General features: G+C 39.3%; 2 protein-coding genes and 1 long non-coding RNA gene across 13 annotated transcripts in view; 1 reads left to right on the top strand and 2 right to left on the bottom strand.

The window, feature by feature from the left end:
* The window catches only part of SH3D19 (SH3 domain containing 19), an 87,061-nt gene extending 69,554 nt beyond the window's left edge, over positions 1–17,507 (bottom strand). For 2 of the 3 annotated variants that reach the window (XM_027635888.1, XM_027635885.1), the window contains exon 1: positions 17,171–17,506. Coding sequence is in view for 2 of the 3 variants with exons in the window: in XM_027635885.1 (XP_027491686.1) it covers positions 17,171–17,288 (118 nt within the window). In the remaining variant the exon portion in view is untranslated. Of the gene's footprint in view, positions 1–17,170 lie in introns of all 3 variants that reach the window. The other variant, XM_027635884.1, reaches the window with a different exon arrangement.
* A 7,032-nt stretch (positions 17,508–24,539) lies between these two features.
* On the bottom strand, positions 24,540–47,853 carry LOC113943698. Of its 2 annotated transcripts, XR_003526418.1 has the most exons (6): positions 47,729–47,853; positions 34,512–34,678; positions 33,844–33,921; positions 28,763–28,844; positions 28,443–28,585; positions 24,540–26,520 (listed from the first exon to the last, which is right to left on the bottom strand). It is a non-coding gene; the product is annotated as an uncharacterized LOC113943698 (long non-coding RNA). The 2 variants fall into 2 exon arrangements; XR_003526419.1 differs by lacking the exon at positions 28,763–28,844.
* Positions 47,484–134,374, top strand: FAM160A1 (family with sequence similarity 160 member A1). Of its 8 annotated transcripts, none has more exons than XM_027635858.1 (14): positions 47,484–47,865; positions 48,143–48,201; positions 62,824–62,946; positions 97,651–97,880; positions 99,184–99,810; positions 104,680–104,838; positions 106,995–107,081; positions 117,387–117,554; positions 120,798–120,877; positions 122,282–122,469; positions 122,969–124,003; positions 128,641–128,819; positions 129,109–129,247; positions 133,120–134,374. In XM_027635858.1, the coding sequence occupies exons 4-14, from the start codon at positions 97,779–97,781 to the stop codon at positions 133,368–133,370; spliced, it is 3,015 nt and encodes a 1,004-aa protein (XP_027491659.1). In that variant the 5' UTR covers positions 47,484–47,865; positions 48,143–48,201; positions 62,824–62,946; positions 97,651–97,778; the 3' UTR covers positions 133,371–134,374. The 8 variants fall into 8 exon arrangements, with proteins under 8 accessions (XP_027491659.1, XP_027491658.1, XP_027491656.1 ...); XM_027635857.1 differs by having other exon boundaries at positions 48,143–48,277; XM_027635855.1 differs by lacking the exon at positions 48,143–48,201.
* Positions 134,375–144,179: the final 9,805 nt, after the last annotated feature.

Raw genomic sequence — 144,179 nt, 5'->3', positions numbered from 1 at the left:
TGTCCAACCTAATTGATTCTGTGATTCTGTAAATGCTGCAATTCTAGATGCTGTTTTGGCATTAGGTACAAGTGCCGAGTAATGACGCGCACCTCCAGAATCTCTCGAATATGAAAGCCTAGAAGAAACAGGCAAATCTTTTTTTTTCTTTTAATACATAGACACATATATGTTACACTTAAACACACGCACGTGCAGATTTTCTCTCTCCATTCTGTAGGTAAATTTTTGGCTTGGAAAAATTGAGTCTCAAAAGTGCTCACCCACAGCTGATTCTCTTTTCTCTATACATGTTACTTCAACAACTGAGAAATCTTTTCATAATCTAACAGAAATAATCACTAAGATCGTATAGTTGCAAAGATCTGAAAATTAAATCCTGAACTACAGATTTTCCTCTATATCAAAGACATAAATTGTTATAAAACATTATGGGACATGAAGTCTTTCTAGCAGAATACAGTACATCCTTCAATTCTAAACTCTGGAAGCCAAAACCACACGTTAGATTAGAGCAAACACTGGATGTTGCTGGACTAGCATGCACAATGAACAAACAGGACAGTCAGACACCAGAAAGTATTCTCTATCCTTCTGCTGCTAAAAGCAATAGAATTCCTTACTGTGTATGTAGCTGTAGTAAAATAGGCTAGGAATTCCTAGCAGCTAGTACTCACAAGCTAAAGAACTGGATTGTAAAATTCTAAGTTTTGGTTAAAGAAGTTTTTTCTATCTGCCCTCCAATCCACAATTTGCATAGCCAGACACCTGAATTCTCTCAATCCATAAGACCTGACCATGCTCCACCCTCCCACAGACCATACTTACGGATTTTCTCCTCTTCATATTAACATCTACTGTTTACAAAACCTTTGCTGCCCTTATGCAAATACAGCCATTGCAGGAGAAATATATTATCCTTGTTCAGCAGCAGGAAAAAGTACAAGAAGTCAAGGAGCTAGCAGATGGAACAGATGAGATGGAAGAAGTTAGAGATTCCTGGCTGAGGTTGGGAAGACTGTTGCCAAATTCTAAGCACTGCAGAAGAATCAAAGATAACATCAGGGCACAAAGATCTGCTATTCATACCACAGTTGTTTGGCAAATCTAGAGTTTACTTAAAAAATTGTGCTGCATGTATTTCATCAATAGCATGGACACCTTATGCCTTTTTTCAGCATTCAGAGGTTGAGCAGCAGACAGAAATGCCATGTTTCAGTTGCTTTTAGAAAGGTTCAGGTTTCTTTGAATGGTGATTCTCTTACCCTTCAAGCATGGGAAAACTATTCTCTTTTGTTGTTTGCTTTTAATACGATAGAACAGTTTTTCTTCTCAAGGAAAACAAACATAACCATCAGGAGAAAAACAACTGAATCAACATTATTTCAGTTGCTCCATAAAGTGGGAACAACTGAAGTTTTTGCCAAAAAGACCACCAATGCAGAAAATGATATCTCCTAAGGCAATAACTCTTGTGTCTGTAAGACAAGCACAGAAAAGGAAAAAGGCAACTCACACGAAACAGTCATTGTTTTTCTCTGTTTATTTTGCAAGCTTCTTCAAAGTATCTTGTTGCTAAGAGTGACTTCAACTGAAAAGTGTGCTCTCACTAGAAAAAAATTTAATTATAAACATAAAATGCTGTTGAAAAATGAGTGGAAAGTTAACACACATTTTGCCACATCAAAAGTGCAAAGCTACTGGGGAACCTTCAATGCAATTACCTACCAAGGTTGGTAACTTCCTGCTCTTAGTCCCATTCCACAGCCCGATCTTTTTTTAAAAGCTGAATTGCATGAAGGGAGCAAAGGGGGGCACATACCATTCCCATTTCTGGGAAATATTGTATTTTCCAGCTTAATTATGGCTCTTGAATTGAGCAGTCAGCAGAGGAGGCAGAACACTGTAACACTCTTCAGGAAGACATAGAGTTAGAACAGCTGTCTCCATCTCCATAGCTTTTTTAGCCCCTGATGGTACAGCAGTGGTTTCACAACGAAATGCTGTACACGCTGTACATGCTGTAGCATGAGATGCTACTGTAACAATGGCAAACCCCTAGATAAACCAAGTAACAGGAATTGTGGGCTCTTAAGCAGTGATGGCAACACTAAAATACACAGAGCACTTGTATTCTCAGAATAGGCGAATGCTGCAAGAGGCTACACAACCTGCCCTAATCTGAATGCATCAATCCCCAAGGAGCTTTGAAAACTTCCAGATGCTAAGACTGATGCAGCAGCTTTACAACACATCATGCAGAAATGTGATGGCTCCGACCAGTATTTCAGTAACATGCACCTAGACCCAGGTGATCACAGCTAAACAGTGCAACAGTCCCTGCCATGCACCTGCATTAGATCAAGAGCCTCGAATTTCTATTTCAAATTATCAGTGTAGATAGGGCCCTCGCTCAAACTCAATGCACATTTTCTGGGTAAAAGATCCTGCATTTGTGCAGGGCTTTCAAAGTTCTTTGATTTATTTGCACTGAGACAAGTAGAAACTTTCACTGATACTGTCACCTTTTTGTCTTCTGTCCTGTTAAGGCACATTGTGGCTCACAGCAACTCTTCCTTCTTTTCAGCACTCTCAAGGAAGGAGTCAGAACAGTGCAAATTGATTCCACTGTATAGAATCTACTATAAATTTTGTTCCATTTTATTAGCAACAGCTATACAACAAAACCCATAAAACTGAACATTTGTTTATGTATTTTACTATTTTAACAGTAGAGTCCCTTATCGGTTGTTTAATAGGCAGAAAGCCCAAGGAGAGATTAATGAGAGGCCTGGAAGAAACTTTTTAAATTTAGTTAATGTACAGTTTTCCCTTTACTACAAAAGGCCACAAAACCAGGACACACTCAAAGTTTTTAACTGCAAACACAGATAGTTTTTATACTTGCTTTAAATTCGACAGTATGCTGTTGAATTCCAGAGCAGTACATTGCAGGGGAAAAAACTTTACAATTCCCCCCATGAAATGATACAAGTCTGTCAGTTTTAATGCTAAACAGTAACTGAGTCTGCAAGCACAAAACATTCCTGCAGTTTTTTATACGTGAAGTAATGCTTTTTTCTACCCCTGAGAGATGGCTGAAGGCAGACCCCAACACATACCTGAGAACACACTGAACCTCTGCATTAGAGTATTTAACTTTGAAACCTACTGACCACCATAAAGCATACAATTATCCAAAGACTATATTCTTTAACTTGCTAAAGAGATTAAATATAAATTATGATCACCTTTAAAGCCTTATGTGCACTTGTACAACATATAAGTGAAAAAAGGAATTTACCGGACAGCAGAGGTCACATTTGCCAGTACTACATTTACTGTTGATTTGTTTTTGTGACTCCGAATTTCCACGCCCTCATTCTTGCTCCCACATTACTCCTGCATTGCAACAGCAAAAGTGTGCATGCATCAGTCTGAACCTATGTGCCAGCGTAAGAAGGGGCTGATGCAGAAACAAAAGAGAAAGGAAACAGACTGTGTGAGGTCTCACCACTTCTCAAAAAGGTTTATGCTGTAAGAACCTAGACCAAACTCAGCAGTGGGAACCAGGCTTGTTCTCAAGCCATAGATAACAAATGAAGTATACAAGCAATCAAATACACCCAGTATATACATGTTATCACACTTGTGCCTTCTACCACAGTTGTTTAAGAGGGAAATTCAGGATACAGTTGTTTCTAAAGCTCTTTTTTCAAGAAATTAGTAACCCGTGAAATTACAAATCCCCACATCTTCATGAAAGATCTCCCAGCTGATCAGTGCAATGTAATTCTTAGATTATGTACAGCAAGTACAAGCAGACATGGGTATCTGCACACCACCAAAATCACAGCAGAAGCTACTCTGGACAAGCCCTGCTGCTTAATTTTTTTTTATACTTTCATGAGGAAAATACTTATTGACTCAACTTTTTGATAGACAAAAAATTTATAGCCACTAAATACATTCTTCGCTACACATTCCAGAAATGTTAGATTTACATTTCTAAAAAATATTTCTCTGTTGTTGCTAGCATTGCCAGTAAAAGGAAATTATCTTTCAAGAGCACTGTACTATCTTTCTCTTCCCAAATCAGACATTTAGCATAATTCTGCATATTCCTCAGCTAGACCACAGAGCTCAGTCTTACAGTTAGACATGTGTGAATAAGCTTGTGCTTCTGACACTGTATTAACAGACCATCTTATAAACATTCATAAACTACATGCAAGATGCAAATTTATTCAATTATTTTGCTCCTCAGGGGTTTCCTCTGCTTGAGGACTAGCACATCCAGCTGCAAAAGAGCCTCCAGCTTTGAACACCTGTGTGCAGGTATACTTCCCTGTCACAACATCCCCCTTAGCACACAAATTAGGGGCACCTTCCATGCTGGGAGACTGAAGACGTCCACAGAGAAATATTGCTATGGAATGATTAAGATAATAATGATAAAAGGCTTTCTAAAAATAACAAAAGGAATAATTTTCTTTAAGATTTCCATAGGGCATTTGTTTTGGATTCTTTTTCTGTTGAACAACAGTTTCCTAAACATGTGCACTCCTGGCCACAGGGAGGATAATTTGAGGCTATGACTGTAGGGGCTATAATTTCCACCATTTAAACAATTTCCTTGATTATACAGTACAAAACTAGGTGTTGTGGAAAGACCCTTCGTTGTACATGATTCAGATAATCACACACCCTACCTTGCTAGTTTCAAAAGACAGACTTTGCATCTATTATGCTCTATAGTAAGAACATTTATTCTTGGATGTAAAACACTGAAAATGTCACCCTTCCCTTCCACCTTGCCAACCCAACAATCCTGTCCCATATTCTGAGTTGGAAGGGACCCACAAGGATCGAGTCCAACTTTTAAGTGAATGGCCCACACAGGGATTGAACCCACAACCTTGGCATTCCTAGCACATGCTCTAAGCAACTGAGATAATCCAGATTAAAAATTTTCTGAATTTGCTAATCTCAAACAATATGTTTTTCCTCTTGAGATGGCAAACCTCAACAATGAAAGTTTCCAGTATAATCTTATGCACTAAGCATATAGAAGTTAAGTCATATTCAATGTGAGTGACACATGGATTCACAATAGCAATTAGATTGCATAGCAATTCAGAAGATAGTCCCATTTCCATATCATGGGAAACTAATTCAGCTTTAAAACAATCAAGAAAATTCCGAAAATTCCTTTTTTTTTTTCTTTTTTTTTCTTATTTTATCCTGTGAAGGCACTGACAGAATAAAGGTAATATTGCTTCCAATTTAGAAATCAGACATTATAGTGAGTGTAAGTAAGTGCATAGGTCTGCACTTTGGCAGAAGTTTGGAGACTGGGGGGATGAAACAACATAGAGAGAAAGAAAATTACATATTAAAATAAAGGATTGTAAAACACTCAACCATAAAAAACCCAACAGTTCTAAAAAAAGAAGAAATGTACCAGGCAAATAACAGTATTTACTTCTCTTAAGATACCACTGAAATACTCAACACCTTTTTCTCAGAATATTTTGTGGTCCTTTGTCACTTTTTATGGTAAAAGAATCCCCAAACTGTTTACCCAGTTCACATAAAGGCACCTAATGAGAACAGTCTTAAACCTCAATGATTTTTTTTACAAGTACTAATTTTCTAGGGAAGTGCATTTGAAATTAGCCTACTAACAAAATATTCTTCCTCCAGTGACATTGGTAATTCTGCTCAACAGAAAAATTCTGAGAAACTGAATTTAACAATTGCTTCTCACATGCACTGCATGCATACCATAAAATGGATTACTCCCAAAATGGTCTCCTGCACTTTAATCATCAAAGACTAAAAGGTCTAGAAACATCATAAAAAGGATTAATGTGAAGGTGCAACACATTGATTTGTTTAATAATGTTGTCATATACCAACAAATTGTTGCAATCTGAGATAACCCTCATCCAACAGCTTTGAGTACACACTTAAGTTGTGCAACTCTAAGCTAGTATTCCACAGAAAAGGAAGCCCAGCACTTCCCTATTATTGAAGCAAGTAATGTTTTAATCCATATTATTAAATAATGTAGTGATCAGCATTCAATTTCTTAAGTAGTGAGTCACCTGGCATTCTGAAGACATTTTACTGAGGTGTGCGATGAGTTTATCCACATCTACTTCAAGGTAAGTGTTAAAAAACTACCAAATCCCCTTCAAGGTACCTCAGAGTCCTTCTTTACTGGCCTAACGTGTGCGTGTAAATCTGCATACGTGTGCCCTTCGGTCCTGAAGGACCAGCCTGACCAGAAGTCCCTATGCACAGCTGGATTCCTTGCACCATGATTTCACTTCATGCAGAAGGCCCATCTGTGCAGTCCATCTGATCCCTCTGTAGCCACATCTGTTGTGTCCAGAAAGATGCAGCCACTGGACACCAGTGTCATTACCTTCTTAGCACAGGCTCACTTGCCTAACCTATGTGAAACATATCCTTCCAAGTTCCAAACCAGAAAATAACAATGTTTTATAAAAAGGGAAGACAGGAGGGAAAAAAAGAGAGGGACAACAAGGAAACAGCAAGTCACAGAATAGAAACACCACCAGCTGTGATGAAAGAGAGGCAGGCAACCCTTCCTGGGGTTTTATAAAAGCACTGGGCTTTTATACCACTTGGTAGCAAGTTCAAGCGTGCACAGCAAAAATAATTATGGTTCACGGTTCACAACACACAGCTTGGTGTATTATTTTTCATTTAAAAATTGAAAACATGGTTGAATTCAACACAATTTACAAAACATATACAAATCATATACAAATCATAATAAAAGTGCTGAGTTCTCTCTGTGTACAAAAAGAAAGCTGTAAGTCACAATTCTAAGAAATGCCTTTTAAACAACCACTCATATACATACACCTTTCATTCTTCACACGTGGCCCTTGTACTGTAGACAAAGCTGATTGCACCTACTTCTGGGCTTCTGAGAAATTACAATATTTCACAGAGCTTTCTCACCCATTTTTTCAAATGTTTGGCAATTGTACTTCCTTCTCCTCCCAACCTCTCAAAAATACAGAGTAGAAAAAGCAGCTATTACAAAAGTAATTTTTTAGTCGCTTTTAGCCCTGACATGGGGCTAGTGCATCTTGTCATCAGTCTTCTAAACACAAATCCATCCATTCAGTTGCTATTCATGGTAACACAAAGCAGCTTCCATACTGTTCAATGAGAGGCTTCAGAAATCATATGGTAACTTAAAATGACCAAGCAAAAGGATGGCAAAGCTATAAGCATCCAGAAACGCTCAAAACAAAGAATCCTGTATTTACCACAGATAAGCCCAGGGTTCCTGGGCACTGTTGTAACGCTGGCAGAAACGGTTGCAATTCTTTGGTACTTTGGAGAAATACCTCTTCTCCCATGTGCTCCTAGACCTCTCCCCACTTCTGTGCACTCACCAAAAAGGCCTGCAGATCCTGTCAGAGGCATCCAATTTCTGTAAATACACTAATAAGTACCTCTACATTGCTATGGTGCCAAAATATTGAAAAGACACATCTCAATTAAGTAATTCTTGATAATGGAACCACCAACATCAAGCCAGTGGACAGTAATCAGAGAAATGAAGTGTGCCTGATGTTGTGGCAGCTGCTACCATGCATTTCCCAGAGATGATATTGGTGATCTACAGCAAGCTTTGCACACCAGCACAGAAAAAACAGATTTTGTCATCGTGAAGTTAGGCCCATGAGTGCTGAATACGTGAGGTCTACAACATTATCCCATCTCATCGTTCAGTGACACGTGTTCCATGCTGGTAGTGACACTCTTCCAAGCACTGTCTTGACCTGCCTAAACTAGGTCAAGGCCGTGGTAGACTACAGCAGGTGTCCAGCCTCAGGTAAACTTCATCACCCCAGTCTGGAGTTCACTGGGTGTTAAGTCAGACATACTTGCAAAGGTTGGCTAGCTTAAGGCAAATGACCAAGCTTACAGCATTTGCCATCAGTTAAACTGTGGCACTTCACTATGCTGCAGAAGGAGAGAGTTTTAAAACTTCTAATTTGATCCCAAGTCCCACATTTCTATTAGTTTCTATACCTAAATTTACAATGCAGTCGTAAAATGAATATAGCACACTGACGAAGCAATTTATTATGAGAAAGTTATCAAAATGCTGAGCTTGTTTCTAGACATTTATGTCCCATTGCTCCAACAGCATGAGCCAACATCATTTAAAATTCTTTTAAATGATTTAGTACAGATGTGCACAACCTGAATCAATTTTCATGAACAGATCTGTGATACTGAGCACTCAGGTTTTAATGTAAGAAGGAATGCATGCTGAATACAAGTTTATCACCTTGAGAAAACAAGTTATATTAATTTTAGCTTCTCTCTTATAAATAAAATCAAAATACTATAACTGAAGAAAAAAAAAATCAAATGGCCTCTCTTATGCATACAATATTCTGTCTAGAAGAAGAATGGATCAGAAATCCCTTTGTAGGTAAATTTTCAAGCACTGTTTTTCCTAAGTTATAAGGATGTAAATCACCATGCTCAAGGCCATATCGAAAGCAGCATATAGATTAGAAATTTATCATCACAATTCAAGAACCAGTGAATACCCAGTAAAGATACCAACCAAGGTAGGTAAAAGGTAGTAACTGATTTCTTACATAGAATAATCGCGTTTCTTACTGCCATGCAAGATTTGAAGACCAAAAATCTAAGTGGATTCAAAAACAGAATTGAATTTGTAAAAGATAAATCCAGTGGCAATGATTTAGCAAGGCCTTTTATATGCAGCCTCCAAGAACTTGCTAAGAAATTGACTGCAGAAGGGAAGGAAACTCTCTTGGAAGTAAAAATTGAATCCTAGGAGGTGTTTCTCGCATACTTTCCTGAAAACATTTGTAGGCAATTGTAAGAAATAGGTTACCTGAGGGGATGAACCTTTTGTCTGTCCCAGTACGATGTTCCTGAGGGCATGAAAATGATAAAATTCTTGGTTTTCTTCAGTTTGTTCACTGGGACACATATGAGTTACTATCACAGCTCTGAAAGGCTGAGGGTGTGCCCTTATTTAGAGGAGTGACAATGTCAATAATTTGAAATCTTTAGTATGTTCTGATCCAATCACATTTTCTCCAAAAGCCTGAACAAGCTGACTGAGGTAGTAACACACTCACACAACAAATACTATAATCTCTTAAAAAGCTTAGGGGGGGAAAAAAAGGTAGTAGGAAAGGAAATGAACAATAAAATCTGTTGCATTCAGCTTCTACTACAGTGTGAACATTTTCAGCCTTGCTGTAATGAAGTCCTTCAGGCTGCACCCAAATACAGCCATAGAAAGTAGGGATAGATTTGATTTGTAACACATGCAAGACTTCATAAACCAATTAAGTTCATCTTTGAAGTATCTTTTTTAGAATTCCATTAACTTTTGTCAGAAGATTCTAAATTTTCATGTCAGAATGTCAAACCGATGTTTTTAGAATAACACATGCAATCCATACAAATCTCTACAGATTTACAACACCACCTGAAGCAATTAGTGTAACAGTACTACATCAGAGGGCCAATTTAAAAATACTGATAGACATAAAATCCTGTGTCTTTCAAAATTCATACAATGTTGAGAAAAAAAAGAAAAGTAAATTTTCTTGGTATGTGCCATCAACCATTAAATCTATGCTTTCCTGCAAAACTTATTTTTGTCCTTCACTGAAGGGAAGGATACTTGCCAAGCACAAACCACAGATCAAAAGATGATATGTTGTGTTCCCAAATCTGCTGTTGAAATACTTCAGTACCTTTGGTTCATACTGTTTTTCAAGAGCAGAGTAAAAAATCTTGGCCAGCAATGAAAACAAGGCTTCCATTACATTTTTTGTATAGATTGAGAACCTGAATAAGCAAGGTAGGACTGTGCAATGAGAAGGCTGAAGAGGCCAGACTTCTTTACTCCAGAAAAAAGGTGGCAAAGGAGCTATTTAACCACAGCACGCAGCTACCTGTAGGGTAGCAACAAAGATCACAAATGCAAACTCTTCCTAGTGTTAGTGGACAATATTGCAATGGGCATTGTTACAACTGTGCCTTGGAAGGTTCAGGTTGAATGTGAGTAAAAACTCTTTCATGAGGAGTTAGTGCAGGACTGAAGCACGTTACCTCTTTTGGATGACCCTCTTTCAGATCCCACTCTTTTGGATGACCTTCCAAGACACAGCTAGAAAAAGCCTTGGTTGGATGGATCTAGCCTTAGCAACAGGCCTGCTTCAAGAAGGAGGCTGGACTAGGTGACCCCAGAGCTCCCTTCCAGCCAGCACTTCCATGGTCACAAACACAAAATCATCAAAGCAAAGAAACTAGACCATGATAAATGTAAAGCCCTGTATTTAATTACAGACAATAAGCATCAAGAGAGGAAGTTTATGTTAAGTTACTTTAGTGCTATAAAAATAGAATTTCATATGGTACACATTGTATGAGATTCTGACTGAAACAACACACACAAAACTACATCAACTTTTCATGGAGAGAGAGTCAACACCACTGCTTTGTTGTTTACAGATTTTAAATCAAGGTGATGTATGGCTTCCAAACAGATAAATTATATTTAACATCTCAGTAATTGCAGCTTAACTTGCTTCAGTAATTGCAGCCGCAGAAAAATAAAAAAAAAAGGAGGAATTTAGGAGTACAAAACTTGAGAAACAATCACAGTGGAATGCTGAACTGATAGACTGCAAGGACACTTGGCAGAAAGTCCAAGATAAGGCCAGCAGGAACCAGATTAGCAGGAACAAAGCAAGCCAACTCATCAATCTAACGTGCTAACTAAGTGAAAGGTAATTGTGGCAGGGGGAGATCAGGACCACTGACTCAAGAAACCCATCTACTCAAAAGAAGATTTAGCATGTGGACTAATCAGCATAAGAAACAAGAGAGTCATTTATCCAGTAGAAATAGAATACTAATTAATGAGAGAACTATGTAACTTAGAGCCACTAAACACTAATGCCTTTGCTTGCTAAAATGCATAAATAGTGAAAAGGTTTGATAATCGGTGTGCCGGCTTTGTGGATTTCTGTGCTGCACTGTGAATAAATCAGATACCTCGACTCTTGTGTGTGGGTTGGTCTCTTGCACCCCATGTGAAAGAAACCACTGCAGGACAACAAAGGCCACATGGTCAAAAGCAAATATTGACAAATTTATTTACAAATATTATTTTTTTCCCATCTGTAAACAACAACCACTTCGGTAAAATGAGGTTATGACTCATTTTGCCCTTTGCTGTCTATCCCTATTCTTTATGCAACAACCCTGACTTATCATTTGTTGCCTTGACAGGAAATTATTGCTTTCAACATAGCATGATCTTTGGGCAATCATAATTCAATAAGTCATTCTCTGTCTACAAACTACCTCTCCTTAAGCAATGATACATTTCTGTGCCTTGCTTTGGCTATAACCTAAATGAGAAAGTTCGTTTCACCACTTAATAATAATACTTATTATTATCAGTTGTCCTTCTACAGTTTCCTTGGCTTGTAAATCACACTGTTGACTATCAGAATTTATTCAGTTATTTTCCTTAGAGCAGCCTTCATTTTCAGAAGGGTTGTTTCTTCAGAGGACACAACATTCTTTGGGGTTTAGTCTACACTCTTGGCCAAGTGACTGCAAGCAGGTTTTTTTCTTGTCACTAACAGTACACTCCAATTTCAATGTTGGGGAATTTCCATATATAAGCTATGTTAGTCAACTTCCAGAAAAGCTTTAGTCAATATTTATATTTACCTCAAGCAAGCTACAGTCAAAGACTATGAAATATAGTGGAAATGTGTGCACTAACCTCAGTGAGATATGGAAAATGCCCGATCAGGTAATCCTCTCAATACTTACATGATACAACATACCAGCACCGGTCAGAGATTATTACAGAAGAATTACATAATTTGTGCTCTTTAGATTTTAAATATTTTACTGTGGTGGTACCTCAAGCAGTTATTAAAACCGAAGTCTTTGAGTAGAGAAGTCTTTGAGTTTGCATTGGGACTACCAAAACAGAACAGACTGAATCCTAGGAGGAAGAGGGAAGAGATGCTCAGCTGGTAATCAACTCTACTACTTGTGAGGCAAATGATTCAATAAATAAATAAATGAAATTAATAGTGGCACCCCACCAACGCTCCTGTCAGCCCTTTCTTTAAGGGCTTCTTGCATACACATGGACAGAGTAGCAGATCACAGGTAGACTATATGAATTTATTTAAGACAGGTGATCTACTCTATGTGGATTTTTTTTTCTTCTCTGAATAAAAGAGGATAAATGGTTATACTCGGTGTGGACAAACAGAACAATTTTCAGATCAGCACTGAAGGACACAGGTATGCAAAGAAGTTTCCAGCTGAACAATGCTGACATCTGTTCTGCAACATGCAGATCTTTCCACTTCTAAAATATAAGATTTAGTTAAGCAACGAACTCTTAGAATCACCCTTTTCCTAATTATGCTTTCTCTCTGCTCCAGGGTCGCTGTGCCCCTTGGGAAGGACTAAGTTTGAGCTGTTCTTGTTATGATCCAGTGAATCCTAAAGGACATCATCACTGAAACAGTCTCAGACTTAAGAATTTTGTGAAGAATTTCAGACCATCTTACTCTTTATTTCTTAAGCTCAAACACGTATTTTTGCATTAACATGAAAACAACTGCTGAGCATTCTTGTACTAGATTCTTCATTTATCAGTTAAAAATCCATGATGCCTGCAAATTAATGTTCACTGAATTTCACCAGACCCACTATACAAATGTACCCCCATAACCTCTCAGCATGCTGAGCAGTGACATATTCAACCCTAATTTGTTATATTGGACACAGCTCATTGTTCTCAGCTTCAAAACAAGTCAGCACCAGTTTGATGTGGGAGTTGTGGGAGCAGAAAGAATTGATCCAACTCTGAACCAGATCTTGTTTTGGCAAAAAAAAACCCCAAAGCACTCAGTCAGCCAACGAACCAAGAATAGATGATTTCACTCATAACCTAAAATTGCCCACTAGAGTTGAAAAGGTTCCAGGAAATGTGAAATACTATGGAGAAACGGAAATAGAGGAAGAGGGGAAAAAAAACCCCTACAACAAAACACGACCCAGAGATGTTTTAATCAGCATAGCAAAACTCATATGCAAATCTGTGTTGGAACAAACTACAGACAAGCATTTGTGATAAGTAAAACAGAGCAATATTAAATTAAATCAAAGCCTTTCCTTGTACTATTGACCACATGTACTTTTACCACACATTAAAGTACAAATCACAATAGGTCTTCATTATCAACTCAAATAAATTTGATTATTGGTTTCTATATTTGGCAATTTCATTTTATTTTTAAGTAAAGAAATCCACATCCATAATGGGCTGTACTTTCTCAGGGAACACTGCTCAGAATTCAGAGTGAAATTATGCAGATACTGAATATGTTAAAAATGTCTTGTGCACTTTAGATAACTTCAGAATATTGGGGTACTAAGCCCTAATGTGGCAGTAAGGACACATAATCAACCAATGCATTTCATAACTAAAATTTCCTATATTCACTATAAACTTTCCTGCAAGTCTGTTTATTTTAGTCAGTAGTCACAGAATAAAAAGGTAGTGAAAACAGGAAAGCACACCACATTAAGGCTCTAAGTTAGCCTGGAGAGAGCCTGTAAGTCTATGGAAAAACAGGAATTTAGTGGGGTTTGTTGTTGTTGTTGTTCTGGTTTGTTTGGAACTTTTTGTTTCCACTTTATTAAAAACAAACTAAATAAAAATACTAACATTCTAAACCAAAAAAATCCAGTAAACATCCTATGGTCTCTATTACTTTTCAGAACAATAATGTATGTGACAGAAATATGCCACAAGGGAGGTAGAAACTGATCACATTATTTTACTTATTTAATTGCAGTATAAAACCCTAAAGGTTTCCAACAAGCCTGGCTTCCTTTCCCACAGCAGATGACCATATGATTCAGTTTCAACAAACCTAGGAAACCACTTTTATTCTTCTCAATTTTTAAAGAATATACCGTAGTTCTCCTCCCTATCATTAAAAAAACCTATATATATTAAAAAAAAAAAAATCATTAAATCAGCGTTTTCTCAGAAAAACATTTCATTAGAAGAATCTCAAATTGCTCTACTTAATATCTCCTCACAGGTTTTCCAGAACACGCTAAATAAAAAGCTTTCTTGAATTCAGAGAAAATAATTCCACGACATGGAATCATGACATGTAGTGTGGTAAAAACAGGCAGTCAGACAAGTCACCTGGGCTATCTACAACTAACCCATGGATAATATTGATTCTGACCATCTCATCTGCTCACCTCTCCAAGTTTTCAATCCCCGCTTTACCATCAGCTCTGGCACTTGCCTAGTGTTCAAGCAAGCATTAAACCAGCAAAAAGGCCCCCAACTCAATGCAGCAAAAAAACCCAAACACGTCAACCCCTCAGTGAACCAAATAAAAAATCCATGCCTAAGTCTCTAACAGCTCTCAGGCTGCAGTTTTACAGCAACCTAAGCCAAACGAACTTCTGGCTGGCATAGCCTCTTACCTCCCTCCAGCTGCATGTTCCTACTCTTTCCCCTGTGCCAGCTTCAACATTCATCCAAACCTGTGCAAAACCATTCCAGAGAGCTGAATCAGCAGGCTCCCATCCACTGAAGAGAGCTAAAAAAATATCCCACTGCTTGGCCAATGCACCAGAACAGGTTGGTGCAGGTTCTAGCAAGCACAAGGTCTCCAAGAGAGCCCTCAGCAGCCACCCAGTAGATCAGCCCAGGCTGCCACCAAGCCACAACTTCACTCACCAGCAAGTTGGACAAGCAGCAGAGCTGACATACAAGAGAGAGCAGAAGTGCACATCCACAATGGAGATCACACCTCCAGAGTAGCAGCAAGCTGTGAGATTAGCTTAGCTGGCTTCATTCTACAACATCAGGCATACTACAACTGTGACTAGCTTCAAGGGAAAATACTACTTCTTAGTTCTAGAGCCTCCTGTGCTCTGGTTGTCCAATAAAACAGCGCTAATTACATGCCTGAGCGTTTAGTAAGTCAGAAGCGTTTGTGAACTTTCACCTTTCAAGTACTACTTTGCATATGTGCCTTGCACGTGCAGGACTAAGATGATCAACCGCCCTTATGCATCTTCATGTATAAGCTGAACATACCAGAAATTTTAAGTTGTTTGCATTCACAATTAGTTTAATAGACTGAACTGCTTAAATTGGTGGTCTGCTAAGGTGCAACTACATTGCTTAAACCCTATAAAAATATCTAGCAGGCTTATTTAACACCTATTTATATTACCATCCTGGCAGTGTAACCACACATTACATGCAAAAAAATCCCACTTATTTTCAATAGGTTTGTAAATAAAAGTATGTAAATAAAGGCCAAGTAAGGGAAGAACAGCAAACTCATCCACCTTGGATGATGTTCTTCATGGATGCCTTGAGAATACTCTGCTAGGAGTCCTTGTGCTGTTTTCCCAGCATGTAGTCTTGCAAACAGATGGAAAGAAGGCGAGACAGCTAAAGCAGAATGCTATTCATTCACACATACTTTACACTAGTAAAGTAAACATAAAGTGCCGGCCCATTTCCAAGGGTGGTTGTCAGGACAAAACACTAATAAAACCTGAAAAAAGAATATGAGCCTTTTATTACTGATTATTGCATTGTGCCAAAGACAAATCCTGGGAACAAGCTTTGTTCCACAAGAAGGCGGCAAAGGTTATATACATATATAAACTGTAGAACCAACTCTGTGTTTTCTGCTAATAAAAACCTCTGAAAGAAACACCTTTAGAAAACAGGTACCATAACCAGCAGCACGAACTATAGTGGAAACCATACAGGAACCAACACTGGGTTTTTTTGCACTCTACCCCAGACAAGGAGAAACCCTGCACACATTCCAAACCACAGTGGTTTCAATAAGGTCCTGCTAATCCTCCACCTACCCAGATAGGCAGTGACATAACTTGGGTCACTGGAAGCCACACAGCGCCTGCCTGTTCCAAGTTTTCCGCTGTGATCCCTCAAGCTGCTGTGTTTTTGTCATCTACAAAGGGATACTCAATTTCTTGTTGTTGAAGTGGATGCAAAACCACCCAAATTGTAGAAGGCACTATATTGCCACAGTTGAATCCTAATTATTAAAAATTGGAATATTTGGAATTCAATTTTAACTATGCAGTGTGGCTGAGACTTTACCTTGAAACAGACTTTAGGAAAATTATTCATTCTGGAGGGAAGTTTACACCGACAGAAAAATAAATGCTGTGTTCTCACCTCAGTGACTACAGAAAAGTGACATGTGTGTTGCCCCTCAATCAACAATAAAGTCTGAATTAAATACTTTCAATTGCTGCCAGGATCCACTGCAGTTCACTATTTCAAATAAAAGCTTGCTGCGACCTCCAGGTCTATAAATACATATCAATCTGCTCACTCCCAAGCTCCATGCCTTCTTGTATGCACCAATTCCTGCCTTCTGTCTGCCAGGGCCTGCTGTCCATACCTACATAGAAATGGCTACATGTAAACAGCGTTGATACCTAGAGCTTCCTCCGCCTTGGTACTCTAAAGAAAAATCGGCATTTAATTTCCTGATAGGGCAGCCTATGCAACTGGACGTGTCTGTGGTGGCCAGCACATGCCCAGGTTAGCATCAGTGTGGCGAGACACTGAACAGGTTGTCCATGGGACCTGTAGATGCCCCATCCCTGCACCTGCTTAAGGAGGTGCTCAAAGCCAGGTTGGATGGCGCTTGGAGCAACCTGGTCTAGTTTGAAGCATGGCAGGGAGGTTGGAACTAGATCATCTTCAAGGCCCCCTTCCAACTCAAACCACGCTATGACTCTATGATCAGCTCGGAGCAGGAGCAGCTCTGGGGCTGCGCCTCGGGAGGACGGCCCGCGGGCACACGCTTGGGCTCGGATGCACCTGAGCTGAACGGAGCTGCCTTCGGGCGAGGCCACCGGGGCCGGCACACCTCGGGGCGGCAGCGCCAACGCCGCCCAGCCCCCGACAGGAATCCAGACCCGGGGAGCGGGCCAGGGCCAGCCCAAAGCAAGCGACGCCACGGCCCGCCGCGCCCCAGCCCCTCACCTGCCGCCGAGCTCAGCGCGACCCTCCGGTGCCTCCTGCCGAGCTCCCGCAGCTCCTCCTCGTCCTCCTCCAGCCTCCAGGCTTCGGCCATCGGCGGCGGAGGGGCGGCCGGCAGCATTTAGGAAGCGGGGGCTGCCATGACCGATGCCCTCTCCTCGGCGCGGCCGCCCGGCCCCCGGGCCCGCCCCGCACCTGCGCCCTCTCAGCCGCGCTGCTCCCGGACACCGCTCCGCGCCTCTGCCGGCCGGGCGAGCGGGGCGAGGCGGGAGCAGAGGCGGCCTTTCCTGCCCATCCGCGGCTCTCCGGCGTCAGCAGGAAACCCGGCGGCCGCCTGGCACCGCCACAAAAGGGGGCGGAGGAGGCGGTGGCGGGGGGAGGTACCTGGCGGCCGCCGCCGGGCAGCAGCTCTGCGGCCGCGGGCACCTCGTGGGGACGGGCCGGGACGGCCACTGCCGGCACCGAGCGCGGCGGGGTGAGCCCGGGCGGCCTCCTGCTAAGGGGAAGAAGGGGCTTGCGGCGAGCGGGTGCGAGGTCTGCCTCGCCTCACGACGAGGGCAAGGAGGTGCCAACATGATGGCGCCAGACTTTTTATGGTGGTGCCCGGCGACAGGACGAGGAGTAATGGCCATAAACTAAAACACTAGGAGTTCCACCTCAGCGTGAGGAATAACTTCATTATGTTGAAGGTGGCAGGGCACTGGAACAGGTTGCCCAGGGTGGTCGTGGAGTCTCCCTCTCTGGAGACATAAACCCACCTGGATGCATTCCTGTGTCACCTGCTGTAGGTGACCCTGCTTTGGCAGGGGGTTGTACTCTGTGACCTCCAGAGATCTCTTCCAACCCTACCAATTTTGTGGTTCTGTGAGGTGAGAAGGGCAGTTCCTGCGGGCGGCCGGCAAGCCGGGAGCCCTGGGAGCAGCGGGGATTGCGGGCGCGGCAGTGCTGCCCCGGTACCGGCCGGGGGCTGGGGGCAGGCGGGAGTCCGACGGACAGCGGCTGTGGCTCCCCGCCAGCGGGATGTGTGTCTTGGCCTGAGATTCTTGACGGTGGTTTGAACTACTTAAGGAGAGGTCATCTTAGGACCTACTTGAAACGGCAAGGTACACACTTAGAGCGCTGAAGTGATATGAAAAACAGGGCCACATTTTAAGTCAGACACTTGTGTAGTTTTAGCTCTAATTTTTTTTTCTCCTGGGCCTCAGTTGCTTGTATCTAAAATGGAAATTATATGGCTTCTTCATGTAGTAATTGTAAAACCAAATCATAAATGTTTTCACATGTTACTCTACTTTAGGTACTACTAAAAAACTTGAAGTTAAATTCATCTTCAGAGCAAGTGAACAAGAGACAGTAAATCAATAAATTATGTGACCACAAATTAGAGCAGGAAGATACAACGAAACAGTGAGTAATCCTCATGTTGAGCAGTATCTGTGCTGACACACTAAGCACCATCTATGCTACACCATGAATAAAGCAGATCATACAGGTTAAAAAGAAATATGTCATCACAAAAACTGAAAAATATTTCATAATGTGTGAATACAAATGATTATCTGTGTATTTCTTAGTGATTCAGTTCTTGACTTTACAGTCATTGTTCCTTAACAGAGGCTTTTTTTCACTGGAGCTCTTAGTGTTCAAGTGGTATAATATTTGTTACACTTTGAAGGACATAAGGCTTTATGCTACAAAAGGATGTAAGGCCAGGCATAAAACTGGATGTACAGCTGGACTGTATAACAGACAAATCAAGCCTTCTACTATGTGTTTTCAAAAGCCTCATGCTCCTCTGCATGGATAGATTGCATGGTAGTCCAAGGAACTCGCCTTACAAATTTCAGTGCAGGGTCAGCATGCCTTGTACATGATCTAGAGGGGATACAAAGTTCTTCAGTGGAGCACTGCTGTCACAGGTATGGTATATGGCTGTGCCACAAAGCCTCACCTGCATCAAAAACAACAGAAAACTAAGTTCCAATGCAGAAAGTATGAGGAAGAACAGCAAAAGGGAGGGAAGTTGCTTGTATGTGCATGTATGAGAGACAAGAGACTCTCCCATGTAAAACAAACAGTATTTTTTGTTTATATGCTGGTTCTCCACTGTGAAGCCAAAATGCAGCACCTGTATTCAGCTCCTAACCTCCATTAACCACAAAGAATGACAAGGACCATCCGTTTTCCACTTCTTGAATATCTCCTTTTTATACTATGTTTCACTAATTTTGGGGGGGAAAAGCTTGGTATCATGTAAAATTACCAAGGAAAGAAAAATCAGAAATATAACATAGAACATAGCACAAATTCAGAAAATTGGATTAAACCTTCTTTTGTTGCTGTTGATGAAATTAACACAGAGGCTCCTAAGCATATAAAACTGAAAAATACATTAGGACAGCTCTTAGGCCTAAGAAAACCATGCTGAATGGAGTAGTTCCAGCTATGACTAAGAAAACATTCCCCAAAATATCAAATAATACAGTATAGAAGGATCATGAGTATTTAATGCTGACAATCATCAAGAGTTCCTTAGCATTCACAGGGAAAGTCCAACTTAAAAATGAAAATAGGAAGTGGTGAAGTCCCTGAAGCAACCATTTGGCCATATATTGAGCTCTGCCAGCAGGAAATGCACTTGGGACAGTGACTGGGTTTTAGGCCTAGAGGAGCCATTCAAGAAATGCCTGTAACTGTTTGAAGATGGATTCACAAGAAAGGAAGAAATCAAATTAAGATATAATTCCTATGTGGATACAAATTTCAGGTAGCAATATCCGACATATTACAGTAAAGAGTACTGGAAACAAATTCCAAACAGTACTACCTGAAACAAAAAAATGTCACAGCATTCAATAAAATACTTGAATCATAGTTCTGAAATTTTTATTGGAAAAAAGAAAAAGAATAATGCTCAATCCCTCCAAAAGGAGGTTGCTTACCAGTAGATAGAATTCTTCAAGGTATGTTATGTGTAGGTATGCTCACACTGCCAGTGTACCAGTCATAGAACCATAATGCGGTTTGTTTTGGAATGGACCTTAGAAATCATCCAGTAACAACCCATCTGCCATGGGCAGGGGCACCTTCCCCCAGACTAAGCTACTCAGAGCTCCATCCAGGCTCCATCCTGGCCTTTAATGCTTCCAAAGATGGGGCATTCATAGCCTCTCTGGACAACCTGTTTCAGTGTCTCACCACTCTCACATTAAAGAATTTGCTCCTAATATCTCTCTTTCAGCCTAAAGCCGTTCCCCCTCGTCCTGTCACTATCTGCCCATGTAAAAAGTCCCTCTCCTTCCTTTTTGTAAGCCTCCATAAAGTACTAGAAGGCTATAGTGAGGTCTCCCCAGAGCCTTCTCTTCATTATGCTGAACAACCCCAACTCTCTCCGCCTGTCTTCATAAGAGAGGTGTTTCAGCCTTTGGGTCATCTTTGTGGCTCTGTTCTGGACCTGCTCTAGCAGGTCTGCATCTTTCTCTGGTGCTGAGGACCCCAGAGCTGGATGCAGTACTCCAGGTGGGATCTCACTAAAGCGGAGTAGAGAGGGAGAATCACCTCCCTCGACCTGCTGGCCACACTGTTTTTGGTGCAGCCCAGGATAGAGTTGGCTTTCTGGGCTGCACGCACACGCTGATGAGACATGTCAAATTTCTCATCCACCAACACCCTGAAGTCCTTCTCCCAAAGGGTAGTCTTGATCCATTCTCTGCCCATCCTGTACTTTTGCTTGGGATTACAAGACCTCGCTCTTGGCCTTGTTGAACTTCATGAGGTTTGCACAGGCCCTTGTCTCAAGCCTGTCCAGGTCCCTTTGGATGGCATCCCTTCCCTCCAGCCTGTTGACTGCAGCACACAGCCTGGTGTCATCAGCAAACTGCTCAGGGTGCGCTCAGTGCCACTGTCCATCTCGGCAGTGTTAAATAGCACCAGTCCCTGAGGAACACCACAAGTATTCAAGCTTAGAGGTGTTTTTTAGATTTTAAATGCTTCCATTTCTTTCAAGTAATCCTTTCCTAGTGAGTGTTTGCCAGATGCATTCATCCATGCTCTGTCTGTGAGCTGTGCCTCACTTCTAGTTTATGTTGGTATTCTCAAGTGATAAACAGCTTTAGGGGTTTTTGCCAAATGCAACAACACATCACTGGGTTGATACCTGATAAAGGTGTGTAAATAATGGAGGTACCTAGGAAGGAGGGAGGCTTTAACAATTCTGTGGGAGACAGATGGGGCTCTGACAGAGTGCTCCTGATCAGCAATGGCAGATCTACCTTAGCAGTCTTGGAACAGATCCTGACACAGCCCTTTATCTGGGTAAGCAGTTTCTAGGGGGAGGAGAGAGCTGTGCTTTAGTAAAGCAACAAAACCAGCTGTTGAAATAATCAAAAGAGCTTCAGTTGCTGGCTAGTCTAATAATAGCCTAGGCCAGACAGAGTAATTCACAATAATTTGGCTCAGATCAGAACACACAAACACACACATACACACAAAAAGACTTCTGCTGCTGGGTTGCTGGGCCCAGGGGAAGAAGGAAACAAAGAAGAGGGGAGGATGAATTGGACCTAATAATTTGAAGTGCAGAAGAAATTAAAGCCATGTGGGAAATTCTCTCCAGCAAGTCAGGGACCCAAGATCCTCTTCTACTTTTCAGCAAATAAACAGGTGGAAATTATAAAAAATAAATAAAATGGGAAGAAAAAGTACATATAGATGCAAGTTGCAAAAATTTTATTTAAAAAAGAATGACCAAAAAAAGAAGGAAAGCACTTGCTGTAGTCTCAGGTAGTTGATGGGAAACATCAGCATGTAGCATTTGTTGCTCTAAAGCACTTCATGAACTACACTAAGTTTGTGTCTTACAAGCAGGGTGAAGGAAAAAGAATTGCATTCTTGTACTTCACTGAGAATTTCTACTTCATACATGTGCGTAGGAATAAAAGGCTTTTGTGTATTTTCATAGCTACCATTCTCCAAGAAAACAAACTTCATTTTCTCAAAAAGTCTGTAATTTAGTTATCAAAATCTAGAAATTTCTCACTGAAATTCTACTTAATCATATACATCTTTGCTGTAATGTAGATACTTGTAATTTCATGATAGTAGAGTAAAAGAGGGAAACAACTGAGTAAATGGGTCTTTGTACTCTCTGCTCAATGCTTACAATTAGTTGCCTTGGCAGTTATTATTTTATAAGTATTTTGTTCTGATTTGCATCCTTGGAATTGCCACTTTGTTTGGCCTTGCAAAAAGACACTGTTTTTCAACAAAAAATATCAGCTCTATAGAAGTGTTTAATTGAAGTCCCCCAAGTAGCCTCAAATGTCTATTCAGGTTCTGCAAAGCAGCTGAAGCCTGCAATGAATGTATCAGTGTTTGGCTGAGATACAGGAGCCTCAGACCACAAAAGAATAGAGACAAAAGATTTTGTTTAAACGCAAAAGACGAAAAAGAGTATTTTCAAAGGGGAAAATGTAGCCTTTGGACATGACAACATTATTTTTGTTCTGAATAAAAATAACAAGAGTCTCATTCAATAGACAAATGACGTTAGTGATATAGCCAGTATAGGAAGCTGACTTTTGTGAGGACCAAGATCTGATAATTTGATCTCCATTTGTGTTCAGCTGATCCAATGGGTTTTAGTGTAGCTGGAGAATGACATATCAGGAGCCTGCAGGTTTCCTGAAATGTCTCCAGCTAAGTGTGGGTTCTCCTTGCATTGTTACAACTACTTGTGGCTTCCAGCATATGAGCATGATGGCAGTCTAAAGGTAGGTGGTTTTGTGATGAACGAAGATCATTGAAATAGAAGACTATTGGTTTCCTTGAATAGGGACTTTTCTTATTGAAACATTGTAAAATCACCTTTCCGCAAATCTAGGGATTTTGGGACTGCTCTCAAAAAATGAGAAGGATCTCTGCATGAAAGTAGCAAATCCAACAATTTCAAAAGACTGAAAATTGGCAACCAAAGGGGGAAAACCTATTCAGAGTGAGATTCTTATAGTTTTTAAAATTATTTTTACAAATAATTTCAGTTACTTTTGCTGTTTTACAACTTCTGTGGACTAAAAGCAACCTTTCCTCTCCTGTCCTCTTAATAAACATCTTCTTACAGTATTATTCTCCTTTTTAGTCTTATCATTTGTAAGGTAATAAATATATTTGTTTCTAGTGCCTTCATGATGAGAGACAATAAGAAAGTAGAAGAAAGTGAGACAATACGGAAGGAAAAAGAGCTGGTTCAGAGGAAAACACTTCTTAGAATGAGAGGCTGTCAAAGCCAAATTGATTCATAGTTTAAGTCCTGAAGTTCATGTTTGCTCTATAACCACAGAGTTATCAGTGGGTAGTGTTGATGTTGTGCTAACGTGAGCTGGCAATGGCATGATGTAGGAAGTATTATCACACTGGACACATGTGACACCTAAGAATATACAATGCTAACCCCAGGAGGAGAGTCCAGCTTTTCTGCTGCAGTTTGCACTTCAGTGCAAAGAGCTGACAAGGGAAAAACTTAAAGAAGACAGCAAACAGAGTGCTAAAGAATTTTCGAAAGGTCAACCGGGATCATAAATTTGTCAATTGAAGTAAATTTATGAGTTTTTCACAGTACTAAAATGGGCTAAAGGAATGACTAGCTCTGATTTTGGGCTTTTTTTTCTGTTCCTCTGTCCTTAAGTGCATGTAAACTGCCTTTCACTGGATATATATATGACATTCAGGTAGAGAATCTTCACAGTTCAATACAAAAAATTGCAGTCTCCTGGTTTTAGTGTTTTTTCTTTATTTGGAGATGTGTTTAGTTGGTTGGGTTGGGTTTGTTTTTTTTCCCCTACCTGTGAGCACTCAGGCATTCTGTCATGTTTTTCTTGTTCGGAACATTGACAGAGTTCACACTTAGCAGAAGTGTTCACAAAGCGATATTAATATCCAGCAACTGAATAATTTTGCAATTAAATATTTGCACGATAATTACTAATTCAGTGCTGCAAAGTTTAATATTAATGAGGTTGTAACAGTCTAGTTGCATTAATGTGTGTTTGCTAATGGAAAAACACTTTTCTAAATGTGAAAGTTTTTAAAATTTCAAAATAGACTATGACAGAATATTACGAGTTTCCAACTTTAAAAATAAATTACTTTGATCTGTTCCAGACATTATGTTTCAGTCATACATTCATCAACACACAACTTCTTAAAACAATTTTGCTTTTATTAAAAGTTGAGTGAAAAAACAATTTGATAGCTTTGAGTACTTGGCTTGGACCCTTGAAAAATTTTGGATGACACCTGCTTACTTTAAGCCAGACAGCCAAACATGATGCAAGACAGCGTTACTCAGGCATTTATTTTTCAATTTATCTGATAGGAAGGAAGGACCTGCATTCCTCGTTAGCAATTAATGGGAAAAGAAAAATAATCCTACATGATAGTATCACTCTTGTCTTTTTCAATTTTATACCACAACCCTTACTCTAATCACCAATTGTCCGTGCAGGAATAGATGACAAGCATCCTCATAGTCAGGACCTCCATACTGGCTTTAAAGAGACTTAAGACTTAACATCAGCTAGGGGGTTTATGTATTTCACACTCATGCTTGCAAGAATATATTTTGGTAGGTTTTTTGGAGTTGTGCACTCCAGTTAAACATACTGATTTAAAGAACTGTAGTTTCTGAGCTGACAACTCCCAAGGAGATATCTGTACTATTTAAATAGATGGAAAATTGAGTTTCAGAACTATTCCTTTTTCTGACTCCCAGAAATAGCTTCACATCATTCATACATTGCTACTACAAAGCAATCTGGTGTTTTTGGTGTCAATGACCTCTTGCTAAATTATTCAATGTTGAGTTTTGTTAGCAGTATAGCAACATTGGAGGCCTTATCCTATATTTTTTTGCCTCATTACTTTGCATATACACATACACTTTCACTGGGTTCAGCATTTTTTCACCGAGTATGATCATAGGATTGCATCATTCAAAAGAAAAAGATTCACATGATAAAAAAATACAAAGTTAAAGTTTGTAATGTGATGAATGCAACAGTAATCAAATTTCCTCTATCTCAGTTGTGGAAGTGGATGGTGTCAGACTCTTTTTGGTGGTGCCCAGTGACAGGACGAGGAGTAACGGTGATAAACTAAAACACAAGAAGTTCCACCTCAACATGAGGAAGAACTTCTTTACATTGAGGGTGGCAGGGCACTGGAATGGGCTGCTGAGGGAGATCATGGAGTCTCCCTCTCTGGAATCATTCAAAACCTACCTGGACATGTTCCCGTGTCACCTGCTCTAGGTGACCCTGCCTTGGCAGGGGGAGTTGGACTATCTGGTTTTCAGAGATACCTTCCAACCATTCTGTGATACAGTGAAAGGAAATTCAAACATCTGCCAAATGTCTGCAGTTCCCAGCGAGGTCTGGACTGATGAAGCAGCATTTTTACAAGATGTTGGCACAATCCTGACATGGATGGAAAATTTCTCACAGCAAACTCACACCTTGAATCAGAGCTTTGCACTAGCTAGTCTCTGAGTGAGATCTGTACACAACATTTCTCAGCTGAAAACTGAAGCAACTCAGATCTTCCCTTAGGCATCATTTTCAAGCATTTTTAGACTTCCCTCACATCTTCTTTTCTGTAGCATTTTATGTCACTCCTACTCTTCCCCAGTGCCAATATATTGCAACTCTTCAAGCCTGCCCCAAACCTCTGCCTTCCTCAGACTACAGCAACTCACACTGTTTATTCTTCACAATATTTATTCCTTTGCCCAGAAAGAAACTGCACTCTTTCCTCACAGAGAAACAGCTCATTCAGTCCAAATCTTACAGCTGCTTGTTGCAATTTCATTAGCTCAAAGGAAATGCCACATTCTTCAAGGGGCTGCTGAACAAAAAGCTTTAGGAGCGTGGAAAGCATGAAAAGCAGAGAAAAACCTGGGTAGAATTTCCTGGGGTTTTACACCATGGGAGGAGGCATGGGCTGATCCTCCTCTCTCCAAAAAAAGGCCTCGGTCCAATTTACACGGGTTTTTCTTGTTTCCAAGGACAGGAAGCGGTATCCAGGAATTAGTAGGGGGAAAAGAATTCCAGAAACACTCATCTGTGCTTTCTACACTCTTTCTGGTTGTTCCCATTGACTAACTAAATTGTCTTTATGGACAAAATTCCCTAAATCCATATCTCAGGATAACTTTATCAATTCAGGAACTGCTTCACAGAAAAAAAAAAAATCTTTTATGTCTACTGTGAACTCCCCTCCTCCCGATGCTGTCTAAATGCAAGAAGTTGTTTAAAGGATCTCTACAGTGTTCAATTCCCGATCAGTAAGAGTTCAATGGTCTGGAAAATAAGGAAGAGAGTGTCAGAAGCAGTTTCTGGGATGCTTTTACAAAAGCTGTGTGTTCAGGATTGTGCTGGAGCCAGGAACAACCTGTCAGCCCTGAAGCAGCTCTCTCAGAGACAACTTTATTCCACAAAACCTTCAGGTTCCTAACACAGCTTTATATTCTGAAAATTTATGATGCAATCATGCCCCAAATTTCTATCTGGACAAACAATTTCAGACTTCCTTCAAGATGAGAGAAAACAAGTGAGATGTTCTGATTTAATTGAAAATATAATTAAAACACAGTTTTTGATCTAGAATTCAGCTATGAAATCTCCAAAGACCACCCTCTGTTTTGCTCAGATTGGAGAGGTGCATATAAAGGAGGTAGGCTTGGGTTACTCTCTGCATTTCATCTGTGCAGTCATATATGAAATTTTCTACTGTTGATAGCTCTGGCATACATAATTACTATTGGCAAAGCAATGACTGAAGACTGAGGAAGGAATGCAAAAACATACAAAAGGATAAGGTAAAATATGCTGATAAAACCTTGGTCTGATCTCACACAGTTACAGTAAATACAATCTTCCAAGGCGATTAATATGGGTTTATCATCCAGTCCCAGGGCAAAACATTAGAAATGTTCAAAGCAAAAGGAAAACATATACTGAGAACTTCTGGAGTAAACTGTCTGTTGTTTTACTCTGGTGCTTACACTGGCTGAATGTTGATATACTGCTGCAGCACTAGGGCTCATCCATCTTTGGATTAGCACTAAAGAAAATGCCTTAGTTTGACAGTTGTTGTAAGTGAGCCTTGAGCTTTTCCTTTTTTATTTGTGGATGGTTAGGTGTGCAGGTCACGTTCCAGCCTCATTAGTGTATGGTGGCAACTGAAGTCTGGTTATTAATTCTTCAGCTTGCAAGTTGTTAGCAACTGAAGCTCAATAATATTCACATAATTTTGGTGAAACCAGAGATTTCTGAATCTATCAGGACTTTTATTTTTGTTTCCTGGTGAAAAATATCTTGCTGAAAAAAAAAAAGTGACTGCTTAATATGCTAGCATTATACCTGGTCTGTTAACAAGTGGAAAAGTTATATGCTTGAATGTTTCCATTCTGATTATTTTATTTTTTTTTAATTTGTTCAAGGCTTCTGAAAATGTACAGGCCTGATTACACTTCCTGACAGGCCTGATTACACTTCCTATTCTCCCTGGGAAGTGATTTTTTGCCTGACTGCAAAGGTTCTCTCTAACTTATAATACCAAAATATCCTGTATTTGCAAGATGTAATCTCCATCTTATTTTCTCTTACATACTTGGACTTTCTTAGTCTTCTACTGGCAGAAGTATTGTATTCATTCTGCATCATTACCAGGTCAAAACTTTCAGGGGACAACTATGAATTTTCATGATTTCCTAATGTATGACAAAAAATATATTTAAATAGGGATTGAAAGATGGAAAATCATCACTGTTAGGGTATTTCTAATGTGCTCATGATCACAGTGCCCTGGCATGTTAATGAAATTAACTGAAGCCTAAGTCAATTCATACTTTTTTTCCTTCTGATCCTTCTAATTACAATAGCATGAATTTTATTTTTGTCATACATTTGCATCTGTTTGTGTATACATGATCATTCCTGTTTCTGTCAGTAACAGAGACATAATTCATAGAAATAAGCTAAGATTGACTTTTGGCCCTAGTAATGCAATCAAAGCCCAGAACTAAACAAAGTAAAACATTATGTTGCATGACAGGACAGCATCTGTTGTCTCCTGTAATTACTACTAAAATGTAAAGGGAATTTTGTATGCCATTTTTCCAGTCTCATTATGAATACTATTCATAAATCTTTTTTTTTTTTAATCCTAAAATTTGACCTCCCCTTTTCAAAAGTCCTGTAAAATTAGCATTATGGCTTACCTTTCAATTTAAAATTAAATTCTTGGAAAATCTAGTGAAATGAATCTCCAGCTATTCATGATTACATGTGTTGCTTTTCTTGCTGTGACTGTACTCTGAACTGTTGAGCTGAAGGAATATTGAAATGTCAGCATGCTTCTTGCCTATAAATAAAGAACAGACCCGTAGAGTGAGTGGTGTCAAGAGGGGAATGACAAATCATGTTCACATATAACCCTATATTTCTTGTGTATAGCCCCCCTACAGCCCTATCCAATATTGACATATAATTTCTGCACTGTAATCCAAATCACATTCAAAGGATGGACAATTTTTATTACCATTCATCCTTGTCAGGATCACTTGAACAGCATGTGTAACTGAACTCTCCAAGAGGCAATCTTTTTCTGTGCAAAGTGATATCTGAATACAAATAGAAGCCAAGAAGAAATAAAAAAAACAGAAGCTCACAGCACTCCTCAGAAAGAAAACCAAACAGATTGTATTGAACCAAGTAAAATCCTTTAAAAATTATGTATATTGGACTCAAATTTTGATTTGTCTAATGTCTTTTTTTCAAGAGTCCTGTGAAACAAACCCTTTTATAGTAAAAATATATTAAAATTATATTAAAAGGCCTCCCAATTCTCATACTTCCTCTGTCTTCACTTAGCCTGGCTAATACATACATGCTACGTGAAAGCTTATTTCAAGCAGGAAATTCTGAGGCTACGAGAAGTATCACTTTTATTAAAGGCTAGTGAGGAATCAGGAGAAATGGTAGAATCAGAAACCATCTAGAGGGACTATCTAGTAAGACTTTTAATTGGTAAAGCACTGTGAAATGATCACTAATGGGAAAAGGCAGCTTTAAGGAATAGTGAGGTGGAAGCAAAAGAGACAAGAAGCAAGGGGTGGCAGTAGCAAAGGGAGGGTCAGGACAAACTGCTCTACATTCTAGTTTATTTCTGGCTTCTAAATGCCCTGAGCATCCACTGGTCATTCATATGTTAATGCAGGAAATAAAAATGATGAAAAAACATGCTGAGATGTTACTTTGCAGAAATTCTTGCCTTACATTTGGTATCACAGTTCTTATGTTTGTGCCGCCAACTACATATTTGATCAATTCCTCACCTTTCTCCTAGTTACATTACTCTTTTGTTGGCTACAATAAAAACTTGTGTTTATAGATTTGTTCTTTGTATAATAAATATTCTCACACATTTATGATGAGCCCATATGGTCCACAATAACCCAGACTCTGATCATAAGAAGTTTTGTGTAGGTTTCACCACAGCCTCCAGCGTCATGTCTTTGGCATTTCTTTTATTATTTTTGGGAGCAAGTTCAGTGATGAACTGGAGCAGTGACAGCAGAGATGTATCAGCACAGTGCTTCCAGGCAAGTGAGCCTCATAGAAATTACTTCGGACATCTCAATAAAAGTGAAGTAGTTCTTGTGCACTTTAAATGTCTTCAAATGTGCTCTACTCACTTTATGCCCACTATGATAGTTGGAGTGTTCTGCAATTTGGGGAGTCCTTGTTGGTGGCAGCATAAGGAGTGTAAAGGCTGTTTATCCAAAGGGCTCTTGCAGAATATGGCAAATAAGAGCTGTCAGAGCCAGAACTTCAGCACCATTTGGAAGCTGTTCAGATTGCTGATCAACCCAGAATCAGAGGAGTACAGAGATGGTTTAGCTAGTCTTGTTTATCCTCCCCTAAGGCTGTGAATTCAGGTCTCCTTCTTCTAGATATGTAGTATTCAAATTTTTCTGTAGCCCTGCTGCATTGTTTACTTAATTTGGCAGGATCCTTTCTACATCAGAATTGGGTCTCCTCACTTAAAAAAACAGTAGAAACATGAGTGCTTTCCTTTTGTTGTAAGCAGGCACAGCAGCCTGGCACAGGTATTGCTGTACACCTCTTTTAATACGTGTCAGCAGATGAGAATGCGTATCCCAAAGAATCACAATCAGTCTTTCTGCCAGCTTCAGCTGGATTTGGATCAGGGATGTAAGTCCTCACATTATCCACAAAACACGTACAGTGTTGAAGCAATTCGATGGAAGAACTATGAATTTTCCAGACCTGCAGATTGATTTGATGAGATCATATTTATGGGGCAATAATGCCATTCCATTTCAGTCCTTTGCCTCTTTTCTAGCAAACAACAGTATTGCCAATTTCTGCCAGCTGTGAGAAATTCTGAGATATGAATATTTATCCAGAAAAATATTAAAGGGTGATGTTTCAAAAAGCTGTATTTTGAGGGGAAAGAAAAGAACACCCGCGTAATTTCACAGCAATTTGTTAAACATAAGACTGAAGGGATATCTAGCCAGCTTCCTGGAGCTGGTACTGTGAAAGTAGCTAGCTTTTTGAGCCTTAGATTTAATATACTGCTCACAGAATTTATCACATCCAATTCTTTTATGACAGACAGTATAACTTCATGTTTGTGTGTGATTGAGAGCTATATCAAAATGTGTTCCTGAAGTGTTGCATTGTATTGAGCCATTTTTCTCTTTACACTTCAATAAATTTACTACTGCGTGTACAGTGTCCACAAAATATCTTTTATAAATAACAGTATTGGAGATTCACTACTGCCTGGAGGTTGTACTAGATTCCATGCATATTCAGGATAAGACCTTTGCAGTCAAGCCAACAGGAAAAGAAATGGTAGCTTAATAGACATAACATTAAAAGAAATAGTACAAACAGTACAGATAATTAAACAAAGCAGGAGAATCAAGAGAGGACATTATTTCAATGCAAAACTTGATCTGAGGTGAGAGAGGGCAAAGCTCTGGGCAGCTCAAGGGGATACTAACTTCAGTATCCCTTAGGTTTTTGTTCTTAATTGGGTTGGACCATGACCTCCACTGTTTTGTAAGGGTGGTAGCAGATGTCCAGCATGCTCATTTTAATCTGCTCGTCCCTACTAAAACAGAGTATTAGTGAGGAGGCAGCACTGTGAGGAACTATGCTTAATGAAATAAAGTGAGCTAGAGTACCTGAGCTGAAGAATTTATTAGTGTGATTATACTGACACAAAGAGCTTCCAGCTCATATGGACCCTTTAGATGCACTGTTCCTATACTGAATATCTTACTGTATCAATATGTAAAAAGACCAACAAAAACCCAAAGCAACAACAACAGAGAGGAAGGAAATACAATGCATGAGGAAACTGAAATACAGAAAAGTGAGGTAGCATTGCAGCAGGGATGGGAGAAGCAGGTAATTAACTCTGCCTCTCTGGGGCTCTAACCTTGCTAGTTCAGTGATGAAGGTCTTTAGTTGCAAAGGTCAGGAAAACTGGGAAAACTACATGTGGGTCCTCTAGACACTTTCTGTTTTGGCACAAAAGGATTCTAGATATAATTAAATTACATTGAATCTGTATGACTAACTAATTTCTGGTAAACAGAACAAGAGAAAATGAAGATATGGTGAAAGCAGTTATTTATACTTTCATGTCTTCACAATAAAATTGAATTGTTTTTAAAGGCCTTTTCCCTTTGTGAATAATTTAGATGCAGAAGGAAGAAAAGGTCCCTCTCTCAGGATTAGGATTACTTGGTAATACTAAGACATTTTTACCTTTCCAAATATTGATGGCATGTTATTGTGTTTTAAAAAAAAAATCAGTTTTTGCCACCCACAGTCTCAAAAGCAGAGCCAAACCAAACAGGTGGAAAGATCTCTTATATGATGCCATTGTAAAACCAAAGAAATAGTGGCATTTTGAGAACAGCCGTGGCTTATATTTGGAATTCAGCTGAATAAGTAATCTTCTATACAGTCCTGTTGCAGCCCTCTTGCACCCATATTTGGAATACAGTGCACTGGCATTTTCAACCATTCTTCATTAGGAAGAACAGAGGAGAAAAATTATGGTAAATAGTGACAAAGTTATCCAAAAGTTTCAGGGAAAAAAAACCACCAACACTTCGTACAAGATGGACGTTTTTAGTAACATCACGTGTGGGAAATAATTCCGTTTATTATAGCAGCTCAAAAACTGTGTTGACTGTTACAGGACCTGGTTTGGTTTGCAGTTCAATTCACCTTCAACAGTTATATTAATTCCTGCAAACAACAGCTAACCTAGCTTTTGCTAGCTCTACGTCTCTGCACATATATTTTGATGTGCATCTACCTGACACAGTGCCACCCAACAGAAAATGTGTTGATGTTTTCTCACTGTCTGATGCTCTAATTCTCACTCTCTAGCCTTGCTGGTAGAGTTGAGAGTTTCAGCTGCATGTGTTAGGTGTCAAAGACTGCTGCACTGCAGCACTGGGCAGATTTGTACGCGGCACTGGTGGTAGCTTGGGACCGTGGTGCTTCTGCTGCAACAAATAAACTACAGAGGAAGATCTTGAGCTGCCTGTGTCATGCTTCAGGCATCCTCACTCTTGCTTGCATTCCAGCCTCTAGCTATTTGGTCAGCATCCCTGTTCTTTGAAAACACTTTCAATATTGTCACTTGCAACTTCAGTGCATGGTTTTAAACCGCACCTCTTATGTTGCTCTTGCCTGCACTGACTGATCTAGAAATACTTTATAAAATGAAGTAATTTTTTCTCTCCTTTTATACTGGTTTATATCCTATACCCAAGCTGTTTCTTGTCCAATTTCTTTCTGAGCTCCTAATTTATCCTGTTTTACGATTTCCCCTTCTTTCTCAATCTCCCGTTCATAGTAAATTTTTCTTGTAATATTCCTAAATGGGAGAACATAACTGCTGCATTGACAGCCTCTTAATATACATTACAGTTTGGATTATTAGGACATAGGCACTGTTACCTTCTTGGCAGAACTAATTAGCACTTTTAACAGCTGGCTTGGTTTAGAAAACAACATTGCCTTATGGCTGAGTATCCTGGAAAATACTATTCTAAGAAGATTTGTCCCTTGTTATAATATTAACCTACATTAACAAAATATATTCAAATGCTGAAGAGATTCTCTGGAACGAGTTAGTAACATGGCCAAAGGTCAGCACCTATATCAATGATAACTGTATGATGGATTTTTATTTTAGTAAGAGCAAGCTGTTTAATTTTTAACAATCCTCCTTCTCCTCTGCCCTCCAGCAAACCTAGGAGTGCATACAGGAGGATATTCAAAGGAAAAACACATATTAAAAATTCTGAGCTTGTTTTCAAGCTACTGGGCATCTCTGGCCAATATGATCTCTTTTATTCACATGAACGAATTAATTTCCTTTGCTTTGGACTTCAATTTTTCAGATTGCTTTCGGTCTGTAGGTATTGTTTATACAGAAAATAGTCTAATTATGAAGATCTTACAATATTTTAGATAGTAACTGGTGGTGTCTGACAAGACATAACCAGGCACTGTGTTCTTTAGAAGTTAACATCTACAAGAAATTAGATGTCTACCAACCTTGAAGTTTTCCTCTTGACTTGGATGTGCTAAAAATGAAGGCAGGAACACATCTCAAGCTTGCTTTTATTCCACTTTCTGAATGGAAACATGCAAAATTGCACAAGGATGAGAAATAATAGTACCCACATTCAACACAGCTTTCAGCTGTTAAAGGTCTTAACACTGCAGGACTCAAACTGAAGTGCTCGTGGGCAGAGAAATCTAAAGCTTGCTCACAGTACTCCAGAAGACAGATCTGCTAAATTTCAACCCTCTCCATTTTCAGATGCAGATGTGAAAACAGTGACTTGCATCATTACTAGGCAGTGTATTCTAACCTTGCATAAGTGAAAATATTCTTAATAAAAGTTTAATGCCCCTTTAACCCATTTGTAAAGCACTGTGTATGGCTACATATAAACCTCTACACTTAAAACACAGCTTGATTTCTTCCATGATTTAGTTATTCCAGGCATGTATCAGTCTACTTGATTTCCTGGCCAGGGTATTTTAAAAAGTATTATCCTTTTACTTTCATTTGAAAATCCAATTCAAATTAGCATTATTTCAGACAGCCAGGACAAGCAGTGGTGAATTCTATGTTAGTGTACTACAGTATGCACATAATTAGTGATCAAAACCATTGTCTATAACGTATTTAAAATACCAGGTTGGTAGGTGCCTACACATAAAATGGTAGATTTTTCCTTTGTCTTCTTTTAACGTATTCATACTCTCATTGTAGAACATGAAGCCCGGACGTTCTCTCATTCATTCCCAGAAACGCCTTCAATACAGTTTACTCCAGTGGAACTAAAGCTGTAGTTTATGTGCACGGCCATAGAGCGGCAGCCTAGTAACAAAAAAAAAAAAAGATGTACTTGATGTTCGAAGAAGTGGGTATTTCCTAATGGTTTAACATTGCAAAGGGGTTTCTAAACACCAGAGAGAAAAATGCAGGAGGCATGACTACTCCCTGGAGGGGAAAAAACCTAGCCTTGATAAAAGCTCAATACTAAGGGGAGGGAGGGGAAAGAGGTTCATAATTAAATGGCAAAGGGGGTCAGATTACGTGCCCATGTCAGCAAAACCGATCAAAGAGTATGAAACGAAGTACTTGATTTATGTCTTAAAAATCAAATGCTTTTTTCTTCCCTTTGATACAGGCAGTTAAGTACTTCCCTCATCTGTGGAAGCTAGTGGACAGGATAACATTAATACAAGCCAATTTTTAGTTAAGCAGTTTCACAGACTTTTCATTGATAAAAATACAGCTCAAAAAGCCTCTGAATGTTCAACCAGCATTGCAAATCTAAGATGTCAAAGAACAGTATTTCATTGTTCTGTTGTTTGCCATATATTTTTATATGTGAAATAAGAACAATTAGATCTCTCTGCATTGAGCTTTATTTTTGTGTGGAATTAAGTGGGTTTCAAAATTTTGAGCACTCTTGAAACAGTATGTAAAAAATCACTGAGGCTGAGCTTTCTTTGCATTTATGTAAATGAAAATTAGGATTAACTCCATTAATGCTGGTGGAGTTTTAACAGCATGAAATTACTGTGAGAATAGCATTAGCCACAGCAACTTTTAAAGAAGTTAGTTCCCAATGCTACTAAATTGTATAGCTCATTATCCTTAAACCCAGAATTATTTCATATGAACCATTTATAATTTTACTTCAAATGGCTGCAATTATCAAATTTGTTTATTACACAATAAATATCATCATGCTGCAATTCCCGATTTTTCTGTCTGTGATGTCCATATATTACTTATGTCATTTGGACACCAGATGTAATACAAAATTGAGGGAAGTGGAGAGAGAAATGCCAAACAATTAGCAACCAAATATGGGCTGCACTATACTTTAATGTGAACAACTTTCACTGCAGCAAGACTGGAAATTACCTATCAGACTAAGATATAATTTGAAAACTGAAGAGTACCTTCACACAAAGTTGAAGAAGCCTTTGCTGGCACACTCGTTTTCCTTCAAATTACCACATACCCTTTTACCCACACATATCCATCTGACTTACTTGGCTGACATTCAGTGCTTAAATTTCAGAGAACTGCTAAATACAATACTTCCCAGAACTGTAACAGCTACTTGCAATACATTAGTGTTTCTAAAGGGTAAAAAAGGAAGTGGGAACCTCCAACCTTCTCAGCATTCTCCTGGATATCAAAACAAAGTCAACAGCTTCTTTCCTTCAACTTCCACATCACTACCATTAGCTTGTTGATAATTTCATGTTTTTAATGTGAAAAGAGATGAGAGTCAAGTACTCTATAATGGCTCATATAAATGGGGCTGTCCAGCCTGACATCCCATCTTCTGTAATAACAAATAGTACATATTTACAGTAAAAGGATGAAAATAGCTTGAATAACCTCTGTCTCTAGGAGTATGCTTTTCAGAAAAGAAAATCTTTTTTCTGAGCCAAAGAAGTGCCAGGAGTACTTTTTCAATATCAATAATGGGACTTGTCCTCCATTTTATTTACTCCTCTTTGATCCTGAGACTTCTTCCTAGGCTTCAATTGCTATCCCTCACGCTACCACTACCTCCTGCTTACTCGCTTGCTTTAAACCTGCAGCCAGATCTCTTCATTGACAGCGCTCTAGTGCCTTTGAGAATAACGATGGCACAGTCTCTCCTGGCTAAAATTGAAGGAATGAGCATTGAAAGGCCCTGACAGCTGCCTTTCCTAGGAAGCCGGACATTGCAACTGGTTGAGTGGCTGGGCCCAGGAAGCCATCTAGGATCAGTGGTACAAAATCCAACTAGCAGTCCCTTACTAGCAGGGCCTTCAGGCAGGGATGGATATCAGGGTCAATACTGTTTAACATCTTTAATAAAGACCCAGATGATGGGATGGATTGCATGCACAGCATGTATTTGAGTGATACCAAACTGGAAGACATGGCTGTTACACTGGAGAGCAGGGCTGCTATTCAGAAGGACCTCTGGATAAATGGGCTGACAAAAAGAGCAAATGCAAAGTCTTGTGTCAGGGTGGAATAACTTCACGCAATAGGACAGGCTAGAAACCAGGTGGGTAAAATGCAGCTCTTCATAAAAGGACCTGGAGATGCTGTTGGACATTGAGTTGAATGTAAGTCAGCAGCACACTCTGGTCTTTTATTGATGAGGCAGAGTGATAGGGCAAGAGGCAGTGGACATAGGAAACAGGAAATTCCACTAGATATCAGAAATGACTTCCCATGTGGGCAGTCCAACACTGGGACAAGGGCGCAGAGAGGCTGTGGAATCTCCACCCTTGGAAACACTTGAAGCTGGGCTAGAAAAAGACTTGAGCAACCTGATTTATTTGGTCCTGCTTTGAGCAGAGGTTTGGCCAAGGTGGGCTCCAGAGATCTCTTCAACCTGACTGATTGTGTGTTTCTATCACCTCAGAGCACTTCTGGTACAATTGAACCAGAAGAAGGTGAGGAATGAGGTGGGGAACACAAGAAGGATGTGGACCTGTTGGAGTGAGCCCAGAGGAGTGCCATGAAGATGATCAGAGGGTTGGAGCAGCTCTCCTATGAAGACAGGATGAAAGCTGTGGTTCTTTGTGCTGGAGAAGAGAAGGCTCTGGGTAGACTTATAGCAGCCTTCCAGTACCTAAAGAAGTCCTACAAGAGAGCTGGAGAGGGACTTTTTGTAAGAGCATGTAGTGATAGGACAAGAAGGAATGGCTTTAAACTGAAAGAAGGTGGATTTAGATTAGATATTAGGAAAACATTCTTTACTGTGAGGGTGGTGAGGCACTGAAACAGGTTGCCTAGAGAAGTTGTGGCTGCCCCATCTTTGGAAGTGTTCAAGACCAAGTGTTATGGGGCTTTGAGCAACCTGGCCTGTTGGAAGGTGTCCCTGCTCATGGCAGGAGGGTTGAAAATGGATAATCTTTAGGGTTCCTTCCAATACAAACCATTCTATGATTCTGTGATTCCTAGAAGAGATGAAGAGAGCAACTTCTGTCAAAGGAAGCCCGTTTATGAACTCCAGCTTGAAACAGATGAACTACCATAAATTATTTTCTGAAGTGCTTAGGACGTACTACAGAACTAGTTCTAAAGAAATCCTGTTTTGCCATTTGAACTACTATGCACTATACAACTATAACACTTCAACAGCACAATCATCATCATCATAAGTCCATAAACTTCAATTCTGTTTTCCTTCAAGTTTTAATATTTATTATTAGCATGTACTCTTGGCTACAGTTGCAAACACAATAAACAACTTCCATTTGACTTTCTAGATTCCAATAAAGGAAATTAAACATTCTGGTTCATTCTGCCACTTTTTCCCCTACAACTGTATACAACTTTCCCAAGTTATTTTCATGGAATTGGCAAGTTATAAGTGTCCAGCTTATAACTTTGCATCTTTAAAAAAATTAATTAAATTAATAAATAAATTAAAATATAATTGTATATTATATAATAGATATATGAAATACATATCATAAATAAAAATGAATACATTCATTTAACAATTAACTTATCAGGTAGGAATACCGGCATAGGGATACCTGCACAGGAACATCTACTTTGTGACTGCTCTCCCAGGTTTATTGAGATATTCATGAAGTTGCAATACTAAGGCATTATTAGATCCCCTTGTCTTGCTTTCTGTGCATCACAACTATCCAGTGTGTTTATTGCTTAGTTTATCCAAACAAGGCAAGGAGGTGCCTTGACTAGAGCAAGTATGGCCATATGTGTGTGTTATCTGGTCCCACTCACAGCCACGTGGACACAAAGAATTATGTATATAGTCATAAATACATATATACACACTTTTACACTATTCACACACACATACAGAGTAAGGTACCCTGGATCCAAGAATAATGAACTAAAAGAAAAAACCTACAGGCTTAGCTTGTCAACTACACCACAGATTTTCTTTTTAATAAGATACAGACTGATACCATATTAGATCCTTGAATATAATGGGATTTATATTCATATGAATAATGCAGAATAGATGCTAGAGGACTTCAAACTTTAATACTAGTTAGTGTCATCATTTGGCAAGTGAAATATTTCCCACAGGTCACACAATTCTACATATTTATTCCTAGTGATTCCACTAATCTCTGGTTTGGAAAGCCACGCTCCTCTGGTAGAACTTCTCCTCCTGTCCGATGCAGATAACTCCAGCAATAAGCCTCTAGTGACTGGAACTGTTTATTTAATTTATTTATTTTACTAATACACAGCTGCCAGGGCCAACAAATAAAAAACATAAAAATTCCATCAGTATTGCAATTTCTAGTGAATGCATCTTAAAGGACAGAGACCCTAGAATTGATATTTTTTTAAAACAAGGGTGTCAAGCTTTAACTTGAACAAATAATTATTATGATAAAGAATCTCAAGACATTAGTAACTGGCAGCTTACATTCTGTAAATATATGAGCTCTTAGGTGTGCAAACTATAACTGATTTCTCAGAGACAAGTGTACACAACTCGTGCTGTACATTTAGGTCATATTTCTCAAACTGTAACAGTTCATGTTCAAAATTAATAACATTTTAATATATAATCCAATTTTCCTGGGATAGCAACTATGTTTTGTTTTATTTTCCTTTGTATAGGTAGATGACAACCATATGTGAGTTTCCCCTAATGCAAGCAGAATACCATAGAATCTCGTTTTGGGGAGAGTAATGTAAGGAAAAATAGGAAAAGCAAAACAACAGAAATGCCCTAAAAAAGGCAGCGGATAATTTCCCTAAATGATAATTCTGACTATTTCTAGTTCTCTATTTTGCCTTCAGCAAGACAGTTAATGGTCAGACTTCCAACAGTGGTGGCAATACCTAACTATCAGATGCTGGAGTGAAATTCATACCTGAGTTCCATGTCCTTTATGGAGTGCATGGGAGAACTAAGCCCCTTACAGAGGCCATCCAAGAAGTCCTCACTGAGCAGGGAGCTGCTTTGGGCTAGCTGAAGGGCTATGTAATACATAAGAGTGTAACTGCAGTCCTGTCCTCCCTGGAGATTGAGGGTACGAATTAGGACTGCAAATGCAGATTTTTTATTTACTCAGAGCCTAGAAACTACTCTTAGAAAGAACTGAAGGGAGCTTTCTTCAGAACATATCTGCTGAGGAGCTGCTGTTGGCCCTAGATACAGTACATTAATAGATCATTTGCCTGCAAAATAAAAGTGCAGGACTTATCCAAAGAAATTCAAACTCACTTTCCTTCCTTGCATCAATGTTTCTTACCCATCAATTTATACAAATTGGGAAACTAGGGAGTCTTTTCAAGCTGAAGTACTTTGCTGCAAAGAGCCCAAGCCTGGAAAGAGCAAGGATGAGGAGCATGATTGTACCAGTTGGCAGCTAGGAACTAGCTCTCAAAGGGTGAGAGACTCAGAGCCTGCTCTTTGATCTTAATGCTGTCTGTGAATTTTATCCAATGATTTTAAAATGCAAAGGGAAATGAGCACTTTTCACCTGCCAGATGCTTTTGAAAAAATCCCAAAAGGATTTTATTTCAAATAACTTAGGCACCTATCAATGCTGATATTTGACCTCAAATCTCCAACAGCCATTGACCTAGAATTCAGCAAATTGCTGGGGATTTCAGTAAAACTTCCTATTGAATACCTTATGGAACAAGGAGGGACCTTAAAATATGGGGTTTATTGTCTGTGATTTGGCTGGAAGTCACATCATACTGGAGGTTTTGTCTTTCTCCAGGTGTCTACTCTGAGAACTCAAAGATAGGTGCTCAGCTTTTCTCTTGCACTAAGTATTTATTTGACACAAATAAAATAATTACTGGCAAAAAGTTAAAAGCAAATTTTTTGAAAATATTAAGTAAAAACTATCGATTAAGTACTTTATACTTAAGACTCTTAACAGTCACTCATAAACTCTGAAGAGAAGTTAAGCTACAATGCAAAACATTAACTCAGTTTCAGGAAATAAACTCCTTTTTTTCTGTACATCCTGTGCAAAAAATGCAAAGTGAATCTTTCCTCCTTGGCAAATCTCATTTCTGTCTCTTGTTTTCTCTGTAGAAAGTAACAGCTACTGACTATACCAAGTATCTGACAATGGTGAAGAATCACTTTATTCCAGACCTAAGCAAGGAACGAAAAAGCACATGCAGAGGAACAAAGCACTACTAAGGATTACTCTCTGATTTACTATAGATTTTTTGCCTAGCAGCTGAATGGTTCATCTCCTGTCATAGTATCTTCATAGTCTAGGCCTATTCATAGAGGAAATCAGCATTCATGTACTCACACAACAATGCTACTTAATAATATTTCATTGTCTTTTAAGTAATATGAGGGAGACATGCCCACTTATACAATCTTTCATTGCCTGTTTTGTCTCTCCATCTTCCCAGGCATGCAGCTGGACAGTAGTTCCATTCAGAGTCCAGTGGACTTGTACAGTATGAGATTTTATTTTTCCTTCCTTCAGTAACAGTTTCCAGCAGGTGCAAATTCATATTGGTTCAGGAAAAAAAACCCCAAACAAACCAAAAAGAAATTCCAAAATTCCAATCTGTCTGATTTCACATCTGCTAGACAGGTTTTGTGTAACTCAGACTGCAGGAATTTCCCATATCACAGGTAACCTATTTCCCATTGTCAGTAGCTCAGGGATTAGAGTCTACCAAAGAGGTGGTCTATCAGGAGGTTTTATGAAAGTAGAAGGTTTTATGAAAGCAGACAGAAGTGTGACTTTGGGTGGGCAATACAGTGGTGAAAACTAAGAGAGGTGTTATGGAAACAGAGAATATTGTGTGGGTACTGATAAGCAAATGCTTCTCTAGGGAATTTATGTAGATTGCATTATAGTTAGCTGGGGAGAGGCCTTGTATCCGAGCCAGTGTGCAACAGTGCTACTGCGGTTTACTGAAATTTTCCCTACTGGTGAACTGTCAACATTCTTCTTTTTACAAATCTGACATAATTAAATTACTAAATCCAGATTTTCAGAGATGATTTTGAGTAGGGTTGGGATAGAAAATATGGATGTTTTTCCACTATTGACTATGATGTGACGTGTGTGCAGGTTATAGGTAATGGAAGAGTATCTTTGGTTCTGTTTGCTCAAACACCATGTTTGCTATAATTGCAGTTTTTATAACCAGAAAAACAGAGTAATGCTGATAACCTGATTTTCGTTAAGAAATGTTTTTTGTAGTTCTTGGCTAAAGCTCCCACTGGACCTTGGAGTACAACTTGTAATTACAAAAGGAGGACTGAGCCTTTAAAAAAGTTTACTGCTACTTGTCTTCCATGGATATATTTTGGCTAAATATTCTCCATCTGTATTCTTAAGGTAAGTGATCTGCGAAGGTCCAGACATAAATCTTCTCTGGCAGAGATGGTTTAGTAAATCTGAAAGAAATCTATGAGATACTTAAACATTTTCTATCCTGTAAGACTAGCAGCCTGTGGAGAAGGAAGGAGGTTTTGGTCTTGTTTCTGTCAGAAGGAAGGATTTTGTTTTTCTTTTTTTTTCTTTCAAGTTGTCAGTCGCCTTCCTCCTCCCCAAAGCCGCAACTTGAAGGATTTACAGCACAAGTCCAGAGTTCAGCTCTGTGTCTTTAAAGCACAAAGAGAAAAAGAGAGTACTTGAAGAGGACAAAGGCAAGTTCTCAAATAAGCAGTGGCTATATACAGTATGTGCCTTAGGTACATACTCTCAAGCAAAAAACCCTCAGAAACAATAGGATAGAGCACAATTGTTTCTAGATGCCTATCTGTTAAAAGCCATTTTTGAATCATACTTTCAGCTTCACATATTCTTTATGCTAATTTATGCTGCCCCAGTTCATTCTTGCCCTCATGCTGCTCCCTCTCTTGTGCCAGAGTAAGGATTTATGTGGTGGCAGGTGAACCAGATAAAAAACCTGATCCATGTTAAAGTTAACCACAAAAAAGGGGGGGTTAATTTTAATCTGGACCGTGGAACTGATCTCATTTATTAAACAGCTGCATAGATCAGGGATGATGGAAATGTAGGGAGGGACAGAATGGGTGGAGGAAGGCAAGATTACTTCTTTTGATAGCAGTGCTGACCTGTGACATTTTACAGCACATGAGAAATTACAGACTACGAGTGGACTGACTTTTGGACACAGTGAATTAACTTATTCTCAGAATTAGTGTCAGGCCCTTACAATGTATCATAGATAACCAAATCTGGTTTTAAAGAGAAAAAATAATTTTATTAAAGGGGCAGTGAACTTATTTTGGTTTGTCTCATAAATCAATAATTTATAATAGCCATAGGTAAGTCTTTTCAACTAAATCCTGTTATATAACTTTTTAAACAAACTTTCTTTTATTTAAAGAGTTGTTTTGAAACAGGTAAATCAATACATACCAGTTAAGATAGGCTACAGAATCTTTTAAGTTGTTTTCTGTTTACCAGAGCACAGCCACTTAAAGGTAATGTATTAATTTCCAATCTGTACACATATTTTTATTAGTTACCAGTCTAGTCAAGTGTCTGGATTCTATCCATATAAATATAACATTTATCTTTCATATACTAATGATCTTAGAATGGTACTACATTGTAAATTGTGCATTGAAGCAAAATATCTGCAAAACCATATCTCGAAAAAGCTTGGGGACATCTTTGAACATTAGGAGATTAATGTGGTTTATACCATTCAGATGGCTTAGGTAGAAGTAACCAAAGATTTTTCATATGCATTTAAAGTACAGGGCTTTCCCTTCTTAGTATGAAGGTTTTAAGGTATGTATAGAGAAAATTCTGCAGTAGCTTTCTGAAGATTTAAAGCAAACTTTCTTTTTTCCTACTGCTCATAGAAGATAAGGAAGAATGGCTGTGGCAGAGCATATAACATGACTTGGAAAGTTCCCATATTCTTCTTCGTTCTTAACAGAAGATGTTTATCTTCTAACACCTTTCCTGGAAATCAGGTTTCTTGCTAAGAAGCAAATGTAGTATAGATTTGTTTTACTGAGGTGATATCTAGATCACATCTAAGAAAAATCTGTTTTAAATGGGGCAGTTCAGGGGTCATGTAATTTACAGTGAGCATTCCGGTTTGTTGACAGTGACTTGGGTTTTTGTAAATGAAACTATGTCTATCTTAATGGATTTTCTCTTTGTCGTACAACTGTGACTAGTAATTGGAGATTGTAATTTAATTCTTTGCATAAAGCACACTTCTTTATAGACAAATACACTTTTAAAATATGTAACATGAGAAAATGGTATAAAAAATTACAATACAAGATCTCTTCTAAAAGCTGACTGGTTTACCTATGTAGGTACACTTGGCCATTTTTATCTGCAACAGCAAATATCTTTCTGACGCTGCAGGCATGCCCCTGGGTCACAGAAAGCGGAAACTTTCTGGAATTTCTTTAGAAAGCCTGACCTTTCTGTGGAGTAAAACTGCTGACAGAAAGTGTGAGCATACATGTTGTTATGTTCTCTAACTACTGCACATACAAAGTTAGTTGTAATTATTAAACTTCACTAGAGGTACTGCACAATTGTACTGATGACACAACATTCAAGACTGACAAGTGCTGTTCATTAAACTTTGTGTTACCTTTACTGCTTGCAACTATCCTCTCAGTCAACTGTGTTTGGGTTCCAGTGTTATTCCTCTTACTCTTACACCTGGGCAAAGTATTTCTTAGTAGCAAAGAATGCCTGTAGAACAAAGAGGGTGAGTAGGAGGATTAGTGTGAGCTTGTGATAAGCCATCTTTACACTTCCTTCTCTTCTGTGTGATAGAACAGCTTATCAAATGATTAAGAGATAGGGATGTAAAAGGACAGCTATCTTGAATTCAACCTAATTATCACAGTAAAAATAATTATGGAGTGTTTTTAAAATGCTTAGAGCAGCAATAAGAAGAATTGAAATAGATTATATCAGCATCTGTAACAGGCGCTGCTTCAGAGGCTCAGTCCTTAATGATCTGCTTATGATGAGATGTTTCACACAAAGGGCATCTTTCATCTGTGCGCTGGCTGACAAGCTGGCTGCTTCTGAGACCAAACAATTTAAACAGAAGTATCCTCTCAGTTTCTGCTAAAGTCCTCTAGACAATTTTACCAAATTCTCAAGCTGGCTTCTGCTCTGCCATCCTAGACAGCAGCTGAATGCCACCCATCTCCATGCCCAGGCCCTACAGCAGCACATGGAAGCTGCTTCCTGAATGAATGGTAAGAAATACCAGATCTAATGCTGAAAACACCTCTCCAAACAGAGACATGCATGCTCAGACATCTAGGCAACAGATTCTGGATTCAGACTGAGGGAGATGACATCAGTAGCTCTATCAAGCACCTTTGCCACAGCATTTGCAATAATTATGTGGACCTATGTCCTAGTTAGAACAGCTGGGACCAGTTCATCACTGGATGGGTGTAACCCAAAACTGTGTATTCTCTAGCCTTCCATGCCATTTCCCAGAAACTGTTATCAATAGACCATTTACACCATCTGTCCATAGAGCCTGACTCCTCAGGCTATAAACTGGGTGTTAAGAGGCCTGTGAGATAGGAGGGTGCCCTCTGTCCTCACACCCATTGTGGAACTCCCCACCCTGAGGGAAGTACTGGGCATTCCTCCCTGAACTGGAGAATATATAATCTTGGAGGTTTAGAACTTTTTTAACCACTCATGGGATCCAGAGGAAGACTGCAGACCACCACTCTCGACTGCAGTCACCACCCTTGAGCAGGCTGCAGCAGCACTCTCACCAACAGGTTTTCCCCTCTCCTTTTACTTTGGACTCAGGGGGCCCAACGAACACCACTCTGTTCATGCCCCATACATTTGGGTTTTGTGGGTTAAAACCAATTGTTTGTCTGTATAATTGTACTTATTGTATTATTTTATTAAATTGTTATTCTGATTTATAATCTCTCTTTTGAGTTGCGTTCATTTCCCCTGCTGGTTTACCTTTAAACCAGCACAAACTAATATTTCATCTTGCAGTTCCAAAACCAATGAACAACAGCATGTGAGGGAGGAATTACAGTCTCTGGAAATGGCAGCTTCCCCCGCTCTTTAAAGTTTAGATTTAGTTTCAACGTGTGCTGAGATGTTTTACAAGAACCAGTGATTCTTCCAGTCTTCTTAAGGGGAGGAGTGGAGGAACCTCACTCATGTTAGATCAGTTTTATTTCTGACTGGATTTTTGGATGATGGTTTTATCCTAGCTTGGAAAATTTTAACTCTGGCATACCTAGGTGTGAGTTAGTTTGTGTGAGTCTAGTTAGTTAGAAATCTCAGTAAATTATTCTTTAATTACATAGAGTATTTTGAGAGAACGCTTCCTGAGCTCACAGACAACACCACTGCACTCGGTAAATTATATTATACATTTATTTAAATGAGCTGTTACCCTAATAGGGCGGTATCTATTCTTATTTTGAGTCGTTAGTGAACCACAATCAGAACCCTGACAGTCTAATTAATTTATCAGAAGCCATTAAAAACAAAAACAAAAAAGCCATGAGCATATTGAACCATGCTTAACTATTCATCACAGCAATCCATCAGTTACAGTGAGGTATTTAAAAATAAGAACTATACAGTATCACAGAAAGGTTTGGGTTGCAAAGGACCTTAAAGATCCTCTAGTTCCAACTCCTCGCCATGGGCAGGGATACCACCCACTAGACCAGGTTGATCAAGGCCCCATCCAGCCTGGCCTTGAACACTTTCAGGGATGGAGCATCCCAGCTTCTCTGATAAACCAGTTGCAGTACCTCAACACTTCTGAATATGTAACTTTTCCCTAACATCTCATCTAAATCTCTCTTCTTTTAGTTTAAAACTATACCCCCTTGTCCTATCACTATCTACCCGCATAAAAAGTCCCTCTCCCTCTTTTTTATGAGCCTCCTTAAAGTATCACACAATAACAGAATTGTTAGGGTTGGAAAGGACCTCTGGAGATCATCTAGTTCAATGCCCCTGCCAAGGCAGGGTCACCTAGAGCAGGTGACACAGGAACATGTCCAGGTGAGGTTTGAATGTCTCCAGAGAGGGAGACTCCATGATCTCCCTGGGCAGCCTGTTCCAGTGTTCTGCCACCTTCAATGTAAAGAAGTTCTTCATGTTGAGGTGGAACTTCTTATGTTTTAGTTTATGGCCATCGCTTCTTGTACTGTTGTTGGGCATCACTGAAAAGAGTCTGGCACCACCCTCTTGGCACCCACCTTTGAGATATTTATATGCATTAATGAGACCTCCTCTTAGTCTTCTCTTCTTCAGACTAAGCAGGCCCAGCTCCCGCAGTCTGTCCTCATAAGAGAGATGCTCCCAAGTACTGGAAGGCCACAATAAGGGCTCCCCAGAGCCTTCTCCTCTCCAAGCTGAACAACCTCAGCTTTCTCAGCCTGTCTTCAGAGGAGAGGTGCTCCAGCCCACTGATCACCTTGTAGCTTGCATTATTGGGGAATTACCTGTAATTCTCATTTGTAAGATCGGGCTAGATTTAAAACGGTACTTCTAGCCTGCGGGTTTTCCATGTTGGGAGAAATAGATGGCAGGAAGCTTTCTTAGTTACAGGGGCACCTCTTCTAAAGTCGGGGCCTCCTAAACTCCGTTGGAGGGTGCCCGCCGAGGCAAGAACAGCCGCCCGGCAGGGGCCGCGGCGGGCCGGGCCTCCCCGGCAGGTCGCGGCTCCTCCCCGGCGCTCTGAGTCACGGCCCGTCCCCGCTTGCACAAAGTCTGCGGCCGGTGCCGAGCGGGGGCCGCCCGCTGTGAGGGCGCGGGGGGGCGCGGGGCAGGATGCCCGCCCTGAGGAGACGGAGCCTCCGGGGCGGGCGGGCGTGAGGGCGCTCCCGCCCGAGGGATTAACGGCGGCCTCGCTGTCCCGTAGCGGACGGCGATTTACCTGGGTGGCCGCCTCCCTCCTTCCCTCCGTCCTTCCTGCCTTCCCTCCTTCCCGGAGCCGGTCGTTTCGGCGGAGAGGGAGTGGAGCCCGCCTCGCCCCTCCCCGGGGAAACTTTCCGTAGCCGCCGCCCGCGCCAGGTAGGGGCAGGTCCCCGCGGGGCGGGAGCCGTGAGGGGGCGGTGGCGGCGGGGACGGGCCCTGGACTGAGTTTCGGAGGTGTCGCGCCACCGCTTGGCCTCGCCGGCGGGGCGGGGTGTCGGGCCGGTGTCCCCCGCAGCCGAGCAGCTGCCGTCTGCCGCAGGGCCGCCGCGGGCTGAGGGCAGTATATAGGTCACTGGAAGTAATGCCCGCCTAATCCCCTTTATCTTTTTGGCTCGGCTTTTCCGCTGCTGGTTTGTGGGGCGACCCTGGGCAGCGTTGGTCGCAAACTTCTGGGAGAGGACCCAGGCTTCGCGCAGGGCTGTGAGTGCCGAGGTGAGAGCGTGGGATGCGTGCTTTTATCTCCAAGGCGGCTTTTTCCTCACCGGTGTGACGCCTTACTGAGTGCCAGGTATTCCTCCGTGGGTCTGTAACCCCCGTGACCCTGTGCTTGGGTGGTCACTTCGGGTTCGGGCTGCTGATTTAACAGCGGAATAACATTGATTACTTCTTTCTCGTTGCGTCACTCACCAAAATCACCGAGGGCTGTTTTGATATTTGCTTTGAATGCAAAAAATCCGAGGTCTCGGCAACTTCGGGGCCCTGGTAACTGGAGAAGGCAGCGTGCCCTGGTAAAATGATTGCTGTGTTGCTTTCTCTGGTCTTTGAGGAACTATTAGCAAGGTCACGTGAACCCGTTCTGTCACCTGGGGTTGTTGGTAGTAACTCGGCACGGTTTTGAGTTGCTCCGTGTGGACAAATCCGTAGGTGCCGACAGGTGCCCGCTGCCTGCTCGGAGGCTGTGCCTGGGGCCAGCCTGCCAGTACAGGAGTTTGCCAGGTTGGGGCATATGGTTTCTTGTAACTGAGAAATGCTCGGGCACACCTGATAGTCTTTGGAGATTTTTTATTTCAGTCTGATTTTCTCCTCTTCCCTGGGGTGTATGGTTGGTTTTCTAGTTAGCATTAACACAACTCATACGATGATGATAAGAAGAAAAAATGCATGAAAACGATTGTATTATTTTATATGCCACCTTACTACTACTGATTGAATTGAAAGAGACTTCAGAATGTGCCAGTGCCCTCTCTCTCTCTGCCTAGGTGTTTTCTGTTGATCAGTGTGAAACTCTGATGCTGTGCAAGGGTTTATAGTTGAATTTTCCTTCTGTACAACAGTTTTTATTCTTCCTCACCGCAGTAAGGATTCAGAGGCTCATCTTGTTAGTTGGGAAACATGACGGTTTTTATTTTGTTCTCATTTACAGAGAAAAGAGGGAATGATAATAAACTGTCCATTCAAAGACATCTCTCACACCCCAATAAGGTAGCAATGCTAGGTCATGCAGTACAGACCGATGTTTCTGGTCTGTGCTGATTTTATGTTGTAATTTCCAGAAGTAAACCGTTTAGAGAAATTGTTGTTTGGAAGGGTTTGTAATATCTGAAGGAGTATTAGGGTTTTCACATTATTTGTGCTGCCTTACTTCTGGGCTGTGTATAAGAGTCTGCCTGACCTGAAACTAATCTAAGAATTAGGACCTAATGCTGTAATTCGTTTCTTCCTCTCTGGCTCTGCTTTAGTGAACATGGAAAGTCAAAGGGAGAAGGGAAAGACAGAAAAGCTTACAATCTACTTTGTAAAGTATGAACAATTGCAAAGGGCAAGACTGTACCAGTGAGATACTGGTGTGACGACCGCAGTTGTAAAGCTCATGGAAAATTCAGATGCCTTTTTCTCTTAGCTGTCTCAATCAAGACAAATGTTTACAATTGACTTTGCTAACAGCTGTTTTAGTCTTATTTATTGACCCATGGTGATTGACTACATGTGCTTTGAAAAAGAAGTGAATCCTATTAGAATGATGAAAAATGTGTGGCCAAAGCCCATGGAAGAAACTTAACTTTCGTACCTTTTTTTTTTTTTAACTGTGTCTAATTATATGGTGGTGATGGTAAAAATTGAATTGTGTTCTGTAAGGGTTGTTTTGGGTTGGGTTTTTTGTTTTATTTTTTCGCCTAAATAGTATACAAATCTTCACAGAATCTGAAAGCAGGAGAACCAAAATTGGAGAAACTGCTGCTCATGTGGTCTTATTTGATCCTTACATGAAACTGTTTTAGAAATTATTATAGATATATTTTCTCTTCAAAAGGTTATGCTAATGCATTGATACCTGTTAAGCTTAAGAATTCAGATTTACAGAATCTCAGTACTATCTGAAACATCAGTTTCTCTGTTAAACTGTTCATTGAAGAGTTATCAAGATTACTTTGATATACATAATTTTAAGAGTTTTTTTTTTAAAAAAACTTACAAATGCTGCTGTTCCTCCTTTGCACATCTTTATTTATTAGCATACAAATGCTTCTTTTTGATGCTTGCAGAAGGTTTCATTGCAAAGCATTTTCAAATTTTAATTAGTCTCATGGAAGTCTCATTTAGTTCTTTAATGCTCGAGTTGCATACTTGACTTCTTAAAAATGCAGGTTTCCACATCCTGATGTAATGTTATGGTGACTACTAGTTTCCCTCGAACATGAGAGAGACATTTCCCCTCTCTCTCTCTCTCTTTCTGTTCTCTGGAGCATATTTAGTGTCATTGGTATGTTTGCAGTGTTTATGTGCTGCTAAGAGCAAAGCTTTTGTGACCTCTTACTCCAGTCATCATTTTTGGTAACAGTTTCATAAGTATATTTTGGGCTACAGACACTTAAACTGCAAGACTCCTCTCAAACATGCTGACTTGGCATTGTTACCTTACTTGTGGTCTCTTCTCAGCCTAATGGGATAGGTCAGTCTTACACTAAATAACTGCAACCCTCCCCCCCCCAAAAAAAATCATATACTTTATCCCTATTAGAATAAGCCCCCAGGAAAGAGGGCATGAAGGAAGGCTGTTGGCAAATAGTGCTTTTTGTCCTGCTTTCGGGTGTGTTTCAGGCAGTGTAGTGCACAACAGCAGATGCCTATACTTCAGGTATGTTATATGGTTTAGCATACTTTAGGTATCCTGTGATAGTCTTGAGAAAAGACAAGCAACCTTGGGGTGCTTCCAGAAAAGCCTACAAAGGCCTGCGCTGGTCAAAAGTTGGGGCACGAGTGATCTGGAGATTCTGACATTTTTTTCAGTCCCTTTTGCAATCCTGGCTGTTCAGTAAGAATTTCTGTACCTTTAAAAACTCACAAAAACAGTTTCCAAGAAGCAGTGCTTTTTCCTGATGCGATTAACTTATTTGGAGAGTAGAGGCAGAACTTCACTGTGTCACAGGTAGCAGTTAGACCTGGATCAAGTTGGTGAGGCTGCACCTCAAGAACTGTGCCCAGTTCTGGGACTCACACTACAAGAAAGACATTGAGGTGCTGGAGCAAGTCCAGAGAAGGGCATCAAAGCTGGTGAAGGGTGAGTGTAAGTCCTATGAGGACTACAGGGAGCTCCTAAGGGAGCTGGGATTGTTTAGCCTGGAGAAGAGCAGGCTCAGGGGTGACCTTAATTTTTTCTACAACTACCTCAAAGGAGGTTGTAGCCAGATGCGGGTCAGCTTCTTCTCCCAGCTAGTGACAGGACAGGAGGACATAGCCTTAAGCTCCAAGGGGAGGTTCAGGGTGGGCATCAGGAAGAATTTCTTAACTGCAGGGGTGATTAAACATTGGAATGGACTGCCCAGGGAGGTGGTGGAATGTTCAAGAAATGACTGGATCTGGCACATAGTGCTCTAGTGTAATGTATGTATACACACACCAGTACATTTTAAAGTGCCAGCTTAACTGTGGAAGTGCTGCGATGATAGCAAAGCATTCACCAGTTAAAGTTATTGTTATGAAGACTGAGGAGCTTTTGCAAACACATTTTGCCTTACTTTCTCTCTTAGTCATTGACTGTGAGACTTCCTCTTATTTTGGATAGGTATCTTTCAGTCAATGACTTACTGATAGTAAGGTGAGAATGCTTTCCGTGTTAACCCATGTGGCCAAAAACTTCTTGTCAGAGGTGATCCTGAAGGGCATGTCCAGGTGAAGCAATTCCATGTGGAATGGAAACAGAACAGGTAAGGTAAGAGCTGGTGACAGTGGTGATAAAAGCTCAAGGTACCTGAAGACACTATCTAAGAATGTGTTACCTCTGATATTTGGTGGGATTGCTTTTAAAGAGGAAAGTTTGGAAACCTGACGCAAGTACAGCTGTCGGCAAGCAGGAGGCCCAGGATGTACTTGGGTCTTTGACTCGTGTTACCCCTGAACTAAATGTAGCACCTTTTCCTAGCAGTTGGAAAATATGCCCTGAAATTTATTCTGTTCCAGGCTGTGGTGGCTTCCCATGGGTAGCAAGTTATTGGGAAATCAATTACTTCTTTTTCTTTTTTTTTTCCTGTAAAAAAAAGAGGTCAAATTCTGATGTAATACTGAATTGCCTACACATACAGTAATGTTAGAGCATGACAGCTAATTCTGGTCTAATCGTGATTAGCATGGTAGTGGACATGTTATCTGCTTTTGTGTGGGGACATATATAGCTAGATTAGTGCTAAAAGTATTAGGCAAATTCTCACTATGTAGTTTTTGCCATTTAACTGTAGAAACATAGTCAAATGCTGTCTTCTCCCCTTGTATCTCTACCGTAGTCTCCAAACAGTATGACAGTTTTATTTATTCAAACATTGCATGCCTTAGAAGAACTTGTCCATTTTGTTTAAAAAAACCCAAACAAGCAGACAGAAAGCTGTGTGATACTAAAAACATGTGCTAGGTTCTTTGCATTAATAACTGCTACTGAAAGACAATTGTGCCCATTATCCTTCTAATTCTAGATAGTGTTTACAAGTTGCCTGTACTGTATGTTGGTAGGGGGCAGGATTTATTTCTGTGAAAATTTTTATATAAAAAGACTTCTCTAGCAATAGTTTAGTTTGCCTGAGGAACTGATCAAGTGATGGATGCCAGGGAAAGAGCTCACAGTTAGAAGGATTTCCTAATGAATGTGAAAAAAATTAAGCCTTCAAAATATTGGCAAGACCTATATACCAGTAAACTTCTGCAGTGTAACTTAAATTTAACTGTTGGCTGTTTTTTTTGCACTGTGCAGCCAGTTGAAGAGTTGGACTCCTGAAGAAACAATTCCACTTCCATTCACAAAATCTTTTGTAAAACCTCAGATACTTCTGAGTAAGAGGGAAGCAAATTTTGTATTTTTGAATTAGTCTTATTAACAATTAACAGTAAACATAGTGGTAATAAATAAACTAATTTCAGATATTTGGGTTTTTTGACACACAAATCAAAGAGCTATGAATGAAAAGTTGCAGCCAGGTCCAAAGAGGAGTGTGGGTTTTTACTGAGTTGTGTTAACTCATCTTGTTGTGGTTGGCTCCTACCCTAATGCCACAAACCTAAGAGAGAGATAACTTGCTGCTTCATCACTCTGTTGGCATTACATTAAGGGTAGTGTTTCTGTAAGTGTGTATATCTTAAACATATAAGGGAAGAAGGGAGCCTGAGTAGAGAGGTGTGCCTTTTATAATTACAAGTTGGAGGTGAGACATCTGTGGCTTGTTACATTGGACTCATGGGCTTTATTAAACAGAACTGTGCTGTTTGCTCCTTGCACTCTTGCAATGCTTTTACACTTTGCTTGTGCCATAAATATGGTTTAGTTCAGTGTTGTAAATGCAGTATTTCTGTAAGAAAATCTATGGAAGATGAAAGTTTCTCTCTCCTTTTGAGGAACTCCCTTGATTTTCAGTGCTAAACTTTGCAGGAAGTGCATTTTCCCAACCACAAGCAGGACGTGGATTCATTTTGGAAGTGAGGGCTCTGTTGTCTCTGTGAGTGATATAGAATCATCTGAATTCTGGGTTGTCTCCCTTGTGTGCCTGATCAAGGTACAGTGGTGACAGGTGCTAAACAGCCAAAAATTTTACTGCAAAACATTAACATCTTCAGAAAAGTGTGTGTTGCTCCTTTTTCTTTTTTTTCCTATTCCGATGTTGTTCTCAAACTACTCGAATGTCCTTGGAATGCTTTTGGTGTGGATTGGGAATATCAGTCATGCTGAGACTCTGAAGGAAGTAGTGGGTTTAGGTACTTTGTTACTTTGAGGTGGTTTTCCTTTTTTCTTTTTTTTTGTTTGCTTTTAATTGGCCATTTTGCCATTCAGTACAGGGAAGCGTAGAACATAGTCAGCAGTAGGTGTCACAGGATAATTTTCTTTCTGAATTGCTGACTTGCATTAAGATTAATTATGCTTGCCTGCTTGGAGTGGTTTCAGGTAAACAATTAGAAAGTTCTTTATCAGCTTCTTGAAACATATTCATGGGATGAGGAGCCTGTGAAGTGTTGAATGGAGGAAAAACATGGAGGGCAGAAACTGATTTGCCCTCACAATTATTCTGTTCTTAATGTTTTGGTCCCAGCAGTGTGAACAACACCGAGAGTCATTACTGTGAACTGGCTGCCAGATAACACAGAGGTTTTTATGTCTGTCAGTGGTTACATCTGCTTTCAGCATATTTTGCTGCCATGATGTTTATGTGGTGATATTTGCCAGCAGCAGCACAGTGCTTATGGGTTCCTGACTTGCTAGTGTTGATACAGCAGAACACACAGTAGTATTGAAATGTTTTTGCAGAATTCCTTTTGGCTAGATAGAGCTAGGTTTGTTTTGCTTGGATGCCAGTGGAATGCTTGGACTTGGAAGAACTTTTTTTCTTCTCACAAAAACCTTTATTGTTGGAAAAAAATAAAATTAAATATTCAGAGAGCGACAACTAAGGCAGTTTAGCAAAGACTGCATTTATAATGCATGCTATTTGCAAGTTACATCTTTTTCTAGTGGTGTTTTTAGCAACCTGCATGTTAGTGAAATGAGTAAATCAGAAACATTAACCCAACATTAAGGACGGAGGGCAAGGGTCCCTAGGGAAGGAAGTGATAATACTCTGTGTTAGATCTACTTCTGTAGCTGAGGGAGCAGATAAAATGCTGGGCACACAGACCATGGTTCTGCTGACATTCAAACTAGCTCAGTTAAATCGGCTGAATTATTTGAGTTTTGGTGTCTATAGAAGCTATCTGAACGCTTTTCCAGGTATTAATGTTTCTTTTAGTCTTTGCTTATGAGAAAAAAAATGATAGCAGAATTTGTGGCTTGTATTTGCATGAACTTTTCCCATTAGCCTTCTGTGAAATTCAACAGCATTTGAATTACTTTGTGTGCAGATACATCTTAAAAAGTTAAATGAATTAAAGATGAATGACGTTACCTGATTCTTCCTCTTGACAATTTAAAATTCTAACATGATAGCAATGCCTCTCATTTCACAGATGTTGTATTGGTTTAGGAAGTGATAAAGTATGCATAGCTTAAATTCAGTACTTACTGTGCATTGCATCATTACCATAGCAGGTACATGTACCATGATTCAATAGGTGAAATGTTACTGTTTAAATTTTAAAGTAGCAGCAAGTGTGGGGGCTAAAATTTTGTTGTGTTGGCAGCAAGGCATATTCTGTTACTAGTGTAGATTTGTACTGTACATTTGTACAGAGTTTTGGCAAACATTTAGAGTAACAGCAGTTTAGATTTAAAAGAGGCATCAACTCAGCAACATTTCAAGAGGACTCAGCATTGGGCATGATGTCAGGAGATAATGTGATCTGAGCAGTTATAATTTCAAAATACATTCAAATATTCTGTGATAAAAATATTTATTTAAGAACAGGAGTATTGGAGTCTGTGGCATAAGGGTGTTGAGAAAACAGTTAATGGCAGAATAAATTAAATTTTCCATTCTAAATAATCCTACTAAAAGTCTGTGCAAATAAAAAGGTAAAGAATAGTGGTACTGCCTTGGTAGAGGTGACTGAAGGCCAGCAAATCTGGGAAATATTCTGAATGTGTTTGGGACACCTTGCAGAAATCATCCAGATCCAGGATTTTAATTATCTAGGAGTGTTGGTTAGGAGTTATGATGGGATGCAGGTTCCTAGTAAGTTGTTGGAGGACCTAAGTAAAGCTTTCCTGGTGCTAAATATGAAAAAAGCAACCAGAAGATAGACACTTCCAAACTTTGTTACAACTAGAAGATAAGTAACTTGTGTGAGAATGAGCAAATGAGAGTCTGAGAAGGAGGACTTGTGCTAAAATAAAACAACTGGATTTTTAGAAAGGCAGACTTTGGATAAGTCTGGCAACATGATTCTTACCAAGTAGTTCTGTGTTCGAAGAGAAAAAAATACTAGGGGAATATTGTTCCTTCAGGAAATTATGCTAGTGGCAGAAATTGAAAATATTCTTTCACAGAGGAAAATATGAAAAGTAGTGAGAGGCTGTCTTGGCTACTAGTGAGCTCTTCAACATCAAATACAACAAGGAGGGAAAGGAAATCCCAGCTGGATCACCAAGGACAAGTGTAAAAATAAAACACAAGCACATATAGTTAAAATGCAACATTCAGAATGGCCAACTCAAAAAGAGTAAGGAGAAATCGTTATAGAAATATAAAGTTAGTAAAAAGAAAGCCAGGGGAAGTTTGCTTCTGTTTGGCAAGTGGAGCTGTGGACAGATAATTCAAAGCAGATTGAGGTCTGTTGTTTGTTTGGTTTGGTTTGGTTTGGTTCACCTCACCTTTAATAAGAGATACTGAGAGTGGGAGGTGAAACTGTGTCCAAGGCCACTGCTAAAACCCCAAGCTGGTGTGAGGAAAGTGTGAGTTTGGGAGCATTTAGATAAGTTTAAGTTTAAAGTGTTTAAAAAACACTACTGAAAGGGTGAGAGCTGGCTGATGTAATCCCTGAGCTGCTGCAGTTACCTAACTCATGGAGGATATGTGTAATACTGTTCCACTGAGAAGAGTGAGTGTAGTGTCTGTCCGTACAGGCATCAAGGGTGAGGGGGAAGTGGAAATGAGCTGTTGTAGACTCAGTTATTTATCTTTGATTATTTGTTCAAGTATTTTTCCTGGGAATTAAACCCTCCTAAAGCAGTAGAGGATGACAAAGAAATAAGCAGTAGCCCGTATGAGTTTATTTTTGAGATTAAACCATGTTAGACTAATGCAGTTTCTGTCTCCAGAATGCTAACAGAAGAGCAGTTGATCTCTGATAGCTTGACTCTGTGTTAGAAACTGTCAAAACTTCATTCTTGTTAAAGAATTTCTGGAGGAATTTACTGTGGGTTAGTGCTAAACTTCTTGAAAAACATTGTTTTCTCTAGGAATGGACTCATGAGATAGTGTTCTGGTGTAGGGGCATGGGGGTTTTATGTATATATGGGAAGGATTTATGTATTTTAATGGATGACAAGAATCAATGTTATATAATTGTAAAATTAGAGAATATCATACCAAGAAACTATCGTAGAATGATTAAATTCTGCTCTTAGAAAAGTTGGGTTTTTTTAAATAGAACTAGTTTTCGGATTGGGGCTGAGGTTTGTGTGGCAAAAGAGCCTCACAACACAGTTCCTCGCTTCAAACATAGCAAGGCTTCTTTAAAGTAATTTCTGCCTACTGGCTTATGGGGGCAATTGGAGAAGGCCAGAAGGACCAAATGCTTCTCCCTGAGGCTTGATTCAGTAAACCTTAAAGACCTTTGTAGTTCTTAGTGTGGGGTTGTGTGACTGCATCACATATGTGAGAAGTCATCTCTGCAAGTTAAATGAAGTGATCTTTCCAGCCAATGTTGACCTAGAGTCCAGTTTTGAAGATGGAATTAATTAAAAAAAAAAAAAAAGGAAAAAAGAAGGTAACATGAACCCGCTGGAGGGAGTCTGGAGGAGGAGAGCAGTAAGAATACCTGGGTATCTGGAGGACTGACTGAAGAAGCTGAGTGCTGTTATTTTACCTTCAAAGAAGAGAAAGAGGTAGTGGAGACATGAGAAAATGAGGGTTAGTCTGTGTGTATGAGACACATGTGTTTTCCTCAATGATCTGTTTTCTTTGCTTGCTTGGTAAGGTACTGTTGCATTGGAATACATTATCTGGAAAAGTCGTGTATGATTTTAAGAACAGGTAATGAAAGGAGCTGTGACAGAAATGTGATGGGTATGAACATGGCACAGGGAGGATGATGATGAAGGTGGCTTTGAGGTGATTGTTTTAGCCTTTGACTGTATATAGGAGATGGTTGTTGAGATGCAACACGATACGTAAAATCCAGGCAGAAAGCGGTACTGAGAATTCTTTTTCTCGCTGCCTCTACACTTCTCATTGACAACAAGGATCCAGAAGATATCAAAACATTATACCTCTCTCTTTGGTTTTTTTCCCCTTTTCACCTGCATGGAGTAGATGAGTGAGACTTGTAACTTCACAGTGCTGTGGCTGTTGAAAAGTAGCTAGAACTCTGTTAGAAGGTAAGAATATGAAAAAATGACTGTGGGCATGCCTATACCCACCCTGGCTCTGCAAGAGCAAACCCTAGAACAGGGAGTGCTAGGAAATGTGAAGTTGCCTAGATTAGCTTCAAAAACAGTTTTGTCATATTTGTGTGGCATTGCATCCAAGCCACTGTGGTTTTACTGCTCCCAGGCCTGTGCTAGTCTGCTCTCTGCCATGCAGACTTAATCAGCTTGTGTTAGTGAAAATTTGGAAAACTCTTTCATATAATCCGCTGTATGTTGTAAACAACCCTCTATTGTGCTGCCCTTGTAGCCTGTGTTTATTTGAGTACACTAGTTCTATTCCTTTAATTAATTGTCCAGTAACAGCCCAAATCAGAGGTAGCTCTTTGCTCTGTGAGATTTCTTGTTCAAATGACAGGGATAACAACAGTGACATTAAACAATGGTTTTAATTTCAGTTGCATGCTATTGGGCAAAACCGTGAATAGCAGAAGAAAAACAAAGAGGAGGAAGTCCTGCAGTCAACTGGTCTTTAAATCAAAAATAAATAGGCACATTTTTATGTAAAATTAACAGTTTAGGAGACTTTTGGTTTGTTATTCACAGAGGGAAATTTCCTGGGATGTATCACTTCTAGGACGTTCTTTCTCTTAATTCATGCATGTATGAAACAGGGACATACTTCCCTCTTAATATTTTACAGTCCATCTGTCGTTTTTGAATGCCATATATTGCTACTGGGAGTGTTTGTATTGATTCATATATCTGTGGACCATGGTTACTGGGATTATTTTCTTGGGCTTTCACATGAAGTGGAAAGATAAGGAAAGCAATTTGAATTTCCCAAACCACAAAACTATGCATCTTTCATAATATCTAGCCTGGGTAATGGTGTTGGTTAAGATGCATGGGATGTAATACAGTCTCCAAGGACAACTTTCATCTCAAATAAAATGCAGTATAATCTTGAGCTCAAAATTAATTGTATTTTGGAAAAAAAAAAAAAAAGAGAGAAAATTTACAAGCCCTTGAAAAGGTTTTTGCCATTCTTAGGATGGTCCTGGCAACCTGCTTGTTAAAAGAAAGTTTGACATTCTGCTTTGCTGTGGGCTGAAGAAACGTTGAAAATGCCTGTCTGTTAGGATTTGATGATATCAAGATGTAAAGTAGAGCATCTTAATTAATGAATTCATTAATTGATTATTTTTATGTTCTAAAGGTTTTTAATATACACACCTTATCACACTCATTTTAGGACAGAATTTCAGGCTATTCAAGTAATGCAAGCTGAGATATATTTTTTTTCTGATATTCCTGTCATTATGAATAATATTATTAATATGAATAAGCCAGAAAATATTATATAAAAACTAATATCAATCATATGAATCAGAAAATATTACATAAAATATAACATTTTTATATCTGGTTCAAAGTTTTTGAGCAGCTGCTCCACGATTTCATGTTTTCCTCATCTGTCTCAGTTTTCAGAAATCAGAAGGCAGAACCTTTTCGTGTTTTCTGTCTCTCCCTCTGTTCCCTCCTCCCTGTCCAGAATACAGAATGCAGATGTGTGGGTTTTTTTACATGGTGTGTGGTGTTGCCTGCTTTCTTTTAGAAAGCTGTGTATTTGATGCAAAAAGCAAAATATTTGCTCTTCCAAAAATATGTTACGTAAGGCAAGACTGTGCTTGCAAGTAATGATTGCAAGTAATGGTTTATCAGTGCCTAGAAAGAGATCCCAGTGTCAGTGTTCTCTGGAGATAACAATGTATTATTTTCTACCTGGCAGTACTGAACTGGTGATACTGTGTGATGAATATGATTCTCCTGGGCCACAAGTACAGAAGCTCTCTGTTTAATTATAACTATGCTTCTTTAATTTAATTACAGCTTTTTTTAATTAAAAAAATTTGATTCAAAATTGGAATGTCTTAAATTATTCAGACTCTTGTTATTTCATATACTAGACTGAGTCTTCTTTTGCCATCTAACCTAAGGTGCCTGTTGGGGTTTTTTTGGTTTTATGAGGTTTTTTTGGTTTGTTTTTCTTTTTCCAGATGATTTGGGAAGCTAAAGGCATAAGGACTGGAAATTTATCAGAGCTTGGTGCTAAGGTTTCAGATCCAGATTTTTTTACGTATGTGTGACCAGAGAATTGTTCCATGTTCCAAGTGCTTTCTCTTTAAAACCTGCACACTAATTGCATATCATAGAGAAATCTTTTGTAAACTACAAAAGAACTTTTGTAGACTGCAGAAGAACAGACCTTTGTGATTTTCTATACTACCTCAGTAGTAGTAACAAAGATTCAGTGAGTCAGTCTTGCAGTACTTTGAAGCTGAAACACTGAATATGTTAGGATAATATGGCCCCACTCTTGAATGTGTGTAGACTTTGACTCTAGGTAGGGGCTATTTCTCCTTTTTTTTTTTTTTTTTTTCCTCTTCCTCTTTTATGTTCCCTGTGATGGACTATTTCTTATGTAGCTAAAAGGAAAGAAAAATTCTGGGTTGATCAACTTGTAAACCTCAATTATGAGGTTGTCATTTAGGCTATACCTATTTCATTATGTGTATGACAGCAGTTTTTAAGCTGTGCTTCAAATTAAAGAAGATAAATCCAAGGGAGAAAATTGTTATTTAAGTTAATGGACAGCTTGGTCAAGAATACAATTATAGGCTCCACTTAAAAATTTACACAGTTAAGTGATAGAGCAAAGCAAAAATGGAAAGACTGTATTTAAATCAAACTAATTCCAAACCAAACCCGGAATGTTATTTTTATGACCAGGTGCAATGGATGTAGGAAGCAGACAGGAGAGGATTAGGTATTAATTACAAATTATGGAGTAATCTCCTCCCCTTAGAGTCCCAACTCAGAATTATTTTGAATAATAAGAAACTAGATTAAAAATATCATGGTTTGGTGAGCTAGTGTTTTGTGAACAGTATTTTACTACTTCAGTGATGCTACACACATCCTCAGGCTGTGGAAGCCAGCGAGCAGTAACAGAGGCCATATGGAATGTCAGCAGACAAAAGCAAATGGAGGAGTTTTTGCGAATCTCTTAAGGATTTTTATCTCTAGAGAACTGTGCAGTGTAATACCTTTCTGAACTGGGATCAAAGTAGGAAAAGACCAACAAACTTTTTTCCTCGTGGAATTAAAAAAAAAAAAATCCCAAATCCCCACATACTATTTAAAGGGTACTTTAACAAAAAAAAAATCCTAACCCTTAGCTCATAACATTTTCTGGGTTTGTCTGGTTCCATGTTAGTGTTAGGTATTTATTCTCTTTTGTTATTTAGAGTCACAGGCTGGAGTACAATTGTATTAAGGGCAGGAAATATTTTAGAGATTTCACTTGGAAATTGGCTAGTTTTTAGGACTACCTCTTTGTTTTAATAGAGGCTGAAAATGATGTTAAAGGACAGGATGTTATGAGATTTGTAGTTGTCTCAGTGGAGAAATGTGATGTAAATCTGATGTCCCTACAATACAGGAACATAAAATGACAAGGATCATCTACCCTAGCCTGTACTGAAACCATGTTATATTTGTGACCTATAAAACTCATAGTGTCTTCCCATAAGATCTTAATTTTCGGGTGTTTTGTTCATGCTACTTTGATGAGAAAGCTGTTTAAGAACCTGCTTTAAATGATGAGTTCTTGGCCAAAAATTAGTATGTATAAAAAAAATTATTTTGTCCCTTGATGTATATACTTTTTTAACTTTTGCATGATTCTTTTCAGCATACTGAAAACTTTCAGAATTTTACCTCCTTGCTTTTAAGAAAGAAAAACTGACAGCCTCCCTATTTTGAATTTGTGTAGTCTGGAGGAATTTCTGTCAGACAGGTTAGCAGGATGTCTGTAAAATCAATTTTGAATGCTAAGCACTGTATAAATGAACAGACACCCTTTTCATACTTACATTTTTCTGCATGTGGGCAGTCTTGTTGCATGTCAAATGTAGATTTAATATGAATCACTTCAGTGTTGACAGAAAGGTGTGGATTCCTCCTTCTCCTTTGCATGTGTTTAGCTTGTTTAACAAGATGTTGTTATGATGCATTTCTTGCCTGAAAAGTGAGTTTTGTAATCAGCTTTTTGGCGGTGTAGGCAGGTTTAGTATTCAGCTACTTTTTTTTTTTTTTTTGCTTTTGCATTTTATTATTTATTTTTTTCCCCAGTGGTTACTTTTTAGCCAGAACAGTTTCTTAACTGCCCCAAATGTATTCGTTTTTGAGGTGCAGCACAGATGCAAATGTTTTTGAGTTGCAGCAGTGAACAGAAGGCAGTAAGGAAGGAAAGTGTGGATTGCTTCTGCAGTGGTGTGGGCTCATAGCTGATGATGTCCTTGGTGTTTTCAGGGGCTTCTCACTAAGGTATTGGTGAAAGGCCTGAAAGCTCTGACCTTGTCTGTGTGGACCTGTGAAATACACTCTGTGACTGCTTTTCTTTTGTATTTGAGATTTTATCATCTTGTTCTAAGATGGGTTTGGGTCACTTCCTCCCCTTCCCCCCCAGTTTCGTTTAGGTGTTGGGCAGTTACTTTCTATTAATAGAGAATAATTTTTACTTTTCTACTTTCTCTGCCTTTTCTTGTCTGTAGTGGAAAGCTGAATGCTGCTGAAAGGTGTCAGCTGAAGAAACTTTAGTTCTAGATTGGTCACAAATGGAAGAGCTGCCAGAGCAAATTTTTCCTTGCTGACCTGTTGACATGCTTTAATTGCAGGTAAGAGAAGTATGTGTATGTGTGTTAGTTTAGAACAGAAATCTGTTTGCTGAACCATAAGCTTTTATTTGCAATGCTGGGTGTCAGGTCAGTTTTTGTGTTATGGACGCCTGTCTTCTGAAAAGTGGGCTTGAGACTTCAGTCTTATTTAAAATGTCAAATAGAGTCTCCAGTAGCACTGAGTTGCATTTGGACAACGTGGACTCTGGAGCATCCTGTCAGTGTTTGGTGTTTCAGTTCTGTCCATGTTCACACCTAGACAGTTGGACAATTGTGTAATATTCCTGTGACAACCACGGTAATTGCTTACATGGGAAATGAACATACAGCAATTATCAAATGCACTTCAGCTGTCCCTTAGTGCCCTGTGACTTCTGGAGAACAATATTATGTGACCTGTATACCCTGTAAGTCAGTGACAGATCACCAGTGGCATACTGATGAGAACCTGGCAGCCTGTATAGCAGGATTTTCTTGAGTTGGCAAGACTCTCTACTTGGGTTTTTTGTTTGTTTGTTTGTTTGGGGTTTTTTGGTTTTTTGATTTTTTTTGTTCCGAATATTTCCATGTTTGGAGTATGGGATATGAAATAGTTGAAATGCCTGTCAGATGAAGAATGTACGTTTTCTATTTTAATTATGACTCTTAACAGTCACTGTGTGAAATACAAAAAGAGTTGAAGGAGGAAACACTTGTCTTCTCCATCTGAGTTTAAAAACTGAGCACAAAAACTTTAGAAAACCTTTTTCAACAAAACCTGAAGGGATAGAGGCTCCTTAGACTTTGTTTTGTCATTGGATCATCTTAACTTCATGTTACTCTACAGTGAAACTAGTCAGCTGACAGGTGAAAATTCAGGTGTTTTCCCTGACCTGATCTACAAGCACGAGTATCATTTGGTACTTGATGCAACATTGTACATGTGCTTTGTTTTTATTAGATAAGCTGTTTTACAAGGTGAAAAGGGCTGAATACTTATGAGTCACTTATGAGGGGCTGATGAAATGGCATGCAGGGGGGTGTGGTCTTCATAGCCTGACTTGGCATCATTTGGGGAGGAGATGTGGGTGTTAATTGCAAGATTGTCATAAGGAAGTTCTGTGCAGAAGAGAAGCCCAAGCTAGCTAGGGAGGGAGCTTGATGTGTGGGTGTGAAATGAGGCTGGGATTAGTACAGACAAGCTTGAAATCATAGAAAATCTGACAGTGTGTTCAGTTTCCAGAGCTGTGTTTGTTGTATCAGGTAAAGCATTCATACCAGTCAAACAACATTAGAAAGGGGAACAAATATGAAATGAGACTTTACAGTAACCACTAGTTCCTGGTTTTTATATATCCAGGTTTTCTTTGAAATTGATTAGAAAAAATATGAATAGCTGGTAGATATTAACTGAATACTAACTGTCTGGTAAACTCTTGTGCTTTGTTTGTTATTTTTAAAATGCCAAACACTTTATGAAAATGAACACCATCTTTCAGAAGCCTTTCATGTATCAAGTGTTCTGGTCTTATCCTCCCCTGAAATGATACATACTCATGCTTCCACCTCTTTTTTTGATGCAGTTTGTTGCAATTCTTGAAGCTGATGGGAGACTTTTGTCAAGTTGAAGATATTATTCTTCTCATCCTCACCTGTGCTGCTCTGTAACGATTAGGGAGGCATCTGGTTTCTCTTTAACAGCTTGTACAAGTTCCCAAAGTATCATATCAAAGTATCTTCAGGAAACTGAGGGGCTCTAGACACGCTGATGCTTGGCAAGTTAAGTATTTAGTATGTTATTGTTTCCACACTCTGAAGGAATTAATTACCAGCTCTGACAGTTTTGTAAACCTGTTTTATTAAATACAAATGTTAAAATGCTTCTGAATGTCAAGCCGTCTCTTAAAAGCTCTATTAGCAGGGTGTTTGTCCAGAAGAACTGCATATTCCCAAGACTAATGGCACCATATCCAAAATTTTATGAGTATTACCTTTTACTTGTATTGAGCTACAGCTACTCTGTGGTTCTCTGGCTGTGTGGAAACAGCTCAGTTTACCAAAGTGACTATTTCTCAATCAGTTGCTGTAGGTGAGAGTTCTTCAGATGATTTGTAGCATTAGAACTTAATATCTTGCACAATAAAGACAAGTCTATTTGTTTTTCCTGTGAGAAAACAAAAGAACAACAGCTATTGGTTTAAACCAAAGTCCAGTCTCATTCTATAACTTCATTTGTAGCAGTGTACAGCTTTCAGTTAGCTGTTTCTTCTTTCCTTGGCTTAAAATCTAGCTATGCTGCTGGAAAAGCAATACAGTCACTGATGGCAGGAAGTGACCTGAACCAACACAGTGATGTGAAGACTTTCTCTAGTTCTCATTTTTCCTATTCCAGGTTAGTTTAACTCATCAACTGTACTAGTACGTTTGAGTTCCCCTTAGTTTAGCTAACAGTAGTGATGAAGAACAAGTTCTACTTTCTTAATGTAAGAGCTTTAGTATCTAGTCTAAGATTGTTAAGTATCTGTGGTTTTCAACTCTAGTCCCAACTGGTATTACAGCCTTAAGATTTTTTATCAGAAAATATTAATGCATCTGAAACAAGTATGTTCTAATAAATTTTTGTTTTCAATTAAACTTTTCTAAGTAAGGCTTTCATAGATTCAGGATGGAATTTCAAAATGAAAGAAGACAGTAAGTGGATAAAATTGCATTAGTTATATGCAGTATCTTAGGATCGTGCTTCCTTCCAACTGTATTCTTCCTGTGTTGTGATGTGGGTTTTTTTTGGTTTGTTGTTTTTTGTTCTCTTTTTTTCTGGTGGCAGTTTGTAGGGTTTTGAGTTTGTTCTGATTTAAAAAAAAAAGAAGTAGAAAAATTGTGAAGACTCAGACTTGTGGGGAGGAAAGTGTCTTTTCCGTTCAGCAGCGAGTTTGATCTTAGGAGTAATCCAGTAAAAACTTGGTTACTGTCAGTTATCTGAAATGAATATTATAGAGGAAGATATTACTCTACTGATGTAGGTAATTTTTAAACTGCCTTGAGCTTCACAAAATATTAATATAAATCATGTAATAGCTATTTTCTATTAATATTTTACTCTTTCATAGGGTTCCTCAGGCCAGTTGCAGGCTACTTCTCATGGCCTTCTTTAGGAGTCAGTGATGTTCTATAAATAATTTAGATGGTTCTTATTTCTAATCTTTCATCACTATATACTAGCATACAAATTTGCTCTCACTATGATGCTGAGGGAGAGGTCTGTAAGGGACACATCTGCCTGGCTGTTTGCAGAAGTATAAAGATGTATACTTTGCTTTCATATACATAAGACTATTGCTCTTTCTCAGCTGAAGATAAACAAGGAAAAAGCTTTTGTGTGTATCACATCATGTGATGTATTCATTGCAAAGTTTCAGGGTATGTCATAAAGAATGTTTAGTCTGACATCTTGACTTACTTGTCATTGCTTGTGTCTTGAGTTCAATTAGGTAAATGCATATTTTGCCCTGAAGAATGAAGCACAGTGCAAGGAAGTGTCTAATGGCAGGTAGAGGCCACTGGCATGAGGATATAGAGAAATATGACAGGTTCTCTGATAACAGTGACAACTGTTTTTCTAAACTTTGGTCTTATTGAAATAAAAATAGCAAGTAGCTATTGTTCTAAAATTGGCTACACCTTAGTACTGAATCAGTGTAAATTGTGCTTGCTAGTAGACATATAAAACCTAAGGGAATTTGTAACCATTCTTAATTAAGGCAATTTGTTAAGTTCAGTGTTAGAAATTACGAGATTTTATGATAGACTTAAAAAACCCACAAAAAGCAAACAAAAAAAAAAGTGATTATGTTTTTCATACTAAAACTGAACATTATCAGCATAACAGTTTTATGTTTACTTTGGAGGAAAAAACCACCATTGTGATGGCAGTTAACTTAGAAGGAAAAAATCCTGTTAATACAAAATAAAATTGTAGAACAAAGTCTCGAAGGATCAAATTCTCAGTTGACATGTTTTGCTGTGCATCGTTGTGCTTTACATCTCAACATTTTTTAAAACAAAAAGCATTTTGGGGTAAAGCTAGTGTGGATTAATTAAATTATTTATTATAATTTTCAAAATATAAACTTGGAATAAATGGAAGAGAAGAAGAGTAAGATATACTGTTAATATATAGACCTGCAAGAACTGATTGAATTGGAGTGCTGAATTTTCATTGGATTTTTGGTTTTGCAGTGCTAAAATCTGTTGGGCTGAACAGAAATATGTCATAGAAACCTCTATGTAGCTGTTGTCAAACAGGCTTCTTGTTCATCAGACAAGCAGTGGAAGTAATGAAGTTCAATGCATTTGTTGTGTATGGAGCAGTGGTGATTGCTGAGGGTTTTCAAGCTGAGCTGTCCTCACAATAGGATTCGATGGAAGAGAAGGAGACAGGAGAATATGTGCATAGTCCAAGTGTGTAGTGGTGTCTCTGGCCATGTGCAGTCCATGGGCTTATTTAATAGTCTTTCCATTCTGTAAATTCAGTGGGTTTTGTCTTTTTCTTTTAAAATAGTTTTAAAAATCATGTATGCCTTTGGTAACTGTCATGGCCTGTAACAATGAATTCTATAATTTGTCACAAATTAACACATGTACAGGAACAGAGAGGGGAAGAGGAGTTATCCAGAGGGAGGAGACTGCAGGACCCGAGTTCTGAATGTCTAAGTCATCTATCATATACTAATGTTAATTTTTTTAAAGACTCTCTCTGTGTTTATCGAATGTTTCAGAGCTATGAATGTACATTGTCATTCATCTCTCTGGTTTCCTGAGAATTTTTTAAAACTCTGATTTGCTACAAATAGAATTGAATTATAATGAAAAAGTAATCTGTCACCTACTTCAAGGGTACTGTTGGGATTTTTAAAGCAGTGCTTGTGGACTTTGTTTCATATTAAGTTCAATGTTGTAAAATGTAAATTGAATATTTCTGATGTAAGTTTTTTAAAACAAAGATTTGTACCCTGTAAGTATCACATTATTGAGAAGGAATTTTGGATAAACTTTTCTGCTACCCAGATTAGATTAATGGGATTTTTCTAGCAGTGCTTGGGGTTTAAAGTGAAGAAATTGGCTGGGTAGTAAAGTAACTGATCCCATTGCCGTGTGCATGCTCAAGTCTGCGAAATGCAAGCTAAGCAGAATACTTGTTTTGTCCTACTTTGTGGCTCTCTTAACTAAAATAAACTGTGCCTGAACCAAGAAAAGGTGGAAGTGATTATATTAATATAATGCATTCCTGAAAGGCACTGGTTACCAAAACTAACATGTAGTTTGCAAAATGATTTATTGTAGTATTCTTTTTATGTCCACTGAATTTAAAAGTTTCCCCTTTCTTCCAGTGAAGTGCTACAGTGTATTGTATACACAAGCTGTTTTGTTGTAGGCTCCTTCCATGTATTGCAAAGGTGTGCAGCTGACTAAGTCTCAGGCTTTGAAAAAAAATATTTTTTTTTAAGCTTGCACAGAAACTGCTTTATGAAACACATGGGGGGTTTGCCTCTCTTCTAGTAGGAACCTTATATTCAAGAGGAAGGAAAAATCTTTCCCTGGGTGTGTGACAATATGTGAATGGCTTTTGGTTGAATCTTTTGCTGAAGGGAAAATCTTTGGTGACTGCCCTACCACAGAAGGAGACTAATCTGAAACAATACTGCAACCTTGACCGAAAGTCAGTGTTCTAGATAAAATTACTGTAACTCATTGACTTGATTGGCATTACTCTGAGATTTACTTTACTAGCTTCAATATTTTGTTTCAGTGAAGAGCTGTTGGTGTTTGTCAGTTTAATCACTGTAACAATTAAAATCTGATTGCTTTCTGAAGCAGTTTGGGGTCCTTCAGATGTAAAAAGGGATACTAGAAAATAACTTGGTCTAAGTACCACTTAATATTGATTTTCTTCAGCAGCATTTCTCTCACTTCAAAGCTGTTGTTCACACTTAATGGCTACCCAGTTATACTGAGAAGACGTGTAACAACAACATTAGAAAAACCCCATCCCACAACTCTATATCAGGATGTTGATATTTAATCATTCCTAGTTTTGCTGCTTGTTTTTATGTCCTAATGAGCTTTGCTTGGGTTGAGAGTTTGTTCTCCCTGTGCTAAAATTACTTTGCAGGTCTCTAAAATGTTGCGGATTCTCAAGGGGCTTGTGCAAAACACACTTCCTACAGAGCAGCAACAGAGTATTAGTGTTGTGGGGTGTGCTGGAGAGGAGCTTTCCTTTCAGCCTCATGGCATAACTGTTCAGGTATACTCTTGAGCAACCAGGTGCATTTGAAGACACTGTGGTAATGAAGCTTTTACATGTGAATTCAGTAACTTTAACTTGCAGTACAGTCTATAAAGATCTAATTACTTATCTTCTAATTTAAAAAACAGACTCATAAAACATTCTGACAGTAATCTCATTCTACGGGTGATTCTAGTGAGTAAGTAGGCTACCATATGATACTGGGCAAAAATGTGTGGACTGATATTTCACTGCTTTGGAAATGTCATAGTATCTTCAGTGAATGTAAGAGTACGTTAAAAAACTGGAGGCTCATCAATTTATGACGGATTATAAATTATGATCGCGGATGAGGGGGACTTGATAACCAAGGAAATTCCAACTCAAAATGTAAGTCGTGACACGGAGAAAAAAAACTTATAAAAGCCAAAGTAATTGGAATATTTCTCTTCTGAAAACAGCTTAGAAACTTCTGCATAACTTTTTGCTATTTATGAATTGCAAGACAGAAACTTTATTTTGCTGTTAAGGAAGTAATGGTAGGTTTCATCCTAGAGGAGGTCAAAAAGTATTATGCCTGAGAGGAACAACTTGCTTTCCTGCTTCTCTCTTTATTTTAAGGCTGTAACATTATCTGTTTTCCAAACTGTCAGCTGTACAGCAAAGTGCCTTTTAAGGAGGGAACTAGCATCTTTTTATTTGTGCCGTGGTAGATGCATTTTGGAATCGGTTCCCTCCATACCAAGGATCTCTGAGGGTGGGGTAGAATAGATGAGAAGTTGCTATATCTGCTGTTACTCTTCTTTGTGGGCAAGTAGAGCCAGGCACAGTTCTGCTTTTAGCTGCTGGGATGGGTGAGATGCAAACAAATCTACTGGCCTCCAAGGGTCATGTTCAGCTTGGAATTGGCTAAATGCAGAGTTGAAGGCTTAATTTTGGAAAAATAAAACAGGAAGACAATCTTTGAGAAACAGAATTCTTTCAGTTCCAGAGAAAGGGATGTGAAAATTTACTTTAAGAAAATCAGGAATTTTTATTAATTTGTTTGCAAAAAGAGATTAATTTTTGGGAATGTTTTGAGTAGTGATCATGTTCAGTAGAGCTTTTTGTCCAGTTCTGCAAGCATTTTGTGTTATATTTCCTTTGTCAGTTTGTGTCTCTTACCAGGGGCACAGTCGCTACCAGGCCAGGGAATATTTTCCTTGCATTCGATCAGTTCAGAATGAGACCTGGAATCTGGTGTTTCCTGACATTTTGAACATGTTTGCTGCTAGTGAGTTTGAATTGTTCTGATATTATTACAGAAGAACTAATATATCATCAATTACTGGCTGTTAATCTTCAGAATTTGACTTGCTGGCTCTAAATAAGCAGTTATGGTAATAAAAATTTGGGAATAATTCTAGGAGCAGCAGGGCTGATAGTCCCCGTACAAGGTGGAAGCTGCACAGCACCCTCAGTCTGTTCCCAGGTTGCAGTGTTGGGGGCTTTCTACCTTCTATTTTAGTCTTGCTAGAGCTTTTGTTAAACTGATTTGATTTGTGAACTGAACAGAAAGTACAGAATAAATGTGCTAGGGATGTGGGACAAGGGATAGGGAACTGTTCTCTTGGGAACTGTGAACTGTTCTGCTGGTTCACCACATCTTTTGGAGCAACGCTTTTAGTAAAAAACTTACCAGGAGCTCTCTAGGCAATTGTTTTGTCCTAGAAGGATAGAACTAAAATTAAGATGAATTGCTAATCTCTGAGTATTAAAATTCGTAGCCTAGAAAGCTTTGTTGTCTCTTAAAATTTAAGACTGTGACTGGATTCTGTTTTCCTTTCATTGGTAAATCTACCTTAATTTTACTGAAAGTCAACCTAGCAGGCAGCTGGAGAGAAAAATTCAGGCTGTTTAATGAGGCACTGCTGAAGAAATCCAGTGAGACAAACTAAGATGAATGAACACATGGGAAGCAACTGCCGTCAAAGAGAATAATATGCTGCATTTTGAGAAATATAAACAAGTAGGAGGGTGGTAATAAAGTGCTTGCACAGAGTAAGCCAATTGCCTGGAGCTGGGTACCCAACAGTAGTTAATCTGGGAGATGAAGCTATTGTCCCATTGCACTGCTTTCTTAAAAGAAACCAGAAGAACTGGTCTGGCACTTTTGAAAGGCAGGGCAGCATCTGAATCAGTATCGTGAATGACCCTGTTCAGAAATTGTTGCTTTTCCTGAAACTAGAGGAGGGAGGGAACCAAAACAGAACAAAAAACCCTCAACCAAACAACTGAAAAACCACCCTAAACAAACAAACAAACCAACCTCAACAAAAAACAAAACTATACTGAAACCAACAAACCCTGAGCAGAGTTACTGATTCTCTTTTATGACTACTTTGTTTTTTTCTTTCATAATGTAAATTTTTTGGTTTTCTGCATGATTATCTTACAAATATATACTCCAGAAAAACATTTGAACTGGTATGGGGCAGTGTATCTTACATCTGTGTCTTCTGAAATGCATAGTGGGGAGATCATGTAGGTGCATCTGTGTTTTTAAAAGTATTTGTTTTTCTTTTTGTATTGACTAGCATGTTACTAATAATAGGACAGTGTACTCTGTCAGCATGTTTCATTTACCATGTCACTATTAACTTCCAAAAAGTTCTTAAGTGTTCTAAAACATTATGGGCTTTGAATCTAATTGTGACAAGCCTGGTGCTGGATACTTCTGGAGGAGGACATAGGCCCCCAACTCTCTTCTCCTATCAAATTAGAGAATTTGTGCTGAGTGATATTTTTTTTTACATCTTTCTTTTTAAACCTGTATGGTGTGCCATCTGAGTTGAGCCTCTTAATAAAATGTGCTGTAGTAGCATACAAAAGCAGCAAGCATCTCATGATGGAGAATAATTGTCTTTAAATTATCTGTAGGGGAGTGGTTGGAACAAATGATCCCTGCAAATGGGATTCCCACTTACCTAAGTGATGAGTGAGATGATGCCACAAGCTTCCCTCCCCTCAGCATGCTCACAGCCTGAACAGTTATTTGTGCGAGTGACCAGGTGACAGCTTCTGCACCTCCAAATTGCAGCCCAGGTGAATATTAAACATTTTATACAAAGAGTCGCCCAGTCTGTGATCTTCCAATCACCCTCTTTTTGAAAGGGGTCAGTGTGTACATTTCCCACCTCCTGGACTGTTTAAGTGAGCATCCGTTAGAGGCCTAAGTGTTAAGAAGTTTTTAAAGACCTCTTTTTGTTTGAGTCAGGAGAGCAGCTGTTGGGTAAACGCGCATCTGGTGTGGTTAAATTTTTTATTTGCCACAAGTTTGACTCTGCATCATTCCCTGACCCTGACTCCTGCTCAGTTAATAGCAGGAGGGTATTCCCAGAAGAGGAAATCTGTCCCTGGGGATGTGCTGTGTTTGTTTGTGGAATATAGATAATTATTTTCTTGCTCATATGCTTATCTTTATACTGAAAGTGCTTTTTAAGCTGCCCGTACTCTTGTGTCCCTATTTTTTGTCTATCACCATTCTCTTTCCATTCATCTATCATCATTCTATTTCCATTCATTTATCACCATCTATCTTCATGATGCATAGCATGGATAGATGACAAAAAGATTGAAAATATATCTTGGGCTTATAGAAAGAAGACATTTTTTTTCCAGTGTGATAAAAATGCCTCTGACTTACTATGCTTTTACTAACATCTCTGTGTATTTCAATTTTTATTTTGGTTTCTTGCTTATTAGCTTTGGTGAGAAAATCACTCACAGCTCATCCCACCTGTATCTGGGATTCAAGGACTTATGCACTTTACTTTTCATTAAACTGCATACATGATTTTGACTTACGGATGATAGAAAATGAAAGGTGAAATGAAATGGCTACAGAGTTTTTAGAACTGAATAATTCCCCAACCAAGTTATGCAGTTACTTCAAGTGAAAAATTAACAACCTACTGTGCTTGGCATTTTAATAATGCATAGTAAGCTGGGCCTATGTCTGGGGGTTTTGTTTGTTTATTTGCCTTCTGTTGGAAGTTGGAGGGTTTTTTGTGTGTGTTTTGACACATAAAGAATCGAGGACATAAATGGCATAAGGTTTATTTAATGCATATGTAATTGTTCATTTTTTTTTTTAATGGCAAGATTCTGCATCTGAAACTGTAATTTTTATGTTCAAGGTGTAGATATTGAGGACTTGATATGCTTTAGGTAAGGCACCTGTGGGGTTTGAACATGAATTTAGAAATACCTTATGAGTAAATCTGCCTCTGTATGAAGTATGCAGCAGCTCGACTCCTAACAGCAACATATGACTTGTATATGTATTCCATGTGTGTATTTTGTGCTTGTATATGTATCTTTTGGTTTCCATTTTTGTTTTTCTTTATTTCTTTCCATCACTTTTTGCCTGGAAAACAAAAAAGCTTGGTTTTGTTTCCTTCAGTTCTGCTATTTCCATCTCGCTCTGTTTACTCTGTTCTGATAAACCAAATGCTGTGCCACAGGAATGATGCTGGAAGTGGAGGGAGAGATGACAGACACTGGTCTGTTAAGTGACCCTTGCTTACCTGCATCTATCCTTTTTCTCTGCACTTCCCTCTAATTTTTCTTCTCTCTTGCTTTGTTGTCTCATGTATTTCTGTAGCTCTTCTTCCTCTACCAGCCATTGAAGATCATGGGCTGTAGTTCTAGTTCTTCTGAACTAGGCAGTGACAATAACTAAAGGATGGTAGCAGTGACTTCCCTACCTTAATTCTGCACTGCTTGGAGCTCCTGAGGTAAAAGTGTCCGTGAACACACACAACAGGCATTCAAATTGAGCAGTTTGACACAAAAGTATGTTTTTGTGCAAAAACAATGTACTTGTACTTGAGATTGCCCCAATCCAGGTGCAGGACCTTGCAGTTCTTTAGATATTTAAGTTCGTTTGAAAACTGTTTTACTGGAACAAAGAAAGCTGATAGGAGTTTTGCATTATGTAAAATACTTACATACTTACTATGATAAAATGGTGTAGTAAGCTTGGTGAAATTGTGTTTAAAATAGTGTTAATAATCTAATTTTGGAGTGAAGAGGAGCCTTTTGTTCTTCTGCCTTCCTGCTTGGAATGCTTGTTCCGGTCTTGCCTCAGGTTAAGTAGATTAAGTGAAAGGGAATTTGGAGGAACAGCACAGATTTTTATTTTTTCTTCTTATGAACAGAATTAGGAGGTAGAGTCTAGGTAAAGGTTATATTTGTTAGGCAGTCTGTTCAGGTCCTCATGGATTTGTCCACCCAATTTCTGGTTGCCTTTGTTGAATCAGAGACATGGTTCTTCTGTTGGTTGAATTCTGTCGTATCAAAACTTTTACAAATTCTGCATTTATTGAATTCATTTAAGACTTTTGGGTTCATGGGCATCCATCATGAGGGGGCCTCTGTTATTTTAGCTAAAAAACTTTAGATAGCTGCGGCCCCTTCCTTTACTGAGCTTCTGGTATTATCCTATTCCAGTGCCCCTGGTGCCAATTGTGACTGGGGTTTTGGGGCATGTGTGTTTGTGTGCAGGGAGGAGGGGGGAAAAATTGATTAGTTCTGTCTGGTCTGTTTCTTTACTCACTTCTTTTGATTGTAGCGATTTTATTTTTATCATTCACACAATACCTTCAGCAATCTGGCAGGTTGTCTGTGGGAGATCAGCTGACACCAAATGACTGAATAATTAAAAGCATTATTCTAGATATGCAGGAATTATTGTAAGAAAATTGCCCTGATCATTGGGCTGGACCCAGGAGTGGTGGTGAATGGTGTTACATCCAGTTGGTGGCTGTCACTAGTGGGGTTCCCCAGGGTTCAGTATTAGGGGCAGCCCCGTTTAATAGCTTTATTGATGATCTGAATGAGGGAATTGAGTGCACCCTCAGTTTGCAGACAGCACTAAGTTGGGCAGGAGTGTTAATTTGCTGGAGGGTAGGAAGTCTCTGTAGTGGGATCTGGAAGGGCTGTGACTCCATGGACCGAGGCCAGCAGTATGAGGTTCAACAAGGCCAAGAGCTGGGTCCTGCCCTTGGGTCACAACAACCCCAGGCACATTGCTACAGGCTCGGGAAGAGCAGCTGGAAAGTGGCCCAGCAGAAAAGAATCTGGGGGTGCTGGTCAACAGCCATTTAACGTGAGCCAGCAGTGTGCCCAGGTAGCCAAGAAGGCCAATGGCATTCTGGCTTGAATCAGAAATAGCATGGCCAGCAGGACCAAGGCAATGATTCTCCCCCGTACTCGGCACCAGTGAGGCTGCACATCAAGAACTGTGTTCGATTTTGGGCCCCTCATTGCAAGAAAGACATTGAGGTGGTGGAGCATGTATGGAAAAGGGCAAAAGAACTCGGGAAGGGTCTTTGAGAGTAAGTCCTATGAGCCACAGCTGAGGGAGCTGGGAGTGTTTAGCCTGGAGAAAAGGAGGCTCACCTTATCACTCTCTACAACTTGCTGAAAAGGAGATTGTAGCCAGGTGGGGTTGGCCTCTTCTCCCAGGCAGGTAGTGACAGGACAAGAGGAAATGGCCTCAGGCTGTGCCAGGGAAAGTTCAGGATGGACATCAGGAAGAATTTCTTTACTAAAAGGGTGCTTAAGCATTGGAACAGGCTGCCCAGGGAGGTAGGTTATGAAGTCACCACCCCTGGTAGTGTTCAAGAAATGACTGGATGTGGCACTTGGTGTTATGTTTTATTTGACACGGTGGTGTTTGGTCAAAGGTTGAACTTGATGATCTCAGAGGTCTTTTTGATTGTTGTAAGTAGTTTTGAAAGTGTGGGAGAAATTCAGAGCTACAAGTAAATCATGACTTAAAAGATAGGATCTCAGTGATGTGCAGAGTATGCCTTCCTTAATCCTGTTTGGTGTGTCTGGACTGGAAGTTTCTGTCAGAGAACATGGCAATGATACTTTTTCATTGTGGGGGCATGAGGGAAGGGGAAAAGGGCAGAGTTCATTACTCTAGGGAGTTGTTTGAGTTGTTGTGGTATGCAAAGTGGGAAAAGACTGTACTCCTTTTAAAGTCCCGAACTTGAGGCAGTAATACTAAGCTTTACCTCTTCAGTCTCCCTGCTATGTATAAAAGCAGTTGCCAGTGTGAGAGCTAACCCTAACAAAGGGCTCCATTCCCATTCTGGCTGAGAAGGAGAGTAGAATGTGGAAAATAAAAGCAGCTCTCACTCTCCAGCTATAGCTACAGAGTCTTTGCTGTGGTTGTTTCCCATGGATTGTGATGAGTCATCTGAACACTTAGGATGTTCTTGCTAGTTGTATTTAGCAGATACTGTAACACCTTGAAAACAAACAAAACCTCAGTATCGGCTCTTAACTCTCTTTGTATGAAGTTGTGTGGTTTTTTGGCAAGGTGCTCCACAGATTTGGGATTTTGGTACTGTGCTGGTTTGGGCTCAGGTAGAGTTAGTTTTCTTCAGAAATTAAAATTGGGTACACATACAAATTTTTAGCTATCCAGCTTAATTTACCTGTTTATGTGTGTGATAGGTCTATTTACAACAGTCATGCAAAAGCCTTATAAGGGGTGAGATTTTGTTGTATATACTCATCTTTTATACAATAAAAACATTTTGCTGTAAAGTCATATTTTAAAGATAAGTGATACTGAAATTTCAATCTTTGCATTTCTTCTGAACCTGCTACTCTGTGTACTGGTTAAGAGAATTCAAATAGCAGATACATTTGATCACAGGGAAAAGCTAAAAGAAATCTTGTTTGTTGTGCAGTATGCTTTATGGCAGATTATATAATTTCATAATTTATGATGTGCAAAATGTTCATAATCCATATTGACCATACCTGCGTAATGTCAGCTCACAGTTGCATCTTGTCAGATTATCTGAACTGTGAACTAACCATGCTGCAGATCTGAAAATAGTTCAGGTGTGTTGGGAGTTGGCATGACATGGCACAGCACTACATAAAATCTGTCTTTAATGTTTCACAAGTCACCCTGTCTCACTGCAACTAACAGCAACCAGTTTTGCCTGATAAGAACTAAACTTAAGAAACAGTTGCTGTATAGAACCATCTTGGAGATGTGTTCCTGGGATGGGAAGCACTAAGAGGCTCAACACAGAGGTGCCCATTCTGCCTGAATTCAGTTCAGCTTCATCTGCAGTCATTATTAGCTCTTGTTCTGCTGTCTGTAAGCTGATGTCACGTTAAACTTCCTTAATATTAGGTTTTGAAAAGATTTATTTTAGCATACTGTAGCACCATGCATAGCACATGGAGAAACATCTGATAGGTAAAGGATTCCCGTTGGAGCCCCAAGTGGTTTGTGTTGCTGCTACTTGAATTGTTCTGTAGAAGACAGTTTGGATTCAGTGGTAGTGGTGCTGAGCCAAACCTAATGAAATTCAGCCAGTATTTCTGTGGATTGCCATTACTTTTGGGGTTCATCTACTCACTGTTGGCTTGAAAACAGAACGCAGGTTTTGTGATTAGAATTAATTGTGGTTTATGTAGCAGGACTGACTTTTTTAGTGCTCTTAGTTATAAGCTTGGAAAAATGGGAGTTGTGAGAGAAAATTGAACCTAAGTGGATTTTAAGGTTACTGTTTGGATACCTCTATTATTTGCTTAGTCTTTCTTATCTATAATTGTAAAGGCTTATGTCAGCCACTTTATCTGGGTGCTCAATTGTCATAGAAACATTTCAAGTATTAGTGCACATTTTAAATTATTCCAACAAACCAAGCAGATAGCCCCACTAATTCCATTGCAAATGTGCTTTAAGGTGCTGAATACTTGAAGGTGACTTCCTATTTCCAGCTTGCACTTCATCGACAAGGTGATTTGTAACATGTAAATGTAATTGATAGCTCTGGCTGGAATCTGGAGGCTTTGCATAATTCTATTCCTTGCTGCTAATTAGTCTGCTAGGCACTTGCTTCTCATACGATCCTTTATATATTGACAATCCTAAGAGCAGTATTTGTCTTATACAGATATTTCTCCACAAACAGCAGACATTCTGTTAAACTCACAATCTCAAGTGGCATACTGAGTGGAGACTCCATACAGAGGTTTCCAACCTAAGTACTTTTGGGAGATGACCTGACTTTTGTAGGCTGTAAACTTTTTGGTATTAAACTTTTTGGAGGACCAACTCAGTTGTTAAATAATTCTTAATTAAAATAACTTGCTAAAGACAAGCAGACCCTTGTTATTTAAGCAGTATTCTCTCTGGAGAACAGCCCAAACACTTCAATATTTTGAAAATTGTGTCTCTCAAGCTCAAATTCCACATGAGTATCTGTTATGGTAATCTACTGGTTTGAGGCTGGATTTGATTGTTGCTAGTACCATGAAAACGTCTTTAAGTAGGACTTTGTGTCATTTCCATGCAAGTGAATAATAAGAGAAAGGTGTATGCCAGACTTATTTTCATAAAAATTTAGTAGAAGAAATTATTTAAAGCATTCTCTTGCATTGAAATAATGTAAATGGAACCCATGAAGAATTAAAAAGATCAGAGAGAACAGGAGTTGGTTAGAGCTGGGCTGGGTTAATTTTGTGCCTGGATCTTTGTGCTACGCCTCTTAAGTGGTGTCTTTGCTACTTTGAATTCAAAGAGAGACTTCTTTTGTGCCCAATAAAAGAAGGGGCTGTAGCTGATAAAAATTAGGAAGAATTCCATCTGGTCACAAGAGTTGACCTGAGATGTCCATTTGATTTCTTGATCTGTCATTGATTCTACCATTCCATATGATGAAGAGAAAATATCCATAGTGCAGGAAGTGCTTGAGGTTTCCAAAAACTTTAACTTAGGTTGAAGATAGTGGGTTACACAAACCACTTAGATCCCTGCCATCATCTGCTGCTGCTTGGAGGACGTGGCAGACCATCACCCAAAGTATTGCACCTCTCTTCTAACTAGAAATCTGTTGACTGTTGAAGAATAACACTTTCTCAGGGTGTGCCATAGTTATTTCTGAATATTTTATGTGCACTAGCTCTTGTAATCCCACAATGTAGAATAATATTTTGGCAATATAAGATGCAAATTAAATAAATTTAGTGACTACCCAAAAATGTAATTTGGGAAGCAACTGATGTCTCCATTTGTTCTGGCCACAGCGGATAGGCCTTATGTCCCATAAGTGAGATTATTGTTTGTGCTGCTTTGCACAGAGATGCGGATGTGGACGTTTGTTTTAGATGAAGATTTTCAAGGTGTGTTGTTCTGCTACAGGCTAGAGCCTTCCTCTGTGCCTCTCTGCTTATTTTTTTCCATACTGGTGCTGTTGGTTTTTTTCGTAGCAATAAATATAACTGTCTAACGTTCAGTTTTTCAGCACATACTCTGCTCTTAATGAATGTGATCATTTACACAGTGTCACTGTAGTATTGGCATGCTAAATAATTTAGTGCGCTGTGGCAGGTAGATAACTCTGTGGTGTCTATGTTACTATGGCAATACATTTGCTTAATGTAAATATTAGTCATTCTGACCATATGAATCTCAGGGCTTCTGACATTATTAACTGTGTTTGGGAGGTGGGAATGTGTGTATCTAAAAGAAAAGTTGTTCTGGAAATATTAATAGTTTAAAGATTACTTTTTTTTTTCGTAATTCCTTCTGCTTTGTGACTGAGCTACATAATCTATTGATTGTAATGAACAGAGCAGAACATTTCTCCCATTTCTTTATCATGGTTGTAATGTAGCTCCATTATAAAGAAATATATAACTGTATTCTGATCCTCTAAAAATTCAACTGACTGAAATGAAAGGAAGTAGGATCTTGAGGTCCATCAACTTTGCTCTTGGTCAAACTTGGAAGAAAAATTCCAGGGGTATTAGACTGAGTTCCATGACTTGAAAGGGAAACTAAATGTGAGAGGCTTTTCCATTCCCTTTATGGGTACCAGGAGGTATAGAATTACTTAAGAAACACCTGATTTGTCATAAATCAATGCATAAACAATATGTTAATGAAGTTTGTTTCTTAAATATTTATTTGGATTTTTTTTCAGTCCATTTTCATGGGTCATTTCCAGGGAAAATGAACTACCTTCTGCAAAGCCTTTTCTCAAATGCCAGCTGGTACCTGATTGTATGAACTATTCTTTGTCTGTTATGATCTGCCAACACCTTTGAGGCAACAAATAGAAGTGGTAAAAGAATTAAATCAGTTACCTTTTCGAAGTATGATATGGCATCACAGTTGATAGTCTGTATAAATGTTCAGTCACTTCAAACCACGAATACTGAATGTACACTGGTACTATTTGTAAGATTTTATGTGCTATTTGAAACCTTTCTCTGTTTAACTGCTAAGCTTAAGATCAGTTTTGGAAAGAAGATTTGTCTGGAATGTGCCACCCTCCCCCCTGTGTTTGGAATTGTCCCCAACCTTCCTGCCAGACATCTGCAAGGTAGGAAAAGAAATCACAGTAAGTGGTGAATGAAGTCTTTAATTATTTCTAGGGTAGATTATACTGGAGGCTTCTATGTGCTGCAGTCTGACATCGGTGCTCAGCACCTATCTGTGTTTGGCACATCAACAGTCAAAGAAAGAAATAATTAAAAAACCCCAGTAGTAGCCAAGCACAGATTTCCGAGTTCTTTGCATTTTACAGAATAGACTTTACTGGACTTCTGTAAGTGTTCTTTACTTTTCCTGTCTCTGAGATGATAAAACTTTTGCTATCAGTGCTTGCATGTAAGGCAAAGCTTTTACTGGACAAGAATACAAACTAGAGTTGTTAGTTACCTTTCCGTGGCACTGATGCTCACAAATGCTAGTCTGGAATTCAAGTTAACCTAAGAAAATTAATTATTTACCACATATCTTTTCCTGGCAAGGCTACCTGTGGGAATACTGTGCTGCTGGCTGTCTCTTTTTTAAAAATATAATATGCTTTAGGTGCATCTGTTGATTACAGATGCAGGGAAGTATTGAAACATTTAGATTCAGAATAAGCTACCAAGTATTAGCATAGTTGAAAGAGTAATTGGAGGAGCTTCTCTGATGATGCTTTTAGTAAACAAACCATACTCATAAAATGGCTTGGGAAAAGCCACATCTAGTGCAATGTGTTGGAGGAAAAAGACTGCAGAGGCCACTTTATACTCTGTGGGAAGAACCTGGGTAGAGAGAGTTGCTCCTGTGAAATCAGACTGGCAGGATTTTCCCTCAGGCAAAGAGGTTTGATGGTTCTGCTTTTCCAAAGTCACAAGTATCCATTTTCAAGACAGATTTTTGGGAGGGATAAATTTGAGCACTCAAAAACCACTCCGTTCCAGGTTTGGCTGATGTGTGCCATAGGAACCATATGAAGAGTATGGCAGAGGGAATGGTGGGTGTGTGTTCCTTTGACATAACTCATGCTCTCAGTAGCTAAAAGGGTCTGGTGGAGGCTCATCTGGCAGTGAGTTTGTGGTGCTAGAATCTACCACTGAAGTAGACTGCTCTCTCTGCCTCTCTCCTTTTCTTTTTTTGTGTTGTGCAGCATGGACTCAGGGGTTCCAGTGAATACCTATGGATTCCTACAACCAGGGATGCAGGGGAATGCTTCACAGCAAGGCACATACTGAGTCTTTTTGTTCTGAGCTGCACTGCATTTCTTTGCTTCTGCTGCTGAAACATGGCATACCTATATTTTGAAGCTGGGCTGAAGAAAGTGGAATGGAGTGCATTACAAGCTGAATGTTTAAATTGGGTGATAAATTGAAAGGAACAAAAACGTGTGCCAAAAAGCAGTTGCATTTAATGTTTTACACGTGATTTGCTCTGCTAGTTTCTTTTATTGTCACACTGCAAGTACCTTTTCGCTTTGCCTCACAGAAGAAAAAAGATCTAGTAGTTCTGCAATGCCTTTTTTATGTGCCTAATGAATGTCTGCTTTTGAGTATTACCTTACAAATAAAAAGTGGAGGTTTTAGCTGTACTGTTTTTATGCTTTTTGTTGTAATTCTTTTTGTATATTCCACTTTTAAAAGGTAATGATGGCTGTCGAGCAGTCCTGTACCTTCCATGACTCTCTTCATGGAAGGAGAGCTGACGCCACTCTTATCTTGAGATGGGGAGATCCCAGAGGAACTGTGCATCTCAAGGTTGTGCTTATGCTTATGTTTTTGGACTGACACATGTGAGTCCTCACACTGGGTACTGTTGATCCATGGATATCTGGCACTTAATTATCCCCTGTCTAGCCTTCTTTCCATTGCTCTCACAGGATAGATACGTTGTGGAGATTAAAATGGAAAGAATATTATGACCTGTGTCCTCTTATGTTATCCTTAAAAATGGTTGTTGTCCACTTAAGGTGGTCACATAGATGTGACATCAGAAGGTATAGGGTAGTGTAAGGCCTAAATTGTATTTTCAGTATTCTTTTCAGTAAATGATGGTGTTTTTATAGTGATATTTCTAGTTTTGACAGAAGATGGTGAAAAAGGAGAGTTAAATCAAACAGATATGGTTTCTAGGCCTTTGTTGTTAATTTAAACAGTTTAGAGAGTATATGACAAGTGTAAATGTCATATATTGTAGATACAAAGATACTTTTAATCCTTACCGTTACTGCAATTAGACAGACAGACGCTGTTGAAATCATAGTAATAAGCGATGTTTACCTGCCTTTTGCACTGTTAGAAGAACATGGCTTTGGGCTCTCAGAAGGGTCAGGAAAAAGTCACAAAGGGCTGGTACTTTCTTGCAGCATGAACTCAAAAGACATTTATTTCCACGTGCAGAACACTTAACTTCAGAGCTGCAGTAATACTGAAAGATGTGATTCTAACATCCTGCTTGGTTATTACAGTTTAATGCCACTCAGCATTATAATTAGCTTTACTAGACATTAATAAGTGGGTTTAATATTCAAACCATGGTGTTGGAGTTAAGTGTGCCAATGAACCTTATCAGTGGAGCAAAATGTAAATTTTAACTCGTTTATCTCATTAGCTTTTAATAAGGCTGTGCTTCGCAAATCATGGCTGCATCATCTGCTGATTATAACCTCTGATCTACTAAGCAAAGTAGCAATCTAATAATAGCCATACATTGCATGAAATCCTCTCGCTGGTGTTCTGAAACACTTCATGTGTTTATTTATTTTTTATAGAGGGCCTTGATTGTGTCTTATCTCTTCTGCACAATACCAAAATATAGAAATGAAGGTAAGATGAGAATTCATTACTTGTAGGCCATCGGTTTAGAAGTGTTTTGCCAAATAGAAGTTTCCGATAGGGGCTGTAAGTCTTAAGTGTGTAGTCTGAGTGTGGTGCATAGGGACTCTGAGATTTTTCGGGGCAGGTAAACAGCTAGACTGTCAACTGAATAATGATGACTTACTGCTTGAATAATAATCAGAGGGCTCCAGAACTCTGTGGCTCATATATTAAGGGAGAAACTGGGCTCAGTGATTTGCCTTAGGCTCATGTAAAATGGAAGAGAACTGGAGGAGACTGTTAAGTCTCCTGGCTTGAGCTCTTGCATGCAGGCAGTTACCATTGCCGCTCGTGATGATCGCTGTGTGTGCCCTGCATGCTATTCACAGCAAGTAAGAGGAAGTTAAACACATTTGAAGTAATTATTCTGCTAAGTCCGGTTTTGATACTTTTCCCCAGCAAATTGCTCATACAATCTTGTCTGAGTCCAAAGAAACTTGTTCAATCCATCTAGAAACTTTCAGGCTTTGAAGGTTTCCTAGTAGCAGTAGCTGCTGCCCTCACGGGTACACAGAGTCTGTTGACTGACTGCTACCAGAGGTGGTACATCTACTATGCTAGTAGTCATCCATCACAGTACTGTGTTTCATCTTTTGTGTTGATCTTCTTGATGGTTGAGTTGGTAGATAGATACATTGTCACAAGGAAAACTCACTTTTTCCTTTGTCAGAGAAAACCATGGATCTTGGCTCCCAGTCCTGCTAATTTAGAGGATGGAGAGACATTGCCACACCACCACCTTGGAATCTAGCGGACTTGAATTTTCAAGTGTTGGCAACTTCGGGGACCGATTCTTTCCAATTAGGTTGATTATTGTGGTTTCCATAATTGTAGACATGTGCACTTTTGGTATCAGTACTCCTGAAGAGAAGTTTTCATAGAATCATAGAATGGCTTGGGTTGGAAGGAACCATAAAGATTATCCAGTTTCAATCCTGCCACCATGGTCAGGAACACCTTTCACTAAACCAGATTGCTCAGGGCCCCATCTAACTTGGCCTTGAACACTTCCAGGGATGGGACATCCACAACCTCTCTGGGCAATCAGTGCCTCACCCCACTCTGAGTAAAGAATTTTTTCCAACATCTAATCTAAACCTCTCCCCTTTTAGTTTAAAAACGTTCCCCCTTGTTCTATGACTATCTACTCTCCCTCTGTTTTGTAAATCCCATTAAAGGCCACAATGAGGTCTCCCTGGAGCCTTCTTCATACTGAAGAACCCCAACTCTCTCCGCCTGTCTTTGTAGGAGAGGTGCTTCAGCCTTCAGGTCATCTTTGTGATCCTCCTCTGGACCCGCTTTCTTGTTCTGAGGACTGCAGAGCTGGACGCAGTACTCCGGGTGGGGTCTCACAAGGGCGGGGTTTTCTTCTATCCTTCATTAATTTGTCATTAGTTGCATGTATTTGGTTTAGTGCTGACTTACAGCACCATTTATTTTCATTTAGTTTTTCATCACAGACGCTTGATTGTGTGCAAATGCTCTCATAATGTCACTGAAGGGCTCCTGAGACATTCTGTGACTCTCAGGGCTGAAGGTTCGTGTCCTTCAGAGTACAGGTATACTTGAGAACAGCAGAGATCTCACAACACTGCCTAATGGAGAGATGACATATTCTGAAACAATGGTGAAGGGCTTTATTATTGGAGTGGCCATGTCGTGAATTACGGTGCAGATAGAATGGTGTCTATGAGGCAAGAAGGACTTGAAGACAGAACAGAGATGGAAATATATGTGATGACAGTTTTGTTTCAGCAGAGGGATAACTGGTGAATGATGTAACAGTTTTGCACGTAGTAAAGTACTTTGTAACTGGTCCATGAAAACAAAAAATTGGTTTGACATACGCTTTCTAACTCTCATAGTCTTTTTTGCCTTTCAACTGAGAGGTTGAAAAAATAATCATGAATTTGTAATTCAGTGTCAAGAATCATATCCTCAGGAGTAAAGTTTGAGATCTCACTTCCAAACATTCAGTGGTTGCAGCTGACTAACACTCAAGGCCTGTGCATACAGACAGACTTTCTCATGCCTCTTTGAACTGCTTCTGCCTCTAGCTTGTGGTTCTCCTTTGGAGCTCTCTGAGGACTTGTGTGTCAGATCTGACTTTGCGTAAGGCTCAGTTTGCAAATTTGGATAGCACATCTATTACCAGTTTTCAAGAAAATTGTCAAGGTGAACTGAAAAATTAAGGAGACGAAATGGCAGAGGAGAGTTACTGGGCTTCACGCCTAGGGCATAAGAGAACACTCCAACTACTTTGAAAAAAATCCCAAACCTTGGTGTGCTGTAGCTTCTGCAGTTCCAACAGCCTCAGACGGAAGGACAGAAGTAGAGGTGAGAAGAAGCAGGGTTCCCAAAGACATACACAGACACTCCCCACTTTCAGAGCTGTGCAGGCAGGAAGAACAACCTGTTGATGGGTGGAACCTGTGCATTCCCATGCCTGTCTCCATAGGTGTTACAAAATTAGATGGGAGAGGCTGTGGTTTGGCTTTTGATTATCTGTACTGAGAAGCATTCCTGCCAGGGCTGACATCCAACTCCCTTATTTAGTAGGCCTTCAATATATCATTCCAAGTGTTAAAAGGTTCAAATAGTAATTACATTTTATTTTTACTTTATTCTGATACTTATCCCATTTTTAGTAGGTATGTTTGTTAGGTTTGGTGTTTTCCAGAGTGCTCCCTTTATGAGATGAATAGTCTTCTTTGCAATTTGTTAGGTTATTTGCCTTCATTTACCCTCCAGGGTATGCAAGTTACTGGTTTATCTTCATTCCTTGCTGGACTAGAAAGACACCTATATTTCTGTTCATGTTTTCTCAAAGGTTCAAAGGCAAGACTGAAAAAATTTGTAAGAATTGTTATGAAAGTGTCAGATTACCTCAGTCATTCTCCTTCCCCACCCAATTGTTCCTGTGATTGTTTATCAGTTTCTTTTTTTTTTTGCATGCTGGCAACATGTCTAAGACAGGTGTTGTATAGACTTTATGTATTACTTTTCTTGCCAGTGCATTCATCTCTCATTAGCCAGGAAAGGCAGTCATGAGAACAGAAGATGCTGTAATGTCACTCAGTTTCCATTTGCACAAGACTGGGTGATGTAAGAATGTAAAGTATTTTCATAGTAGAGCAGACTTGTTTTAGGGTATCAGAGATGAATAATTAATTTTTATTCTGCATAATGGCCAACTTAACACTGTTTACACGACACAAATAATTTTATTCCTAGGAAAGCTGGAGAAGCTTCAAGGAAAAAATATCTACCACCTGTAGAAAATGCAATGAAACTAAACAGAAATAGAAATATAAATAACATGTAAGTTTTTCTTTGATCTGGCTTTTTATGCACTAAACATCATAAAAATGCCAACAATCCACTTTGAATTTTGTTGTTTGCTACCATATGTATTAAAAGGAAAAACTTTAATGTACAGAGAGAAAGCCATAATTTGTCAAAGTCCACTCAACTTGCAAATCTGTACTAATATTTTTACATAAGGGTGTCACTGCAGGAGGAGAGGTTGATTTTTCATGGATCTGTGCTCACAGATAGGGAAGTGTTATTTTATTGAGGTTCTTGACTTTGCTGTAGGAATTAATATAAAATGAATCTTCAAATTCTGCTTGTCTGCTCTGAGTTAGAATAAAAAGGGAGAAGAAAAACAGTGTTCTTATGTAGTTTCCTATGAGACCTAATACCTGGGGTTTTGTGCATTATGGGAACAGGAAACTGGAGGGACATGATTGGATTTTGTAAGGAGTGCTCATTTTGCCTTTTTTTTTCCTTTTGTTTTCATCTTCATTAATCACAGAATTTGATTATTCCTCATCCTTGTTCTTCAGCGAACAGTGTGCTATAGTGATTTGTTGGTCTCATCTTAAACAGTAATATTTATTCAGTGGTTTTCCCCAGATTTGGGAATTGATAATCATAAAAATAATTTTGCAAGTGCTTTCCTCTTTGCCAAGCCTTGAACATAATTTAGGGCAAAGGATGTTCACTAGCTTCTGGAGCTTTCTCTAAGCTAAGTTGCAGATAGATATCTGAAGCAAACAATGTTGGTTCACACAGTGTTCTGTTCTTTCTAGTCTCCTTTTTATTTTTTTTTGAAGAAGGAAAAAAAGACCACAAAAGTACATTTATATTCAAAAGTACCAATCCACTAAATATAGCACTTAATCATGAGGCCCTGTCTGCTATCAGGCAATACATGTACATAGGGTGAGGTATGAAAATGACCTTTCAGATTTCAGTAGCTTGTTAAGTTGACTAGGTTTAAGGAGTAATTTGTGATGAGCTTCTGTCATCCTACAGTGCACTGAAACAGTTGTTCTGAAGCTCTGTAGTGATATGCTTTTGCTCATTCCCTTCATTCATTAGTTCATCATGTCACTAACATGTTATCACTTCAGAGTGTAGGAAATTATGTTGACTTGGTGGATCAGTATCTTGGGGTGGTAATTCTCTCTAAAGTGAGTAGTTTCAGTTAATCATGTACAGAAAGATACATGACAAATTCCAGTTATCTGACCAATTACTACAGTCTGTGTACTATAATGAACATACTGAGAAGTATAAAAGGGTTTTTTGTGTGATAGATAGTTACCTAAATTTAGACAGAGTTATAAACCCATTTTTTTCCGGGAGAAAGGGAACTTTGTATTGTGCATTAAGTTTTGGAGAAATAAACATGCTTCTAGAGCGAGTATTATGTTAACAACTATGCAGTATCCGTTCTATACCTAACAGTTTTGATTTTATGGCATATTCTGTCCTTTTCTGGTGTTTTTCGTTTGAAAGAGGGATAAAGAGAAGTATCATGTGCATGTGAACAGGAGAGCAGTTCCATCTGCGAAGTAGAAGTTCTTTTCTCAGTGAAAACTTGGCAACAATCCACTTGGGAAGCTTGTTGTTTGGTTTGTTGGTTTATTGATCAAATAATCAGGATAGTCTTAATGGTGTTTTACTGCTGATTCTTGTACTTGAACTATATTTAGAACCTGCAGAATCATCTCAGTTTGGAAATTATAAACAAAAGTTTGTGGCTTCTTTATCATGAAACACGGAATGTTTAGAATATATGTGTATTTGCATTTTATTGTGGATTAGTGCTGGAAGCGTACCCATCTTCTTTAATGTCACTTTGTAGACTTGAGAACATTATTCTTGGACTTCTTATGTTTATTATAATGAGTAATTTGACATGTTCTACAAATCACTTGAAAAATCGTCTTACGTATTATTGCTGTAGCCATAAAATATATACCTTAATCTTGTTTTCTGTAATCTACATATGATAATTACAGGTATATTGATAACACTTCTCTAGACCATCTTTCTCTCGGGAAGGTAGTATTTCCTATTCTGTACACTAGTGTTCTGAAAATAGCTTTAAATCTTCAGAGTATGGAGTCTTCTACTGCTTTACTGCTCTCATTCATCTTCCTGTCAAGAAGGTTTTGTAGAAAGGCAACTTAATAATTTCCTATGAATTTATTTTATACTTTTGGCTATAGACACTGTTTTACCTTTTTAAAAAAATGTAAAAAAGAAAAGATGTTCCATTCAGTTCAACGTCACAACTTCAAGAAGCATGTGGGTTTCCTAAATTATGAGGAGGCTGGGGCCAGGTTTGTATGTCACACAGATGTCAGAATTATCTTGAAAAGCAAAATTGATGCTGCAGAGTGTATGGATCATTTTGATTTCCTTCTTCCACTAGCATGGCTAGAACATAAAGTGGGTTTTGTTAAATATCTGCTTTCTGATGCGTTGCTCCCTCCTACTCCTGGATAGTGATGAATTTTGAAATAAACCCTGTACAAATTCTCAGTAGAGATGGGAAAGCTGACAACAACTATTTTTTTACCAATAATTCATTTTAATTATGACAAAACAAAATTACTAGTGTAGACATAGCAGCTGATATTTGTAATTTACCTATAAATCAAGGAATGGAAGGTACCTTTCATTGAGTGACGTGTGCTATGCCCTTTGGGATTGTTTTTGTTTCTCTTTGAAGCTTGGTATGAAAGCACACTCATAGTACAAAGTTTTAAACTGAGATTTGTAATGCCTGTCTCACACAGTATAACATTTTAATTACTTGGTTTTCTATAGAAACAGACTTTTCTGGGGTCATCAGTTTTGGTAGTGATGTGGGAATGAGCCAGCAAAGTTAAAGCCTTTGAATTGATTTCAGTTCAATGACATCCGCCTTCTTTAGTATGTAGGTAGAAGTGAACTTTTCTGAACTGCTCTTTTTAAATTTGTTTTTTTTTTCCCCCAAGTTTAGTTTAAGGTTTTAATATCCCTTTTGTAGCAGCTGTCTGCTAGTAGCAGACAAGATACCTCAGTCATACTGTGCCAGAGTTCTACTAAAAATAGAGAGGTCTATTTTAGATTTTAAGAACCCTAGCTGCTAGTTTATTCTTAAGTTTTCAACCAATGTAATCTGTATTTTGAACCTCTAATTGTTACTGAATTGTTGCCTTTCCGTAGTAGGCCAAATGTGAGGAGATCAAATACAACAGAGAAACAGGTTTGTTATGTTCTTTATATAAAAGGAACAAATTGTGCCACTCTAATAGCAACTTAATTTTTTTCTTTCCCTTGCTTCAGATTTATGACCCAGGGATATGAATGTGTAGTTCGTTTCTCCTGGGACTTTGCAAGAGCAACTTCAGTGATTCTGTGCTCTCGAGATCCAGTGAAATTGCCTGTGTGCAAATACCTGTGATAGATGAACATGCCCTGTGGTGTAACAGGTAAATGGGGCCTTCCTTGAGGAGGTCAAGGTCTCTGTCAGGTATTTTGTGTTGTTTAATTACTGTTTTCTTGAGCAATCACCGCCATCTCTCTAGCTTTGGTAATGTGCTCTTTGATGAACTGTCTTTGCTGATTAGCTGTATACCTTCCTGGACCCACTCTGTGTGGTTTTAGCTTAACCCATCAATGCCTTTTGGACCATACTACCTAACTGGCATCTCTGTTCTTTCATTTTGGCTGACCCATGCAGTAGTAGTCTCTGAGGGCTTGGGATTTGGCTTAGCCTGTGTCCCAGTGCATAGGCTTGCCAGCAAGAGTTGATCCCATTGCTTGCCCGGGAATCAAGCCCGTTTATGCCATTGTAGCACTCCTGAACTGGGGCGGTCAGCTGGGCCTCTTTGCTGTCACTGCTGCTTGTTTACTGTGGGGGAACTGCCTGTTCATGTGTCTAGAGAACCATGTACTGATTTAATGCCCTAACGTGGACCTCCTAATGTATAATACCACAGGATTATATAGATCACATGAAGAGCTTAGTGGTACCCCAGTTGAGCTAATGTGAATCTACAATAAACGTGTGAGTTGTGTAGCTCCACAGACATTGGATAAAAGATGAATTGTGGTTTTTAACTGCAGCAGGCTGACTGTAGATGGGACAGTAATATTTTTGTCTCATTATAAACCATACTGTGTGTGGTGTCTCTCCTGAGATAAATCGTTAGGCATTCTCTGTGGGGACAAGTCACAAGATGTTCATGTTAACAGATTGGGTTAAATTGTGCTTGATGAGAACAGATTGATACTTTGATTAACTACATTGTTTTACAATTTGTGGTGGCTTGTTCTCTGTTAGGATTTTAAACAGGTAGTTTTATCTCTTCTCACACCTCCACATGAAAAGCATAGTGTCTTTGCAAATACTGGGTAGAAAAGCTAGATTGAAAACAGCTGACTAAATGTGAAGTGTTTGCTTGAGGCATACAAAGGACAGGACAATTGTTGGACTGAAGCATTGAAACATGAAAGAACAAATGAAGAGGGAAAATAATTGTTCATGTAGTTTAAACTGTTCCTCTAGTAATCTGCTTCAGCTTTCTTGCTAGTGGAGCTTCTGAAGGTGAGTAGGACTTAATGAAAATGAGGATCCTTTAATGCAGTGACTTTTAACCACTGATGGTTTTTGCTTGCCTACCACAGACCTACTGATCTCCAGTGAGCATCCTGTAATCCTTCTGCACTCTGGTGGAGATCGTATAGGAGATTTAGGGTGGGGATGTGACTGTTCTTCATAGGTTTTGCTTTTGCAGTGAAACTTTGCACAAGAACTATGAATCTTTTCCTTTGAAAGGATTGATGTCTTCCTTTGAAACACTAATATTAATAAAATTTAAACCCTCTCCCTAATCACAGTCCCTAAAGAAAAGCTAACAAATTTGTGCAGAAGGCTTTCTTTTCAATCAAAAGTAAACAAACCCTGAACAAGGTCCCTTTTAAGGTGGAACTAAGTTGAGGCTTGCGAAAATTTGCCACTCACTTTTCTCCTACCTTCCCTCACCCACTTATCAGAGACTGCAGAGGTGTGATTGTGTACCTGTGTGTAAGACCATATAATTTCCCGCTACTTCTTTGAAGTGGTCTAATTTCAAGCCTCTTTTATGCTACACTAATCCATGAAAAGACTTTGATATATGCTGTTTCTTTCACTGCTGTCAAGATTTCTCTGTTTGCTCTTGTTTACCTGGGTTGACAGGGTGCAGAGCTTTGGCCGGTACAGCAAAAGCGTGCAATGTCTTATTGCAAGAAGTACACTCGTGTTCCCAAACTGTTGGAGAGCACGACATCTTAACCTCTCCACAGAAGACAACCGTGATAATTAAATTTAAGAGCCTTGCAGCATATTTTGTGCCTACCTTACTCTATTAGGCTGTGTATCTTTTGTCTTTTTATTATGCATTGCCCTGGAAACCCCAATCTTGCAAACTTCTGTGCTGGTTTTTTTTAATCCAAAGGTGAGACTTTTGAGAAGAGATGCTCCAGTGGGACGAAGCAGACTTCACAAGGGATTCTTGCTAGGCTGTTCTTCCAGTGTACATTGCAGTAAAATAAGTACTTTTGTTGACTGGGGAGTTCAGCCCTGTAATCAGCTGTGTAAAAGGGTTGAGGACTTACAGACTTCTGGAGGAGAACTGCAAGCAGATATCCTCCATGAGTCCATTGGCCGGGTCTCAGTCTCATTAATGTAAAGCTGCCCAGCACAGTTATGGACTGCTGCTTTTTTTTGTACTGGAAATAGGCTGAGTTGTACTGAAGTTTTCTGCTCTCTTTCTTCCATCCTCTTCACTTACCAGAGACTGCACAAATGTGGTTATAGACCTATGTATGTGACTGCACAACTTTGCTGCTGCTTAAGGAGAGACAGGTGCTTCCTAGTATGTTTGTATATGCAACACTTGACCTGATTTGCAAGAAAAAAACCCCAACCAACTAACTGAGTCTACACTGAAAGGTATTTAATATGAAACCAACAAAGTTTATGAAAGTGGAAATTAGTTGCCTAATTTCAAAAGCTCTTGTCCAGTTACAAAGAGAATATAGGAAGATCTTAGGAGAAATAGTGACTTTTCTCTTTGAACCTCAGTTCCTCATGTGTGTGAAATGTACTTCTTGTTCCACATGGGGATTGTTAGATATATAAAACATTAGTGGTAGGGGCAGGTACCTCATGTAGGAGAAGAGGAATTAGAGTATTGTCAGTACAGGTAATTGAAATAGCTCTAGAAGGTATATGTAAGTGGACTTGACCTTGTGATACAGTTAAACAACTAATAGATAAGATACGAAAGATTTACCTGCTTAAGAAGGTTCTGTTATTGTGTGGCAGAGTAAAGGTATTAAACTGAACAGTGGCTTTTGGAAGTAGAATTTTGAATGGCCTGCATGAGAGGTGCGTTCACACTTGATAGATTAATAGCTTAATCAGGATTTAGCAGAGACAAAAGGCAAAATTTTTGTAAGATGTTAACCATGAACTGATTAAAATAAATAGTTACTATTGTTCTTAGTGTCCCCCAAGTTCACTCATACCTTTTCCTCCATGAATCCATGTTTTATAAATTAATTAATTTTCTCACCTTTGGACTCGTGATCAGATTATTTGCCCTGTTTAATTGGAGTTGGTTTTTAACTTCACAGAGAATAATGTGATGTTGCAGTTACTGTTGCACATTGCATCTTGCAAAATGATCAAGAAAACCTACTGTCTGGTCTAGTAACAAAATCTGCTTGCAATTAATATATTCTGTCTGCTACTGCTGCTATAACTAGAGCAAAGTCACTTTAGATTAATATGTATCTTAAAAGATAGTATCTCTTCCAATTAATTTAGTTTCCTTTTTTAAGTAGGGACGCTGTTTTTGGAATCTACTTTGTGACCACTTAAGTTGTCAAAAGCTTTTTGAAACACTGAGTTTGGAGTCTTTGAAGCCTGCACAATCTAACAGTGTTTTGTATTACAGAGAAAATACCAGCATCCCAAGATGCTTTTGAAACTGGAAATATTTGCTTCCTTAAGAGAATTGATTTGAACTTAGAAATATTATTGCACGTTGTAGTCTGCTTGTTGCTGTCTTGTTACTTTTAGATTGGAGATGATTAAAAACCGTAGAATTGGTGGCTGTGAGGGTAATGTCTGTGTTCTTCAACTGCTGTCAGATTTCTGATGCAGTAGCTGGGCTAGATGCAAACGAACCTAGCCCTCATCAACAACGTTTGCTGCAGGCAAGTTGTTTTCTGCTAATAATTTAAATTTGCTATTTTTGTTCTTACATTTGATGCTTTGTACAGGCTGTTTATGATGACTTTGTGCAGTAGGAGTAAACAATCAGAATGAACTATTAGAGATGTTACTGTTTGTCACCACAGGACAAATGATCTTTTTGTGATTATTTGTTAATAAAGCCGTAAATGGCTTTAACATTGTGATTGTATGTATGTGCAGTATACTGTTATGTGGAGGTTTTATTTATAGTACATAAATACTGGAGATGAATTTGCCATTTTACAGTTTGTCAGTCACATACTCCCAAAGATCTGTGCCAAGCAGTGGGATAGTGTTTGTGCCTGTAATAACAAATACAGTTAATGGACCAGACAGGACACATGAAACATCAGCTTGAGGAGACCTTCCTAAAAAGTTTCTTGACATTTCTCAAGTTAGCAACACTGAAAGCCCTTGCTGCTCTGATCTAACTCTGACAAAGATGCAATTTGAATCGATATGCTGGCAGCTGTTAATGACCTGTGTATCTGAGAACTCCCTGTGTTGTCATTTGAGTGTGCCCAAATTGGGACTTGGAAATAAGAAGAAGTTCTTACATATCTTGGATAAATAAGACCTTAGGGGATGATATGGAGGAGATGAGGGGGTACCTGCTTGTCTTGAAGACTTATTTTGCCAGAGCTGTATCTGTTCTTTATATGTGTTGACTAGACATAGGATATCCTTGTGTAGGAAGAGATGTCTGTACTACAAGTGCAGACTGTAGCAGTCATCTGCCTGGGCAGTAAGCTGTTAACAGAGACAGGACTTGGGTGTTCAGTAACACAGTGGTGGTTATAAACTCTTAACACAAACGTCAGTAACTAAATAGCCCTGTTGTGGAAAGTGAGCTTTCCTACTGGACACACAGACATAACAGTGGCTCTGTCACTGGACCTCTTGGCATCTTGGTGTATTTTGAATGTGTGGCGAGATATGTACCATTTCTGTTCACTTGAGGTCTTCTCATGGTTGCACAGTGCAGGCAATATTTCAGGAAGCTGAAGCACCAGTATGGAACCTTTACCATAAAAAAGTCTGTTTAGAGAGCTGCAAGATAGGGTAGTTATTTATAGGAGGGTGTGTCTTATGGTGAGGGAATGAGTACTGTCTTGATGTTTGAGAAGTAATGCCTGAGGCTGGGATTGGAAAGATGCATAAAGAAAAAGGATGAAGAAAGAAAATAGTGAAGGCCAAGGGGGACACAGAACAGATTACAGGAAAAAAGAGGGTAACAGTTTAAATAGCTTTGGGTTGCCCATGTGTGGTAACATCCTAGAGCTTTGCATGCATCTGTAGAGTCTTACATCACCGATCCTTGATTTTTATCAGAATTCTTGAAGAAAGCCATAATCTCCCTTATTGTTGTTTACTAACTGAAATAGTGGAAGCTGATCTGAAGTTTCCGATTCTACTCTTGGTGTCATACTGCTGTGCTGCTGACAGAATTTGTCATGTGATAGCTAAATGTGTAATATCATTTTCTTTTATTTAAATTCTTAAAAAACACACAAAGGCTACATTGAAACAACCTCTAAGTTGCCCAGTCAAGCAGCTCATGAATTCCAGAACCGAGCTTGCCTCTGCTTTGTTAATTAAGTTCTCTTGCTACACCTTCTGATACCATCTTTAATTACACAGTCACATTAGTTTTTCCAAAGCTACTTGCTTCGTGCATGGGACAGATCTGCTAAAAGGGTGAATCAGGGCTGTGCAGTGAAGGACACTTTTGCCTGGAGGAGTCTGCTGGACTTCTACAGCAGTGGAAAGATTTCTGATTGAAGGAGAGTGCTAACAAAAAGGAAATTGGCAGGAAGTGGGCAGGTGATCTGAAGAATATGTCAATTAATTAATCAAATATTCCTTGGATTATTAGGTATGGTATTAGGCAAGCTACTTAGAGCAGACTTCAGGTAAATGAGCACATGAAACAAGCTGTTGGGAAGGAGAATGCTTGAAAGTGTAAGGCCTGTATAAGCATGGAGGAGTTAGGCAGGTGAGAAGTGTGGGTGGAGCAGGAGGACAACAGGGATAAAATTTGATGACACTTTGTAGGAGATTCCTTCTATTTCCAGCATTGGCTGACTCTCATAAGCTAATTCTCACTGGTTTTGCACAGTACCCCAGTGCATCTGGCTCCAGGTGGTTTGTTATCTGGAGAGTAGCTTGTATGGAGTGCCAGCTTCATTCTGGAAGTGGTGTTACCCAAACACATAAACTGTACAAGATTTATGCTGGTTATACTGGCTTCTTCACACTGGAACATGTTACCTGCAAAAGGGATGGACTAGACTGTGTTAATGAGAATGCTTAGCAAGTGCGTAGGAAATGCATCTTAAATGCTGAAAGAAGCAAGGGTTAGGATGGAGGGGGGAGGCTGATCATGCGGTTGAATCTTGAACATATGAATATTTGTGTACATATATAAATATATATATACACACACAGGGAAATGCATAACCATTTTTTCATTTTTGCTTGCCTCAGAAATCTTAAAAGTTGTACCCTGTATGTTTTTGGACTCTTTGAAAATGGCAAAAGTTGCTGTTACTTGTGAGGCAGGCTGTATGTTTTCCTGTGCTAGCAGAGATGTCCACTAGAGAGAGATTTTCATCTTTTAGGATATGCACAGGGAAGTCCCTTCTGTACTGGCAAAGTATTGCTGTATGGGCTTTGGCAGCTTATGGTACAAAAAAATTCTGGTTGTTGTAGGATGCCTTTCTCCCCCCCGCCCCCCAAGGTCCCAAACTGAAATAAATTAAATGCCTAGTTGGTTTGCAAAAAGGAGAATAAAAATGTAAACCTTATGGAGGGTAAGAAGGAAAACGGGGGACTGTGTGACCAAGATATTGGTGCTTGAGGGAATAATATGTTCTCTTAAGCCTCTCAAATATCTGGAAGATACCAGTCTTTGTTTCATTTTAACTTTCCCCTGCAGGTGTGCAACTACTTTGATACTCAGATATCTAGGATATTAAATAATGGATGAAAGGAATGTTTCAATGTTTCATCCTGTTCTCATAGTCCTTTAATATGACATCTCAATTTATTTGGCTTTGGACACATAAAGGTTTTATCTTTTATGTTGTTTGGTTTTGTTTACTTTGGTATTGATACAGATGCACCCTTTTATGTGAATATGGTGCTCTGCAGATGTTTTCAACTGCTTATGATATGAATTCTGGCAGAAAACTTCTAAATATTTATAATTATATCTGTTATTGGAAATATTGTTTTTTAAAAAAATAGAGAACTTTTTTTTTTTACTTGTGTAATTCTATGCAGCATTAGTTACTAAGCGACTCTGAAGAAAGATATGGTCGGATGGCAAAAGTATCATAACAAAAAACTAAAAATGTAGTGACTTGCATAAGATGTTTACTGCATAAGCTTGTGTTGTACTTGTTTATTTCAGTAGCATCTTGTTTCAGTCACTGCTTTCAAAAATTTGAGCTTTGTAAGCTATTATCATGAGCGAAAGTTTGAGATTGGTCCCATATAACATACTTAAAAAAATTCTATCCTCAAACAGAATTAAAAGAAAAAATGTTTTCTTTTATGTTCTTTTTTGTTACACGCTATAATTTGACGTGCATAGGTATACGTGCGTTTCATTTTGGTTTTGTTTTCTTTTTAACAGATTTCTGTGGATACTAAAGCTCAGGACACAATATCAATCTCATCATGACGCTTGAACATCTGTAGCTCAGTGGCGGATTTAAAAGAATTCAGCATGGCCTAGTTGACTTGACCTTTGGAAAATTTATAATGTCCTCTGGAACCAGTATCAGCAAAAATCGGCAGGCTCCCCGCCTGCAGGGGGTTGACCCAGAAACATGCATGATAGTGTTTAGAACACACTGGGCACAGGTAATGTTAATTAGTTTTATTGATTTGAAGTAAACTGCATTAATAGGAATTTGCTTCATTCTTTCTTTTGGGATAATCCTGAATTGCTCAGGAGCAAATGTCTTTCATGCCGAATGTAGTAGAGGGCAATGAATTATTTTTAAAATGCAAAGGAATTGACCTTCCAAGGTATGGTTAGTCTTTACTAATCCCACTTTGAACTGCAGATTTGCATCTAAATGGAAGTGGTAGGACATTGTAATATCTTACTGAAGGCGTAGATCTTCTTACTGGCTTTCCTGTTGATTCACTGTGACTTGTACCCTGCTGCAAATTCTGTGCTTCTGTTCCTTGTGCTGGGTAAGGCTTGCCTGTCTTTTGTGAAGTATATTAGATGCATAGTGCAAAGCTGTATGCACTGTTGTTTGTTATGCACAGATGTAGATTATACACTTCAGCATATTCTAAAAATTGTTTGCATGTCATCAGGATTATAATTGCTTTTAGGCGAAGATGTTTTGCTCTGAGCACCATACTTTTAGGCCTTATCTGCTGCAGTAACATGAATAACAGTTTATGTAAAATTGATTTCTGTGCTGCTGCTTTTGTTGTCCTTTGGCTATCCCAAGAAGCAAGCCAGACAAATGGTAGTGTTTCTGAGATGTTCCCAGTGTCAATCTCACTTAACTCTAGTGATGTTGTCATGTTAGGGGAGCCACTCTTCCTTTGTGGTTTTGTGGCAATTATCCTCCACTAAAAGGCTAAAGACAATGGTTATTTCACAAACAATGAGCTTCATGGTTTGTATGCCCAACAGAATTTAATCCAGGGGTATAAGTGCTGGGTTGACAATTATTACTCAATCCTAAAACTATATTGAAAGTTGCATGAGCATGTGGGCATTGGCGGCCATTCAGTATCATATGAGATGTGGCAAAGAAAGAGCAGTGCTGTGCTGCTGCTGCTACTCTTACTACTGCAAATTATCCCATGATACTGATACTCCTGAGCACAGTTACTCTGGCTGAAGAGCCGGTCCTTTGATTCCAGTCCTCTGTGACAAAGAAACTCATTTCAAACATCATTGAAACTCAGTTTCCGAACACTGAGGAAACCTAGCTTATCCCTATTTCAGAGAACCCCTGGCTTTCAGCAATAGGACAAGTGGCAAATTTAGTTTGTCTGTCAAACTTTTTAAATTTGAAAGCACAAAAAGACTCTACACTTTTTCTGTTAAGAATTTTGATATTTTTTTTTTCCTTGCGGTGGCAAGTGCATATTTTTTAAAATGCACTCAAACTGATCTGCCTTTGTTTCTCTTTAGGTTCTGAAAATCTTAGAGAAGCATGATCCTTTGAAAAACACTCAGGCAAAGTATGGGGCAATCTCACCTGATGAGGCCAGCACTGTTCAGAATTATGTGGAGCACATGCTTTTCTTATTAATTGAGGAGCAAGCAAAGGATGCCTCAATGGGGCCTATTCTGGAGTTTGTGGTCTCAGAAAACATCATGGAGAAGCTTTTCCTTTGGAGCCTACGGCGAGAGTTCACCGATGAGACAAAAATTGAGCAACTCAAAATGTATGAAATGCTAGTAACCCAGTCTCATCAGCCTTTGCTGCATCACAAGCCCATTTTGAAGCCTTTGATGATGTTGCTGAGTTCCTGCTCAGGAACAGCCACTCCAACAGTGGAAACGGAGTTGGTCGTCCTCTTGAACCAGCTCTGCTCTATTATCGCCAAAGATCCTTCCATTTTAGAACTGTTTTTCCACACTAGCGAGGACCAAGGAGCTGCCAATTTCCTCATATTTTCCCTGCTGATTCCCTTCATCCATCGAGAAGGAACAGTAGGCCAACAGGCCCGTGATGCACTGCTTTTCATAATGTCTTTGTCTGCAGAAAACAACCTTGTTGCAAACCACATAGCAGAAAACACCTATTTTTGCCCAGTAAGTTGTTCTTATTTTGCATAGTCTTCAGTGCTAAGCTAACTGTCTCTCCTCCATTCTTTTCATCCTTTCCTGTCTTTTTTGATAAAGATGTGTTGTAACACCTTTATTTCTGCTAACAGCTATTTTGCAAATGATAACACTGTATAAACCAGCTCCAATGTCAAACACAGTCTTGCTTCTTGTTTCCATATCAGTGTGTTGTGCTTTTGGGCCAGCACAAGTGTTTTTACAGTCACACAGTGAATTAAATTGGGAAATTGATGGAAGTTATAACAGAACTCGGTTGGAGGGAAACCTGTTCTGTCTCACTGTGAGGCCCCTTTGAGATTCTGGGGCTGAAGTGTGTGAGAAATGGGAGTGAGGTGTTCTGAGGAGGTTGTTTCTGGTGGCAGCGCTGGCTTAAGCAGGCTGCGCTTGCCACACTGACATCAGTTCAAAAAACAAGTGTGAAAATAGTGAGAGTGTTATAAAAATGTAATATTTTTTGTAAGATAAAAGGAAGATTTGCTCATTGTCACAGAATGGGATGTTTCTATGGCAGTCTCAGGCAAAGAACCATCTTGCTGTGTTTTGCTCTGTTACAAAACTTGGTAGTACTGTTCCATTGTTACATCTGGCAAATCGATCTTACTACATGAATAGCAAGGCTTTGCTGTTAAGTAATTAATCTAATTTAACTAACAAAGCTGACCTACTGCAGTTTTACAGCTAAAGCAGAATGGAATAACACCACCTGGTTCTTCATGCCTTATCACAGAGATTTGCAATGGCTGTGTTCAAACCTTAGTATCATTCTCTACAAAAGTTGCTCTTGTGTGTCAGTTTTTGGACTGATTCTTTTATCTTCTTCATGGCTTGCATTTTAATTTAGTAAATACCAGAGCCTCACATAGCTACTGAAGCAGAGAGCTCTAGAACAGAGAAAACTAGAATCCCTGACTTAAACATTACTGCCTGACAGTTGCTCCAGCCGTAGTTTTCCATTTATTCCAAGATTGCTTTGAGCCATAAGGCAGAGCCAGGTTTGCAGGGGAGGCCTACAAGTTGTAAACCAAAACTTCTGATGGTTTCTTTTGGTCAGTTGTAAATATCGCATCTCTTTTCTTTTTTCTGATGAGAGATTCCAGTTGACCTTGTTTAATAGATGCTGCTAAAGAATATGATATTGGTCCTCAAACAGATACCATTATTAGATCCATGCTATAACTTCCAAAATTACATCTTCCAATTAATGAAAAAAAAAGAAAGAAGCAAAACAAGGAAAAAACCCCTTATTATACTGAAGATAAAAGCCAGCTTCCAACATCAGGGAGCCATGATTGACAATCATTCCAATTAGGAAAGCTTCCTGTCAAAATGTGCTAAAATCAGATTTTTCTGAACAGTAATGAGACTGGCCTAAGTCTATAGTAAGACTTTAATGTAGTGTCATAGATTCAGCTAACTAGCTCACTATCTTTCTCAAATTTGAGTTGTGGTGAGCTGAAGAACAGATTTTGTTCTGGTGGAAGAATCTGTAGGTGTCTGACATTGCTGTATGTCACTCAAATCAGTACAAATGTTGCCTCAGGTGCTCTGCAAAACAGTTATCACAGTCCTGTGCTGATAGGAGCCGTGTTTGGGGGGCACTGTGATGTTACCCCTGGTTCTAGGGCTGGGTTGGCATATAGGGTTTTCTTTGCTGTACCTTATTGCATAGTACAGGCAACCCCTGTGATGGAGTCTGGCCATAAATCTGTGCTGCCTCATATATCCAGATCAGTGTTAGATCTGTGCCAAAGGCTTTCTTGATACTGTTTTCTGACATAACTTTGGTTAACAGCTTTTTAAAAACTGGATTGTCCATAGTTCCATAGTATTCAGAACTGTAGGTGAATAAACTAAAAAGGAGGAAGGAGAGAGGCTGCAGTAAGGTACATCACTAACAAATGTTTTGAAGACACAATGTGTAGGCAAACTACTGGATAAAGTTTTCTGATGTCACATCATATAATTTTTATCGTGTTTCGATCTGAAAGTTTTCTGAATCTGACTGAAGACACTACCTGTTCAGCATTATAGTAAGAAAATAATGCTTCTCAAAAATTTTGAGCTGGATAACATCTCAAAGTCTCTCCATAAAACCTTGTATTTGTAAATACCACAGAGCTTAGGAAAGCAAGTATTAAAGCAGGAGGAGGAATGGCTCTGCAGTGTCCTTGAAATGTTGAAACTGCATAGAGATAGACTATGGATGTGAGAGGAAAGGGAATTATTAAAGGGAAAGAATTGTCCAGGTAGCAATTGATCATGCATTAACAACATATTATAATCACATAATGTGTCTGTGATTACAAATCACGTAGTCAGTCAGTGTGTTCTGTGAGTCAAGAGAAAGTAAAAATTAAACTGGTTGATGGTGAGAAGGAACCTGCTGGACATGCTTCTGAAAGTAGATGAGCATGTAGGGTTGACATGACAAATGTTGGGAAAAGTTTAAAAGGACACTGCTTTGCATAAAACAAAAAATAAACCCAATCTTGCATTTTCAGGATGTGAACTCATACATTTCCTTACTTCTCAGATTTTTTTTTTTCATCGATGTTTTGTTACTGATTAAAACTCTGTAATGTAGCCTGTATATGTGCAGTATTTTATAGATCTGCTTATAGAATGTTCTGGTGGTAATTTCAAATGGTAATCCTGTTCATACCATATACTGCTGTGAATGTTTTCAAATATTTTTTATCTAAAGAGATGGAATTGCTTCCAGTGGCTACTCTCTTAGTGCTTAAGAAACAGTTTCGTAGAGCCATTTTAGCTGTACTTCATAGCAAAAATAAGAACTTTCTAAACTTTACAGATTTTAGTAGCTACATCTGACACTTCTCACTTCAGTAGGTCTGACAAACTAAAGAATTCAAGACAGACTGTGAGTTCACTGCTCCTTTTAGTGGAGAGTAGCATGTTTTGTTCAAGGTCAGTTTCTTATGCTTAGGGACTAATATCCAGATGTAGGAGAAATGTGGATAGTACACTGCTTTGAAAATCAGATTGCTTACTGAGACGTAGGATGTGTTTGTGAATAGCAATTAAATTTTAAGCAGACAATAGAAAATCAAGTGTGCATTAATTAACAGCTTGTAACACAAAAGAATCTCAAGTTCTTTCGTCTGAAGCCTGTGTTTGTGAGTGGAACTGTTTGTGTGGGTTACATACAGGTAGTTCTATGGGCCAAGTAGGATTTTCATAACTTTTTTTCTGAGCTCTTCTACTGTGAGAAAGAGAAAAAAAAAAACCAACAAAAAAGATTCTGGTTATAAAAGAATGTGGTCATACAAATAAAACTTTGCTCAGTAGTTTTAGCTTCTTAGTTTTTTAACGTGCCTCCAGCATCATCTTTTACCTGTCCTTCGTCTATCTGCATATATATGTGTATAAAACTGGGTATATGTCACTGTGCTAAAGCAGGGAATTTTCCACAGTATTCCCCCCTCCCCCTTAATATTTGGCTTAATTATATATGCCAGAATAAATGCATCTTAAAAATTACGTGAATTAGGAATGGAAAGTATATGGAAAGACAGCCTTTGTCTGACTGGATGGGTTAACAATTACAGTCACCTGCACTTGCATTTGATCAGAACCTGAATCCCCTTCTGTCAGCCCTTGGTCTTTGACCTGCACATTGTCAACTGTTTGTTTTCTAATAGATAAGAGAACTGTGTTTCATCTGAGCTTTAACAGTCTAGCCCTGTAGATGCCAAGCAGCCCTTTGTAAGAGAAAAAATTCTTAGAGGAGTCTGTTGAATGAAAATTAAAAAGATTTCCATCAGGCTGAGTTTTAATGTTCCCATAAAAATGAGAATCATCATAAAAATTATCCTGAAGTTGTATAAAATCATGTCCAAAAGATAAGAGTACTGAATAATATCTAGATAGTTTCCAGCTTCAAATAACTTTAATAATTAAAACCTTCACCTGAAGCTACCATATTCTAGATATATTAAACAAAACTTAAAACCACTTTCTGGAAATATGCTTTTTAAATTGTAATTAAAAGTGTGATCTTATGCTTCAGCGATACCTTCTACATAAATCACCCGTAAGCCTTAATGTTACTGGAAAAAGTGTTTAAACAGTAGCTTATTTCAAGCTTTCTTATTTCTTCTTCCCCCTTCCAAATAAATAAGAAAGGAAAAAGAGAAGTTCTGAACAGTTGTGGGTTTTGTTTTGGTTTGGTTTTTTGGTTGGTTTGTTGTTGTTGTTGGTTTGTTTGTTGGGGTTTTTTGTTTGTGGTTTTTGTTTGTTTTTGTTTTGTTTTGGTTTGGTTTTTTTAAGTGGATTCAACTGAGTTCAATTGCCTGGGAATGAAAGTCAACATATATCTGTGGTATAAGTGACGCTGAACATCAGCTTTTTCTTGATGGGGCACTTTCCCCCTCCATTTCTAATGTTTCATGTTTCCAGGTGAAATGACTTCCTGTAGGCATGTGTAAGCAGTAACATTTGAATCACCAACAAAAGACAAGCTGTGAATATACAGCAGTGATGGCTGTTTCTAAAAGGGACCAAAAGAAAGTGACAAATGGTTTTAGAAGAATTTAAAAAGAAATTATAATGTAGGATTAAAAATAAAAAAATAGACAAAACAATCTGGTCTTCTCCATCACTTTCTCCTAAATACCAGATCTTGAAAGAAGAATATTGTATAGAAGGCTCTTTAAAATATTTATGTCTTTCTGCCCCGGGACTTTTTTGAAAGGAAATGAAATTAATCTTAACACTCTTTTATATTCCTGAAACTAATAAGAGAAACCATTTGTGGCATTGCCATTCAAGCAGATGGACAGTTAGCTTATTTCCTCTTCTATTTTTGAAATACAGGTACTAGCAACAGGGCTAAGTGGCCTCTATTCTTCTTTGCCTACAAAGCTGGAAGAAAAAGGAGAAGAGTGGCACTGTCTGCTGAAAGATGACTGGCTTTTGTCACCAGCCCTTGTGCAATTCATGAATTCCCTTGAATTTTGCAATGCTGTGATACAGGTAATTGAGCAGAGTTGGCCTGTTCTTTTGAAGTAGTAGTCTTTTATATTTTCTACAGAAGTTTGTAAATTATAGAGTTAATTTACTTCTTTTAATGGTATGGACTTTTAAAGTTACACTAAAATAAATTGCTTATAAAATGAATGTTTTGTGCTGTCTGTCCTGGTTATAAGGATGAATTAATAAATTTTTGGTTTTCAAGTGACAAGTGTTTCAAATGAAAGCTTGATATTTCGTTATGTAATCGGGAGGATTTTCTGTTAAAAGAAAAAACAAATATTTATTGCATCTTGATACCACTATTGATACTAAAAGTAAATTAAATGCCTTTACATGTGGGAAAATGTTTTTGTATCTGTGTTTATCTAAGCTCTCATAATAGCATACAAAGGAAAATAGTGAAAATAGTCTGTTTTGCCTGTTGGTGAGTACAACATGAAGAAAGCCTTCCAAGCAGAATTTAGGTATCTTCCTAGAAATATAAATTCATTTTAGATTGGCCTGTTTTGAATCCACTCTGTTCTTAATATTTCTTGTTAACAATTTTTTTTTTCTTTGCTTCCTTACTGCTTTTTTTTTCTGATTTAAATCTAAAATGAGATTTCTGTCTTTACATATTGTTTTTAAGGCTAGAAAAAAACCCCTATAGAACTCTAGTCCAGTTTTTCATTAAAACATAATATAAATTCTACAAAAGCTGTAGATTTATATATTATTTGAAGAAATGTACTGAATAGAATTGAAAGTTTAGTCACATTTATTGTTAAAAAAAACATGTCTTAATGCAGTGTATGCGAAATAAAGGAACTGATTGACTGTTAAAGCATTGAACAAGCAAAAATAACAGCTGTCATTGTTCAAATGCAATATACAAGATTTTTTAACATGCATGTTTAAACATGAATAGGAGACAATATTCATTTTGGTGTCTAACCAGAGTTATTCTACAGATCTACATTTATGGGAGACTATATTTCATACCTTTATTTTGAAAGGTAATATAAAGAGTGCTGCAGAAAAACTAAAGAGGAACAAATTCTTTTAAAATCACTGTTCAAATAAATTCAAAATCATAGAGGATCTTCAGCTGACGAGTAGAAGGAGCAGTTTCTGCTGGTTGATTGTGTCTAGTATAGTCTTTCTTCAGTTAAATTGAAAGCTTGCTTACTGCAGGAATTTTTGCTCTGTGCATGCAGTGGTCTTTGTGATGTGGCTTTCTCTGTGTTGACCCAAAAACTTTGACCAGAGATTAAAAAGGGACAGTGTAGCCAGGACATTTACTACTTTTTCCCTGGATCACAGCAAAGGAAGGGGCCACCCTTTTTCTTCCCATTTCCAAATTAAGGGTTCCAAATTAAAGGAAGTCTGGTAAGAATTGCAAGTGAGAGAATGTATTTGTGGCCACAAGTAGGCTGTGACATTCCAGTCTCTATGTGAACTTTGTGCACTTCAAACAAAATGTATTAACTTTGAAAGCTTCTGAATGGAATTTTATTTTGCTTTTATATACACGAATTAATACTATGTTTTCATTGCAAAGACAAAATGAATACTTCATTATAAAAGTGAATTTTTGTCTTTTAATAACAGTTCTTTTTTTTTTAAAAAAGATCCTAACCATCCTATTGAATGAATAATGTAGGTTTTGGTATATTTTCTGTTTGTTTTACAGTGGCTGAGAGAAGGGCATGTGAACAGTATATTTTTACCCTATAGATAGCAAGTGCTTTGGTTTACCTACTCTTGAACCGTAGGAAAGCAGCTGTTCTGCTTTTTCTTCTTGTGGGAAGACAAGTTAACAATGGCAAATCCACCTTCAAGTGACCCTGATGAGGTTGTGGGAGCTAAATTTAGAATCTCAAATCTTCCTTTGATACATGGGCATACACACTTTTCTGTCCATCCATTCATCCTTGTCAGCCTGCAGGAAGATTGAAAAGCCCTGTCGCTACCTTTGGCAGACTTACTGTAATTAAGCAGTTTCTTTGTAGTGGGAACAGTCTTTAAGAACCTGAATCGTAGCAAATGCTGCTGAGAAGGACAAATGTTTGCTTAAATGGGAAACGTTTTGGTAGTGGATAATAGTTATCTATTCCCTGTCTTGTTTTAAATCTCACTGGAACTCTTCTGTGTCTTTCTCTCTCTCACTCTCCTAGGTGGCACATCCCTTGATACGTAACCAGCTTGTGAATTACATTTACAATGGATTTTTGGTGCCAGTAATGGCTCCTGCACTCCATAAGGTCAGTGGTATATGCAAGCATGACACAAAATAATAACGGGTAAAGGTATTATGGAAGACCTCTCTGTAAAGATCCTATTAAATGTACTGTCAGTAGTGACTTCCATACAATTCAGTAAGTTTCTAGACTGACTTTCCATCTTTTCATTCTATGCTTTATTAAGCACGATATAGGTATTTCTGAAAATGTTTAAAATTCTTAAGTGCAGTTCAGAACCAAAATATTTTTGTTGTCCTAGGCTCACATATTGTCAAAAAAGCGATGACATTTTGTGCATTTCATCATGGCAGACATGTTTCCATGAGCATTTTTTTCCCAAATATTTTCCAAAAGGAAAATACCCACAAGGAAAAGGTCAATAAATATTACACTAATTTTAGCAAAGTTGCTATTGTTTTGTATTTCCTTATCATAGTTGGTAGAGCTGTTTTCCTAAAGTGGAGTCTGGTGTCAGTTTTCTAATGTGTTAGTGTGCAATTTATGTTACATTGAAGAAAAAATGTTTCCCTTTCCTTTGAACTTTAGGGGTTATCCTCTGCAAAATATGACGCCAGTGTTGGTGAATTTGCTTAATTTTTTTTGTTTGTTTCTTAGGCTGCAAGAAGTTACATTTCCAACTGTTGCAGAATATGTCAATTATGTCAATTCTCCGTGCCTGGGAGTATTCCAGGCCAAATGGGATGGGGCTGTGAGCAACCTGGTGTAGTGAAAAGTGCCCCTATCCTCTGCAGAGGGTTTGGAACTAGATGATCTTTAAGGTCCCTTCCAACCCAGTCCATTCTATGGTTCTATGATTCTTTGAATTAACAGTCTTCATTGCCCTGTAAAAGAACACCTTGTTTGAGGAGAAAAAGGAGGAACTGCTGAAAGTAAAAATCCATGAAAAACTGCCAGAAGATAACCAATAAATTACTTTTTGAAAGTCTCCTGATTTTCACTAAGCCTGCCAAGCAGAAAGCACTGCAGCTGTTTCGTTACCTGAGAGGACAGTGAAACACCATACCCTGCCTTCTTGTCCACGACTTGTTTTAGTAGCACACACAATTCTTCATGATAAATAGTCACCAAGGAAGTCATGAGCAGCATAGAGTCTTTTTCAATGATTCAGCAGACCTCAAACATTTTGGAACTTGGTGAGGGTTCAAGTAAAAGTTGGCTGTGATCCAGATCAAAGCTGTAGCCTGTCACTGAAATAGTTCACCTCCTTACCTGGCAGTAATTTTTTCTATTTCTGTATCTGGACTTAATCCCTTACCAAGACCGGGAATTAGAAGTGAAAAGCCTAACCAGTTTTAGGTCAAGGTTATGGATAACAAGGGAAATATCAGAATGAATTCTTAGTGAGTTCTGTTTTTATCTCTGAAGTACTCAAGACTAATCTTAAGATTGTTTTGAGTACTACTATGCCTGTAAAAGCCATTCTTATCGGTCAGTAAATCTGCTAACACCCTATAGGGTTGATTACTTCCCTGTTCATATCACTTAACTAATTTAAAGATTGCTATTCTGATTACTTTTTTTTCATGTGATTAAAATTTTGTTGAACCTCATTTATATACTCTGAAATTGGGTGAAATCATAGTTCTCTTGAAAATGGGAATACTGGCTGCTATCATGAGAGTTTTAAGCCTAGATCTTTCTTGAATCCCAACTCTCTGTTTGGTGCCTTGTTCTTCCAGTAATAAGCCTTTCCTTGATTAGCCTTAAGATTGACCTTTTTCTCGTTAAAAATTAACTACTTGTGTATAAACTTCAAATGCATTTAATGGAGAAGATGGATTGCACCATCTAGTGGATCTGATACAACCAAAACTCCATAGCAAAAGGAGTCAAGTAGGTGGAGGCACATTTGACCTCTCCAGTCTTTCTTTGCTGTGCTCCATGTTAATTTAACAGAAAATAAATATTTTACATACTAGATTTTGGGACAGATGTCTGTGTGCTAAGACAGATAATTATGCTATAACAGCTCTTTCATATATCAGAGTAATTTCTAGTTACCATTGGAAACATTCATGCTAAGTTGAGGAGTGGGCTTTGAAAACTGTATCACCCCTTTGGGGATTTGTGTTGTAATTAACCTTTAGGTTAATAAATTAGAAAGGGCCAAAATGAGAGAAAGATTTTTAAAACAGAAGTTCTTTCATTTAACACAGTACTAAATGGATCTTGATTTTTCTTTTAAACTCACTTGAAGTTGGTTTGATATCATAAAGTCTGCTTGTGGCTGAAGATTTTAGTTTTTATTCAGTCATTCAGTTTGGGTTGTTCTGACTTGTTCTGGCTTGTGAGTTCAAATTCAGTGTGTAATGGAGTGTCGTATAAATACCTGATTGGGAAGACAGATCTGTGAAAGGTTAAAGGGTGGTAAGAAGAGATGATGATAATTTTTGGCACATCTTCCTAAGGTGTTTCTGTGAATCTTTTTTCTAGAATTTAACTGGGGTAGAACAGCTGCTTCTGATAATTCTTGTTGATCGGGGCGTGAGGGAGGGAGGGAGAAAGAAAAGAAAGAAGGAAGAAAGTCTACACTTCATATAGCATTCAGCCCTTAACATCCCATATCCAATCTGGCACCCATGGTTCAACCTTAATGTAAAAATTGGAAGAGAGATGAGCTTCTGGGTCTGCTCTTGAATGACCTGTGGAGGCACACTACTACAAACCTGATCTTTCTGTACTATATTCTAGTTTTTCTTCAAGAAGTAATGTCTTGAGGAAGAAAATTGTGCTGGAGCAAGACTTGCATTTGTTTTTCCAAAGATGGTTCCAGTCAGGAATGAGTTTGGACTAGATGATCTCCAGAGGTTCCTTCCAACCCTAACTATTCTGCTATGCTGTGACTTTTTCAATGTATTCTGTCACCAGGTTCCCGTCCCCAGTCAGCAGTGACCATGCATTTTTCATAGTCTTTCTTTTGCTGTTGAAGCTCTTCTTCAACTCCAACTGGGCTTTGGCTCTCCTAATCCTTTCCCTGCACACTTGGACACTTTTTCCATATTCCTTCTGGGTCACCTTTATCTGCTCATGTCTCTTCCATGTTTCAGATTTGTTAGGAGCTCCTAGTTCATCCATGCAGACCTCTTGTCTCCTTTCCTTGACTTCCTTCCCCTCTTCCATCTTAAAACATTTGACTATCAAACAAGACTTTTAGTTAAAGTAGCATAAGAATTTCAGTAAAAGTATTTCAGAATTTCAGTATGTGGTCCAAAACTTTGAGATATGCGTATGTGTGATCTTGAAATGTTTGTAACTTTTATGGAACTGTGTAGTAAGCTCTGCCTTTTTTAGTTTTTTTGCAGATTATCTCCCTATAAATACTTACTGTGTACACCGTTCACTGTGTGAATGATGCAGTACAAGACTGTTGAGGATGGAGATGTGTTTCTATGAAAAAGTCAGGGGGTGGGGAGACCAATGTATTTTGCTTGGTGTGATTTTTCTGGTTTTATCTCAGGAAGCTAGTATGGAGTTGAAAAAAGAGTTCTCTAGTTCAGGTTTTTTCCAGTTAAGGAAGTTTCAAATTGATTGGGCAAGCAAGCTAGCTTGAAATAACCTGTTCTTCACAGTGAGCTCTGTGAAGGTTATTTATGTAGCAGATTAACTGTGATGTGCTTAAATAACCCAAACGTTCATTCTCAAGCTTATGACTACCTAACTTCATTTTTCAAAGATAAGTATCCTAAATATAGCATATTCTTGTAGCCTAATTTATACCTCGTCTGTACTAGTCTTGTGACTTTATGTGGGTTATCCCACCTCCGTGTAATGAGCGACTGACAAGTGTGTTGGTATCTCCAAAGCTGCACATTGCTGAATGGGTAGTCACAGCCCAGATTTGTATTGTGTAGCTGAGGATATGCATTAACTGGCTGTGCTGGATAGCCCTGCCTCGTCCTTTGGTTGTCTGGGTGTTATTGTACTTTTTATAGAAGAGTTAACTTTCTTACTTCTGACATACGAGCTTCTTCAGAGACATCAAAAAAAAAAGTGGTTCAATGATATTGTTTGGGTGGTGGTGGTAGTGTGTGTCTTTGTGCAAGGTCCCGAATTCATTTAAAAACAGAAGGAACAAAATTTTTTGTCTGTAAAGACGCAGATCTAAAGCAAATGTTAATTTGGTAGTTTTCTTTTTGTAGTAACAATCCATTATGTAATTTTTTGCCCAAACTATCTTTTATTCTTTCTGGTGTAAGTGTCTGGTATTTAAGAAAATTGAGACTTTCTGACTAAATCAGTTCTTAAATTAAGACTGGTAATTTTTGATGGCATATCAGTTACAACTTAAAGTATGCGATTCTGTATGTTCTTCCCTACGTTTTGGTACTCGGGAAAAAATTAATTATGAGAAGGTATAATTCTGCTCAGGTACAGGGCCATACCATTCAATTCTGTGACATATTTCACTGGCTATTTCTTGCCACACTTTCAAAACTAACATCTTTGAGCTCTATCAATAAAATACAAGATCTTCTGGGGGCAAATTATACAAGGGTCTAAGTGATCGAATAAGACTAATTTTCTCCTCAGTTGAAACCTAATTAAAATCCCAGAGTGAATCCAGAATAACCCCATGGAAGTAATTTTTACTGGTTCTGCTAGAGGCTGTATTGCCTTATTTTAGTCTTCATATATTTGTCAGTACATTGTGTTTATTTACCTTGTTCTTTTAGGTAGTTACAGCACTATTAAGTGAAATATAAGTGAAATCCTTTTCTGAAGGTTCTTAATATGGATATATATTTTGTAGTCATAACCATGTGCTAGTTAATGAGGAGCCGCACTGTGGTATATGTAAATATTATGTTATCTTTGATACAATTCAGATTGGTTATATACATCCTTGTACTGTAAGCGCATATGATTTAATTTTAGTTTGGCATTCAGAGAATTTGGGTGGCAAAGACAGTTATTTAGAACATCTTGAATGTTTATGTAATTTGTGGTACTTCAATTTACTGAAGAAAGCACTAAAATTTGACAAATTATATGATAAAAGCAAATTTTTAATGTCAGTGTTTACTGCTTTACTACATGGCGTTTAATTGCTAACTGTGATATAATTATTTTTCTACTTGGAAGGCTTGTTTTAATCTGAATAGGCTTGGTTTAGTCTGAATAATGGAAAATTGTACCAGCTTTTTAGTGTAAAAACATTTCTGTTGGCCAAGTGAACAGAATTGCTCTGCGGAAGTGCTGGCACGGTCCTGTCAAATAAACTCTGTCAAATGGATCTCAAATCTACTGCACACTAACCCATCTAAAAGAAAGCCTCTAACATGGCATGCTACTGTGATAATTCAATAATACTTGCTTGATGATTACACAGCTCAGCTAGGGGGAAATGACCTGTAAATTATACTCTACAGATTAGAAGGAGCATCTTTATAAATATCCTACAAGACTGTCAGTTCCCATTTAGAAATAATACCATCTTTCACCTTACTGAAAAGCATTCGGACAGCTGCTGTAAAAACATGCAAACCAAGTGTCACTGGAAAACTTTGAGTAGTCTTGTGCTTTGGAGAAGCCCAGTAATAGCACAAGGCTTAACTTTAGCACCTATGGTGTGGGTATACGTAAAGGTGCCTTTCACTTTTTGCATCAAACACTGGAGCGCAGTTGAATTTTCAGCTGGTGTAAGCTGAAGCAGTTTATAAACGTAAGGTGAGGGAAGCTGAAATAGTATGCGTTTTCTGGTTCCCCCAATGTGCAAACTTCCTCTGTCCCTGATCCTGCTTGTCCCTCTCTCTTTTGCCAGGACAACTGTTCATGTTTGAAACTGATTGAGGTTAAAACTCACCTTTACTTCTCGATAGTTTTAATCTGAATCAATTCCCTCATCCAATTCACTGTGCAGAGAAGTGAAACAGGAACCCTTTTGCTTATATAAGCAGGGGGCAAGAAGTTGAAAATTAATAGGAGGGAGTAGAAATGGTTGGAATTTTTTTTTTTGTCAGTGAGGTGAGCTTATTCGGATTAAAACTGCTCATGGATCTAGAGAATAAGTTCTATTAAGAACATTTATGTTCTTTTCATGGGCAGTACAAAGTCCTTGTAAGAAGGAAAATTGTGATAGAAAGGAGGAATCATGTAGCCATATTCCTGTAAGTGGGCATGAAGCTGTAAATTAGAAAACATATTGTATGATTCCCAAAGGAAAATAGCCAGTAATAAAGAATCAGTGCAATTGGTCTAACACAGTGAGTGTAATATATTAAACTGAACTCACGACAGTAATTTCTAGCTCTTTGCTATTACTTGGCACAGTAACTTGTAAAAGCTGGATCTCTTTACAGTGTTCTGCCTCACCATCTAATCAGTCATCAGAGGAGGCGAGAAAAGATTTGCTAAAAATTATTACATAATTAGAGAAGGGTATTACATGGCTAAAAGTGGCTTTCTCTTTTCAATAATCTCCTGTCAAGTATCTGTCTGGCTATGAAGAGTCTCAGGCAGTCCCTTTTGTAGCAGTTTACATCTTAAACAGATCTGTGACAAATGATTGTTGTGCAGAAAAACATGTGGATTAGGCTTTTTTTAATGGTATTTTTAGATGGACACTTTAAATTTTTATATATATATATATATAAAAAATCCATCAATTTTTAGTTGTTACAACTGTTAACAATGAAATAAAATAAAAATGGTAGAGTGGTCTGATTAATGCAATGGATATGTATTTTTTTCTTGTTTTTTTTATTTTCAATCCTATAATTTTATCTTCAGAGCAGCAATATCCCTGGTCTCTGCCATTAGCAGAAGGGATCTAAAGCAAGGGATGCTACTAGTGGGTTTCTGTTTTTATTGTTGAGGAAGCAGTGGATTTAATATTGCTGAAATACCTTTATCAAAACATAGCTTGAAATTTACTTCCTTAACAAAGGAATTTTATTAATTTCCCTTTGTTGTGGTATTTTTCTTGACATTTGAATTATCAGAGGTGAAGAATTTTCAAAGTAAGTATCAGATTTGTGTAAGTTTTGACTTGCTTTTTATCATCTTTTCAAAGATGTTCAATTCTGAGGGCTAGCTAAAAGCTTACTTGAACAAATGATACTATAACTAATGTTTACAGTAACAGTTTTTGTAAAGCTGCCTCAGTATTTGACTGTAATGGACATACTCGGCATGAGTAGTACCTGTTTAGTTCTCTGGGAACATTTGTTCTTTTGTTGTTTACCTAAGTACTGATTTGAATTTATTAGAAATGATTTCCCTCTTTCCTCAAATCTGTCTCATGAGACATTTGTTTAAGAGGAGACAACCAGCAGGTAGTCTGAATGAAGCTTAATAGCATGGCTTTAGGATCTTCGAAAACAAAGATCTTCAATAATAACTGCACAAATTGAACTAGTCTCACTTTCAACACTCTGTGTATTATGTATGATGTGATCTGTAGAGAAGGTGTGCAGAGCTAAAAGGGTTTTTGCCGAGGATGAGATTTGCCTAGTGTAACTTATTTCTCCGATGTCCTTCTCTAGTTAATTGCAAAAAGAGTGAGTTCTCTAGAGGCTCAATCAGAGCAGACTAATGTATCCCATAGAGTAAAAGAAAAATTAGCCTTATGGAGTTAAAATTGGCTTCCTCGAATACTTCTCTAGGTGCCTCAAATCTTCAGAAGTTACATCTACTGTCAGATATGCTGAAAGAGAGAAGCAAACCCAGAATGCAAGGTGGCAAAATAAGATATAACTGTAAAAGCACAAGGCATCTGCTTGCCAGGTTAATCAGTCTTTTTCCTAAGCTGCAAACATGGCTTTCATTTAAATGCTCCAAAGCAATATTTTTGTTTGATTTGCTCTTGTGGGGAAGCAGAAGGATGGTCTCCTTGCTGGTTTGTATGGGTAAGTTGCACACAAGGCACACTGAGAGAGCACTGGAACTTCTAGAACATGATAGCATTAAAATTGCTTGCACAGCATTGACTTGCCTGCTTTGAGTGTTGCACAGTAAGCTGCAAAATAGACCCTAGCTTCATTTACTGAGAAAGTTTGAAGGAGTGTTGTGGATAAGGCAGTGTGTTTTCACTGAAAAATAAAAAGATTTTTACAAATCCATTTAAATATTGACAAAACTTAGTCATCGTCTCTCTTTCTTGGAAAATGGTTAAGCAGATTCAGCAGCTTCTTTCCCAAGAAGAACTAAAAATTAATTGTAATGTGGTACCCTGCACTAAATCCCCTCAATTAAAAAAATTAAGATGTAACAAGATTGTAAGTAACTCCCTTGTGAACTATTAGGGCTTCATTAATCTTTGGTTCTTCTAGCTGTTTTTAGTGGTATCAGTGAAGTGTTGGCTATTAAAAATTATTTCTTTTTTTATCTAGTCCCCAAGCTGTTAGGAGCACTGAATATGCTCTCAGAATTCAGTGTTTCTTTTCTAAACTGGTCTCCAGCTGGCTTTCTTCTGCTCTGTGTTTCATTCATGATATGCACTTTGAAAAGCATGTGGGTTTCTCTCACTGCTAGAAATGTAGGATGAGTTGTCCAAAGAGTATCAGTTTCAGAAAAAGGTCACTGCCCTTGTGAATCTGCTGGCTTTTCTTCCTTTCATTTACAGGTTCAGTATTTTATGCATATACATTCTGTCAGCAAACAGGTGTGAAACCTACAGGCCAAGAATGTGCTTCTTTTCCCCGTAAAGGATGAAGAAGTGACATGGAGACATGGCGATGTATTACTTCTGTCTGGCCTTTCCTTGGCAGAAGGTTTAAACTCATCAGTGAATTGTGTGCTGTAATAATGATGTCATATGATGGATTTCTTGGGCTTTGCTTTTTACTGCTTGTTGCTATTTAAAAAAAAAAAAAAAGAAGAAAATAAAAGTAAGCCAGTTTTCAGGGCAACAGTCACTAACTCTCACCAGAAAGCTGTTCTTTTTTACACCACAAGTCCCTAGACCTTTTGGCTACTGCAAACAAAAAAAAAGAAAAAAAAAGAGTTTCTGGTTGGAACTGAGCTGCTTCTATTTCCTGATGAAAAATTCAACTGTTGCTACTGCACTGGTGCTTTTTTTCTAATGCCAAAATGAGCTGGTAACCCACTGTATTAAGGATGATGTAGCTGAGTGTTAGAATAAAGCCTCAGACTGATTCAACGACCTTCACTTTAGAGCTTCTGTATCAAAGGTCTGCAGGCTGCATACCCCATTCCTATGTTCTGTGTAACCAGCCAGAAGCAGCCTGTGATCTTAAATGCTTTAAAGAGAATGTTTGCATCGTGACATTACTGTGTACATGGCTAACATACAGCATAATGGAACAGGGATTTGAATATTTACAGCATGTTACGTAAATGTTGCCCTTCTGAATATTTTCTAAATCCTCTTAGCTCTTAAGTGACAGCTTTTTTTTTTTTTAATAAAATGAGTCTTTTCATTTATCCAGCTAAGTTTGGTAAACAAAAGATGTTTAATACTTCCTTTCATATAGACAGATTCTTGTATTTAAGGGTTTATCTTTGTGCACTTAAGCTTATTAGGTTCCTGGGTAACTATTTTAAAAAAGCTGACTTTGCAAAAGCAGTACATGGTGCAGAGGTGGGCTTTGGAATTTTCTGTGCTTTGCCAGTGTATACTGTGAATAGGTAATCTCCAAAGGATTGCAGTAAGCAGAGCAGTGTGCATTATGGTATGCAAATGTCACATGGATATTTGAATTCTGTTTTGATCTACTAATAGTCAGTAGTGAAGATTTTGGGTTTGGCTTTATGTGTGTTTATATGTGTATACATACTCCTTTTAAAAATTGAGTGAGACTTGTGCAGAATTGTGCTGTGGCAAAATAAAAGGAAGGAAAATTGTGACAAAATTCTGGACATCTATGGGGATTTTCTCTTTAAAGCTCTAGGACCATGGCTTTGTACCGTGCTTTGTGCTCTGACATTTATTTTTAATTGTGTTAGATGTAGGTTTTCACAAAATCTGAAAAAGCTTCTGAGGGATGACAGAAGTGTGATAAAAGAAGTGACATGGCCAGAAAGGTGGTGGGGATCTTCTAGCATGATTTGGTTCTTTGATTTTCTGTATCTGTGAGATTTGGGGTGTCAGTTTGGGGGAGGGTTCTTTTTCTTGGGGAAGCAAGACAGATAAGAAATGGATTTAAAAAGCTTGCAAGGCATTCAGAAGCATGATTTTTGAAAATTTGGGAGTGAAGACCTCAGTGGTTTTGTGGCAGTGTTATGGGTGGAGAACTTAAGTGTGTTTACAAGGTATACAGTTGCAAAGGGTGGATGGATGGATGGACATTTTGTGAGTGCAGCATGTTTGCATTTACATTACTTTTCCTTTACTTTTGCTTGTAGGTGACTGTGGAAGAAGTGATGACTACTACTGCATACCTGGATCTCTTTTTGCGCAGCGTTTCAGAACCAGCCCTCCTCAAGATTTTCCTCCGCTTTATTTTGCTGCACCGACATGAGAATGTGCATATCCTAGATACACTGACGAGTAGAATCAACACGCCATTCCGGGTAAGGCAAGCAGCTGATGTCTCCAAATTGATCCCATTTGTTAGCTGCAGTATCACTGATGTATTCCTCAGGAATCTAGTCTATATTACTGTAGCATGTTTACTTTACTTACCTGTGACGTTACCAACTTTCTTTGATTAGAAGGTGACACTTTCTTGCTCAAGTGATCGAACTGCTGCTTCCTTTTCTTTGCCTTCACTCCCCTGTGCAATAAGGTTTATCTCAGCTTTGCACTGAACCCCTTCTTAGCCCAGGCACAGTGTGCCACAGTAGCTGGAGAGAGAGCTGACAGAGTGAGTAGTTACCTTTGCTAACAGTTGGACCTTCTGGCTGAGAAAATGATGACTTGTTGCACCAGACTGCCCTTCTGAGTCTTGCTTGGCTGGCAGCCTTGGCTGGCTCTTGGGTGGTGCACAGCTTCATGGATGAAATTAAGAATAATGTTTTAGTGCAAGTGAATGTTTAGAATGTGCAATAATATTTTAGAGAAGCCAGAACATCAGCACTTGCATTAAATTTGTGTGTTAGGGACAGTAGCTTCATCTGAAAATTGTTTTGAAATATGGGTGCATGCAAATATCGATATATGCTGCTGTTAGTGCATCTCTAAGATGGATTAACTATGAGAACTGAAACAACTTCTGTCAACAAAAATGCAAATTCTGTTGCCTCTGCTAATCATTAATAGTGTTACATAGGCAAACAAAAAGGGAATTGTAAAGAATTCTGCATCCCTGAGCAACTCAGGATCTCAGCCAAAATGATTCTGTGATGCTAAAGAAGTTTTCTGCAGTATAGCCTGGCCAAGTGCAGAACTGCCAGAACTGCAGCCTTCTGTGTGTTTCTGTAGCACAAAAGCTGTGTACATTATTATTGATGAAAATACTGATTAGTAATTTGCCGGGTTAAACTTATGTACAGACAGGCAACTTGTAAAAAGGACTATGCTTTTTACAGGACTTGTAAAAATACTGTCCTGTCTCCTGAGCATATTTTAAATCTTTTTACAAAATTGAAAAATAGATTTTATTTATTCAAAAAATTGTCGTTTTGCAATATGGTTGCAAAGACAAATGAATAATATTTCCCTGTAAACTGAAATATCTTAAATACAGGATAATTTAGGGCAGCAGCAGGTTTTTTTGAACTTTCATGGCATGAAGAAAAGTTATACTTGGCTCTCTCTAAATTTCACAGAGGAAATGAGATTTCCTGGTTTTCTCCAATGTCCCTTCCCTGGCTAAAACACACCTTTCGTGTAAAAATCTGACTTTTTCCAGAGGCTTGTTGTGAAGCTCTTCAACTCTGTCCTCATGTTCTTGTTAAGAGCTCCAGTTGCAGATATTTCTCTCTCTCTTGTCCCTTTACTCTCTCCATCTATTTTTATAGACTTGAAGTCTTGGATTGTTTGTTGACTCCTAGCATGGGCAGTGGAGAGCAGCGACAAGGCAACAAGTTTGAGCTGTGCTTTGCCTCTCAGCAGGCTGGTTCATGAGCATTTTCCATTTCTCTTCTCTCTACTTATTCCGTTTCTTTGGTTCTAGTTTGGTGTTCCATGACCAAGCTAGGAAAGGCAGTCAAAGAAGGTTTCTCTTTTCAGAGGCTATCAAGTGAGGTTCACTTAAACTTTGTTATTTAACTGTTTCGCAGAGATACCTACCAAGTTGGGGGAAATACATGGAGATATATATATATTTCAAGAAATCTATGCATTCATTTGGTCTTGGTCACCATGGACAGCTGATCACATTGTCAGTCATCTGAAAGAGAGAACCAGAAATGGTGAAACAAAAAGTCTTTGACATTCTTGACAAAACACGGCCTGGAGGGAGGAACATAGTGCTGTTGCAGAGCTAGAACAGAGCATTTTAACAGTGGGAGTAAGGGAAGTGACTGCAGGGAAGAGGAGCCATGTGGAAGAGAAGCAATGCCTGGGCGGGATGCTGGATTTAATCTTGAATGAATTACATGTTATGTTCAGTGATTGAAAAAATGAGGTAGAGAAATATCTGTAGCTTTTTCCTCACTTTGTCCTAATCTGTTTATTTTGTTAGCTATTGAAAAGTGCCATTAATTTAATATATTATCATGTATTATTATTTCATATGTTATTTACATAATTAATACAGGGAGAGACAAGATTTAAACACCCATTTGAAACTTTAGGAAAGGGTCAGTTTATGCTAAATAATTCCTGCAAGAGTCAGCCTGGTCTGGGAGCCTAAGCTGACTATAAGATACTGTTTCCATGAGAGAGCAGCACAGGAGAAATACACGTTAAGAGGCAGGGATACAGAGACAGTGTGGTCTGTGAAAGCATACAGTTCATGCTTCTACCATTTTGGGCACAACTGCAGTCTAGGAAGTGTCTGGCAGGTAGAAATGTACTGTATGAGAGCTTTGAAAGTGTTGTATGTCTAATTAATGACCAAAAAAGCCTGCAGAAGTCCATGTTTCTAGTCTGTCCTAAAGCCAGGGTGAAAGTGGGTTGCCTGTCACAGAATGGGTATGATTTTTGTCTCTGCTGAGTGTGACTACTGAAATACCTAGTTACAGCTGTATTTAATCAGACCTCTGCCAAAAAGGCAAGCGTGCAATTCCCACGAGGAATGCTATCCTTTCTCCTGGTCTTGCAAAAAGGATCTTCGTGCTTTGCTGTAGCTCCCAGCTGTTCAACTGACCTGTAATAGAGAGATTATGAACACTCCATATGGAATAGATTCTGACAAAAGATGGCTTGTTTGTCCTGGTCTGTGTCCAGTACCTTAAGCTGTATTTCTAGAACCATTCAGCTTCTTAATGTGCAGAATACTGATCATTCCTTATACTTAAAGCAACAGAAATTTGAGGTGATTTATAACTTTTCTTTCAGGAAAGACCTTTAATTGGTTCAAATTCTGTGTCAGAGGTAAAAACTAACACACTGTAGTGGAAGTTACAGGGTTTAGTTCACATAAATTAAATTAATAAATTTGAATAATAGTTAAGACTGGTAAATGACTGACTCTTTTATAGCTTATTTGGAGGAAAGCTCTGGATTTCATTTTGTTAAAATGAACATTATGTGTATAGCTCTAGATAACTTAAAAAAATCCCATGGGGTGCTGACAAAATGAAATATTATACTAAGAGTGTCTATAAAGCATGATGTTCTGGCAGAGCCATTTTGTAATGTAGTATGCAGGGAAGATTGGAAAGATACAATTTTCAGATCAAAACCTGACAATGTTTATTATTTTCCAGCTCTGTGTGGTCTCCTTGGCATTGTTCAGAACGCTCATTGGCTTGCATTGTGAAGATGTGATGTTACAGCTAGTTTTAAGGTAAAGGCTGAACTCCTGTTTCCATTCTTCATCCTGACTCTGGGACATATAATCTCTGCCTGTGGATGCAGAGCTGGATGAGAGTTCTCCAAGAGAGCGGAAATCCAAGCAACTACAGAGATAAGAATATTTATGATCGTGACAAAAGTCTACCAGACCTGACGTAGTGTGATTTACGTCCTGAGATCTTCAGAGCAAGAGATTTTTCTTGTGATTTATTTCTGTAGAAGTGAGAGAAGCTAAGAATATATTTATCACCTCCTTATTCCCTGCTTCTAAATGTGTAATTCTTCTCCTGTGCATGTTTTCTCTAGTGTATTATGCACTGTGATACAAAGCTATATACTTGTTTGCAGCTTCCACCTTCTTTCTTGTTTTTCACCTCTTTGATTCCTCTCTCAGTGAAAATACTTCAGGTTCCCGAACTATTGTAGGTAGATTGTAGTGTACTAAATGCACTGATTATTTTTGGTTTTAAGTGGTGATCTTGTACATTGCTTCAAGATACTTACTTATAATTTTGGTGTGTGTATTAGATGAGAGATATTGGTGTAACTAACTTGGGCTTTTAGCATTGTAGATCACATGAATGTTTCAGATACTGTGTGTCCCTCCACACACAGGCATTAAGGTGAAATTCCCTATAGCTCTTCTATTGTTCCTGGGAATGCTGTGAACACAATTATGTCACTACTCTAGCAGTAGAGTGTTGTGATTAATTTTTTTGTTTATTTAGGGAATCTTTTAGAATTTCTTTGCATTTTAAATGGCAGAACATCCAGTTAACACTGAGGGTCTTACTAAGTGCTTTTTAAAAGTAAAACAAAAGCGCTCTAAAGAAGTTTAACATGAGTCTGTGCTTCCTCTGTTTCTTGTACTCCCAGTAGTTTTTTCCCTCCTCTGCCTGAGAGCTCAGTCTTGATCTACTGCAGTAAGACACTTTTTTGACCCTTCCCTCCTTTTTTTCTGGCTGCTTGCCTGGCAAACAGAAACTGCCTCTCTCTGGATTTCCCTGGAAAACAAATAAATTGAGTATTCTGGGACAAAACTCATTCATTGTCAGACCAGCCCATTCTTCTGGCCTTTGACATCTGCCCATCCTACGCTTGCTCCATACTTTCTTGCAACAGGTTTGCTCTAACCTGCAAAGGATTTTTCACTTCCCTGTTCTGATGCAACTGATCTCCTGTCTCTGCTTGTCTTTATAGTTTATCATCAAACCAAGAGCCACAATATAGAGTCAGGGTTTCATGCTCCTGAGAGGTTTAGAAAGTGAATTGCTGTAAATATTATTACTGTTTCTTTTAATTTGGAGAAGGCAGAAAGGTAGGAGGGGAGTTTTGTGTGTTGCTGCTTTCTCTAACATGAAAGGATGATAAGTAATGGTAAACACTGCTGTTTCAGGTATCTGATTCCTTGCAACCACATGATGTTGAGCCAGCGACGCGCTGTGAAAGAGAGAGACTGTTATTCTGTGTCTGCTGCAAAACTGCTGGCCCTGACACCAGTCTGCTGCTCCACTGGAATCACTTTGACATTTGAAAGCCAAGGAAAAGATTATATTCTATGGACAAAAGCAGCACAAACTAAAGGTAATTGGTGCTCAGGGGAAGACCAGATCATTAAGTGCATTGGATTTGGTAGCAGCTCATGGGAGGAAATGAGAAAGAATCAGAGGGGAAGGAAATGTGGTGGGTAACAATGAACTGGGCAAGCCTGGACTAGAAAGCTTATTTAATTCCTTCCATGTGTTCAGGTCTATTGAAACCTTATTTTAACAGCTATCCAGCTTGAATATACATTCATGAAAATAATGTACAGATACATGACAGCAACCCTTGCTGCTTTAGAGTGGTTGCTGCTTTAAGGTTTGAATGCAGGCTTCTCTCTCAGAAATCTCGAGTTACAGCTCTATCTTTGCAATAGGAACAAGTCATGTATGTTTATGAGCAAATCTCTTAATTGTTATGCTTTTGTCTTCCTGCCTTATTGGATGGCTGGGGTTAAACACTCTGCAATGTCTTAGTGGATCCCTTGCTAGAGAAAATTTGATACACTACTCATGGTATGAGTCGTCTTCTTTACTTCTAGATTCTGGTAGACGCTCTTCTGAATCTACTTGCATTGTGGAATATGGAAGAGCTGTGGACATCAGCTACTTGCAATACCTGGGGGAAGCTCAAGAAGCCATCATCCAGTGCTTGAAAGATTGTAAAGTTTGGTCTGCTTTGTATGATGGAGTAAACCCTGATCCAGACACCTTTATCCAAACGCTTGCAGAGGAGAACAGTACAGATGTGGAACATCCCATGTTTCAGCTCCAGCAAAGGACACCTAGCACATGCAGCTCCTCTCGAGTAACTCCATTCAGCGAGAAGATGCAGCTGGAGCTAGAATGGGATGATAGCTATGACACAGGGATTTCTCCTGGTTCTAATGTGAGCTCACCGCAACCATATGATGATTTGGGAAGCACAGAAACGCAGCCACCTGCAGAGCCACCGAAACACATACAAGAAATGAAAAAAAATGCCATTATGCTCATCAAAGGTTCTTATATAGAGGAATCAGACTTTCAGGATGATGTTATGGTTTACAGGTTATGTGCCCAGAAGGATACTCAAGATGATGACAGCTCCAAGGAGAAAACTTTAAATGCAGCCAGAGAACGTAAGGTCCAAAGCCAGACAGTAGTCAATGGGCCTCTTGCAAAGACCCAGCTGGAAAGGGGCTTGGATGAGCACAGTAAGAGAAATTCAAGCTCAATTCAAGGTGTGATGAAAGAACAAATAAACCAGAAAATGACTGAGATTGATCCACAGCCAGACTTAGAGTTGAAGATTTCTCCTCAGGAGGCAGATTGTAACTTAAGACTGCTGAGCACAGATGGTGAGGATTTCATTGCACAGTATGACAAAATTATTAAGGAACTGGATCCAAACAGTGCAAGCTTGGAGGAACAGAAACTGGATACTCCTGACCCTGTCTCTCCAGCAGAAGAGGAGGAGGACTTTGAGAATTTTTCAACAGACACCCCTTCTGCAGAGAGCATATCATCTCCCTTTGGACCAAAGGAGGATGTCTCTCCTAAGCACACTTCGAGGAACCAGAGTGCTCCGTTTACAGGTGGAATGTCCTGTTAATTACATACATAACAAATGCAGGATGGCATGGTGATTAAGGGGGGACCAAATGAGATCACACTGTGTGGCACACAACACAAGCATAGAGCAAGGAACAGTTCTGGCGCTAAAGAGGGTATAGCCCAAATAGCTGAGACCAGTCCAAGGAGAGTGAGAGATCCAATGTGAAAATACAGCAGAGTCATCACTGTGGTGACAGCAAATGATGGTTTCTCAGGGGATCTTCTTTGGGTGCTATTTTTTTTTTTGGTAATTGTTTAAAACACTGAGCAGGGGTTATGTTGTTTGTATGTGAGAGCTCCATCACTCTAGAGGAAGCTTTTTCAGTTGAAAGGGGATTGGAGTAGCTGTTCTAATATACAGAGCCCAGGTAAATTATTTGCTTTTTTATGGTTACTTTCATCTCTGATGCAGTGGATGCAGTATCATGGTGCCGTTTTTCCCCTCTCTGCTATTCCACATTGTAGCACGAGGTGTCAGCACTGGTGCCACGTCTGTATGTGCCTGTCTCCATGCTCTGCCCTGGCATCCTGTTCCTCCAGTGTCATCCTGCCCTCGCTGTTGGCATGCTTTTCTGTCTGGTGCCACGCAGCAATTTAAACTTGGTCTCTGCTGACTGTCCAAGCTACTCAAGAATGACAGTACTACTAGAGGTCAGAGTGGGCTTTTGATCTGTATGTGTACAGTTCCTTGCACTGCAGGCTCCTCATCTTTAGTTCTGTCTCCTAGATACCAGAGTAATGCAAATAATAAAAAATAATAATAATGTATCTAGGTTTCCTTACCCAAAATAAAACCTCTATAAGATGGCTTCTTGTTCATTTGGAGGGGGAAAACATGTATTCATTGAAAACTAGCCCTTTCTGGTCAGCTGTGGTCAGAATGCTTGGCACTATTTCATAATTGAAAAATGCAGCCTGATTTTCAAACAGTTTGCTCTTTTTGCTGTGGCGGCAGTTTCCTTGTACCAGAAGCTAATCATATCCAAATCTCTGTTTCCCAGTATCTGCTATCAAATGTAGTCTAAAATGTTTGTCTATGTCTCTCATTCTTCATCTAGTCCCCCCCCCTCCATTTGTTCCTTTCCAAAAACCCACATCAAAATCACCCCCTGCCCAAACCCAAGAAAAACTCAAAACTGAAGAAAATGAAGTTAAAAAGCTAATAACAATAAGCCTCACTGTTTGCTCCCCATTCACAGCATGTCTTACTCTTAGGCTGTTTACCTTGCTTTAATGCAGATCTTGGTGATTGCATGTAAGGAGATGCTCAGAATCACAGAATATGCTGAGTTGGAAGGAACGCACAAGGATCATCACCTTAGCCCTGCATAGAACCATCCCCAAGAGTCACACCATGTGCCTGAGAGTATCATCCAAACACTTCTTGAACTCTGTCAGGCTTGGTGCTGTGACCACTTCCCTAGGGAGCCTGTTCCAGTGCCCAGTCACCCTCTGGGTGAAGAACCTTTTCCTGATATCCAGCCTAAACCTTCCCTGACACAACTTCAGGATGTTCCCTTGGGTCACCACAGAGAAGAGATCAGTGTCTGCCCCTCCTCTTCCCCTCACCAGGAAGTTGTGGACTGCAATGAGGTCTCCCCTCAGTCTCCTCTTCTCCAGGCTGAACAGACCAAGTACCCTCAGCCACTCCTAACATGGCTTCCCCTCAAGGCCCTTCACCATCTTTGTTGCCCTCCTTTGGACACTCTCTAAGAGCTTAATATCTTTCCTATATTGTGGTGCCCAAAACAGCCACAGTATTCAAGGTGAGGCCACACCAGTGCGGAGCAGAGTGGGACAATCCCCTCCCTCGACCAGCTGGCGATGCTTTGCCTGATGCCCCTCAGGACACAGTTGGCCCTCTTGGCTGCCAGGGCACTGCTGACTCAGATTCAACTTGCTGTTGACCAGGACACCCAGGTCCCTTTCCATGGCACTGCTTTCCAGCATCTCATTCCCCAGTCTGTATGTACATCTGGGATTGCCTCATCCCAGGTGCAGAATCCGGCACTTCCCCTTGTTGAACTATGTATGGTTGGTGACTGCTCAGATCAGTCCTCTGATTTGTTGAGGTCTCTCTGCAGGGCTTCCCTGCCTTTGAGGGAGTCAACAGCTCCTCCCAGTTTTGTGTCATCTGCAAACTCAGCGTCCCTTCCAGTCCTTCATCCAAGTAATTTATAAAGATGTTAAAGAGCGCAAGGCCTAAGATGGAGCCCTGTGGAACCCCACTAGTGACAGGTCACCAATCTGATGTTCCCCCATTCACTATTACCCTCTGTGCTCAACCTGTGAGCCAACTGCTCACCCACCACATGGTGTGTTTATCCAGCTGTGCTGGACATTTTGTCCAGAAGGATCCTGTAACCGACAGTATCGAAAAGCTTTACTGAAATCCAGAAAGATTACATCAACTGTCTTCCCTTGATCAGCTAGGTGGGTTACCTTGTCATAAAAGGAAATCAGGTTTGATAAACAGGACTTTCCTTTCATGAAGCTGAAGCTGTGACCGATGACTGTGTTGTGTCTCAGGTGTTTTTTCAATACCTCCCAGAACAATCTTCTCCATAATTTACCAGGTGCTGAAGCAGGACTGACAAGCCTCTAGTGCTTGTAACACTACCTTGGAAATCTTGAGATTTCAGGGCCTTTCAAAGATAGCAACCTGGTCTAGTGGAAGGTGTTCCTGCTCTTGGCAGGGGGCTTGGAACGAGGTGATCTTTAAGGTCTCTACCAACCCAAACCATTCTATGATTCTGTATTTAATTTGGAATAGTGTATTATGTTTGTAGATGTGTTTGATAAAGTTTTGGGTTGCTTTTACTGTTTTGGGTTACTGTCATGGGATGGGGCCTATAGATCTATGAAGAAAATGTCCTATTGGTGTCTTGTATCCAGTGCATAAGCATTAAACACTATCATCCCTATTTTCACAGGAACAAGAAAGAATGTGTTGTTCAGGAATAAGAATTTATATTTTGTTCCCTCCCTTCATGGCCATGAAAGGAATAATTTTTTGACTTTTCATCTAGTTACCCTGTTTCTTACAAGGCTACCAAACTCCGCTTACTTCCTCTGATTCTCATTCTAATAAATTTTTAGTGGTAAAAGTCACACTTATCACTGAGAAATTTTTTTCTGTATTCGGTAACCTCTCTTGCAGTGGCAAGCAGCAGTTGTTACAAGTATCTAGATTCAGCTTTACCTGCTCAGCTTTAAGGTGTTATCTAGTGGAGAGAAACACTGACATCTTGTCCTGCTATCCCTTTTGGTAGAGTTTCCACCGCACTATGGTTTTCGGGAGCTCTGTGAAAATGTCTCCATGAACATGATAGGGGTAGCAGTAAGTTATGTTGGGACAGAAGAAACTGCATCTCAACAAAAGGGTTTGGGGCTGCTCCACTGGGTACCCGGGCAGGGGGCATTCCTGCAGCTCTGGTGGCTGACATTGTGCTTACAAGGCAGCAGCCTATAAAGCGTTGCCAACACTGGCCCTCCCACCTTTCATCTTGTGAGTGTAGCTGTGCCGGACGGTAGCCGTGTGCAAGGTGAGGGGAGCTGGAATGGGGTTGGATTATGGCCACCTGCTTGACCCTAGAAGTGCCCATGGCATGCATCTTGTGCCAAGATTGAGCGTGGGATATTCAAAGTTAGCAGTGCTGTAACTGCATCACCGAGGGATTCTTCTGCCTGGTTTTCCTAGCTTTTATGCAGCCAGAATAGTGTGGTGGAACTGGGGGTGGGACAAAGGATGTTTCTAAGACTTGACTTGTGATTAGGTCACTTGTACAGGCTGCCTCAAGCATCTCATCAGCTGTGTGGTCTAGCAACATGTAGTGAAGTCATTCTCAGCATTGCAAAGGTTTTATAAGCTTGAGCACTAAGGGTTTATGTACTTTCATGGTAAATGCTTTTGTATTTCAGTGGTTGTCCTGCAGCATGAGTACACAAGCTAAAGCTATTATTTATTGGTGACATTTACATGCTAAAGCCTATGTCTAGCAATAATTTTGCTTATAAATCTATTTTAATGTCTTTCCTGCTTTGTGTGACTGTTTGCAGTACTGCAAATGCCTTTTCTTGTGATGTGAACTATCACAGCTCTTGATTTTTATGTTTAGAATAGCATTTTCATGTTCTAAAGAACACCAGTTTTTTGATAAGACAAGAAAGCTAGCTATAATTTACTTTGCCCAGTCCTTAGGTAGAAATAAGGTGCAGCAGGAGTAAAACGAGCAGATTCTGTTTGCATTGAAACTAGTAGTACCATTCTGATTAACTTCAAGGGGAATAGAATGGTAGACCATAATGTACTAGGCTAAATCCTTATTGGTACATGTAAAGTAGGATAGTTATGCACGTTAAATATGCCATTAATGCAAACTGATTGGCTATCTAGCAAATGTGCTTTTAATCACAAAAGCTTTTAACACCTCTGTTAAGTCTGTTTTGTCTGTTCAGCTACAGTTTGTTTTTTCTACCTGCTGTCTTTTTTAGTGTATGGGAGGTCTAATTTTGTTGGTTATGATGATCAAAATTCCTTTTAAATAACTATTTCCTGGATCTTAGGATTTTTCTTCTGTGAAAACAAAAGCATTGCTTCCTTTTTATTTTCTTGCAGGACCGTTCATCAGTGTAATGTTGTCGAAGCTGGAGAACATGCTGGAGAATTCCTTGCATGTAAATTTACTCCTTATTGGGATTATTACTCAGCTGGCAAGTTATCCACAGCCACTTCTTCGCTCCTTTCTGCTCAACACCAACATGGTGTTTCAGCCTAGTGTGCGGTCACTCTATCAGGTATTTGACCACGGGTGTTAGCCATGCCCACTGGAGCAGTATTTTTGGTGTCTCCTTAAAATTTACATTAGCTCCTTTCAGTTTCACTTGTAGCTTTCCCACCTGTCTGAGAGCCTCTTATTTAATTTCCATGTTTTAATTACATTTGTGCAAAGAACTGGAAACTCTGTATGACCATAGATTTTGTCAGAACTCTCTTTTAATGCAAGTAGAGAAAGGCCAAGTATTCAGTCTGTGGCTGCACTGGGAGCAAAGGAGGAAGAAGTAATTGTTACTGTTGTTTTGACAGGTGCTGGCATCTGTGAAAAATAAGATTGAGCATTTTGCTTCCATTGAAAAAGACTTTCCAGGTCTTCTCCTGGAGGCCCAGCAGTACTTGCTTTTTCGTGTGGACATGTCTGATGCTACGGAAGAATTGCTAACCAAAGGTAAAGGGTTAACCATGCTCGAAGAGTGCTGGGTGGAATGACTTACCAGTTACCCCTCTCCTTTTCTCAGATGATTAAAAGAAGGTGTGGTGTGGTGGGAATATCATTAACCAGATGTATCCTTCTGACTTTAAAATAACGATGCTCAGTAGACCACAGTGTATGGGTCTGTTTGGATGTTCTTTCCTCTTTAGAAGCTTTTATTTGTTACATAAAATGTCTGTTTAAAGAAGTAACAAAGTCAGTTCTTGGCTTGCTGTCAGTTTGGCCATAAACAAACTCACTTTTGAGGCATGAGGTGAGGTGGCATATGTGCATGATTTCATTTTATTTTTAGCCTGACCTTCAGCTAGTCACTGGTTCTTTTTTGATAAATGTTAGGGAGGACAGAAGTCCACGATGAATTGGTTTCTGCAACAATTGAATAGGGCTTCATATCAGTTGAATAGGGCTGCTATGAAGGAGATAGATACTAGCCAGAAAACTTTTAATGTGCTTTCTTGGATGACAAACCAAGCAAAACAAACAGAAAAAACAAAGGGGAGATGTGTAAAAACCAGGACACTTTGAGAGCAGTGGGGACTTCAACAGGTATCATCTCACAAGCCAGCTTTAGAGGGACTTCCATAACATCTGCTGCTTCTCCAGCACAGTGCACACTGCACCTGTCTTTCAGTTACCGGTATTAGTTTACACTGCTGTGGGGCATGCTAGTGAAAATAAGCAAAGTGAAGAGTCTTACATGCGAACTAAGAACCTTCCAGACACAGCCAGGCAATGGGTGGAGTTGGGGCCATGCCCTGAGGATGTGCTTGTTCTCAGCTTGCTGCTGAGCCAGCAATGTTAGATTCAGTTTTCCCTTGAAAGCCAACTACCCATGTGATGGGAATATGTCAAATTTGGTGAGTGATTAAGAGCTGACTCTGCAAAAGGATTTGTGAGAGGCGGCATTTACAGGTATGTGCTTACTCATCATTGGGAGTCCTTAATAATCACCAGTTCTACCTACACTTCTGTGAAGACGTTGAACTATTCTTCCATTTCCAGAGGTGTGGAAAGCAGGACTCATTATGTGCCACTTTTAATTGTATTTTAATTTTTCAAAGCTCTGACTAATAATCTACCTAGTTTCTGGTCAGCATAGCGTGTGTTTCTAAGGTTTGCAGTACAGCTAGCCTGTAAAATTACGATCCTACTAAGGCTGCTTCTTGAAGAATTGGTCTGTGGAAGGTGCTTTTTGTAAAGAAGCTGCATACTGCAAACGTCAGTAGTGTTTTAGGCTCTGCATTCTGGTGCCAGAGATTAGAAAGCTTTACAATTAGATGGTATTGTAGCTAGCCATGTGGGAGATGAGATTAGGAGGTAACATTTAGAGTCCTTTTTTTTCAGGTGCTTTTTTTTCAGGAGCTTTTATATAATGAATTCCTGATGGCATTTATTTATACTTCCAATTTTACATCTGTTTTCTTCTGTGGGCTTCAGAATTTGCTAGGTTGACTCACGCTGATCATTATTTAGGAATTTGAAACAAGGCTGCTTAGTCACCCTGTTGGTACATTTTCTTCTGTATAGTAGCAACTCCTGCAAGGAAGGCTTCTCTTGACAAATGAGTGGAGAGTAAACAAACGTCTGGATAACTGCAGGCTTGGTTCCCAACAGGACTGGTGATGGAAGTCATCAAACTGTAATCCTGCGGGAAAGTTGGCTCAGTAGTCCATCAACCAGTAGCTTATTATATTGATTAAGAAATGCAAAATAGGAACTGCTACAATAATGATAAATTAAAAAAAAAAAAACCCAAACCACAACCAAACAAGAAATTAGGAACTCCTCTAGGACTTCTCTGCATTTGCTTGAATGCCACCTCTGAGCGTCATGCAAGTTGGCTGCTCTCTGAGGGATTTTTTTCCCTTGGACAGGAGTGGTTAATAACCCCAATGTTCTCTACAGGTCTGAGCATAACTGGCTTCCTGCAGAATCCACATCTGAAAACCTGAAGCCAGACTTAGTGGGAAATACAAATGTAAAACCAAGAGTGTTTCCTTTCTCTTTACAGGGATGATCTCTGAAGGTGTTCAAGCAGAAATGGACAACTTACTATTTTCTGCTTGCAGTAGCTTGTGGTTTCCTTACACAGTAGATTGGGTTCTGGTTACATATACAGAGCTGTCACGATGTAGATTCCATGGGAAAAGCTGCCTTTCTTTCAGTGTGTTGGTAACCACTTTCAGAGTACTCATTTTCCTAAGTTTCAGTTGTATGATTTATTTTGCCTCCTGATCCTAGAAAGAAGTGAACAGTCTTGATCAAAGTAAAGAACTGGAATCTCTGATTCCTAGATCAGCTTTCTGTGCTTTTCTGCTGTTTTGTTTTTTTTCCCCCAAATAAGCAGTTAAATCTAAATCAAAATTTAAAATATTAATTATGAAACATTTTGACATTAGAAAATCTGAAAAAAAATCATCAGGGGAAGCTCAAAACTTTATCCTTTTATTGTAATTCATAATGTAAGTTGTTTTTCTTCCCACAGTCAGATTTTTCCACAGAATTGAAATTCCTGTACTCTGTCTCTAGTAGATAGAAATGTGTAGAATAACAGCATGAATGATTGATAAGTCTGGGGTTGGAAAGGTGTTTTAAACTCTAGAAAAGTATGAGTCTGTTAAATGATTAAGATGAAAATTTCTTTTGAGTGTTTGAAAGTGTTCCACAGTGCCTTTGGAGAAGGACAAACAAGGAACAAAAGTGCAGAACTGTTAAACAGAGGGATGGCTGTGCTCCTCGCCTTAGATACTTGGAGAGATTTCAGAACAAGGCTGGTATCACTTGAGTCTGAGTTGTTTTAACATAAATTGCATTTTAAGGGAAACCTCTTAATGCAGAAATGTAGTGTTTGGCTTATCTGCAGTATGTGAGTTAATATAAGTACTTTCTTAAACAGCTTCTGAGAGCATCCACTTGTAAGTTAAACAGGATTTTATCTGCCCATGCTTTTGGCCTCAATGACATCTTGTAGCAGTGAGTTCTGCAGGTTAATTTTTCTTTGTAAAGTATTTCTTTCCATCAGTGTTAAATTTTGTCACCTTTTTAGTTTCACTAAATTAATTATCGTCTAATTAAAGGGCAGCTCTGCTTCAGGTTGAAACAAGGAGCAGTTGATTGAAATTTAGGTGCTGCTGTCACTGTAATTCCATGCATTCTGATGCTTGAGCTCTGATCCTCTGAACTCTGGCAGCAGCACACACTCTAGCAGAGCACACAGTGGTTTTTGCTTGTTCTGTTTTTAATGTTTAGCTGCTTTACAGAGAGTTTAAGGTAAGTGTAGTTAGTGGGGCCCGAAGCTGCAGAAAAATCAAATTTTTAAACCTTTTTTCCCCTTAGATTCTTGCTTGCTTCAAACTCATGCGGTGATGCAGCCTCAAACCCATTTACATGATGATTCACAGGGAGAGGATGGAGAAGAAGTGAAGTCAAAATGTCAGTTTGATCTGGGGGAGGGATAGAGCACGATATCGTTGAAATGGAGACAACCATGCTGGGTCTAGATGGGTAGATATTATCTGCTATTTCAGAAAGTAAATCCATATTATTCTTTCCCTTGACTCCTCTTCTGCCCACATATTTCTCTCATCAGAGCTGGAACTGAATAATATATAACCTGGGGAAAGATAGATAATAAAAAATGCAATAGAATAAGGCCACGTAGAACTTTGGAATGTTGGATCCCTGCACAATCTGGGTACTGCAGATTACAGCTCTGAACACAATCCTTATAAACTAGGTTTGGACACTGTACATATACTGTGTGTGGTTAATATACAGTCTTTTTTTTTTTTTCCTGCTTTTGCCTCTCCTTCTTCTCCTGGCTTTAGGTAATGTCCAGCATAGCAATATGGCAGGGAAAGGACGGAACCTCTCTGAAGCTTACTCAGCTGTACTGCAGCCTTTCCTGGGACAGAAAGGAAAGAAAGGCCTGGCTCATCCCAGCCTTCCTGCCCACGTGAGGAACGCCGTGCTTGCAGCTGCCCTTTTCCCAGAGTTCCTGAAGGAGTTGGCAGCTCTAGCCCAAGAACATTCCATTTTATGTTACAAAGTACTGGGGGATTTTGAAGATTATTATTAGTGGGGTTTTTAAACATGTTTTTAAAAAGCTTTTGGAATTTAAACAGATTTTTAATGCAAAGCTGCTTACAAAAGAAGGTTGTACTTCAATATTTCCTGAAAATACTTGATTTAGAGGGGGAAGAAGGAGGCAAAATATTATTCCAGTTGGGCCTTATAATTTCCCTCTGTGCTACATAACTTATTTGGGAGATTTCTGATACTGCTCTGACTGCAGCTTCCTTCTTCATCCCTTCCTCTTTACACAGCCACCCTTCTTTAGTGTTACTAATTCCTGTTGAATTTCTGCAATAGACACTTGTAGGCTGGCTAAGAGAGGCAAACATGTTAGCTTTTTCTGTTCCAGATACACACTTCTGGATAACTTGTTAGGAGACTGTTTGAAAAAACATTGCCCTGTGGGGCAAGTTCACAGTATAAAAAGACATGCACAGTCTGCACAAAACCCTTTTATGTGAAGGACTGTGCTTCTTGGTGTCATTTTCCTCTTCCCTTCCTTTCCCCTGAAACCAGGTTCTTACCAATCCACATCTGAAGCCATCTTTTTAACTAGTGGGTCAGGTTTTTGAATTCAAGTGATCTTATGTGTATTAAACCCCTGAATAGCTGAAAGCAGGTGCTGGACCCTACACATACCATATTGCCTTATGGTGCAGACAGATCTGCAGCTATCAGCTGTTGGGCTTTGAAGTCAAATGAACTGTGTAAGTGGATGTGGATTGCAGACTGCCTGGAATTTTCCTTGCAGTTTCTCGGCATTCTTGGGTAACTACTGCATTGCTACCTACATCTCTGCAAGCATGCCTTATTTAGTAAGATTTGCACAAAGTACAAAACAAAATGTTTCTATGCAAGCTGTTATTAGTATGTAGTTTATTTTTATGCTTATTTTAATAAGCTAAAGGAAGATATTCAGTATCTTTCTGTAGTGTTAAATGGACAGCAGGCTGTTTTTGTCTGTTTTTTCTTTTTTATTAAATGAAAAAGGTTTGCTTGCTCCTGAAAGGTGTTCTGTTTTACTGTTAATTTTTTTTTTCGCTTAAGGGAAAGTTAAATACTGTTTGTTTACTTTTAATGTAGGTGTTGACTTTTCCTAATATTGCACTTTTGGGATGGTGAGGGGAAGACCAGACTATTCACCAGCTGTAGAAAACGAAGGAGTAATGGGGAAAGCTGTCTGCTGGTGACTAACTGCTTGAGAAAATGCTCTACTGTGAGTAATGGGCTTCATTAGAAGAACCCAAACATGATGAATTGGTGCATCACCACTGCATTTTGTCTTATCTTGGTCACATAATTGTGCTTCCAGTGTGCTGTAGTTGGCTGCACAAAAAGTGGCTTAGTTCAAGAAAGCCTTAAACCCATATCTCCAGGATAGAAACTAACAGTGGCTCCAAAAAATGTGAAGAAACAGAAATCAGAAATAACACTTGCATGCATTAGTTCTCCTGGTCATTTTAATTCCATAATGTGGGATGTTCCAGTTAATCACATCCTGATGTTGAAACACACTTTCTCAGAGATTGCAAGGAAAAAAACCACTTTTAAAACAAAAAGAAAGACACTCCAGAAGAGTCTAATTAATTATAGGTCAAATTTCTCTGGAATTTGCAGTGCAATTTAAGCTTCTAAATCCTTTAGATGGTTCAGAAAGTTCTGCCTTTAATCTACAAGCTATAGATTAAAGCGTCTGCATCCATTGTGTCAGACTGCTGTAGGCTGTTCCCAGGAAAAAAAATTCCCAAAGTCTACCTCTAACAAAATCACCTCAAGAACTTCTCTGGGTCCATCTTCACTTGTTTGCTTCACATTCTTCACTTCCACGATGGCTGGGGGTCATGTTGCTCCCTAGCTGAGTCTCTCTAGTTTGCTTTCATTTCTAAGTTGTTTATTTTTTCAGGTGCCATTGCATCCATCCTGTAAATCACCTAGTGACCTCCACATGGCCCTCTTTCACCTCACAAGCTTTCTTGGAAGCTGTAGACAAGGCTGTGAGATTTTCTTAAAATCTTAGTTGTCCAGAATGAAGAGAGCTCTTTCTTTTTCTTTTTTTAACCCCTGCATTGTTGTTGTAAATGGGTAATAAGATTTATTGATTTATTATTATTATTTTTTAAAACTTGTCCTAGGCCATGGTGGGTTCTTTCCCCACTCCCCCCACTACTACCAGCAATGTTGCCTTTCATGCTGTACTCACGGGCCTGGCCTCAGGGGGGGTCAGTAATGTGTGCTGAAAGTGTTTTAGCATTATGGATGTAGGGTCAGTGCTTCTTCTCACCTCTTGTGCTAGGAACTCCACATGAGTGAAAGAAAAGTGTGATCAGCTGACTTCTAGTGGTTCAGAAACAAGTGCTAAATTGCAGAAGCAGTCTAATCCTTTTTCTGAAGGACTTTTAAAAAAGGAATTGTAAAGAATTATTTTGCTTTTTTTTTTTTTAAATGAAGAACTCTGCAGACCAGTGCTCAAGGCAATAAGGTTACTACATGAACATTCCCCTCCTTTGTTTGTATTCTAAAATAAGAATCTTTATTTGCTGAGTAGAAGGGATTTCTTTAGAGGTTGTTAATTTTAACTGGTGTTTTCAGCAAATGTACAAAGTCATGGCAGTTTTATCCCAGCAAGTCTATTAAGCTACGTGGGGATTTTAAACTGTGGACTGCTCAAAAAAGCATCTGTAAATTTGAGGATGGAGAAGATTTGCCTCATAAGCTGTAGTAGAGCTTATGCTCTACATCCAGCAGGATAAAGTCAGCCTTTGAAATCTGGAGTAGTGTGGAAGACTTCTTGCTGAAAGATCAGAATTGTGTTTGTGCCGTGTCCCCTCGCAAATGGAAAATCTGTCTGTCAGCTCCCCAAAAGGAAGAGGTGGATGAGTGCAGTGACCCTGGCTCAGGGCTGTAAAAATGGAGATCATGCGTGTACCTTTGCATGTAACCCTACCACTTGGTTCCTCAGTGGGGTCAGACTTGCAGCTATGTCTTAGTTGTGATAGCAGCATAATGTCTGGCACCCAGCACAAAAGCTATTGGCAGGAATTGCCTCTTCCTGTCTTCAAAATGCAGAACCTGTGATTTAGCTTGAAAATGGTGATCTTTTGAGATTAATCACATCTGCATGTGTAAGTTCTTCAGCCAAATGCTTGTTTAATAAGCTTCTTCCCTCCAGTTGGATAATGTGTGATCCCCATCTCTCACCAATCATACATTCCTTTCCCATAAAACCCTGTACCTGTGGTCCAGCCTGTAGGCCCTTGGAGGGCAACATCATTATGCTGGAAGAGTCGGGAAGTGCTCTGTGGTCTGGTTTTCCCCACACTCAGGGGGTGTGTGACTAGAGCAGTCCCTCTTTGGCACATTGGCTCAGCATCAGTCACGAATGAAGTGTCTTGGCCTTGGCAGATCTATTCCAAAGACTGCAGGTGGTGGCTCAGTGATACCAAAGTTAATTTCCAGTCTCCTGCAAGATGTTTCATACTGTGAATGCCACCTTTCTAATCATGTAGCCTTGGAATGTGTTTTTAAGCTGCTCTGCTATAGCAAGGAATCTTACTGGCATCCTACCTAAAAAGTGAACACTGTCTTAAAACAGTTGTGGTCATTCTCTTTTACCTTTGGCCATTTTTGGATGCCACGTGGGTTAGTCTCAGCACATGTACACCTGGTTTGTATTAATTGGACTAAAGCACTCAGCAACTTTCATTCAGAACAGCATCCCCTTTGCATGTGCTGATCTTTGGACAGCTGCAATTCATGTGCTGTACTTACTATCTTTAGTATTAGGTATTTTTCTTAAATTTGATTTTTTCCATTTGTACCCTAAAGAATATTACAGTATTTCAAATGAGATCAAGTTGTTAGTGTTGCAGTTCTGGGCGTGAAAGATGCACTGTCTTTTTTGTCCTGGTACCTTTGTCCTAGTAACTTCTGACCTTAGTTTGGAAGAACAGAAATGAGAACTACTGTTTTCAGCTGTATTCTGTGGGGATGAGAAAGTTCCCAGTAGCAGGCATGGGCTGTCCCTCACACCAGCAGACCCAGATACATCCTTCCAAGCATCCAGTTCATAAATTACTTGTTTTCTCTTTCATTGGGGTTTCAAAGGGGTTTGTCATTTTGTAAAAGGTCTGATGAATACAGCAGTGTCCTGCTACAGTACCCACTTAGTGCATTTGCCTTTTAGTAAGATGGTTAAACTTCCTAGAATGGGAGAAAATGCAGCAGGATTGGGGTGGACCTTGGGCATCGGCAGGGGTGCTGTGCTTTGGAATGGGAGCAGGACTGGATAGACATTAAGCCTGAACAGCATTTCTGCCACCAACGCCATTCCAATTGCTCTTTGGCCTGTGCACACAATGCCCAAGTGGTCTGTTCAGTCCTGCAGAGAAAAACATTTGCAAACAACGTTGCGGCATCCCACAGAGTCCAAGGGTTTAAGTTCAAGAGGTTAAGTTCTGTTTACCAAGAGAAGTTCACCACTCAGCACAGAGTGTATGCACTTCCTACCCTTTTGTGAACTCTGCTTAAGCCTCACAGAAGGTTTTGTGCTTCGGGAAGGGTTTTTGAAGTCCCCTAAGACACACAAAAATCTCAGGGTTGGAAAGAAAAGGATGGGAGTGGTGTGATTTGTTGCAGTTAAATTATGTCATTGTATCATCTGAATTTGTAGCCACAGCTCCTGTTTGAGGGCAGCTTGATTTAATAAGCAATTTACTGTGCTGTGTTTACTGAAATTGCTATGTCATGCCTGCAGTTTTTATGACGGCTCCTATTACATTTGTAACGTTTAAATTGCATCTGTGGTTAGAAGTAGAATACTGGGATTTTCCTTTCTTTTCTCTTAACTCAGATAGCTCTGGCCCTGTACAGTAATGATGCTGCTGTGTCCAGATCTGATTTAGATAATTACAGTATATTCTTCCTTGCACCTTTTTAGCATTATCAGCACAGAGTGTACATGACACTTGGGCCACTCTCGTTAATGAGCAAACCAAAGGTAAAACACTGCAGATTAGCAGGGGGCACCTGCCTCTATGTGAAATGCAGGAAGAATTTACATTTTTGTTTCTCTGATTTACCAGAGACCACAAAGAAAAAGCTCATAGTAAACTTGAAAAATTAATATCACCATGTCCTATGGTACCTGTCCAAGTGGAGACCACTGCCATGTGATGGTTTGGGCGAGAACTGTGCAAAGGAGGGTAAAAATTGCTCCTTGTGAAGGTGGTGTCAGACTTGCATAAATAGTATTTGGGTAATATGACAGTGGTGCCAGCTGTCTGACCGCAGACAGCCACAGAGTGCAACGCTATTTCAGTGACTTTGTTGGCGGTGAAAGCCCAACTCTGACTAAATGCACTTTATTTTTTAGGGGCCTCCAGCTTTTCTAAACATGTTGTGGCCCAGCATCAATGTACTTCATTTGTATATGCTCAGTTGGAAGCCTCTTATTTATGAATAGGAGCATTACTTGGACTCTCAAATATGTAGGTACTTAAAGTGGCGTTTTGTTGCTGACTGTGCAAATCTTCTTTTTGTTCATTGATTATAATGGTTCTTGTGTGGCAGCTGGATTAAATTAAGACTGAAGTCTCTGGGCTAGAAGCCCTGATGGAACTTTTGTGCAAAGGCTGCATTTCTCAACCAAATAACTTTGGCACTTCGGCAGACTGCCTGCATACAATTACCTATTGTCGACTAAATACCTGCAAACTTACATTTCTGATGAAGCCAGTTCAACAGCAGCTGTGTTTTATTGCAGTCTGGTTTAAAAATAACTAGCTTGGATTTAGACAAAAAAATAACGTGGACGAGTCAAGTCCAAGGCAACTAAACTCTCTCCAGTTCAATGCTGCTGTGTCAGTTTGGCCAGAGCTCAGACAAAATGCCATCTCCACCTCAAAGGAGAGGGAGCGGCTCTGGATCTCGGTATCCCTTGCTGCAGCCTGAGCCAACAACTGGTGTCTCTTGGTGTCCAAGTGCAGCTTGGTGTAGGAAACTCTAACCAATGTCATAAAACTCCAGGGTTGTAACACTGGGGTTTGAGCTCTAGTGAGAAAAAAATCTAGCAGCCTCTCAGACCAGCCTGAATATGTGGCCTCTTAAGCTTCAGAAATGAGAAGGTAAAATATAACTGGCTATGCCTGCTTAGTCGGTGTAAATGCTTTAGATAATTAAAGCTGTGGCTGATGCAACCATATGGCAGGAGAACTTTTGCCCTGCTTACACAAAATGGCTGTGCATGGAGGGAACAGTGAAGCTGTTGGCCTTCAAGCGCTCTTGTGAGCATCATGGTGGTACTGAGCTCAGATGCAGGCCTTTCTCCAACGGCTGCCATGACAAGGCAGTGGATGTTGCATGGAGTAATTTGCTGCCTGTGTATGTGCTGGGTTAACGTGGGGTCTGGCACAGGTGTCACCAGTCTTTTTCTGGGTCAAAGCCAGCAGGTGAGATGCAATCATTTGCAGGGTCATGAGCTGGACCCCACAGACACAGATAAAGGGAAGGTCAGGGTCCCTCACAGTACATGCTGCAGACAGCTGAGAAATGCATGTACACCCTATGGGAGATCTCACAGTTTTGGTCTGGGACTAGGATGGTCCTAGAAGGAAGGCTCAGTTCTCACTGGGACCATGCACAGCTGTGTTGCTCAGTAAACTCTGCCTTCTTTTTGCGGCTGTGTTGCCTCATGGAGGCACCTGAGCACTCCTGCAGTTTGCTTTATTGCAGTTGAAATTCAGACCGTATGGTCTGATGTGGGATGTGTGTTGGAGTACAGTCAGAAGAGAAGCAGCATTCCTGGTGGTTTTCTGTTCCCACTGCAGTCATCCCTAATCATTGATCTGGCTTGGCCATGGGGCTCTTCAAGACTGAGTTTAAATTTGCCATCACAATGGGCAGAAAAAGGTGCAGCAAATTACAGGTCATGACAGCTTAGGAATTTGTATTTTATTGCATTCCTCACACTGTTTAGCAGAATTCTCTCTGTATATACACTACCTGAAAGTTTATGGCTTCTGAGGGGACAGGGATGACTTGCACTCAAGAGCCAACCCAGTGCAGGTAAGCTTCTAAGCATTTGGGTTGATAAATCTTGACCTCCTGTCTGCTGTAACTTGGTTTTATGTGGCCACTGCCTGAAGCAGAATCCAATGAACTTTGGAGTATTTTTAAACAGCATTGCAAGGACGATGCAGGCAACAAGGGCAAAAAGACCAGCAGCGTGCTATTCCCTCTTCTCCCTCACACAGTCTGAGAAGAGTTGATTGAAAACTCAATTGGTTTTTCTTTATGTGTAAAAAAACAAACACTCTCCATGTTGAGCATGCACACAAGGCCATAAATCACTGGCAAGGTGCTGCTGAGGTCAGTGGTTGTGAAAAGCACGTAGGTAGAAGGGCGCTCAGAACTGAAATGAGAACATCACAGAACACTGACACCGCACCACACAAGTGCAGTGGGAAGGGGCCATAGTGAAATCACAGCATGAATACTCTAGCTGTAAATTTTTTAGTTAAGGTTCCTATCATATGCTTCTATTTTTAACACAGTTAAAATTAAATTCTGCAGCCAAGGCTGAGCGCTAGAAATTCTTTCTTCGCTACTTACAGCATTGCCAGCATCTTTTTAGACAACTTTCTTCTCCTTTTCTGCAACCTCAGATACAGGATACTTCAGCTATATGTGATAGTAAGTATCAGCTCTCTACCCTCAGGACTGACCTCCTAAAAGACTTCCAGCAATGAGTAGATGAGATTGTTGCAACAGTGTCTGGTGTCAGCTTTTAATTTGTGAGCATTTTCCTTGGCCCTCTCTTTGTTGAAGGTTACTGCTGAAAATCTTCATGAAACTGTCCTTAATTCACCCTGCCTAATGCTGTTGCACAGATGGCATCTGCAATCATTAGATCAGAGAGCACTGGAGTAGCTAAATGAGACTTGCAGGTTGGGGTCAAAGCCTCAATCCTAATTTTTGAGTTCCTAGCCTTGATACAACCACACTTAGAACAGCCTCCTGGTCTGTAAAGTGTTCTGACATCAACACTTCACTGTCAGGCTCTGCCTTCTATCCTGCAGACCCTCCTGCCCTGTGGAGTTGTTTTGTCTTTAGCAGATACTAAATTCCTTGAGGCTGCTGCTTCTGACTTATGTGCTCCATCAACGACTGCTGTGCAGATATAAACCAAAGCTGGTTTGCTTTGTACAGAGTTCACCTGTTGAGTATTTAGAATTTGCCTTTAGCTCCACTTAGGGGAATGGGAAGGTGGTGGTTGTATTTAGGCTGCTCTATCAGGCCCTTGGCAGGAAAAAGGATCCCATGTTTTGGTTGTATTAATTCAATCAAAAGGGTGTGAGGTGACTGATGAGCCTCTTAATGCAGGCTGGCATAGTGGGAGCAGTGTTAGCTGCCCTTGCTGAGCCTTCCTGTCGCTAAGTCCAAGCACTGCCAGCTACCGCTGCTTTGAAGTTGGTAGCTGATATCTCCACAAATGTTAAAAGCTTCATCATCTTGATCTCAACTGACTCAAACTACCTTTTTTTTTCCATCAGAAAGAAATTTACATTTTGTGTGTGTCTGCAAAAGAGTTCTTTAAAAATTTCAGAAGTGACTATTTCATAATATAGTGCAAAATGTATAGATTATGGCTGCTCTTTCCCTTCCCTGTGTCTCACAGGTGGGGTGAAAATAAACTGAGACTTACAGTAAATCACAGAATGGTTTGGGTTGGAAGGGACCTTAATCTAGTTCTAACTCTAAGGAGTTAGAGTATCTAAGGGACACGTTCCACTAGACCAGGTTGCTCAAAGCCCCATCCAGCCTGGCCTTGAACACTTTCAGGGATGGGGCATCTACAGCTTCTATGGGCAGCCTGTTCCAGTGCTTCACAGTAGGGACTTTTTTCCTAATATCTAACCTAAACGTGCCCTCTGTCAGCTTAAAGCCATTCCCTCTTGTCCTATCCCTACATGCCTTTGTAAAATGTCCCTCTCCAGCTTTCTTGTCAGTCCTGTTTAGGTACTGGAAGGTGCTGTAAGGTCTCTCCAGAGCCTTCTCTTCTGCAGGCTGAACAGCCCCAGCTCTCTCAGCCTGTTCTCACAGGAGAGCTGCTCCAGCCCTCTGATCACCTTTGTGGCCCTCCTCTGGACTGGCTCCAACAGGTCCATGTCCTTCCTATGTTGGGGACCCCAGACCTGGATGCAGTACTCCAGGCGGGGTGTCACCAGAGCAGAGGGGCAAAATCATCTCCCTTGACCTTTCCTCTTTTGATGCAGCCCAGGACACGGCTGGCTTTCTGGGCCGCAAGTGCACTCTGACAGGTCACGTCAAGTTTATCATCCACCAGTACCCCCAAGTCTTTGCACAGGACCACCTCTCAAGCCTGTCCAGGTCCCTCTGGATATCATCCCATCCCTTCCCTCCAGCCTGCTGACCACACCGCACAGCTCAGTGTCAGCACCGAACTTGCTGATGAGGGAGCACTTGATCCCACTGTCCATGTCACCAACAATTAAGATGATGTTAAACAGAATCACTCCCAATACCAACCCCAAAGCACCACTTGTCACTGATCTCCACTAGGACATCCAGCCATTGACCGCAACTCTGTGTGTGACCATCCAGCCAACTCCTTGTCCACCGAGTGGTCCATCCATCAAATCCATGTCTCTCCGGTTTAGATGAGGATGTCATGCAGGACAGTGTCAAGTGCTTTGCCCAAGCCTGGGTGGATGATATACTCATATAGACTCTATTCACAGAGAACCTGGTTCAAGATTTTTAAGAGGTTTTGTACCATATTAGCAAAGTATAATTCAACAGTAAAAGAGTGGCTAAGAAGTAGCCAGTAGAGAGAATTATCAACAGTAGCCTTGCTACATTAGTTGAGATCCTTCCTTATTTTAAATCATCTTAATTATTACTCTTCTAAATACACTGTTATTTTGATTTCTCTTTTTTAAGAGGCACCCACTACAGCAGTGGGAAACTCAGCACAGCAGCATACAGCTGTGCAACAACAAGCATTAACCCTGGAGGACCATCTATGGGAAACAACTGTGTTTTTCTAAACTGAGGGAGTACCCTTAAATTAAGATTCAAGATTTCACGCAGACACCCTTGTGCCTTCTTGTTTCTTGCTGTCATGGCAAGATTTGAACAGAATTCCAATATTTAAAGTTTGTTGTATAATCTAAACCTTTATTGCCTGAACACCCACCTGAAAACTCACACCACTGTAAGTAAAAATGGTACTTTTTGCTCATGATGTGAAAAGTAATAGTAAAAGCCTTATTGGGAAGTCAATTACATGCAAATAATGGGAATGGTGTGATTTGGAGAGTTTTCACATGTTTAGTTTTTTTGTTTGGTTGACTGGTTTTTGAAGGGTCACAGTTTTTGACAGCAACCATGTTACTGCTTTTTGTCAGCTGTATGACTTCTGAATTGTAAAGGAATTTTTTGTGAATAATGCATATACATTTTATTCATTAAATATATCAAAAACCTTCTAATTAAAGAGTTCACACTTGAACCTCGAGCCAATTTGCACAGCAATGTCCTCCTGCAGATATACATTAGTGCTGTGACTCAGGAGAATGAACTGCCATCAACCTACTTTGAACTAGTGTTGCAAGTACCACATTTGCAAAAGGTGACTGAAGTCCCAGGGCCACACCTGCTGCTCTCCTGTGACAATGTCTGCCCTGCAGGCAGATCCTAAAGAACAATTCTGAAGAAGTAGCTCTGAGGCCTGAGGTAAATGTGATCTTTAAAAAGTACAGCTTAGCAGTCTTCAAGAGGGATTTAAGAACTT

This window comes from Corapipo altera, unplaced genomic scaffold (genome assembly GCF_003945725.1).
Source record: "Corapipo altera isolate COAL_440 unplaced genomic scaffold, ASM394572v1 22b, whole genome shotgun sequence".
Taxonomy (NCBI): Eukaryota; Metazoa; Chordata; class Aves; order Passeriformes; family Pipridae; genus Corapipo; species Corapipo altera.
This window is presented reverse-complemented; position numbering and strand designations above follow the sequence as displayed.

Excerpts from the sequence above, each read along its gene's own strand:
- FAM160A1 (XM_027635860.1), top strand. The coding sequence starts at position 97,779 with ATGTCCTCTGGAACCAGTATCAGCAAAAATCGGCAGGCTCCCCGCCTG. Across the intron at positions 104,839-106,994 it reads TTTGCAATGCTGTGATACAG|GTGGCACATCCCTTGATACG; the intron begins GTAATTGAGCAG and ends TCACTCTCCTAG. Across the intron at positions 120,878-122,281 it reads ATGTTACAGCTAGTTTTAAG|GTATCTGATTCCTTGCAACC; the intron begins GTAAAGGCTGAA and ends CTGCTGTTTCAG.